Source organism: Phaseolus vulgaris, chromosome 2, assembly GCF_051622355.1.
Source record: "Phaseolus vulgaris cultivar YP4 chromosome 2, ASM5162235v1, whole genome shotgun sequence".
NCBI classification, from domain to species: Eukaryota; Viridiplantae; Streptophyta; class Magnoliopsida; order Fabales; family Fabaceae; genus Phaseolus; species Phaseolus vulgaris.
The window spans coordinates 1,392,914-1,537,092 of record NC_143499.1 but is presented as its reverse complement, the minus strand read 5'-3'; the positions used below and the strand labels follow the sequence as shown (position 1 = coordinate 1,537,092).

General features: G+C 30.2%; 13 protein-coding genes, 1 long non-coding RNA gene and 1 pseudogene across 21 annotated transcripts; 8 read left to right on the top strand and 7 right to left on the bottom strand.

The window, feature by feature from the left end:
* Window positions 1-6,270: 6,270 nt before the first annotated feature.
* On the bottom strand, window positions 6,271-8,377 carry LOC137810048 (putative N-acetyltransferase HLS1). Its single transcript, XM_068611169.2, has 3 exons — window positions 7,850-8,377; window positions 7,518-7,690; window positions 6,271-7,420 (listed from the first exon to the last, which is right to left on the bottom strand). Exons 1-3 carry the CDS (start codon window positions 8,030-8,032, stop codon window positions 6,556-6,558), a joined length of 1,221 nt encoding a protein of 406 aa, XP_068467270.1. The 5' UTR covers window positions 8,033-8,377; the 3' UTR covers window positions 6,271-6,555.
* Window positions 8,378-33,174: 24,797 nt separating this feature from the next.
* LOC137810047 (O-Glycosyl hydrolases family 17 protein) lies at window positions 33,175-35,184 on the bottom strand. Its single transcript, XM_068611168.2, has 3 exons — window positions 34,833-35,184; window positions 33,601-34,716; window positions 33,175-33,478 (listed from the first exon to the last, which is right to left on the bottom strand). The coding sequence occupies exons 1-3, from the start codon at window positions 34,891-34,893 to the stop codon at window positions 33,447-33,449; spliced, it is 1,209 nt and encodes a 402-aa protein (XP_068467269.1). The 5' UTR covers window positions 34,894-35,184; the 3' UTR covers window positions 33,175-33,446.
* Window positions 35,185-45,997: 10,813 nt separating this feature from the next.
* Window positions 45,998-46,771, top strand: LOC137809854 (F-box protein At4g19940-like). The gene has a single exon (XM_068610918.1). The coding sequence runs from the start codon at window positions 45,998-46,000 to the stop codon at window positions 46,769-46,771; it is 774 nt and encodes a 257-aa protein (XP_068467019.1).
* Window positions 46,772-61,850: 15,079 nt separating this feature from the next.
* LOC150028929 (uncharacterized) lies at window positions 61,851-68,752 on the bottom strand. The gene is made up of 2 exons (XR_016518324.1): window positions 68,612-68,752; window positions 61,851-64,119 (listed from the first exon to the last, which is right to left on the bottom strand). It is a non-coding gene; the product is annotated as an uncharacterized LOC150028929 (long non-coding RNA).
* FH6 (formin homolog 6) lies at window positions 62,202-67,838 on the top strand. The gene is made up of 4 exons (XM_068611166.2): window positions 62,202-63,619; window positions 63,722-63,921; window positions 66,205-66,446; window positions 66,555-67,838. The coding sequence occupies exons 1-4, from the start codon at window positions 62,202-62,204 to the stop codon at window positions 67,344-67,346; spliced, it is 2,652 nt and encodes an 883-aa protein (XP_068467267.1). The 3' UTR covers window positions 67,347-67,838.
* Window positions 68,753-69,951: 1,199 nt separating the features above from the next.
* Window positions 69,952-72,307, bottom strand: BT4 (BTB and TAZ domain protein 4). Its single transcript, XM_068611167.2, has 5 exons — window positions 72,052-72,307; window positions 71,621-71,751; window positions 71,095-71,401; window positions 70,464-70,774; window positions 69,952-70,384 (listed from the first exon to the last, which is right to left on the bottom strand). Exons 1-5 carry the CDS (start codon window positions 72,292-72,294, stop codon window positions 70,264-70,266), a joined length of 1,113 nt encoding a protein of 370 aa, XP_068467268.1. The 5' UTR covers window positions 72,295-72,307; the 3' UTR covers window positions 69,952-70,263.
* Window positions 72,308-80,992: 8,685 nt separating this feature from the next.
* LOC137810042 (cyclin-D5-1) lies at window positions 80,993-83,571 on the top strand. The gene is made up of 5 exons (XM_068611165.2): window positions 80,993-81,697; window positions 81,807-81,893; window positions 81,993-82,284; window positions 82,378-82,511; window positions 82,658-83,571. The coding sequence occupies exons 1-5, from the start codon at window positions 81,425-81,427 to the stop codon at window positions 82,856-82,858; spliced, it is 987 nt and encodes a 328-aa protein (XP_068467266.1). The 5' UTR covers window positions 80,993-81,424; the 3' UTR covers window positions 82,859-83,571.
* Window positions 83,572-84,880: 1,309 nt separating this feature from the next.
* Window positions 84,881-91,871, top strand: HEB1 (ARM repeat superfamily protein). The gene is made up of 5 exons (XM_068611162.2): window positions 84,881-86,035; window positions 86,789-87,253; window positions 87,339-88,403; window positions 89,421-89,601; window positions 90,719-91,871. Exons 1-5 carry the CDS (start codon window positions 84,986-84,988, stop codon window positions 91,684-91,686), a joined length of 3,729 nt encoding a protein of 1,242 aa, XP_068467263.1. The 5' UTR covers window positions 84,881-84,985; the 3' UTR covers window positions 91,687-91,871.
* Window positions 91,872-92,112: 241 nt separating this feature from the next.
* On the bottom strand, window positions 92,113-97,672 carry LOC137810040 (calcium-transporting ATPase 2, plasma membrane-type). Of its 2 annotated transcripts, none has more exons than XM_068611163.2 (7): window positions 97,015-97,672; window positions 95,808-95,865; window positions 93,792-95,737; window positions 93,519-93,677; window positions 93,208-93,379; window positions 92,790-93,088; window positions 92,113-92,666 (listed from the first exon to the last, which is right to left on the bottom strand). In XM_068611163.2, exons 1-7 carry the CDS (start codon window positions 97,189-97,191, stop codon window positions 92,427-92,429), a joined length of 3,051 nt encoding a protein of 1,016 aa, XP_068467264.1. In that variant the 5' UTR covers window positions 97,192-97,672; the 3' UTR covers window positions 92,113-92,426. The 2 variants fall into 2 exon arrangements, with proteins under 2 accessions (XP_068467264.1, XP_068467265.1); XM_068611164.2 differs by having other exon boundaries at window positions 95,808-95,862.
* A 5,399-nt stretch (window positions 97,673-103,071) lies between these two features.
* Window positions 103,072-106,647, top strand: VDAC2 (voltage dependent anion channel 2). The gene is made up of 6 exons (XM_068611161.2): window positions 103,072-103,337; window positions 103,445-103,512; window positions 105,367-105,477; window positions 105,558-105,644; window positions 105,731-105,939; window positions 106,044-106,647. Exons 1-6 carry the CDS (start codon window positions 103,289-103,291, stop codon window positions 106,348-106,350), a joined length of 831 nt encoding a protein of 276 aa, XP_068467262.1. The 5' UTR covers window positions 103,072-103,288; the 3' UTR covers window positions 106,351-106,647.
* Window positions 106,648-109,331: 2,684 nt separating this feature from the next.
* Window positions 109,332-110,041, bottom strand: LOC137810037 (large ribosomal subunit protein uL24z). Its single transcript, XM_068611160.2, has one exon. It carries the CDS (start codon window positions 109,965-109,967, stop codon window positions 109,527-109,529), a length of 441 nt encoding a protein of 146 aa, XP_068467261.1. The 5' UTR covers window positions 109,968-110,041; the 3' UTR covers window positions 109,332-109,526.
* Window positions 110,042-114,322: 4,281 nt separating this feature from the next.
* LOC150028928 (large ribosomal subunit protein uL24z pseudogene) lies at window positions 114,323-117,091 on the bottom strand (annotated as a pseudogene).
* Window positions 117,092-119,485: 2,394 nt separating this feature from the next.
* LOC137810036 (BTB/POZ domain-containing protein At3g49900) lies at window positions 119,486-122,737 on the top strand. 4 transcript variants are annotated; one of them, XM_090298027.1, is made up of 5 exons: window positions 119,503-119,717; window positions 119,802-119,871; window positions 120,158-120,202; window positions 120,304-120,783; window positions 121,914-122,737. In XM_090298027.1, the coding sequence occupies exons 1-5, from the start codon at window positions 119,578-119,580 to the stop codon at window positions 122,541-122,543; spliced, it is 1,365 nt and encodes a 454-aa protein (XP_090154153.1). In that variant the 5' UTR covers window positions 119,503-119,577; the 3' UTR covers window positions 122,544-122,737. The 4 variants fall into 4 exon arrangements, with proteins under 4 accessions (XP_068467259.1, XP_068467260.1, XP_090154153.1 ...); XM_068611159.2 differs by lacking the exon at window positions 120,158-120,202 and having other exon boundaries at window positions 119,491-119,717; XM_090298025.1 differs by having other exon boundaries at window positions 119,503-119,871.
* Window positions 122,738-126,737: 4,000 nt separating this feature from the next.
* On the top strand, window positions 126,738-130,636 carry LOC137810035 (adenylyl-sulfate kinase 3). 4 transcript variants are annotated; one of them, XM_068611154.1, is made up of 9 exons: window positions 126,738-126,980; window positions 127,048-127,066; window positions 127,210-127,474; window positions 128,341-128,481; window positions 129,146-129,295; window positions 129,414-129,532; window positions 129,678-129,762; window positions 129,958-130,004; window positions 130,268-130,636. In XM_068611154.1, the coding sequence occupies exons 3-9, from the start codon at window positions 127,210-127,212 to the stop codon at window positions 130,364-130,366; spliced, it is 906 nt and encodes a 301-aa protein (XP_068467255.1). In that variant the 5' UTR covers window positions 126,738-126,980; window positions 127,048-127,066; the 3' UTR covers window positions 130,367-130,636. The 4 variants fall into 4 exon arrangements, with proteins under 4 accessions (XP_068467255.1, XP_068467258.1, XP_068467256.1 ...); XM_068611157.1 differs by having other exon boundaries at window positions 126,777-126,980; window positions 127,048-127,094; XM_068611155.2 differs by having other exon boundaries at window positions 126,779-126,980; window positions 127,048-127,112.
* A 3,915-nt stretch (window positions 130,637-134,551) lies between these two features.
* Window positions 134,552-143,790, top strand: PUB49 (plant U-box 49). Its single transcript, XM_068611153.2, has 11 exons — window positions 134,552-134,914; window positions 134,999-135,061; window positions 135,145-135,248; window positions 139,995-140,086; window positions 140,172-140,261; window positions 140,352-140,427; window positions 140,548-140,921; window positions 141,787-142,043; window positions 142,110-142,398; window positions 142,962-143,072; window positions 143,164-143,790. The coding sequence occupies exons 1-11, from the start codon at window positions 134,787-134,789 to the stop codon at window positions 143,368-143,370; spliced, it is 1,791 nt and encodes a 596-aa protein (XP_068467254.1). The 5' UTR covers window positions 134,552-134,786; the 3' UTR covers window positions 143,371-143,790.
* The last annotated feature ends 389 nt before the right edge of the window (window positions 143,791-144,179 follow it).

The following is a 144,179-nucleotide window of genomic DNA, read 5'->3' as shown; positions in this document are numbered from 1 at the left end:
AAGTATATTTTAACATAACAGGAAGTATGCAGTGTATTAATGAAGCTAAATATAGGTTTTTCCCCTCTTTGATTCCCTTTCTGTTGTTTACGTGGTGTCAAACAAATCAATTTTAGGTAATCTCACTTAAAGCATGGGGCCTTCTAAAAATATAATATAAAACAGGACATAATTGTGACATTATCTGTGACCACCTTTGTCTAATCTCTCCTTAATTTAGACAAGGAAAAAAAATAGAACTACTTTGCAATGATATCTATAGTGCTAATTAACAGATAAGTTTCACCATTGTCCTTAACTTGAAAATAGCTAACGGACTAATTCATGTATAAAACTTTACCATCCCTTTGTATGAACGATCACATGTGTTTAACTAGTGCACTGCACATAATAACTACTATTACTTGATGAATGAATTTATTTTATCAATAATTTTTCAAAATTGATAACACGTTATTAGTTTTGTGTTTTGCGATTGTTACTTAAAAATATCAATATTTTGTTTGTTTTAATCATGCAGTGTACTAGTATGGGGCGAGATCGAGCTGACCGAGACCTTCACAGACAACTTGGTCTACCGATCCATTTAATTATTATCGTTCAAACCAAGGTTAATGAAGCTAAATTACCATTAAAAATTAGGTAATGCAACCATAAGTGTGATTCATTCCACTAATCAGACCCTAATGTAAATCAATTAAAATAATATAAATAGCACATATTCCAAGGAATAAGGTACGTCATTATTATTGTACACACCCGAGTGTCAAACACTCTCTTTACTGACTTGAGCATTGGAGTGTCTTTTGCAGGTACCTCCCCCATTTGGTATTCACCCAAGACTGAGAGCCAAAGGAGAAACGTGAAAACCAGAAGGATCACAACGAAGCCATAACAACCTGCCCGAAGGAAATAAGAAGACAAAACCTTTAATAATTCTTTAGGTTTCATCTCTCTATAAGGAGCATGTAGTAATGTGAATGCTATATTTTAAATTTAAGATAAAAAAATGGGAATTGTTAAAAAAAATTAATGCCGTCCAACCTTGACTTCAACTTTATAACTAACCCTTTGTCATTTAGTCTTAAATCGAAACCAGTGAATTGGTCAATTAAACTAAGACAAGGTGTAAAAGAAAATGTAAAATAGCAACAGTGAGAAGCTTATAATCGAGGTTTTTAAAATTGTTTGGTGGAAAAGAAAAAAGTTTCAATCTTCTACGTCTCTCTCTTTTCATGGCAAACTGGTAATCACTTTCCTTTGTGTCTCCTTGTGTCTCTGACCTGATCCAAACAAGTATCTATGGTCTGTCTCATGAAACTCTAAAATAGAAAATTAATTGTGACTCGAAGAACGAGCTTCTACACCTAAATTATGTTTAATTAGTGACCATTATGCAAGACTTGGCATGTTCCAACCTTGCCTACCACTTCCATTCACATAATTGACTAATACTAATAATAGTTAATAATAGTTCAAGCACTTTGCTTTCAAAATATAATTAATCAAACTTAAGGTCGTTTTATTGACCTAATTATTCAAGACTATATTGTTTAGGAGATTAGTTAGTCAAATCATTACTTTTATTCTTTTGGGCTTAAGACGCGGAAAGACACTCATCCGTGATCACTTCACTTCACTCGTGCATCCTCTTTCCTTCCTTCTTTATTTTTATATTATTTAATAATTTATTTCTTAGTTTAATGTTTCAGATAATTACAATTACGGGTAGGCCTTTCAGTCTATCTATCACTTGACAATTTTAAAATGGAAAGTTTGGATGCATTCAGTGGCGGAAGTGCCTAATTTTTGTGTTTTTTAATTGCGAATGTCACAAATAATTGAGTAATAAATTAAGGAGAGGTTTTAGTTATAGTATATTTCTTCTATTTTACAATTACAAAGCACAATCTCTGAACAGTAAAATGATAAAAAAAAATAAAAAATATTCATTTTTCCACAACACAACAACGTTGGAAAACGTATATGTACTTTGACTTTCAAAAGCTTCAAAATTTTATTTTGGAAAAATTGTCATACAAGAGTTATGACGAATTAATGCATGTGCAAGTTATAACTTTTATTTAAATCATAAATAATAAATTAATAGTATAGAAAAATTGTATATCTCATACAAGAAAAACCAAATAACCAAATCAACAAATAAAAAAAAGAACGCACACTTGCAAAACCAAATATTTGAAAAAATAATCGACTTCTTTAATCACACAAAAATCAACGTTTTACAATCATTTTAATACAAGTAATTAAACATTTAACTCAATTAAAAAAAAATAAGTTATACCGTTTCAAATATTGCATGAGAAAAGACATGTGACTGGAAACTATTCAATTGTGGGCATTTGTTTGGTGTAGATTCAGAACTAGTAGTAATTGTAATATTTAACACAAAATATGAGGTGTGACAGTTATGCAAACTCTACTTAATATTATTTATTTCCAGTTATCAAATAATCATAAGACACACGAACGCAACTAACCTTTCAATAATGCAAATAATTTCAGATGAACTTGAATGTGTTTTTTCCTTTTCTCAGTATTTTTTATCGTCAACAATATTTTACTCATATGAATGTTCACACTAAAATTCTTGCCCCTAGGTTCTAGGGTGTTTCCGCATGCTACATTCGTTGAAGGACGTGATTATGTTTGAAAACATGAATCTAATCACCTAAATAATTAGTATGCACTGATCATAAACCCAATTTGAGAGCAAGATTACAACACTGTTTATGCTTATTTTATAGGGGTAAAGGAAGAACGATCTATCTTTCTCTGTTTGGTGTGTTGATCCTTTAGTCTGTATGGAGATGATGCTTTGATGTTTTGTTTGAGTATAAGAGTGAGAGTTGTAACCGATTCTCTCTAGATTTATTTAAGTATTTAAGAGTTGGCGGGGTGTGTGTTGTGAAAAAGGTTAAAGGTAGTGTGCTTTGTATAAGGTTTGAGTCACCCCTAAAGTGACTCACATTTATTCATTATTTATTGTTGATAAAAAAAAAACTTCAAATCACTTAAAAACATCTCTATTTGTCCCTCTTTTTATACATTACTCCTTGCAAGTTAATGCTTTACATTGGAATTGATCCCAACTTTTCTCCCCTACTTTATTCACTTATTGATAAAAAAATATAAAAATAAGATTATTTTACAATTCTCTTATTCTATATAATCATTTTATAGTTATTTTTTATTTTTATTAAATATTACACTCAACTATTTGTGTAAGAAAAAAATTGAGTATCGTATTTAAGATTAAAAAAAAATCTTAAAGAAAGAAAAATACACAATCCTTCTCTTGAATCAAACATATAAAATTAATCATAATTAATTGTATCTTAATATAAAATACAATAGAATATGTTAAAAAGATTATTGATTATTACTATAATCATTAGAATTTTTTACTCTTTTATTAAAAAATATTTTTTTTTCAAAAAATTGTGATTTTTCAATGAATGTATGACCCGAGTTTTTTTTTTCTGTCGATTAATGTGTTAAATCCTTTGAGTGTGGATAAGATAAAATTAATGGTGATTTTTTTAATCCACATATGCTAGTCCATTGATTCAATGGTGGACTTTAAGTCTAACTCAACCCCATAAAACCGGCTCGATGGGGTGAGGTTTGCACCCACTTATATACTATGAAAGGCTCTAATCTCTAGTCGATATGGGATCTCAACGCACTGATCTCTAATCTCTAGAAGCTCGTGCGTGGGACTATATACACGATAGGCCCAACACAAATATTCGCTAGGATAGGCTCGAAAATGGCTCTGATACCATATTACGAAAGAGTGGACTTTAAGCCTAACTCAACCCCATAAAACCGGCTCAATAAGGTGAGGTTTGCACCCACTTATATACAATGAAAGGCTCTAATCTCGAGTCGATGTGGGATCTCCAACGACAATATTTTTTATTGTTCTAATTTTTCAAATAAAATAGACGAGAAACTAAAATTTACTAATTGGTAAATTATTGGATGAAAAAGTTATATTTAAATTTAAAAAATTAAAATACAAATAATAATAAATTAAATAACATTTTGAGCTAGTTTTGAAAGAATTAGGTATGGTATGGTATGGTAATGGTAGGTGCGTGGTGAAGTGTTTTGATGTAGTTGGATTGAGTTGCAAAATGACTAAGTTATCCTCCAAGGAAGACACGTACATATTTTGTGGCTATCTCTTTCGAAGCAGTAGTCATGTCTTAACGAAATGAATGGCATGTCCATTAGCCAAAAAAGATGGGGGAAAGGATATTATGAATGGGGGTGGGAAGCCCCAAAAAGATACTATGATTAGATGGAAAATGAATGTGAAAGAAAAGATAATGCCACTTGGCGTTCACATTTATAATTGATGCTCCTACTAAGTCCCACACTGTACTCCTAATTCATGCCACTTTACTCATCACTTTAGTGCAATCCTAAGGCCACACACACTCTCTTCTCTCTGCATTCGCCACCTCCTCACCATTACTTTCATGCGTTACACTTTACTCCATCCACACACACACACAATTAATCAATTTTTTTTTTCTCAAACTTGATAATTAATTGAAAGATTTATTTATGTTTCAAGTCTTGTTAATTTTTATCTATTCAATATTTTCATTTTAATATGGGCAGACAACCACTACAAGAAAATTATAAAATAGAAAAATAGTTTCTAAATTGGTATCTAATTAGCAACCAAAGTTTTTGCTACCAGATTTAGAAACTAAATAATTTGTAGTTAAAACCTTAATTGCTAATTAGATACCAATTTAAAAACTATTTAACCATAATATAAACTAGTTTAGAAATTAACTTTTTTTAGTTTCTAAAATAGTCTCTATTTTAGTTCCTGTGGTAACTAATTATTTTTGTTTCTAAAAGTTGGTTTCTATTTCATGATTTTCTTGTAGTGATCGAAATAACATGTCATCTATTTAACAAAAAATAAACTTTAAACCAGAATAACTTACTTAAAAAATATAATTTTTTAAGTGCTAATAAATACAAAATTTAACAAGAATTCAATTCAAAATATTCAAATGAAAATTAGTTAACTCTCTCTCAACTAATAGTAAGCATTATTGTTGTAGTATTTTGTTGCCTTTAAAAAAACTAATAAACACGTAGACCATTTTTTAAGCGCATTTTTTAATAAAATAAAGGATAAAAGGAAAATATGAGATAAAATATCAAACATGATAAGAAATGTGATAAAAAAATGATGAAATAATATTATAACAATAAAGAAAACATAAGAGAAAATTATTGCCTACTAATAGAGAATGATACATTTATACGAGTTTTTTTTTTTTATGAAGGAACCAAGAGTTTAGGAGATCAAAACAATCCAATCTTAATATCTTGTTTATCCAAAGTGTTGTTTTCTTTATTTATAGTAAAAGAAATTCTCTGTGATTATAATCGGGGATTCGTCAATGATTTCTCTCTCATTTTCTTATTTTTTATATTCTATTTGTATTATGTTTTTTTTTTATCTATTTAAATTTTTTATAACGAATAGTACAGTCTAAAAAATCCAACATACTGATAAGATTATATTCCATAAACATAAATACTAAAAAACTCAGCACAGGAAACGGTGTAGAATATATGCTGACTGTTACAATAAAACATATTTAATGATTTTAAGTGTGCTTTTATACTCACTCTTGATTATTAAGATACCTTTGTATTCAATTACCTAATTATTGTGCAATCTGGATTTCAACCGAAAGCCTGAGTAAATAAGAAACAAGTTTTACAAAAAAAAAAGAGAGAATAGATAGGCGTAATTAGTTTCGAATATAATTAATGATGTCTTAAAATAAAATTGGGGGTAGTTACAATTGGGAGCTTTTGAGTCATTAAAAAATAAGCAACAGTATTTTATCATATCATCTTATCTCACATTCTGTTGTAATGTGTATGCATAATAAAATGATGTAGAAATAGGATTTGTGTAAGAAATATGCGAGGGAGTGAATAATGAAATAAAGTTAGGCAAAGATAAGATCCTGAGGTGCGGGCATATTATCAAAGGACAGGACAGAAGACATTGGCGTAAAAAGGTTCTTTAAGAAAAGATTAGCAACATGAGATGGCCAAACAAAAAAGTATATTGGGATTCACCCACGAGTTCATATCCCAGCCCTCAAAAGCCATATCCCATTATTGATACAAAAGAGTAGCATAGTCATAGATTCCGATAATTATATTTAGTAAATAACAATATTATCAAAAACAATTACGAAAGAGGATAGGTAAATAAGCTTTTGGGTGGAAAGGGATCCAACAAGCCACTTCCTTCTAAGAAAAAGCTAATTCTTAACAACAAAAGGATATTCCTCCAACATAGCAAAACAAAAAATTAAATCACATAACTCGTTATCTGCATTTCCACCTCCAACTCCTTACCCTAACTAGATAATATATTCTGAGAGAGTATACACAAAATGAGAGAGAGAAATAGGAAAAAACGAAAAAGAAAGAAAAAGACAAGAGAACCAAAAAGTGAAGGTGGACGTTGACTCGTTAGACCTCTCTCGGGTCAACAAAAATGGACATTCCGGGTTGAGATTTGGTCCAGTCACCAACGGAACCGTCGCTGTAATCCTCACCCAACCGCTTCATACACCATAAATCTTCGTCACACGACAGCATCTTCCAGTGGGGTATACCGAACCTTAAGGGCTCGTTTGGTGACACTTCCGTGGCCACCACCCTGCAACCTTTTTCCATCGCGAGGTTGTGCGCGAACCCACACAGGGCCTTCACCATCTTCACTGCATCTGGGCCTTCCCCTCCAAGCCCGTACATGAAGTGAAACCCAAACGGCCTGAACAAATCCGGGATCGACGGTACACGCAGCCACGGCAGGGCCCGGTCCACGACCCGCGTCGTCTTCGCGAGAGTGCGCTTCACGCGCGACGCGCCTCTAACCTCGAGCGTGAACACCTCCTTCGAGTTCCACACGCTCACCAAGGCCCACGACTTCGGTGGGTCCGACAGGAAAAGATCTGGCCCGGGCCATGTCTCAGCCCTGTAGGACCCGCCCGGGACCGCCAGAAACGTCCCCAGACTGAGCTTGTTCTTCAGAACGGAGTCAATGTCGCGCGGGAAGAACTCCGTCGTGGCAAAACGGCGACGGTAGATAGCCTCTGCGTCAGAAGGGGAAAGGCTAATGATTGTGACCTTTGGGGACACTCTTGCTCGGTGGGCGAAAACGGGGTTGACAAGCATGGACGGGGTACGGAACTTTGAATAACCGCATTTGTCGGTGAAGAGTTTAACGGACGCTAAATTGTCGTTTTCCGTTGCCATGTAGGAATACTCGGCTCCATTATCCCTGAACCACTCCTCTATCCTATGCACCAGCTTCAACCCTATTCCCATTCTCCTGCATCATCACACCACAAGCAAACAATTAATTAACATCTCATCAACATTTTCCTCTATATATGCCTAACATAATCACTCATCTACTTTATTCTTACCGTTGATTAGGCGAAACGCGAAGGCCTAGTATGTAAGCCACTTTAGTATACACTGGAACATGTTTAGCATTATTGGCATTGTGCTTTCCGTTCCTGGACACTCTTTTTCCGCATGTCACCGTTTTTATGCATCCTCTTATCATTCCCACTACCTCTTCGCCAATCTCTGCTACCTGTTGATACACATGACAAACAATTAATATACACAGATCAACTTATTATGCTGTGACAACTTCTTAGTAGCATAATTATCTCAATGAGTTGGTGAGAAATTTAAAGTATGTGTTTCTTGTGCAGATACATTGATTCAAGGTTGGTTAGTTGATATATACCAGCATGAGAAAAGCAGGCGAATGGCGGACCCTGCAAATAGGATCACCCAGCATGTCGGTGAAGAGAGAAAGTTTGCCACTGGGTCCAACTTCACATATCCTTTCAACGGCTTCTACTCTTTCTCTATCTCTATTGGGATCGAACACTCTCACAACCACCATAGTTTTTAGCTCTTCACCCATTTAGAGAAAGGTACAAGTATGTCTGTTGTAGTGGAAAATAAGATAGAAAAGATAGATAGTGAAAGAAAGTGTGAGGGAGGGGTAGCGTTTTATAGAGGGGAAAATAGAGCAGAAGAGGAGTCTGAGAGTGAGGAAATAGCAGCTTTTTGAAAACTGATTAATCTTTGCACTGTGCCATAAGCAAAAAACCAAAACCACCAAGGGTTCGAACTTTGAGAATCAGACGGAGACTGAAATGATTTGTATAGGAATGGCATGAATTTGGAAAGTCAATAAATAAAAATAAGTAAAATAGAAGAGAGCTGTTTATTTAGATATTTCAGCTTCTATTATTCTTCCGCAGTTGCCAGGTACAACTCTTGTGGGCTTTAAATACTGAACTTTTGAGCTCTTCTTTCTTATTTTTGTTCATTTTCAATACACCATTATTTTTTAGTTTCTCTCTCTAGAATCTACCACTTCCTTTTGCTTCCACCTCCAATTATTATATTATATTATATATATATAACTTTAAAATAATTAAGAATATGTCTCTATCTATTCTCCCTCCCTCCATCTGTTGTTTTTTCTATATTAGGGAGACTTTTTTTTTCTTCTGTTTTGGACTTAATTTTTTTTTAATTTTCCTTCCTACTAGCAATAATAATGATGATGAAAAATGAATAGTATCGATTGGCAGAGGCGAGAGAAGGGGAATGAAAAAGAATAAGTGGCGGCTATGGCTGCGCAGTATTGTGCTGATGTTCTTAATTGAATTTTTATTAATCATTTATTAATACGGAACAACGCGTTGCCATCATGACCCCATTTGTAATGATTACCTTTAATACTACCATTTCGTCTCTTCCCCTGCTACTCTCCTCCTCATGTATTCTTCTTTGATTCATCTCCTTATTTTATATCAGATTAATTGGATTATATCATTTTTAAAACATTTTTATTTTATGAATAATTAAATATTTATTTATTTACCTTAGTAATGTGAGTAAAAATAAATCTATGCATATAAATATACTAGTGTAGAATGTTGTGAACTGTTTGCATGCAAGGGATGTGATCGATAATACCGATGCTGTATTTCCTTTCAAGTTTGTATTTTCTATCACCTTAATTAATAAAATTAAATTCAACACTTGTATTATATTTTTAAAATAAAATATTATATGTTTTAAATTTTAAAAATGACATATCATTACATTAAGAATATACTAAACATAAGAAGAATTTTCTTATATATTTATTGTCGCAGTGAGCATTGAACTGCAAAATCGATTTCCTGCTGGTAACTGTTGATTTTCTGAGCATGATGATCGTCACCGTTCATATCATTATCTCTGAATTGACTGCTTGGATTACTTTGCTCGTGAGCAGCAAAGATTCTCCATACTTTTATCATACCACTGATTAAAGCCTATGAGCCAGAATTTTCACTAGTCCTATGGATTTTGACCATCACCTTGTAGACTCTTATCTACTGCTACAAAATTAGATGTAATGTTTTATTTTAAAATAATGATTAAAAATGTACTTTTAATTAATTATTAAGAAAATTATACTGATAAAATTATCATCATCATTACATTCATGGTAAAGAGAAATTAAGATTCATTGTGACATATGCAAGTAGGATTGTTTAATATAATAATATACCAATTTTGCATTTTAATGTTGTGCAACCCAAAAGGTTTATTTTGCATGCCGAAACAAACTACCCTCATAATGATTAGTTATGGAAGGAAGTGAGTAGGTTTTCAAAATTTTAATTTTTGGTTTTAATTAATAATTAATGACTCAATCATTTTCTCTTAATTAAATATACTTTCATTGGCCCCATCAGGTGACTGCCACTTTTTTGAAACCTATGGGAGTTTTTTTTTCTTCATATTTTCTCTTTATTTTTATAATAGTAGTATTATAATAAAAAAAAAGTATATATTATTAATCTAAAATATTTTTATCAGTATTAAACTTGCTTAATTTGCTTTATTTTTTTCATGGAGTTAGAGAAAAATGTTCTAGAACTACCTCAACTTATGATTATAATTTTAAATTTTTGGCAATTTCATTTTACCTAGAGAAAAGACTATTCTAACTATTTATATTTACTTTTAATAGTGTTAATGCTTAATTCCATACCTTAAGCATGACTCTGTTCACTATAGATATGGAGATGAAAAGATTCTAAATATTTATATTTAGAGAAGGTAGAATAAGTAGTATTGTATAAAATACACTCTTAAAAAGTTATTGAACAAAAATTATTTTTCAAAATAAAAATAATTAAATTATTATATTAATTAAATTATATACTATTTTATGAACAAAAAATTATTGATATTTAAAATAATTTTTAATTTTATAAATTAATTTTTAAATTAATATATACCTAATTAATTAGATACAAATTAATTAATTAAAATATTAATTTAAAAACTATCTATAATAATAAAAATTATGTTAGATAAAGATAAATTTTAATTTATAAAATAATAGATAATTTAGTCATATTTTTTAAAATTAATTTTTTAGTGATATGAAAAAATTATTGTAAATATTGTCCATTAATATATATGAATATTAATATATATGAATAGATGATTGTTAGTATATTTTTCTACCTATACAAATCTTATTATTTTAATATCAAGCAAGGAATAGTTTATTTCAATATGAAAACACTAATAATTTGTTAATTTATATGTTTTTAATTTAAAAAATTATGTTTTATTTAAATATTGATATTTTCCTTAAAAAATCACTGTTATCTTTTTATAAATCTTATAATATTAATTTCTCAACATCCATGAGTAGAAGACGAAATTGATTATTAATATTTTTAGCATATAATATATTTTTTTAAACTTATTGGTTAAGAAACAGGGTACAGTGTTTATGAAAACAATAAAGATTTCAAATTTAATATAGATCAGATGCTCCTTTATTTAATTGCATGAGTTACATCTGCCTTCTTTCTTTCTTTCTTAATTCAGTTTTTTCTACCTAAACAATTTCTTAATTCTAACTTGGGTAACAAGAATGACAGTGACACATCTTATAAACACACTTTCTTTTAAGTCTCATTGGTGGAGGAATGATATTTATTTTATTAAATGAAAAAATATAATTTTCACAGTATAGTATTTTTTAACAATTAAAAATATTTAAAAACTTACTGTTATAAATAATAATAATATATAAGGTCTTGCATGTATTTTGTAATGCTTTATTTGATTAAAAATTGTTTTGTTAAAAACATAATTCTATGGTATGACAGATTTTATCAATAAAATAACAACATATAACAAGCACGGATGCACATGTACATATTTCTTTCTAATTTAGTACCAAATTTTAAAATAATAAAATATGTAATTTTTTGGTATGAAATACAAAATACTGAAACTAAGTATGTGTATGTCCAATAAAAAAACTATTCAGCATGAACTGTGACTCTAATATTTTAATATTTTAGAAGTATTTTTGCCTCTGTGACTCTGAACCTCTCTGGAAATATTAATATTGTAATTTTTAATCTGGTTTATTGTAGAAAAAAAAAAAACCTCTCTACTCTGTCATCAAAATTTATTGAATATCTTATGCCATCTTTGTCTGGAAAAAGTTTGAGCAAAACTTCATTATTTCCTGCAAATTTGACAGATTGTCTTATTGTGGTTTGCTGGTTATTTGAAACCGTTTCTATAAAGTTAAAATTATTTGATTCCCATGTCCAACATTTTCTTCCACACCGTGTAGGTGACGAATTGAAGTAAACCAGAGGCAGAAATGATCCTCAATTCATATAATAAAGTTGAAAAACTGATAATATACAACTTTCCACCTTCAACCAACAAAAAATAAAACTATATAATGTATACATCATGCATAGGGGTCATGTCAAATGGTTCCTGCCTCTAATTTATATAAAAAACATTCTCTAATATTTAATTTTTGTTGTTGATAATAACTAATGATAATGACAATAAGTATAAGAAATGAAAGAATAATATAAAAGAATAACAACAAAATCTTTTCATATTTTAATCATGATTATTTTTCACACAAATAATCATGAATAAAAAAATTGAACATTTATTTTAATATTAAAATTTTAAATTTAATTAAAACAAACTAACCTTCATTATGTTATGTTATATAAATTTATTAATTATATAGCTTTACAAAAAGTCTACATCACCACTTAGTTTGCTTTGTCAAAAGATAAAGAAAGGAACTATTATATAATGATAAAAGATGATTTTGACTTTTTAATCAAAATAATATAATTTATCTTTTAAATTATAATAGGGTTCTTATAACAAAACTCAACTTAATTAATACAAATTTCATTGATTTTTTTGGATGTAAGCAATCTTAGTTATCATCAACTATTGTATGAATAATATTTGAGATTTTTTTTATAATGTAAATAACTATGTTAGCATGTAAGAATATTCTTAATATCAATACCATAACTTACTTATTTGGATTATTTATTATTTTTCTTATAAAATAGTATCAAGTTGCATAATAATAATAATAATAATAATAATAATAATAATAATAATAATAATAATAATGTTAAATATAAAAAAATTTATATAAAAAAATAAGTATCAATTTAAAACAATTTAAAATATAAAATAAATCATTAACATGATATTTGTGTAAATTTTCTTGAAAAATAATTATTTTTTTATTGACAGGTGTTTCTAAATGTTACTTGATAAATAAAATATCATCTTTTCTACTAAAACTTAAATTGAACGATAAATTTAAATAAAATAAAGAGAAATATTTAATTCTTTTTTTTACATAAATGACTATAAATTTATTTTTTATATTATTATTAACCTTGTCATCCTAAATATATTAAAAAAAATATGGTAATTAAATCAAACTCATGTTAAAAACCTAATAAGTGTCTTACAAATAATACAATTAAATAAAACAAAAATCTGTCTGAGAGAGAGTTAACACTTATTACAGAAAAAAATATACAATTTAATTAAAATTAGTAATAGTAGGATTCCTCAAACTTTTAGCATGCATAATGATTAAAAGTAAGGGATCTTAAAGTATGTAATCACAACTTTTAATGTACTTCCTTTAACTTTAGGTTAGAGTCCAAACAATTCAAAATTTACTTGTTTATGTTCTCTAATGAATTCTATTTTCTTATAAAGTCACATACAGTAAAAAAAAGTAGTTTAATACAATAAGGTATGAATTTTTTTATAAAGAAAATCATATCATTTAAAAAATTAAATAATTCCAACTTTTGCACATCCTCACTTCACTAACACATTTCTTTTGTCATCTGTGATTAATTAGATGAACATGTTTGCACAAGACACATCCAACTTATTTGTTTCACACTTGTAAGACTTCTTGTGCCATCTGTGATTCACTTCTCTCATTGTGTAGAGCTAATGGAATTTCCTTTTTGATGGGTAGTTCATGTCAATTGCTTTGGACAAGACGCATGCAACCTATTTTTTTTCAAATTGACACCATTCTTCCTTTTTAGGCATTGGCGTGTTCTTATCTGTTATTATCTAGGGTTCATGTTCTTCTCAAGTGCTTCAAACACTTTTGCTTTAGTTAGTAGTATGATGCAGTTCTGTCCAATTGCTTGATGGTCATGTTGGAGTCTATCAGACCACGGTCGGTATCTTTTCTGTGTTGCTCAGATATATTTGGTTGGTAGTCCAGTTTAAAGAATGTCCACTTATAAAGGTTTAACCAATTGGTTGAGAAATTCTCAGAATTTGATTAAAGCATTTAAGAAATCATCAAGTTCGGTTGCATGACACAGTGCATGTTTTGTTGTATTAAAAGTGATAAAATGGAACCAAAAGTAAATTTGAAACTGTGAATTAGAATCATTGCTAGATGGTGAGTGTTTACTGCATTAAATTTGAAAACAGAATGAAAAGTAACTTTAAAAATGGAAACTAGTGTTTTGTTAGCTAGTGATGTGCTGCATGTGTGTTCAGTCACTCTGTGTTTTTTCTAGGATCCTTATGTTTTCTCAAATTCGAGTGATGTTGATCGGTCTTAAGTTGTTTATCTCTAGTTGTCTTTCTTTGTTCTGAAATTGCTCACATGTTTTTTTTTTTTTTTAATTTCTAAGTTAATAAACCCTTTGGATTTTGGATGACATTGTCTATAGTTTACTGTCAAATCTATTATATGATTTATAAAAACTTAGAAATAAATGTAATTAGATATGATAAATATTATATAATTAATTATGTTGTTTGTGAAGTTGTTAATATGTTTGTTGTTATATATGATATTTTTATTTTCTTAAAATTATACATCTTAATATGATGATTTTTTTTATCTTTTAAAATTATATAGTATAAAAAATAATTTTTTCTTATTCTTCGAAATAATTTTATTCGATTTTATTTTATAGATATAAAACTTATCGACAAAAAATAATAAAATTAAAGTAGAACATTTAAGGAATACTCTAATTCATAAACAAAAGATAGTATGATCCTCGTTAGTCCCTACTTCCTTACATTTTTATCATTCCCTCAATAAATACATAATTTACAAAGTTATGAATAAAAATTTGTCAATAACACAAAAAAAAGAAAGTTAAGTAGTAATCTTCTTTGCAATTACACATTAAGCTATATAAACATTCTAAGAAATTTATAATAAAGGTCTTGATAGAAAAAATAAAAAAATTTCAAGTGTATATACTATAGTAAATAATTATTTTTTTATTGTAGTGTGATTACTTTGAGTTTCATTTAAAACTTTACTTGCATAATGTATTACTTGAAAAAATCTTTCTTTCTTTTGTCCTAAAATTGTTCCTTTGCATAATCATTAGCATCACACATTATCTCAAAATTAAGTTTCCAATCACGAGCAGTTATGATAGGTGCTGAGGTGAGTTTTTCTTTCAAAATATTAAAAACAGCTAAGCAATTATCATCAAATTTAAAAGGAGTATCCTTATCGAGAAGGTTGCATAAAGACTTTGAAATCCTGGAAAAATCCTTAATGAATCTTCTGTAAAATCCAACATGCCCTATAAAACTTTTGATTTCTTTAATGTTGACTGGTGGAGGTAACTTCTCAATCACTTCAACTTTTGCTTTATCTACCTCCAGCCTTCTATGAGAAGTTTTATGGCCTAAGACAATCTCTTGAGTGACCATGAAATGACATTTCTCCCAATTTAGCACAAGATCTGTCTCCACACATTGCTTTAGTGCAATGTTAAGATTAGCTAAACAATCATCAAAAGAAGATCTAAACATAGAAAAATCATCCATAAAGACTTCGATGCATTTCTCAATCATATATGCAAAAATAGAAAACATACACTTTGGAAGGTTGTTGGGGCATTACACAACCCAAATGGAATTTTCCGATAAGCAAAAATACCAAATGAGCAAGTAAATGTTGTCTTCTCTTGATCTTCTAGATTAACGAAAATTTGATTATATTTCGAATAACCATCCAAAAAGCAATAATATGTTTTACCTGTCAATCTTTCCAACATTTGATCCATAAAAAGTAATGGATAATGATCTTTTTGCGTAACTTGGTTTAGTTTCCTATAGTCAATACACATCCTCCATTCTGTAAGAGTTCTTGTAGGAATTAATTCATTTTTCTCATTATAAATAACTGTCATACCTCCTTTCTTAGGTACCACCTGTACCGGACTAACCCAAGCACTATCTGAAATGGGATAAATCATTCATGCTTCTAAAAGCTTTTGTACCTCCTTTCTAACAACCTTCTTCATAGAAGGATTTAAGAGCCTTGGTGGTTGAGCTACAGGTTTGAAATCTTGCTCCATGTGAACTTTATGCATGCAATATGACGGGCTTATACCTTTCAAGTAAGCAAAAGTCCATCCTATAGATTCTTTATTTGCCTTCAGCACTTCTATACTTTTTTCTCTTCCTTTTTGGACAAACAGATGCATATGATAACTGGCTTCTCCCTATTTTCTTCAAGAAAAACATATTTCAAATGAGTCAGCAACTGTTTCAGCTCTATTTTCTGAGGAGTGTTGCCTTTATTCAACTCTAATTCATCAGAAAATCCTAATTGTACTTCTTCCAAAGGGTAGAATTAGCCGGGCATCTTCTAGTATCTTCCATTCTCCCAATTAGGTTACAAGTCACTCAATGGTTTTTTCCTTTCAATCTAGCACACTAGGCTTTAACCTTTAGGTCCCTATTTAACCTAATTTACTAGGGTTAGGTGATTTCCTGCGTTGCACTAATGGGCTTATTAATAAAAACATAAAATGGTCCAATTTGTTTGACTCATTCTCGCTAAAGTGAGAATAGCTCGTTCAAGTGAGAATAGCTCGTTCAAGCGAGAATAGCTCGCTCAAGCGAGAATAACTCTCTCAAGCGAGAATAACCAAAGGCAACGATTTTTGAAATTGTCACTAGAGCATTCTTGCTCAAGCGAGAATGAGCTCGCTTGAGCGAGATACTCCTGTTGCAAAGTTGTTTCTCTTTTGGCACTTTTATGCATTCTGAGACCGTCAAACTTTTTCTTTTTAGCTTATATCATTCCTATTTACTCCAAATTTCCATTCTTCTCTAGAAACCTGAAATTAACACCAAATTTGGGAATAAAATTCTCTTATTCAAATAAAGATCATAAAAAATGTAAAAAGATATAAATTCATAAATAAGGGGTTATTTTATATGAAATTTAGCAATTAACACTCATAAGTGTCTGTAATTTAATATGAAATATTACTGAAATTAGATACTTATCATGTTTCTTATTTCAGTTGTTTGAGGGAGCTTGAGAACGGTTCTATTGTGGGAGCTTGACGTTAAGACAATTCCATGGAGGTCCATTGCTTGAGGTAAATCTTTTATAACACTAATGCTAATTGGAATGTGTTCAATCTTTTATAACACTAACACTTATCATGTCTTCGAATTCATTCACTAATTCATAATTGTGAGTTTGAACTTAATTATTTTTTGGTTTATGTAATAATTCATTCATTAGTTCCATAACATGAATAATCAATTTACTTTATTTGTTCTAATTCCTTTCACATGTTCATTCCACTCAAATTCCAATTGATGTTTTCAACAACGATATCTATATTTCAAAACTTCAATTTTGTCTTCATATGTCATATTCTCTTTATGTGCACTTGTACATATCAGTCTATGTTGCTTTTGAATTGTGATGATAAACATCAGGTGTTATGCAACTTTCAAATCTGATTTCTTGTTCATACTAGACTTATGCTTTTGAATTCTTTATTACAATGAATTATAGGTATTACATTCACTTAAATTGGAGTTGGATTTATCAAATTTTATTCATATTTATTATGTTATTAATTTAGAAAAATTGCTTAAAAGTGATACTCCAATGTGTATTGATATTCAACGTCTAGTGAATATGCTACAACGTCTAATGAATATGCTACCCACATACATGCGCCTAATTTGCGTGGCCTAACACAAATATTTTAACATATTTTAAACTAACGTTGGTTCAGTCCATTCAAGGATTTAATTAGTGTCTAAGAAGCGTAGACTACACCCACTTTACTCTAAAATACAAAATAAAATTATAACTTTGTGTAGGTCTAACTCACGCTAGCATAAATTTATAAAATAAAAATATTAACTATGCGGTGACCAATACTACGCAAGCATCTACCTTTCATCTAAGTAGCGTAAGCAAGCCCACACTAAAATTACTAAATAAAAAATTTAACTTTGTGGCGGTCAAAATGACACTAAGTGTCTACCTTTTGCCTACTTTGCATATGTGTAGCCAACACAAATTGTGTCTGCTCTTGGGTCACTCTAATGTGTAAGCATCGAAAGTTTTAGTTTCCATTTTTTGTGAAACGTTGGGTCGATGTTAATACTGATTTTTGCGTTGACTTTTTACTCTTTGTGTCTGTTTGTAGCCCACAGTAGTTGGTTGATGTCTTGTAGTGACTTGATGGGTGTTCCAACCCTTGTACAAAAAACACAATCTCTTACACAAAAGCAGATAGACACACTATCTTGACCTTCAAACTATACCAACATCCCCAGAAGATACCTAACAGGAAAAAACTAGCAATATATCATTGTTGTGAAACCTATTGTTAACAAAACAACAATAACAACAAATGTTCCCCCAAAAAAATCATATAGGTTCATTGTTGATCTAAATTAAAAGAACACCAATTTGACCCTTGCATACTACTTGAAAACTATTGAATAGTGACCAAAATCAATAACCAAAATTTTGGTCACAGATTTTAGTCAAAGATTCAGTCAAAGATTCAGTCATAGATTTTAGTCATAGATTTAGTCATAGTTTTCGATCACTAAATCAATCACAATTTTTTATCACTAAATTAGTCAGAATTTTCGGCCACTAAATTAATCATAGTTTTCGATCTAAATCAGTCATTATACATAAAAGATTAAGATATTAATGATCGATTTTAACTTGTTACTAAATTGGTCACTAATTAAATAGTGATCAATTTTAATCATTTAGTGACTGATTTTTCTATTACTATTTATAATTTTTCTTATAGTGACAGAAACTATAGAATAAACTTGGTGATAACAGAAATCTCTTTAGTGTTATTCAATCAAATTATTTTTATTAGTGTGATAGTTATTGGCAAGATTCAACTTTATCCTACATTAATGTTTTTTTTTTACTTTTGAAAGAAATAGATTGATAAGTGGAAGTTAGTAATATATTAAGAATTAACACAATAAAACAAGAAAGTGTTATGAGTGATATATATTATATTAAGTTAGGGCAATATGATGATATTTTATCTAAGAATAGAAATAAAAAAATAGTAGTGAAGATAATGATAAGGGGTAAATAATGCTAAGATAAATATATCTATTAAATATTACATTATTTTTTAACCTTATTTTTATACATAAAAATAAATATGATAAATATTAAAATAAATAATTTTTAATTGGTAATAATTATAAGAGGGTTAGATAAGATTATGATGTGAGATAATTTATATGATTATGACAGTAGTTACCTATTGTTTTGGTCCAGAATTTTGGTTCGACTTCTGTATATGGTAATGTAAATAGTAAAAAATAAAATTTTAAGGGAATATATTGTGAGATCTTTGTGATAACAGGTGTGCTGGAGGCTATGAAAAATAGTTTTTTTTAGCAGGGTACGAATATCCTTTAAATATTTTTATTTATTTTATACAAATAAAAGAAATGACGTAATCTATAAACTAATTTAAGAGGTATATATAATAGTTACTATGTAAAAAAATCATAGTGTAGTAGAATTATCCAACTTTATCATTCTGAAACTTGCTGGTGTGTTGTGGAGAGTCTATGTGCTGTAAGAAAGTTTAATAGTATTTTACAGGTGCGGTTACGCCAGACAAAACAACAGCTCTCAGCGACAGTAAGAAACCATCTTCTTGTTTTCAGACCTAAATTCTTTTAGTTTATTTTTTAATAATAGTTAGATACTAAAGCAAAGACATAGACTTAGAATTAAGATTAATTATGTAGTTCTAAGTTAAAAATAACCAGAATTGGAAGATAATTGAAGTTTTCAAGATTCAACTGTCCTTTCCAAATTTCAATAATTGGTGGTGAACAGAGAGGCATATGCCGTATTACATGCACATAACCTCGCAATGCATACACCAGAGTAGAATAAAGTGTGTAAATTTGAAACGACATGATGAGATTCTTCCTCATTCTTAATTAATTTAAGATTAACCATCTTCAAATCAAACCTAGATCCCAAGAGTCCACCACCATTTTTCTGACCAAGTTATTTATTCTGTGTCTAAAACTTTTTCAAGCTAGATTATTCCACTAGATCTGGAATGAAGTTAAAGCAATCAAAACAATTCTCACATCGCAATTAAAATGGAATTTCTTTTTGGTCCTCAAGCTAATTTGGAATCCTACACTTAAAGCTTAATTTGGTCCACAATTAGTCATTGGATCAATCCAAAATATTTATTAAAAGAAAACATTAATTCTTAAAAAACTGAATTTAAGTTTAGTTTAACTTTCTAAAATAAGTTATACAAGGAAATTTACATCCTCTTACATATTTTATTTTAATCACATGTCTAAATAATATAAAATCTCCAATGTATCTTTTACCATTACACATTTAAGATGATAGATTTTAGTATCATTTAAAAAGTGAACTTGAACTTTATAACACCAACATTTACATCCACTTAGGCACTTAGTGTCTCGTCAACAATTATATATAAGTCATTCTTATAAGTGCAACAGGCCAATAGTAAAAGATCACTAAGAAACCCATCATTTATTCCTGCGATCTTTTGGCATTAATCCCTTCTCATATTCCATTCTGATATGTTTGATTGAATAGACTTAGGAACAATAAATATTAGGTCAATGTAGATGATCAAGTTGTCACTGTTTACCTCGTTTGGAGTTTGTCGAGTTGCTATTTCCACTCCTTTCGTTTTAGTGTGGCCATTATTCGCAATATTCCAATGATTTTAATAAGCAAATAGGAGAGATTAAAGAAAGCACACTCTAGAAACAAAAGGAAAAAAAAAGCAGGACCACACAACATGGTTCAACAAAAAATCTTAGATCAAATATTGAGCTCTAGCATATGTATATATATTTAGATTTTGGAAGGTTTATATATGGTCCCAATCAAAAACAAGAACGTAGGTCCTGGACACACATCGTGTTTATGTGCTTCATCCGGGTGCTGAAATAAACAGACAAAGAAAACAGTTAGGGGAAAATCTCCTAGGAAATGATCAAAGGTAGAGATCTGGTTCCCCCTTTTTTTTCTTTATTATTTTAAATACAGGTTTGGTTTTCGTACATGCCCTCTTACCTTAATTTTCATTTATATACTAATCACTAGGTCGCGAAGCACAACCAATATTGTAGGGCCGATTCCAAACAATAGGCCCTGTTGTTAGGCCATGTCTCTTCTTGTGTGGCTACCACATGGAGAAATTAGTGTTGGAGAAACCATGTTAGCTTTGTGGGATCTGATTATATTAAATGCTTAAGCTTTTGCTTAATATAAATATTAGTCCCCTCACCCACTATGGCGATCGACAGTGAAGCATGAAAGGGGGTTAGGGTTAAACAAATGGCAACAATTAGGCACCCAATTCACCATAATCTTGCACCTTGTCTGGCCCAGTGTGGGAACGAAGAAGGAGGACACTACTTAAGGCGTGATTAAAAATTTAACAGACAGAAAACGGGGTTCTTAGAAGAATGAATAAACTGGGTAAAATGGCCATGCATGATTATTAGGGTAAAACAAATCAAAACAAAAAAAAAACGCGTGTGGATGGCGTGGCTCGAGGAATGTTTATGTGGGAATTGAGATATCGATTACTGAATTAACTGCCGCTTCTTGTATGTAATGTATACGTATTCTTCTCCATTTGTTTGTGATATATAGTTTTATATGTTCTTGATTACTTAACTTATTAATTCCGTAAGTAATCGTGATTAGTTAGTTTATTATTATTTTGGTGAGAAAGCGTAGTTGGCCATGACATGGGGCACCCTGCCTACGTTTCTTTGTCCTCATTATTGAGAACTGAAAGAGAAACACGAATTAAACGGTAAGAAAAGAATGCTATTTTAATCGAGTAAAGCCTACATGTTCTCCGGGTTGGCGACACAAAATAGCTACACCTTGACCTTTTTACAGTATACAACGTTGGAGGGCAACCCATAGATAAACACATAAAATAATTAAGGCATTGCGTTGCATGTAGAAGCAAGCTTTGCAGTGTCCCAGTCAAATAGGATCCTCTCTGTACCCTAGCTTACGACCCACAAATACAAAATTAATTGAAGTGACGAAGGTGAAAAAAAAAAAGTGAAAAGGTTGCTTGGCAGAGGAAGGAGACAAAGGCAGAGATGGGTGTGGCGAAGGAGTTATGAATTGATGATGCATGCATGTGTGTGGGTAAGGTGAGTGAGACTAAGCATGCAGTGGGGGTGAGAAGAAAGAGCTGTCATTTCTCTGAACTTGTTATTTTATGTGTGTTTGTTAGCAGATTGTTTGCTAAGTGTCCGACACTAGGGTGCGGAGCTGGCTCGGACGGTTGTCCATGAAATTTGTGCACCCTGCTCCCTCCCTCCCTCTTCTCTTTAATTTTCCATTTTTATCCAATCACCCATTCCTTCTCTCTTTTGTTATCTAGCGTTATCTCATCTCAACTCACACTCATCTCTTTCTTCCTGAAATGACATTTCCATCTTACCTTCACACTTCAAATGCTCTTCTGATAATTTCAATGCCAAGAGGATCTGCATACCTTTTTCATCTTAAGTCCATACCCTCATCATGCTTCTGTTCATGTAAAACATCTTTTCCTAAAAAAAATTATTCATCCATCAAAATTGCACGTGTTACACATCAATTGCAAACAATAATATTTTACAATATATAACTTATAAATTATTTTTTAATATATTTATTAAAAATTCCATCAATACGTTAACAAATATTGTTGGAGATCCCACATCGACTAGACTAGAGATGATAAGATTTTATTGTATATAAGTGGGTGCAAACCTCAACCCTATAAGTCGATTTTATGAAATTGAGTTAGGCTTAAAGTCAACTTCTTTTAACAATTGAAAAGCTATTAACAAAATATAAGCAGTGAATCAAGTTATTTATTTTACAGGACAAAACTATCCGTTAAAATATGGAGACGCTGTAGAATTTGCATATGAAAAACTAAATTAATCCAACAGAAGTATATATGGACTGTTTGAAGTTACTGTTATAAATTTTTAGATATATTTATTGGTTTGATAAAATCATGTAGTAAATGAATAAAATGAAATTCAAACACGTAAACACAAATAAAACTATTTCAAAGTTTTCTAAGAAAAAAAAAACCTTCAAAGCTTCTGACACTTACAGAAGAATAAAAACTAAAACAACGGATGCAAAACCTTTTTTTTAAAAAAATTAAAAAAAAAACTATCTTTGCAAAAAAAAAAATGTATAATATTATATCAAATGAAGATCATATTAGAAATTCTATACTAATTTACTTCACAATTTGAAATATGTATAGTCCTTAGTTGCTCACTATTAATATTATTCACTAAAAGTAGTTGATTTACTTGAACACATTCTTCATTCGTGTGTAATCTGTATACATGCATATCTCCCAACATATTGTAGTCTTTAAATTTCAACCACCAAACGTTTTTAAAGGAAACTAAGCTAAAGAACAATCATATCAAGATAGAAATAAATACAAAGACAAATAGCAGCAAATGCTGAACTAATATTTACAGTGCATATTTTTCCTTATTTATTGGTCTTTCAGAATGTTTTGCCAGTACAAATTTTTTCCCATTTTTTATAATGTTAATTTTTTATACATGTTGGAAGAAGACTTCATTCTAATAACTGGATCTAGATAATATGGATAATTTAATCTCTTCGGTAGGAACAAATAATTAAGAAGTGAACTTTAATCTTAATTCAATCTTATCAGCAAGAAAAAATAAATAAATATGGATCACTTGATGAGTGGTCCAACCCTTATACATTTTAAACCACTCCTTTATCTTGTTTGAAATCGATTTAAATGGCATGATCCGGGTGTTAGGTATCTTTATTTTGATAGTTGTTGGTTTTTGTGGGTTGTTGGGTTGGTGGCTAAGCTCTGTTGTTTTATTTTGTCCTTGTTATGGTTGTAGTGAGATTGTATTGGGTTTGTTTTGATATTGTACGGGATTTATAGTGGTAGATTAATTTTGACTCTCTCATTTTGCTGGTTTGGGGATCAGATAAATTGGATTCTATTATATAGGTATGTATAAGGGTTGAACCACCCCTTAAGTGGTTCTTGTTATTCAATCCTTATTGCTGATCAAAAAAAATTAAACACTTGTCACTCAAACCAACTAACAAAAAACAATCCCTCTCACAAACAGCAAAGCATACGTCTAGCCAACCTATAACAAATCACTTATTTTTAATCGAGTACATACAAACCAGGAAATCAAGACACTAATCTGAAAAGGAAAAGCAAGCTTAAGACAATTTAGAAATTATCTAGGACCAGACCTTCAATTGAACCATGAAGAAGATTTTTGTATTATCAATCACTCCACCTTTAAATATGTGTTTATTCATATGTCTCAAAATCTCACTTACCAACGCAATCTAGACATTTTCCAAAATTTATAAGGTGAGGTTTGCACCTACTTATATACTATGATATATCTTTATCTCTAGTCGATGTGTGATCTTTAACACACACCCTTTACGCCGAGACTGTCAACTCGTGTGTAAGACTATATATTTATGAGTGATCCGATAACGACTTGATAGCGGATGACTTGATAAGTCCAACAAACTCTCGCTAATATAGGTTTTAAATAACTATAATACCTTATTAAAAATTCAACATTAAACTTTACTCAATCTTATAGACTAAAATTGACTAAGAAAATTTAAGATAACAAATTTCTATGGTTTTCTTTCTTCTAGAATTTAAAAATATTATTTTTATTTCAAAACTTAATTTTGTTAGGGTTATATTTATTAATATGGCGAGAGATAAAACAATGAAAGAGATAAAGAACACAGAAGTGATGATACATTATGTGATGAGAAATGAAGAGATAATAAAACAAAAGATGCAAGAGAAAGTGAATGCATGTTAAGTCCTTTTCCTTATATTATGTGCTTTCGTTCTTGAAAGTGCAAACTATTTCATCCTTTTTTTTATTAAAACCATTCCAGTTATGTCTATAATTTTTTAGATAATATTTTTTGGTAGAAAATTTATTAATCAGTATAATTAATTAGTTTAAGAAATAGCTTGGTTAACATCGTATAAGCAAACTATAGTATAATAATTCATTTAGGTCAAATAAAAGTTTAATTATGTTGTGGTCTAGGCCAATTGGAGACCTAAACCCAGAACATTCAAGGTATTCAAGAACAAGTGTGCTCTTAACTTAATGTGTGATTTGTCTATCTGTGAGGTTTTACTTAGTATATATGAAGTCAGTCTTAATCATGTGTCTGCCGTTATGATTCTCTCTTTACTGTCTGATTAATGCTAATTAATCCAAATCCTTGTCCAATGCTATTTCCTTTACATTATTCATTTACATCGGCCTCCGACCTAAATGACCAAGGGCCGGCCCAAAGCCCATAACCCAACATGCCCCCAGCCTAATGCGCAAACAAATGAGACTAGTGTTGACTTAAAGCTGTACTCGATCCCCAGGTTGGGCAAAACCCGGAATACTTAGATCGACTTTCTACCTTAATCGCCCGAGGATCGGTCCAAGTCCCATAACTCAGCATGTTTCTTTGTTTGCTTGTCTGAATTAAACTGGGTATATTTTTATTGAAACTAAAACCAAGTCTGATCCAAGCATAGTGAGATATGAGTTGGATTGAGTGAAGTAGTATAAGGTTTGAATTTAAAATTTTGGTTCCAAATGGAATAGAAATAAATAGTATAATTTCCCGAAGGATTTGTAATCCAGCATGGTAAAATAAATGGTGGTGACCGACAACAATGGACAGGTTTGCCGTGTGTGTTTGCAGTTTTCACTTTGCTCTCTCGCCACCACAAAAATGCCTCTGAAATATAAAGATTTTGGTGGATTTGGTGGCAGTGGTTGCCGTGTTGTTAGACCATTGGGTGGAGTCAACTTTCGGGGTGCAAAGTTACGATGATGCCCCTGTGTTAGGTCCTGTCCTTGGCATGGGACTGCTTTGTCTAGGATAAGAACGAACGAAGAAACAAACAAATTCCCAAGCCCTGCAACCTTATCATGCGCCACTCACTTACCATCATCCATCCATGCGTGCCATGCCATTGCATGCCCATCATAACACTCCTTCTTTCTTGAAGTGACACAACGCATGCAACCCCTGCACATTCTATAGACTAGAGAGATCCAAAAAATGAATGCAACGTCACCACCCCATTGAATATTTTGCCTTAGCTGCTAAATCAAATCACAGAATCCATTCCCAACCCACTCTAGTGACGTGCAACACAACTCCCACTAATTAACCTTCTTCTTCAACTCTGTCTTAAAGTCTCTCTCCATCTTACATAATTGGATTTGCTTTATCATACAAACAAAATAACCAAACTCATCATCAACTGCTGCATACCAATCACTATATACACATGTTCAATAAACTCTCATTCTTTTTCTTTTTTTGACGGGATTGCTATAACATATTACAAGTATTAATTAGGTATCGTTTCTCTTCTGTTTCGTTCCAATCACTTGATGACTAAACTCGAGGGAAGTTGAAAAGTGGTAGCCACCATCCACCATATATCCCCATGTTAGCTTCATATATTTAATTCAACACAAATTGTTTGGCTTGCATGAGAAAAGTGATTAACTTTTCAGCACCATTTTGATACCAATGATTTAAATACGCAATCAAATTCATAAGATAATAGATTATAGTGCATATTTATTTATGATGATGGGAGTTAGATGGTCCCCACAGAGTATTGTTCCATAATATCGGATTATATGCCAAATGTCCCACGAACACGAAGATCTCGGGATTTATATGTCTTAACCTTGTCTCCAATTATTATCTGGCACTTCAGTTCCGCATCCTCGATCGTCGAGAGTGCTTACACGCTCCGATTGAGGTACATCATAAAGCCAGAAGATAACATGCGGATCTAGTGATTAGATTTCAGAAACTAATCTCACCCATCATGAAATTACCGGCTAGGCTAATCTTATCAAATATCTAACTTTTTTCATGTAAATATATATATACAAGTGTTGGATGTAAATATATATATACAAGGGTTGGGTATGAAGTCAAGACCAATTGGGTTGGACTGACAAGACACCATGTACACAGTTGAAGTGCAGGTGAACATTGTTCCGTGACTTAAGTGAGAGATTGTTAGGTATGAAGTGAGAACCAATTGGATTGGGCTGAGTAGACATCATGTTTTAGTGAGTCATCGTGTCCCTTTATTATCTCTTTTTATATCTATTTAAAGAGATCATTGTACTTGTAATTGGTGTGCAACAAGACATAATGAAAACCTAATAGTTGTCCGTGTGGATGTAGGTTGTAGTTGGCGACCGAACCACGTTAAATAATGTGTTGTTTATTTTCTGCAGTTATTTGTGATTATGTGTACGCGTGCGTTTTTCTCATCAACCAGAACTTTATACAAGATATTGCTTATTAATAATAATAATGGTATGTGTCATTTATGGACATTGTTCTCTTTGAAACTCTTACTCCTGGATTTTGTTATAAATGTGTGTTGGTGAAATGAATTGAAATGAGTTGAAGGTGCATCGATGGAATAGAGTTAAAAAAGAAGGGACACATCCCTTAAAGAGGTGAATGTGTGGGAAGTTAATAAGTAATAACAGTAGACAAAAAAGGGAAGGGGAGGAAGATTTGTCGTGAAGCAATTTGGGCTAAGAAGGTTGAAGCGTTGATGTAGTTGGTGAGTATGAGAGGAAAATATTCTTTAAAAAGCGGAGGCACATGAATTCCCGACAAGTGACAACGCTAGGGCTCTTGCCCCTCAATTTTAGTTGAGTTGGAGACCGTGGTCTGTCGCTTTCTACTGAGGTAGGGATCTTTGTCTTTTCGATCTCCACCTCTCTCATCTCTCTCACTCACCCCTATTCACCCACACCTCATAAATTTAACCTAAATAACTTTCTTTCAAAATTAAACTCCCCTCAATTTACTTCTTTCTCTTCTACAATGATTCACACACAAAGCTCTCCATTTGGATTTAAAGTTATAAAGACTTTCTCCGAAAATATTTTTAAGAAAGAAAATTAAGATCAAAATTGATTTTGTATTAACTAATATTAACCTATAATGAAAGTAATAATTTCCCATTTTTTTCTTACTTATAAGCTTTTATATTAAAAAACTAGTTGTATTTTTCTTGTTTGTAAGCCTTTGTATAAAGAAACTAGTTCAAACATACTAGAATGATTGTATATGAGGTACTTACCTGCCATTTTCTCCAATTATCATACGTATCGAATCCCTTTGGTGTCTTATTATTGAATTGACAGTTATTTGATTCATTTGAGTCTTAATGTATGCAGGATATCTACAGCAATCATAGTTTCTAAATGCATGCATATATAAGAAAATAATAATAATTTCACGCGTGATTTCAAATTAATAACAATCTATTTTGCTATAGATGTAAGATAACTTCTTTTTCACAAGTTTAGATTTACTAGTTAAATATTTACAAGATTATATTTACTAGTTCAACATTTTCTTATCACTAATTAAAAAATTTATAGATAAAAATATATAAGAGATACTTCAACTCTTGTAAAAAAAACTACACGAAGTAATCCAACAAAAAATCACATACATATAATTCCAAAAAGAATCTAACACTTATGGTAGAAGTCTAAAGATTTTTTTTTATCAGTAATAAAAAATAAATAAATGGGAACCACTTCAGGGGTGGTTCAACCCTTATACATAAAGAGCTAGCGCCTTACCAACCTCCAACCAAGGAACACCTTCCAACTTAAATAAGAAACAATCAAACCAACTCAAGAAAGCATTAAACAACCAGCCTCATACAATCCACTGGGTTCAAAACTCAGTTGGAGTACGTAAAGGAATTACAACAGGACTTTGCAAAAATCCAAGACCAAACATTTACCTGTACCAGTGCAAATACCTCGAGCGCATCTACCACGCCCCTGTCGAAGGTCACTGAGTTCCTATGTCTCCAAATTCCACTCACAACACCAACCCAAATCGCCCCCCAAACGTCATTAACCACATCAGAAGCCGAACACAACCTGAATTGTTGGAAGTTTACCAAAGGGTCCTTGTGGATAACAAACGACACTCCAAGCCACTCAAAACAAAGACACCACACCTGCCAGGTAAACTCGCAGACGGAAAACCGTGCAAAACAAGTTGTAACATGTGTCATACTCAAGTGTTACAATACTATATAAAAAAATAATAATAAAAAAAACCTCTAAAACAAAAGATCTTTTAGACCATTTATCATAGTGGTGTCTAAAAACATTACCACGTGAAACATTTATAGTTCAATGTAAACTTATATTACAATATATTATTAAATTCTATATTAAATAAATTAAAACAAATTTTAATCAATAATTTTATACCAAAATAATATACTTAAACTAAACATATTTTTAATGTCTAATACAAAATTAGTAGAGTTTATCTTCTACACTTATCAAAATAGTTTGGACGGACTTTTCTTCATCACACGCAAACTTAATATATTACTATCACCTTATACCTAAATAAAACAAAGAATATAGAACAATTTTTAATGACCAATAACATTAGCTTTAGTATGTGTTTAGGATTAGAGGTTGAGACTCATCCATCATGTTAAGATTCTTCACGAGGTTAGTATTCATACACAAAAACAATTAATATTTATTATAAATGGATGTTAAAAAAAAAATCTCGAGTTACATACTAATTAAAAATTATATTAAAATAATGTGTACATACATAAGATTAAATAAAAAAGTTTTAAAAATTAAGTTGGATTAAATTTTATATTTTAATAATAAAATAAATCATGCTTATATAAAATTTTGTTATTGTTGTTTGACTTATTTATGTTAAAAAAAACTCAGTATATTTATTGAGTTTCTTTTCTCAATTTTTAGCTAAACAATTTATTTCTAAAATCGAGTAGTCTAATTTTCCATTCCGTCACATGTCACTATTTATGATGAATGACGTAAAAGACAAAAAAAAAAGAGAGTCAATTCACTATCTTTTTATTATTATTATTATTATGAATTTCCTATTGGTTTAGCTTAATTGTAAGAGAAGAAATGTCTATTTTTTTTTAAATAACTTGTGTAACAATATTTTAATAAAATATAAATTATATTAAAAGGTGAAAAAGGGAAGAAGAGGGGTTTTTCTTCAACATTCAACAGAAAATGCAAAGTTTAAAAAGAATAAGGGTTAAATTGAACACTTGTTAATTTTCTTGGGCCTGGGTTGGACCTATACCTGTGTCCAATGATCCACTATCCACTAAGGAAAACAAATAGGGCTTCTTCTTCCTGCACTCCTACATTTTTCTTCCTGCACCCCACAATTTTAAAAATCTCAAAAGTAACCTTAACCTATTATTTGAAAAGGGGCACCATGGTGGAGTTTTTTTTGCCACTGTTCATCTTCTTCATTCATATCAGATGTTTAGAGCACAAACATATATACCTATAGTACTTGTATACTTTTTTTTATCAGCAAAAAATAAATAAAATAAAAAGAGACACTTCAGGAGTGTCTCAACCCTTATAAAAACCCCAAATTACATCATGTACTTGTATACAAACCTTTTCTTTTCTTCTACACCAAAACTACCTTACTGTAGTATATTTTGAAGACGGTAGTAGATGAACAATATCAAAATTCCAAATAATTCAAATTTGATCATAACACAAGAGATGTTGCAGCGATTGTGCGATTTTGATTATTTTTTTTGGAACAAAGGGTATGCAAATAGAATTCTAAACAATTAAAATTACCTGAAGTAGTTTTTGTGAAGTGTTCCCATTCTCGTAAAATAAGTACAAAATTACACTATTCTTGTAAAATTTCCAATTAGGTGAATTGAATACAATTATGGTTGTAACTATTAAAATAAAATATAATTCGATTTTATAGGTATTGTAAATATTGTATAATTAATTATTTTTTAATTTATAATATATTTACTATTATATATTTTATGTACACAACATATATCTTAATTTAATGAATTGTTTTATTTATTTCTTTGTATATAGTATTTAGGAAATTTTTATAATATAGTAATTAGAGTTATTAAAAAATCTACCTTAGATCAATTTTTTTAACTTCTTTTATTAGTTACTATTTTTAATATTAAAATAAAATAATTCATTAAATCAAGTTATGTGTTGAGAGAATGATATATAATAACAAACTAAACAAAATAATTAATTACATTTTATTTTAATACTAACTAATGTATCAAAAAGGATTTGAATGCCAATTTTCCTTTAGGTAGCAGCAACTCAACAGAAACTCCCTTGCACCCTTTTAAAGATTGAATCTTTGTTGGGTCCTTGTGTAAAACATTCAGGGCTCATCCATTGCCCATCACTTTCTATAGTCTGATTTAGGCTATTTCTTCCTGCACCTCCATATATTCTTTTCTCACCTCCATAAATTCTTATATTTCTAAAAATACGTCTCTGTAATATTTTGGATTACGTAATCTGGAAGTCTTTTTTCAAATTCATAATTAACTTCCAGATTACATAATTTGAAATCTTTTTTTAGATGCATGAGTAATTTTCGGATTATATAATTCAAAAGGCTTCTTGATTACATAATCAAGAAGCTACTCTGCGGTGTGACACAAGAATGATAAAAAAGTATTTTCACGTTGTGTATAAGTGACAAAAGAACCTATGAAGATGCAGGAAGAAACAATCTCTTTATAAAACTTGATGTTCACATGTTATTATTATGGAAAAACAATTTAATGGCCCATCTATCTATAGGAATGTTTGTTCTTTGTTCGGCTGCTTCTTCCTCCACCTCCATATCTTCTTGTGCCACCTCCATAAATTTTTCGTATTCCAAAAATACCTTTTTCAATATTCCGAAAGTCTTTTTCTAGATTCAGAATTAGCTTCCGGATTATGTAATCTGGAAGTCTTTTGTGATTAGCTTCCAGATTACATAATCCGGAAGTCTTTTCTATACATAAGATTAACTTTCGAATTATGTAATCCAAAAGTCTTTTCTAAATATGAAATTGACTTCTGGATTATTTAATCCAGAATATATCCAGATTACATAATTCATAGGTTTATTATTTCAAATCCAAGGGGTGAAAGAAAAAGAATAAAATAATATTTTCATATTTAGTATAGAGGTGGCAAAGAAGGTATGAAGGTGTAGAAAGAAAGAGTCTGTTTGTTCAGATTATTAGACTATTCTCTCAGACACAACTCCATTTATTAAGAACTTAAAGCAAGAAAAAAGAAAAAGAGAAGCTACCTAGTACTTAGGCCGAAAGTGGGTTGTTTCATACAGTTTTTTCTCTTTCTAACTTGTTTCGGTCTTATTTTCTTTTGTCTAAATTTCAGGTTCTTAGGTTTTACCCCAAATTACCCTTTCTTTCACCTAGTTCATCTGCAAAATCTTCAAATATTTGTTTATGAATAAGTACTGTGGCTGACCGTTGCTCCTTTTTCATCCTTCTGTAAACCATCCAATAATGCTTTTTAGGCAGAGCCATTTTCTTGAATTTCGTTTCACCTTCTTTCAGAAAAGAACAAAATATAAAACAAACGGTAATAAAAAGCTGCAGCAGGTGGACCATGAAACCCAAAAAGATGAGAGGACAACACTTAGCTGCAACACAACTTTTATATTACTCATCAAAACTGTAAATAATCAAACATTTTAACCTTTCGGTAAAATTGAAAAATCCTTCTTAAATGAGAACTACCCAAAATTTATAAAAGCATTATAACAATTAACTTTTCACACACAAAAATCAAATGCTACAGAGTAAGATTTCTAATTAAGGACTAAAACTTTCCACAAACATCAAACAACCTCAGAAAAAATCGTTTCCAAAAACTCAGATATTTCGAACCTGACTCTAATAGAATATTTTAGAAGTTATTTTAATCAAGCACAAAAAATTCTATCTTACTATAAGTTAATAGGAAAAAATGGACGAGTAGAAAACTCCAACACGACATTGTAATAGAATTCTAATGCTGGAAGTCTCAATTTTTTTAATGTGCCAGATGATTGAAGCCTAGTTCAAGTTTGGATTTTTGAGGAAAAAAACATTTTAGATCAGAAAAGGAAAGACATCTTAGGCATACAGAGCAAGAATATTTGAATTTGGGAAGATAATGAGAAATGACAGGATTCCAAACGACAAATTGTAATCCTGTTAAGAAAACTAACAGTTCAACAGACTCCTCAAGATGTTCTAATTAGCAATTCCAAATTGTGCTTTAAACATAAATGTGTCTGTGCACCTGTTAATTTTTATTTATTCTAAGAGTTAAAACAAAAGGCAATTGTAGTAGAAAATTGATGGAAAAATAGACATTGATCAGAAAAGTACTATAGAACAGAACTACAACTTAGTTACTACTTATATCTATAAACCATGGGCAAACAAACATGACAGTTAGCTCAAAAACATCTTAAGTGAGCCTTTGTTCTATTCCCAATATGGAGATGTTATTACATAAACCGATTGCAAGTGAGTCTAAAGCAATGTCACCTTAACAAAATCCTCAACACTAACTGCAAAAAAAGAAGGTCGCAAGCACCACTTCAATTTCACTTAGCTAAGAACAAACCGACAGTGAAGGAAACCTGCAAGCAAATCAACACCACTCTTTATTAATGAAGGGAAGAGGACAAAAAGAAAACAATAGCACCAACCAAGCTAAAACGGATTTGAGAAAACAAAGACAATATGGGAAATGCATGTTTACTTGGGTCAGCATTGATCAACATGGCAGTCCCGCCAAAGCTGCATGTTCCACCATTTCTCTTGTGCTTCTGCCAGTAACTGTTGAAAGCATAGGAAGCGTGAGCAATCACAGTGTCAGGATAATAACAGTTTCCCTGTGGCGTAATCTCCATGCAGTCAGCACCACCCTCTCCACAAGCATAGTCCATAGCCGGTTGCAGTGTTTCTTCAGGAACACTAGGCTTGGCCACACACCACACCTTCTGGACAGGGAATATTTGGGGATAAGGTGAGCCATTGTGCAGTGGATCACAAGGAGGGAGTGTGAAACCATGAGGTGAACTAGCTGGAACACCAAATGGTGGCTCTTCAGGGGCAAAAGCAGGAGAAAGTATTGGAGGGGGTGAAGAAACTACTTGAGCTAAAGGAGGCAAAGGTACATTGGAAGGAGTCCTTGGTGACTTGGCTACTTCTGGCGTTGGAGCTGGCCTTACTGGGAATGGGCCTATTGGGCTAAAATCAACAACTGAAAGCTTTCTTGCTGTGTTTTTTCTCCCTTTTGTAACAATGGCCATAACATTTATGTTGCTGAGGTAGAAAAATCCAAGCTTTTTCAAGGACTCAAAGTGAGAAGACACCAAGCTCAAACTTTTATGAGAGAAATGTGAGAAATCATGATGTGGGATCACAGAATATGTGGAGTTTACCTCTTGGAGAAACTCTAAGAGGGGTTTCACCATTTTCAAATCATTGTTATGATAAATTTTGTTTGAAGACAAGCAGTCCAGAGTAAAAGCAAAAGAAACTTTTATGTCTTTCTCCAAACCCCACCTCTTCAGTGAATGGTAGACATTCTTCAGGGAAGACAGAACCTTGGAGAGGTGGTTGTGTTGTTGGCCTTGTTGGCAGAAAGCAGTGGTTCCCACAACAATGGTGGTGATATTTGAGGCAGGGTAGTGTGCAAGAACGTTGTGTCTGAGCCATCTTTCAGCCAATAGAATGCTGAAAGAGACCTCATTGAGGGCTTCAGCACTCACTGAAACAGCCAACGGAAGCTCATCAGCTTGTGATGAGGCTTGTAAAATGTCTTCAGTCGTCTCACATAGGTTGAGGAACTCAATGGATTCTTGACCAGTTACTGCAAATTTAAACCAAAAAACAAAGATTAGATTGAGAGGGAAAAAACCCACATTGCACAACATTCAAAGTTCAGAACTTTATGAAAAGAGAAGAGTGAAGTTCTTTTTTACTTACCAGTAAGACCCAGAAAACAAAGAAAGAAAAGAGGAAATAACCACCCCATTTTCTTCAACATTTTTGTTTGAAACACACTTTTTAAACAAACTCGATCTTGCTGGGAAGTTCTCTGCTCAGGCACTTCTTATATTGAAAATGTGACTTTTTTTTAACAGTGCAGAGGAACCCACCTAACCTGTTGCAATGTTCATGAGTTTCTCTTTCTGCACAGTGCCTACATCTGCAGTTCCACACCCAAAGTTTGAAACTTTTGGGGAAAAAATAGACATTAAGGTTTGTCCTGTAATAGTACAAAGAAAATAAATAAATACGCAAAAAGGACAAACATGCTAACTAATGTTTTTTGTACATTAATATGAGTACACATAATTTTTTGTATATAAAAGTAGATAGAATTTAAAGAACTAATGATCATGCAATAATGAAAAACAAAAGAGTAAATTAAGAAAAGAAATCACAATCAAATAAAAAGAAAGTGACTAAGTTAATATATATTTCTAATAAGAAATACACAAAAGTAATAATATAGTGAAAGACTCACTTAAAATATAATGTTAATGTAATTTTGTACACTGTTTCGTGTAAATTATTACACTGATATTTTTCCAATTTTTTAAAATAATATTCGCACTCTTTCTTTAAAAATTAAATAAATTTTTTACCTCTTTTATATTTTTAAAAAAATGATATTAATATTTTTTATTTTGTATTAACTACATGTTTTACTAAAATTTAAATAAATGAGATAAAATAAAATTTTAAAATATAAAGTTGAAAAAATTAATTACTGTATGTTAACAATGTCAAAAAAATTACACCATTTAAAATTATCATATAATTAAACATTCTATATGCTGTAATAATTTTTTAAAATTAAATCACAGTGGTGATTACAATTTAATTAATACGTAATTTCACCCATAATATATCGAAATAAAATATACTGTTATTTTTCTTTTTAAAATAAAATGAAGAAGAGTATTTATTTAAAACCTAGTGCGACTGTCGTTTTATAAGATTTTAGGAATGCTAATATAAAGTTTTCTACGGTTATAAATAAAAATTATTATTATTATTATATTTTTAAGATCATTATTATAAGAAAAATTTATAAGGATTTTGTATTTAATAACAGGATGATAAGTTTTTACATGATTAAAATGATTATATATTCATCGCAAATTAATTATTTAACACAATTCATTAACGTAATAATTACATAATCAAGAGGACACGTGGAACCAAAAAGAGGACGTGGAACTCGTGAATCGATGGAAAAGACCCTTACTGAACCAGCACAGAATGGAATCAAGACGTTACAAATGAGCCCACCACAGACCCAATGGCCCAATTCTCAGTACGGTGTTAGTAGACACTGTTAACGACAATACCCTAATTCACGTTTCATACCCCTACCGTACAACTATTAAATCTATGTGCCACCAATACAGTAAACGACATCGTTTATGGCAGTCATCTCGGGACATGGTAATAAATACTGTCGTTTTGTCATATCTATCGCGGTAAATTTTGGTGTTAATTATTTATATAATGACCTTATACTTAAGTTTAAACTTATTTATTGTTTACTTGAAGAAACTAATTTAATTAATTATTTTATGAATTGAGTGTTAGTTTTATGTTGTTTTAGTCTAGCTTATAAAAAAACATTTTGTTATCTGGAAAAATTATTAGGAAGAAATAGATATGCTATTTTTTTTATATTTTTCTTAAAATTGAGTTCGTGTTTCTTCAGATGGTTTGATATGTAAAAAATGTTAGTATTTTTTAAAGAAGACGAGAAAGAATGTAGAAGAAAATTTTGTACAAAGTGCAACTATAAAATTTGATAGTCTGTGTATTTTTTGAAATTTTTCTTAGATCAAAGGAGTATTGGAATTTGTGGAGGATGGAATAGTTGCAACATGCATTAATTCTTCCCAAAAACAATCGAAGATTTTTTAAAAGAGTTAATTAAAGGATTTAAAGATAAATAATTATCTTTTTCAAACAATTGATCATAACATCTTAATAAAGACGTTCTTTGACGATAGTTCAAACAAAAATCATTTGAGATTTTATGAGAATAAATATTAAGGATCTATATAAAAAAAAAAATTCAATTACAAGTTCTAAGGAGAGCAATTGAGATTCTTAACTTGAATGCCGATGAATCTATGAATGATGTTTTTTTTTAAGAACCTTGACTATTGCAAACAAAATGAAGATACATGGTGAGAAGATGGAACAACTTACAATTGTAGAGATAATATTGAGATCCATGATAATAAGATTTGATTATGTGGTCTCAATCAATCGAGTAATCCAAAGATGTTGAGACGACGACCATTAATGAATTGCAAAGTAGTATTTTGATTCATGAACAATGAATGAAAGGGCACAAAGAGGAGGAACAAGCCTTAAAGGTTCCAAACTTTGGCAAATCAAGAGGTAGAGGTAGAGGTAGAGGCAGAGATAAATAATTTGTCAATAATTTGGTGGAATACTTTAATTGTCACAAGTTAGGTCACTTTCGATATGAGTGTCCCAATCATGAAAACAAATAAATTGTGTAGAGTTTGATAAAGAGAAAGATAAATTTCTCATGTCTTTTAGTGATGAGAATAAAGAAATTGAAGAAAAGAAAACTTGGTTTCTCTATTCAGGATGTAATAATCATATGTGTGACTGAAGGGAATGGTTTTTTTATTTAGATGACAACTTTACAGAATATGAAAAACTTAGTGACAACTCTAGTATAAAACTTAGTGACAACTCTAGTATAACAGTGAAAGGATGTGAGAATGTTAGGATAAAGATTGATGGGATCATATAAACTATCTATTATGTGTTCTATATTAAATAATTAAAGAATATTTTGTAGAGTATAAGTCAACTTAAGATACCATGTGTAAACTTTTTCATGATGATAAAGGTCTTATCATGACAAACAATATGTGTTTCAACCAAATGTTTGTTATAAGTGGTCATGTAATATCTTCAAATTGCTTGAAAGTAGGAAATGTCTTGGTGTTAAAGGCTTCAAAACTCTCTTTCAAAAAGAAATGGTTAAGGAGCCATCTTATCTTAAAGAATTATCGACTGTGTTAAAAGATTGCATGATGGAAAGAACCACAGGGAGGTTATTCTAAAGTAAAGTTTATGGAGAGCTTATAAGCATCTAGAACTCATCCATTCTTACATATGTGGTCTCATCAGACCAACTTCAAACAGTAACAAGCGGTACTCCATGATCTTTATTAATGATTTCAGTAAAAAAACATGTATATTTTCTTTTTGAAAAATCTAAAGCTTTTAATGTTTCTATGAAGTTTAAAACCAGGGTTGAAAAATATTTTGGTAATTACATTAGTTATCTAATAACTGATAGAGGAAGAGACTTGAAACAAATTGAATTTGACAGGTTTTGCAACAGTAATGGTATTAAAAGGCAACTCACTACAACACACACCCTGCAACAAAATGGAATGTTAGAGAGAAAAAAATAGAACAATCATGAACATGGTGAGAAATATGTTGTCAGATAAATAAGTCCCTAAAGAACTATGGCCATGTGTAGTGAATTCATCAGTATATGTGTTAAATATGAGTCATACTTTAGATGTGAAAAATGTTAGATCTGAAAAAACATGGAGTGGTTTTCAACCTTGAGTAAGGCACTTTAGAATGTTTGGTTTTGTGGACTATGTTTATGTTCCTAATACTAAAAAAAAATAAGTTGGGAAAGATGCCACGTTTGGGAGCTTATTGCTCTTCCTCCTGATGCTAAGTCTATAAGAGTAAAGTGGAGTTATAAGACCAAGTGTAATGGAAATGAGAAGGTAGAAAAACACAAATCTAAACTTGTGGCAAAGGGATACTCTCAATAGTATGAGATTAATTACAATGAAATATTTACTCATGTTGTTAGATGGGATGTAACTGCTTTTTTGGCTTTAACTGCATTTAAAAGATGGAATGTGTTTCAACTTGATGTCAAAGTGTTTTCCTACATGGTGAGCTAAATCATAAGTAGGGTGAGGAAAGTAAGATCTACAAGTTGGGGAAGGCCTTGTATGACCTAAAACAAGCCTACGGGCTTGGTATAATGGAATAGATTCATACTTTAGTAACCACGGTTTTTGAATTTTTTTCTCATTGACATACTTTGTTAAAGTAGGATATGCAGGACAATTTTTACTTATGATTCTTTATGCGGATGATCTAATCTAAACTGAAAATGACAAGATATTTGATGAATTTAAGGACTATATGCAAAGGGAGTTTGGCATGACAAATATTAGAATAATTAAATATTTATTAGACATAGAAGTAACTTAATATGATAAAGGGATATTTATATGCCAAGGAAATTATGGAAAGGTTTGGTATCCAGAACAACAATAATGTGACTAATCATTTGGTTCCTATATCTAAGTTGTCCAAAGATGACAATAGAGTTCTAGTAAATGGAACTATTTTAATGTATCTTGACGCTACTATACTAGATTTAATGTTTGTTGTTTGTCTTGTGAACAAAATATATGGAAAAATCAATAGAGATGCACCTAATTGTTGCAAAGATGATCCTTGAATACTTAAATGAAACATTAGAATTTGGCCTTAAGTACATTAGAGACAAAGGAAAAGATTTAGTATCATATTCAAAAAATGATATGTTGGAGATGTTGATGACAAGAAAAACATTTCATGGTATGTTTTCATGCTTGGTCAGGTGTTGTGTTTTGGTTATTTAAGAAACAACTTGTTGTGACTTTATCCATTACAGAGGTTGAGTTTATTGTTGCATCATCATGTTTCTCTCAAGGTATATGGTAAAGAAGGATACTTTAGAATGTTAAATACTCTTAATAGGTTCCTACTGCTATATTTTGTGATGACATATTGATGTAAGATTTCTTTTTCTTATCACTACGTTCATATTTTTCACAAATAAATAAGCTTGTTTACATTTTGATTAACTTTCTTTTTATGCATGTTTGAAAAGTTTTACAAAACAAATGGATTGAATCTTATTAGTTTTGATTAGATATATGTTTATTAAACTAAAAGTTTGAATATTTAAAAATTTAGATTCATATTGGACAACTAAACTAAAAGTTTGAATATTTAGATTGTGAGTATAAAACTTTTTTTAGGTGACATAGTTGATTTTAGTTTCAAATATTACCATTGTTGTTGGAGATCCCACATCGACTAGAGATTATGACATTTCATTATATATAAGTGAGTGCAAACCTTATCTCATGAGCCGGTTTTATGGGGTTGAATTAGGCTTAAAATTCACTTAGTAATATGGTATCAGAGTCATTTCGAGTCTATCCTAGCGAGTGTTTGTTGACCTTATCAGGCCACTCGTGCGTTATCGGACCACCGATAACTTAACATGAACTTGTTGAGAAAATTGGACTTTCAATATGTATATCTTTCATATTATACAATGTAGAGTGTCAAAACCATTTTTTTAAGTTTCAAAACTTATAATTGGGAAGGACAAATCTCGACCTCAAATATTCATAGTTGACACAATATACTATTCACATAAAACGTTCTCAACATCTCATAGATTTTCTCTGTTTTCCTCTTTTATCCCTCACTCACCACAAGTCACAACACAACAATACTAAATCCAACCATTAAATTAATGTCAACACCATCTTCACTCGAAATCTCTTCCATTTCTTCATCTAATATTGACATCAAGGTATGGTCAAGTTCACTTTTAATGATTCATGTTACCTCTTCCAAATTTCTAAAAAATATCCAATTTTTTCACACCCAAGAATTTATTTTTCTATATTGTTCTTTTTTCACGTCAAATTAATAAATAAAAAATGTATAAAAATAACCAGTTTTACTTTGGAATGAACAATTTAGAACGTATTAATACATTTCAGAATGTATATATAAGAATTTATTAATATATTAATATATTACAAAATTATATAATTTACAAAATTAAAAATTAAATTTTAAATTATGAAATTCAAAAACTTCTCAAAATATTCAAACTAAAATAAACACAACAACAAGGAAGACCTTCATTGGATTTGACATCAGCTAGGCCCAAGAGACACCAATTAAAATAAAATAAGTGCACAGTGTTGACATTTGTAAGTACTAGTTGAAATGAGTAGTACTAAATTTGGTTTTCCTAAGCAAAATTTTAGGTTTTAGAATATTTTTTTAAAATGACTTATGAAAATTAATCCTAACCAAATTTGACGAACACGTGATGCAAAACGAATTTCAATTTTGATGAATACTTCCTACTGATAAAATTTTCCATTTAAAAAAAAATGTTAATTAGTAGTTAATATGTCAAATTATTAGAAAATAGGAATGAGCATGTCCCATCCTTTACAAATATATTTTCAAGTATTAAAGTTTTCCAACGACTCTAACTCATAGCATTCATATTATACAATGAGTGACAATAAGTGTTAAATAAAGTGTTTAGAATAAACAAATGGTATCATTACTTGCCTAAAATACACCCTTTCTATTATTTAGTTATCTTTTGTAAATTCATAATTTATTAAAAATATAAAATATGTTTTTTCTTTCTTTGAAATTTATCATATTTTATTTTATTTTTCTACAGACATTTTTCAATCTACTAATTTATTTTGTGGTGGTCTATTCTCATTATTAAATATAAATTATGATTATTTTGAGAACTAGAAGTTTGAATATTTTTAAATTAAACGAATAGAAAAGGTCAATTTTTTTAGAAGATTATAATCGAATTTAAATATTTTGATAATGACAGAAAATGCATTTTATCGAGAAAAATAATATTAAAAATGAAAAACTATGGTTTCATTTATCTTTTGTCTCGTTTTCAGTCTGGTCCAAAACCGTGAAGAATATGATCTGAAAAGACTTTAGTCGTGTCAAGATGCATGTACAATAGTGGGGACACGTTAAAATTGGTTATGTTCTAAGTTAAAAATTCACTCACTTCGTGTTCTCTTGTGAAAATGATTTTTTCGGTGTGAATTCAGAACACCATATTCCAGCTGGAACCCTCGCTTCAATGCATGATTATAGGTCCACACACAATATCCATGATTTTTTCTACTTCCTCCTTTTCCACCTTTGGAATCTTAAGATTATTTGTTGATTTTATAAAAAGAAAATTATTCTTTGAAATTTTGGAACTATTTGTTTCTATGTAATTTTTACAAAGCAAATGTATGAAAAGCAAATATGTGAGAGGATATTCTTATTTAGATTTATGATTTAGTGGAAAAAAAAAGAGAAGATATTAGTGTGAAAATAAATCTTTTCTTCCCTTAAAAAGAAGAAAATCAAAGAAAAAGGTTTTTTTTTCTAAATTTGCTTTTTTTATTTTAAAATTTTACGTTTTTACATTTTTCATTAATAAAATGTAGAATTTATTATAAATATTAATTATTAAATAAATTTAACTAACACAAATATTTTAATAAAATGAAATAATAAGAATTAATAATAAAATAATTTTTTAATAAAAATATATATAGTTATTTGTAATAAAAAATATATATTATTCTTATAAATATAATAATAATATTTACATTTAATACAAAAGGATTTTTTAATTTTATGAATATTTAAATTATTTATTTTCATATAATAATTTACAATTTTTACTATATTTAATAGAAAAAATATATACTTATTTATAATAAAAAATCATAATATTATTATAAATATAATAATATTATTTACATTTAATACAAAATAAAATTTTAATTAGAATTTTTTATTTTATGAATATTTAAATTATTTATTTCCATATAACAACTTACAATTTTTATATATATTCAAAATTTCACGTGTAAATTATTTCATTAAGTAACTTGTATTTTTTTTTAAATTAATTATTCAACTATATCGTATTATACTACTAATCATTTTAGTTCATCCAAATTTAGATAAAAATACATAATATTTAATTATTCTATTTTTTTTAGAGACAAGAGTAATTTTGTAATCATACATTTTACATCTTTAAAAATAAATAAAAATACTCTCACATTCATCACACCACTCACAACTTGTCTTAATTATTATGGGAAAATCAGGTTTAGGTTACTCATATTTTTCGTGAATGGAATGCGTGTGGTGATAAGTTGGTTAATTTAAGATTTATTCATAAAAAAAAATTCATTGGTATAATAGGCTTTCATCTAGTTTATTCTTAAAATTCTATTTGAATAGGTATAGTCTACCTATGTATCGTTTTTGTTAGTATATGAGTTTCGGTCTAGTCTCCCATATTTTTTGTATTTTTTTTAATAATATTTTTTCATGTGATGACAAATGATTATTGTTGTTTTAGATGTTAGTCTATCTGAAATGTCAAGTTGCACAGTGAGTGATGTATAATATGAAAGTTTGTATAAAAAAAGAAAAAAGAAAATAGGAGTAGAAAGAATTAACCATCAATTAAATATTAAGTTACTTCTTATATTTCACTCATGGGAAAGATTTATGTTTTATATACATAAATCTTGATATTAGACTAACAATTATACTCCTCAATAAAAGGGAAGAAGAATTATTACATTATTAGAAAATAAATTTCTTAAAGTAAAGTGAGAAATCATAAAAAAAAAACTGAATTTGATATATATTTTGAATTTCATATAATATTGTAAATGTGTGTAGAATGTCTCGTAGACTTACGAAAGTAAATCTTAGAAGTTATCAAATGTTTAAGTCATAATGTATAAATACAATATAACCATCTTTATTCTTTGTTTTTTTGTTATAAAATGTATACATCCCTCCCCTTTATCTTTATAGTTTATTCTAGTTACTTTTACTGTTTACAAGTAAAAAAATTGCTAATATTTAAAAAAAAAACAAATATTTAATTATAATAAAGTTAAAAATAAAATTATTTATCGTGATAATGTTAGAATATGTGGTTTGAAACGAGAGAATGTAAATTATTTTCTTAAATTTTTTACAAATATAGGTGTTAAATTGAAAACTTCAATTAAATTAACTAATTAATTAATCAATTTAATTTGTTATAAAAAGATTAATATTTAATACAAAATTAATCAACTAATTGATTAATCAATTCAATTTGTTATAAAAGATTAATATTTAATACAAAATTCCAGTAAAAAAAAAAAAGTATTTATTCTAAAACAACGAATACAGGACAACGGAGAATTTCTTAACTTTAATATAAGTTCTTCAAAAATCTCAACAAAATACTTCACTCTTTTTCAAACTTCAATGAATAAATAACTTAAAAATATAATTTTATTTTATTTTACTTTATTTTATTTTTTCTTATTTTTCTTTTGTTAATTCCCCGCATTCTTTTCCTTTATTAAAAATATATTTTAATAAAAAATATTTTTCACCCATAAGGCTGTTAGAATTACTTAAACAATACCCTCGGTGGAGAATATCCAAAAAAAAAAAACCTGCATTCTGAATGATTTAATGGAATAAACATTTCGTTTCCTCTTTTATAATGTTTTAAAAAAATGACATAATAAATAAATATTAATATTTGTTTTACGTCTATCTGATTTTCCTAAATCTTAATTTTTAAAAGTTTTATTTTTTTAATATTCAGTCTAAAGATATTAGAAATGAGAATTTTTTTAAACTTGGAAATAATTTTTGATAATGTTACCTTTACTCTTTTGTTTTAATTTTTAATTTTGAAAGAATTATTTCTATTATATATCTATAATGGTTTGTAACCACTATTTTTAGTGGATAATTTTACTTTTATTAATATATTTAATTTTATTATTTTTTTAATTATTTTAAAATGTGGTAGAGATTTAAGTAAAATTTCATTGATATCTCATTAATGTATTATATTTTTTTTAAAATTAGTAAATTTAAAATTTAGTTTTATTAATATTTATAGTTAAATTACATGATTTTTCTTAAAATTTTAGAGAATTTTGATTTATATAGTATTTATAATCTGTCAATGATATGAATAAATGAGAATTTGTAAGTAAAATAATATTTAAAATCAAATAACATATTATTATTCGCATATTTATATTAAGAGGATAGATTTATAATTTATTTCAATAAATATGAATATATTATTTCCATATATAAAAATGATTTTCCTTATAACTGATTTTTAAGAATGATATTATAGTTTAATTTGGTTTTGAAAACTGTTTTTCCAAAACAAAAAAAAATAATATAAATAAATATATATAAATTATTTAGTTTTTCTGTTTCTTTTATTGAAAATTTGGTGTCTATAAATGTATACATAATAATAATTTTTAATTTTCAAAGAATTATTTCTATTATATATCTATAATGGTTTGTAACCACTATTTTTAGTGGATAATTTTACTTTTATTAATATATTTAATTTTATTATTTTTTAATTATTTTAAAATGTGGTAGAGATTTAAGTAAAATTTCATTGATATCTCATTAATGTATTTTATTTTTTATAAAATTAGTAAATTTAAAATTTAGTTTTATTAATATTTATAGTTAAATTACATGATTTTTCTTAAAATTTTAGAGAATTTTGATTTATATAGTATTTATAATCTGTCAATAATATGAATAAATGAGAATTTGTAAGTAAAATAATATTTAAAATCAAATAACATATTATTATTCGCATATTTATATTAAGAGGATAGATTTATAATTTATTTCAATAAATATGAATATATTATTTCCATATATAAAAATGATTTTCCTTATAACTGATTTTTAAGAATGATATTATAGTTTAATTTGGCTTTGAAAACTGTTTTTCCAAAACAAAACAAAATAATATGAATAAATGAGAATTTGTAAGTAAAATAATATTTAAAATCAAATAACATATTATTATTCGCATATTTATATTAAGAGGATAGATTTATAATTTATTTCAATAAATATGAATATATTATTTCCATATATAAAAATGATTTTCCTTATAACTGATTTTTAAGAATGATATTATAGTTTAATTTGGCTTTGAAAACTGTTTTTCCAAAACAAAACAAAATAATATAAATAAATATATATATAAATTATTTAGTTTTTCTGTTTCTTTTATTGAAAATTTAGTGTCTGTAAATGTATACATAATAATAATAATAATAATAATAATAATACTCTTACTAAACTCACACACTCACTCAAGAATGTCTCTTCCCATACTCCCCATTGATCTTCAACTTGAGATATTTTCATACCTTCCATGCAAGGCAATAATGAGATTCATGGTTCTCTCCCATTTACATCGTTCCTTACTCATTTCATCGAATTTTATCTCTAGACATCATAGCAAGTCTCGCAACAAGTTTTTTATTCTTCTGCCATCCTCCATCACCTGTCTCTGCCACGATGACGATCATCTAACTCTGTCACAAAACTTGATGTTGCCGCGTAGTCTTGACAACAGCTTTATGGATATTATCGATTCTGGTAGCAGCATTATGGGTATATGTAATGGTATTATATTCATGAAAAAGGATGGTGATATCTGCTTCATCAATCCAATGATTCGTTATTGTCTTCATCTTCCCTCACATGAAGATAAATCCATCTACTCTTACGGCTTTATTAGTCGTGGATTATCCGATTATTTAGTTGTTAAAATTGATTTAGATGAGAAGTATTGCTATTACCCTAACCGCCGCAATGATGATGGACGTAATGATGATGGACCCCGTGAGCCCTATCTTCCGCGCAGTGCTTGGGTCTATACTTATATAGAAAATGATTGGAGATCTTTGAAAATTCCTGATTGTTCACTTTGTACTACGACGACCATTTATAATGGTGTGGTTTACAATGGACTTTTGCACTGGGGTGCAATGAAATACCTTGAAAAGGCATGGTATTATTTCATTCTGACATTTGATCCTGAAACTGAAGTCTTTGGGGAGCTTTTACTTCCTGTACTCCTTGATTAGTTCAGAGGAGAACTATTGTACTGCTGCGGTGTGGGTGATGGATAGATATGGGATAACTGAGTCTTGGAATCAAATCTTCACCTTTAATTGTGATGAGGATTATATCTCTTTAACTTTATTTGGTTTTAATCCTGACATTCATGAGGATTTAGAAATTCCTTTTCTCTTATTTCACAGAGATGATGGTACATTGTTGTTTGGTGTGGAATTCAATGGAAAATACTTGATTCGTTCCTTGGATATAAGTCATGGAACTTCTACGGTCCTTATCGATAATGTTACTAGGAATTTTGAAGATCCTAACATAGATTATTCTTATCCAAGTTTTTATATAGGTTACTCTCCTCCAAGTTTAGTCCTTTTAGACAATGTTTCTGCATCTGGTAAGTGTTAGGTTATGCATATTCTTTTATGACTTAAAATGTTTATATTCTTTTACGACTTAAAATGTTTGATTTCATTTAAATAATGTTTTTTTACTAATTTGATGTGCAGGATACTAGTTTGGATTCTTTTCTATCTCTCCATCCCTCCAAGGCAGACAGGAATAATTTATGATTTATAATTTATGTTTTAGGTTTTAAGGTTAGGGTTTAGACTTTAAGGTTTAAGGTTTAGAGTTTACATGTTTTCATGTTTTGTAAGTTTGTTATGCAACAAATGAATATTTGAGAATATGTTTTTATTTTAGAATTTGAATATTTGAGAATGTGTTTTTATTTTAGGTGAGAATATTTCAAAAAAATTTCTTAAACTTAGGATTCTTACTTTTATTTTTTTGAATTTTGAAATAGTAATTTTATATGTGTATATTTTTATTACGGTTATTTATTGTGAATTTTAGAAAGGGGACGTGTTTTATTAAGAAATTTAAAAGATCCAATTTTAATTTGAATGTTATAAGAAATGCTTATTTAACTCTCTCATTTAAAAGCTATATTAGGTTTTAAGGTGAATATTTAACTATGATTGAAAACTATAAAAGGAAGTAAAATATTCAAAATTGAATCAGTTCAAAAAGAGGAATATTTTAAAACCATTTTAAGTACTCATAAATCAATTAAAATTGAATTCGTGATGAATTTTATATTTTATTCGTTTCTTAATTAATTAGTTTAGTTCAAATTTTATATTAATTTTTTTAAGCAAACTAAATTAAACTATTTATTACATTAAACTATATATAGTACATTATTTAGAGTTAGTTAACAACTAAAAGATATATATTAACATTTTTTAATTGTATTATATTTGTAATTTTGAAAACATGGTAACAAAAATGTAAATATCTATATAGTTTCTAAGGGTGAGATTAGTTATTTATCTATCAAATTAAAATTGCATATATGAAGTAATTATAAAAAACATACTAAATTTTTATTTTAGAATTTTAAAAAAAAGTAATAATTTGGTGACTATAAAATTTCTAATTATATATTTTAAGCTAAATAAATATGAAAACAATATATGATAGATAATACGAGTTCTTATATTATGATGAACTAAAATTGTATGAATATACGTCATATATTTTTTACAATTAGAAATTAGTGTTTATATTAAATTCAACATTTAAATATTTTACTATAAATTATAATAAAATTAATATTTATAAAGTGTGAACACGGTTTATTGAAGGAATTATATATATATATATATATATATATATATATATATATTTATTGATACATTATTATACTTAGTAATATATTGGATCATATTAATTGTACATGACACTAATATTTTTTTCAAAACAAAATATTTGTATTTGAGATTCTTATTATTTATTTTATTTATTTATTTATTTATTTATTATAAATTATATATTATTATTATATCATAAATATATATTTTTACACTAAAACTCAAAAATTACGTATTATATTAACTTATTATATTTTACACTTTTTTTTGACAATGTTGATATTTATGTGTATTTATAATTAAAATAAATTATAAATTTATATTGTAATATTTTAGTTTATTATAAACTGTATTTTTATTTTTTAATACTATAATAAACTTTATTTTTATTAAAAAAATTATATTGATTACCACACATCCAACGTAGTTATATAAACATATGTTATAATTTATGACGAAATTTATAAATTTACTATATAACTACTATGTTGGTTGGTTCTGTTTCGATCAATATAATTTTTTTAATACATATAAAATTTATGATAATATTTAAAAAATTAGATACACACAAGTTTATAATAAATTAGAGTATAAATTTATAAAATATATTTAAAAAGTACATTTACACGTTTATGCCGTATAAATTTATAATAATGTTTAAAAAATGTGTATAAATATAAGTTTATGAGAAAATTAATAATGAAGATAATTTGTAAATTAGCAAAGGAAAACTAATAATATGCTCACTAAGTTTAAATTCCATTCAGAATTTGAATGAAAATTGACAATATAAGATAATTTTTTATGGATCCCATAATTCTCATTTATTTGAACTAGAAATAATTTACACTTTCAGTTTTTATTTAAAAAAAAGCAATGGAAACTTTATACAAACATCACATTTAATTTCACATTATTTAATCTAATTTTATATATTTCACTTCACTACACACAAATCATTCAATAAAAACTCAAATTAAAATAATTAATTATTATATTGACTAAATTATAGATCATTTTATAAATTTAAAAAAAACTATCGATATGTAAAGTAATTTTTATTATTAATGAAAAATTTATAGAATAGTTTTTAAATTGGTATCATTAGCTACTAAAATTTTACATACTAACTACTTTATATTCTGAATTCATCTCTATTAGTCTTTTAAAGATTAATTTAAATCTAAATTATTGTAAGTAGCTAAAAATTTTATAACTAACTTACATACCAATTTAAAATATTTAACTAAAATCATTTTATAAGAGCAATATATCATGTGAAAAATATATCTACATAAATAAAACTATCAATTTTAAAATTTTTAGTAACGCATCAAAACAATAATCTTAAAGTTAAATGGATGAGTAGATACATATTTTTACTTAAGTATGTGTTGTTTAAAAAAAATTACTTAAATATATTTTATTTTTTTTGTTTTCTTTAGGATTAAAAAATATTTGTTGAATATAAATATATAGTATTTAAATTTATGTGTTAAGTTTTGTTAAAGTAAATATTTTCTAAAATACATTTATGTTTCTAAAATATATAATATTTTCTAAAATACATTTATTTTTTATTTTTTATGAGTAAAATATATTTATGATATTGCTGATTTAAATATTTCAATTATATTAGTAAAATTGTTATTATTTTATTTTAAAAATGATTATAGAGTAATTATTTTTTACTATTAGAATGTCAAACAAACCTTATTAAATATAAATTATAAATTGGTTGTTGTGATTAAAAGAGAATAAATTTGTATATTAAGGAGATATAGGATAATAGAGTTGTATATTTACGGGATATATGATGTAATAAAAAAAATATAATATCAAATAGAGGTGTATATGTGTCATTGTTTTTAAAATAAAAGTCTACACAAGTTAGTATATTTTACTCATTTAATATTTTGAGACAATTTTTAAGGATAAAATCATGATAGAACTTTGAGATAAATCTTTGTTTTCTTAACCTTGATTGGAGGACTTGTTCTAGTACCGTCTCACATCGTTTTAAATACATTTTTCTTCATTAATCATCCAATATATAATATCATAAGTATCTTTAAATAATAATGAAATGTAATGAAAAAAATTAAAAGCATAAAATATACTTGCAGTCACAACAAAAACTAGCCAAATGAAATTAAAAGAATAATAGGAAATTAAACAAAGAAAAAAAATTGGAGGGTTCGAATACCACTGAGATAATATGCGTGTTATTAATCTGTTGTTTGGAGTTTAGGTATTGATTCTAACAAAATGAATATTCAACTATTGTATTATTGGAGTTATATGATAAATAATATATTGATATGAAAAATTTAATTGATGGTATTTTATTAAACCTATCCAGGGATATTTTAAAGTGAGTTTTGATCCATGATTGGGAACATTTCAAATCTCTTATTTTGAATCTGATAGATAGTTATGAAGGGTAAGGCAAGAAACTAGCTTGTTCGTTAAGGAAAATAAAGTCGTAAAATATTTCGTAATTCACTCGTGGTGTGATTCGCGACCTTCTTAATGATATTTTTTGTGGAAGTAAGAAAAAGTTTATGGAAGCTTTTTCTACGTTTTTTAACGTTCAAATTATTTTGGTTGTTGAATTTTATGGAGTTATATATGTTTTGGAGGATACTCAAAAGTTGGGTCTTACTAATGTCTGACTGAAATGTGATGACAAATGATTATGGTTACTTGATTAGTCAACCTATCTCAGATGTCAAGTAGCATAGTGATGTTTAACATGAAAATTTTTTATAAAAAAAAATAAAAAAATAGACTAGTTCATTGTATTGAATGAGGGTAAGAAAAGCAAAAGGAAATGTTATTAATAATAGTATCTTACCTTTAGTTTGATGGAGCTCTTCAAGAGGCTTAATAATTTCACTTCCTACTCAACAAACATATATCAAAGAGTGCCGTCAGTGGTTTCTTCTTTAGGGAGCAAATTTGCGTGCACTGCATTTTCATCAAAGACTGCATATTTAATTATATCTTTTTTATTTTATTTTAAATAAATATATGTCAATACTTAATAAAATTTTATAACTCATTAAGGACGTCATTTATGTTTTCACTACTCATAATAATAATCATCATTGGAAACTGTAACATTATAATAAAAACAATGCAAAAGTTACCCAAATCAAATAATGACTGAATAAGTTATTTCCTCAACCAACAACTCGTCAATAGGAAATAATTTAATGTATATTCAGATATATATACATTACTTTCAAAATATGACTGTAGAACACAGTTTTCAAATTCAAACTATTTTCATTTTATTTTATATTAACCAAGATAAACTATAGATTGAACGATTTTTCCTTTTTATATTAACCAACTTTTTTTAAAGCAATCAATTTCACCTTAAAGTACTTAATGTTCGTAGTTATATTAAATGGCTTGATGATAATCTTTCATTTAATTTATAAATTTTTAGTTACTTATGAGCTAATTTTGTCATATTAATCATAAGCTCGAAACAAAATCATTCCATAATATAAAAGACACTAATTATACATCAAAAGCATATTTGTTCCAATGAAAAGCAGCATTAATAATATGTTTTGTAGTTCTTAATAATTTAAATTGAAAGATAAATAATATTTTAAAAATTATCAGTAATCTTTTTTATAAAAACTCTCAGGATTATAATATTAATATATTGAATAAAATTATCAGTAATTTAAAAACGGTGTTGTTTATTTAGTTATATGTTATGATACTTCCAAATGGTATTCGCATAATTTTTTAAGAAAAAAAAAAACAAAGAAAACTTGCCTTTTAAGTTAACCTTTCAAAATTGTTTGATTTTGTTTGGGATTATACATCAATGCTAATTAAAGGCATCATCACAATTAAGCGCAGTCTAGTTATAAACTTTTTGTAAACAAAATATAAAACATAACATTATTATTATTTTCTTAGTTTCTAAAAGCACAAAACGTGTTTATTAATCTAATTGACTAAAACTATGGATCTTAGTAAAAAATAGATAGCTTACATTAAGTTTAGGAGAGACATTTTCCATTATGTAAAACACCGGATATAGCTTTTACTGGGAAAATTTACGTTAATAATTATATAATTCATTATCGTTATATATGTGCTGCTGGTTTGAAACAATTTTATTAAACAAAATTATTTTTTATTCTCATAATCTAGGTAGGACAAACATTAATATAATACGAACATGATCTTTATAATTTAGGATAAGAATTTCTGGTTACTTTTAATTTTATGATTGTATTTCAGATTGAGCATAATGTTTGTATGCATTCATTTCACATGTTAGGTGACACGGTTCTATATATTATATAATTATAAATTATATAAATTGACAATAAAAATTTATATACACTAAGTATGTTTCAATTTTTCTAGAATAGAAAAATATTTTTCTAGAATAGAAAAATATTTTTCATAATTGGTTCAAAATGATTTGTTTCTTATTTTTATAATCATAATAAAAAATTACACGAGAAGTTTGAGTTTTTAGAAAAATAATGTATTTTTTTTTAAATTGTGTTATCCGTACTAAAATTGTCAGAAATTTAATAAATATTTTTTGAATTAAACACTTCACAGATATGTATCTTATAAGTCTTCGTATCCGACACGAAAACACCAATTTAGAGGAGTATCCGAACTTCATAAGCTAACAACTTCGTAAATTCTCCCTGTACTGCTACTAAAATAAGTGTTTATCCCATATTTTCTACAATTAAGTTAGATAGAGGGAAGATGAAAAGAGGTTGGTATCTTGGGGAAAAAAGTACAGAACAAATGCCAAACATATTTTCTATTAATGGCTTATTCTTTTTGTTGTGATTTAGTTAGGGGAAACATACATGGGAATATATCTCACTGGAACGATTTAGTAAGAAAACAAAACATGAAATACCATGTAACATTACACGATGATTTGGTTTTATTCGACATGATCAAAGAATATATTCAATTCGATGTAAAGATGAAGAATACTTTACCAATTGCGTCCTCTAAAAGTAAAACCGCTGACAAGGGTTCCATTCAAAATGTGGGTATTTGATCAATTAGCTTCTCAACACCAAATAATATCACTAGTTATGGTTAATGGATATAAATCGCCTAAAAAAAGAGGCAAAAAAATCTAGTGGGGTTTTTTTTACTCTTAACCTACTACCAAATTTGAACCTGCCAAAAGGAAGGAACTAGAGTTCTTTCTTTCAAGATTTTTTAGTTTATAGTAATAATTTTAATTCAACCCAAGAGAGAGGTGAGTGCCAAATATAAGTGGGGTCTTTCTTGTTCATTTATCTGATTCTTTTATTAAAGAGATATATTTTTCCTTATTAATTATTAAAATAGATAAAAATTTAAAAAATTATTAAAATATATAAATCATGTGAACTTGACACATGAAGTAACTCGCATTTAAGTATCATATTAGAAAAATATAAATTTCAAATAAAGAAAAACTGTTATATAATATTTTGATTTCTTATTAATATTAAGTGGACTTTTAAGTATAATGCAACTCTATAAAACCAGCTTATAAGATGAGGTTTGTATTTACGGTTACAGTCTGTGCATAGGATAACATATGATGGATGGTTCGATAACGGCCCGATAGTGGATGACCTGATAAGTCCAACAAACACTTGTTAGGATAAACTCGAAATGACTCTGATACCATATTACGAAGTGAACTTCTTAGTCCAACTCCATAAAATCAGCTTATAATGTGAAATTTGCACCCATTTATTGTCCTAATCTCTAATCGACGTGAGATTCAACAGTTATAATCTATGTATGTTAAATCTAAGAGAAAAAAGAGATGGAAGGGCAATGAAAGGTAATCCTGTGGTTAGAAGTGAGAAATAGCATAGTGGGGAAGAAAGGCATAACTTTGAGGATCCTGTTCTTTGTGAAAAAAAAGGAGTTAGTAAGAGGGTGGGGGCAATAGAGGATAACATTGTGATTGCGTATAGTGGAGGAGTCCAAATAGAAACAAAAGTGAAAAGGGAGTAAAGAAAAGAGATAAAGCATTAGCCTGGGGCGTGTGCATGTCCCCCACACACCAATGAAGCAAAGCACAAAGCAGAAGAAGACCTTGTCAAATGTGACCCACACTTTCTTTCACCTAGGATTAAGTGCACTTTAACATGGTCTCACACAAACACACATCACCACCATTTACAATAAATATCTTTACCATTTTCCTAATCACTTACCTCCTCCATTCCGTCGGCAGCATCGGACAAACATGCCATTCAAGCTCTCTTTCTTTTTATGCTTTTCTTCCAATTCTATCTCACACCAATTATAACTCCTTTATAATACATCATAAACTCTTTCTAAAACAGTACTAATTTTAACTATGGTACACTTCCACAGTTTCATTTCTGCTGCAATTCATCACAAACAAAAATGCAACAAGATAGGTGAAGAGAACACATACATGAATGCAAAGCTTTCCTCGATAGTGGAAAAAAAAGAGAAAACAAAACTATGTATTCATCAATCAGTATTGTACGGAGAAAAATCTCCTCTTCTGACAACAGATAGAAATCTGATTAACTAAACTAAGTTAAAACAACCCAAAATTAACCAAAGAAAAAACATAAACTTATATATGACAATATGGCATTACGCCTAATCCTTAAACCTTACTAATGTTTCCTATCACACAATAACTGATATAGCTACGAAGCACGCAATATTAGCAACAAATACTTACGAATTATGAGATTTCACTCGCGAGAATAACACCACGTATCAGAGTGTAATACAAATAATAAATGGACCACAACCAAATATATGGTTAGTGTGAGAAATATTATATGGAAAACTTTTCTTTGACATTGTAAATAATAATAAATAAAAAAACAATGCACAACTCTTTATAATAATATTTTTAATTAAAAAAAAATTATTAGAATGTTAAATATATGTTTTTACTTACAATGTGCTCATGTATTGGAATCCATATTATTTATAGAATGATGATATATTTACAATCATTTTTTTTTCTACACTCGCATTATAACCATCAATATTATTATTTTAATCATTTTTTATACCACTTAATTACAAATTTATTTTTTATTATATATTATTTTGTTAAAATTATCACATCAAAAGTTCTATCACATCAGAAGTTCTATATAACTCTCTAGTTTGTTAAAGTATAATTTTTCTTATATATTGAGAGTTGTACACTACAAGAAAATCATCAATTAGAAATCAATTTTAGATACCAAAAATAATTAGTTGCTATAGTGACTAAATTAAAGATCATTTTAGAAACTAAAAAAAATGGTTTTTAAATTAGTTTCTATTATTGTTAAATAGTTTATAAATTGGTATCTAATTAGCTAGCAATGTTTTAATTATCAATTATTTAGATTCTAAATTTGGTAGCAAAACCTTAGTTTCTAATTAGATACCAATTTAGAAACCATTTAACAATAATAGAAACTAATTTAGAAACCAACATTACATTTTTTATACTTTAATCTCTAATTTATGATGGGGAAAAACACACGCGGAAACAACACACATAATCATGAATCAACTGCAAAAAAAATAAACAACACATGATTTAACGTGGTTCGGTCGCCAACTGCAACCTACATCCACACGGGCAACTATTAGGTTTTCATTCTGTCATGTTGCACATCAATTACAAGTACAATTATTTAAATAGAGATTATAAATTGATTAAGTCCACTCATTAAACATGGTGTCTAGTCAGCCTAACTCAACTGCAAAATTATTAGTTTCTTTTTTCATGATTTTCTTGTAGTAGTAGAGTGAGTACAGTGAGTGCAGAAAAAAATTTGTGAATAATATACTACGGTTCATATAAATAGTGGATAAACTACATGTTAATATTAAAAAAATGTAAATATGTGCTTTTTAATTTTGTATTATCTAGAGACTAAAAATAGATTTTATTAGAATGAATGTTATTCATATTTTTATTTTACAATTTTCTATAATTTTATCATTAAGTTGTCGTTTATATTATTGGCTGTGAAGGCATTTTATACCATCCTCCAATTATAAATTATCATATATAATAAGGTGATTTCAATCATTTTTAATGACTCGTGCAATGCATGAAAAATAATATTGATAAGATTTAGGGCGAAACCTTGCCTTAATTGAAAGGGACTACGGTAATCACTAAATTAATAAATAAAATACGTTATAATGTTGTTGATCATGCATGCTTGTACTAGGGACGTAATCAAATATATATAAATATAAGTTAAAATTGACTAGAATTTAACACGCTTATATTATTGTTATAAAAATATAGTTTACATGTTTGATTTTCTTAAAAAAGATTGAAAATGGTTTGTACATGAACTAAGATACAAAATGTATTTTCTTATATTACAGAAGTCACTAAAATCACTAAATAAAAAACCACTAAATATAAATTAATTTTAAAGATAAAAAATAATCATTTATTTATATTAAAAAAATTATATATTATTTTATAAATTAAAAAATATTAATATTTAAAATAGTTTTTATCATTAATAAAAATTTATAAATTAATTTTTTTAAAAATAATATCTATCATTAACTATTTTATATTCTAAACTAATTTAGAATCTAAAGCTAAAATCTTATACCAATTTATAAATTTTTATTAATAATAAAATTTATTTTAGATATTAATAATTTTTTAGTTTATAAAAATAATATTGAATATAATCAATAGGAACTAAATTTTTTTCTTCAAAAATTATAGTTTTCATTTAATGATTTTTTTTTAATAATCTTTGTTGAATTCCTTAATAATGACATGAAAGATTGTAATAGAGAAGAAAATCTAATTCCTATGGTTAAAGAAAAAGTTATGCATCAACTAAACTAAATGTGAGAATAGTTGAAAAAAGTATAACAAGGAGTTTTGGAATATGTCACACTTCCATCTGTTCTTGATCTGGTTTAGATTCCCTCGAAAGAGAAAGAAAAAAAAAATGTTTGGTTATTTGAAGAATCAAAATTTAATATTAGTTGCATGTTACTTAGATTATTTTTCGTTCTATATGTTTAATACAGGACAACTTTATAAATGGCAAAATCACATCTATGTATTAAAAATGATGTATGAAAGTTTGCATAAACTCTATTAAACCAATAAAATAATATTCCATACAAGAGATTTTCATCTTTCCTTTGTAAAAAAAAAACAAGAATTACAATGAAATGTGAGGTTGTTTCAATTACTTGAAAATAAAAAAAAAAATACAAAATGAGATAAGTTTTTTTTTTATTAATAATTTTATTTTTAATATTATGTATTATTATGATGAATTAAAAAAAACATTTACGATCAATTTTGTATATGAAAAACACTTGTTAATTATACCTTCTCATTAGGGTTTATTTTAGTTTAAGTAAGTCTTGCTATGCCATATTATTTTTAATAACTTTTTGCAGTTTTTTATTTAATAACGAGGTTCTATAAAATCTATGTTTTTGTAATTTTTTTTTATTTGCATTTTGATTTTCTATAATTTAATTATATAATTCAATATTTGTATTTTTAAAACTCAATTTTAAATTTATGACACAAGTATGAGAGATGTTTTAAGATAAAAGCTATATAAGTGGGTGCAAAACCTCAACCCTATGAGCCGGTTTTATGGGGTTGAATTAAGCTTAAAGTTCACATTGTAATATGGTATCAGAGTCATTTCGAGTCTATCCTAGCGAGTATTTGTTGGGTTTATCAGGCCACCACCCATAATATGTTATTCCACGCACGAGCTCTTATCTGTCACTCTCGGACGTGAGGGGGTGTTTTATGAGATTGAGTTAAACTTAAAGTCTACTTTGTAATAAAACTCATTTTAAAACTACCCTAGAGCATCTCCAATGTAATGGTTTTGTAAAACTCCTTCATTAGTTTTTCTCAAATTTCACTCTAGGGATGAGGTATTACAAAGCTCACAAGTTTATAATTTGTATATATATTTCTATTTTTAATTTAGCTATTATAATATTAATTTAATGTGATTACAATTATACACATAATAATATTATTATTATAATTAAACGAAAATATTGTTATTATATTATGAAAATTAAATTATTTATTATAATTAAATTTTAATTTAATGGAATTAAACATTACAAAATTTCAGTATACTTTATTTAATTAAGTCAAAAGGTTGAATGATTATCGATTTGATGGAAGTGTTTGATACTATATTTGTCCTCCAAAATTTAGACGTGGACAAAAAAAATCATATCTATCTTTAAAAAAGAATTCATATTATAACGATAATAATGTTCTATTTTTTAATAGGTATATTTAACATTTATGATATCATAAATATATTAATTTTAGTTTATTCTTTAAATATAAACACTTATTATCAATATCATTCTTAAATATAATAATTTATTGTTATTTTCTTTATAATTTTCGTTAATTTTTTAATTAAGTCTCATGTTGTATCTAAATTATTATTAGCATATTTATCCCACCAAATCCACACTTTAAAATTTAAAAATATGAAAAGTAAAATACAAGCAAATGAAGACATATTGTTTAAATAACACACATTAACATTAAAGTGTTTCGAGTATATTTTTAAGGCCTTATTATATATATTTTGTGGGAGAAAAAAAGTATAACATTCACAATGGATTTCAAGAATGTGTTGTAATGTTTAATGACACACTTGAGTTACTTTTTTTGTATAATTATTAATTTGATTTTCTTACCAAATAAATATGTAAGACGAAATGAAATGTTATTATTTGCTGTATTTATAAAATATTATATTTTGTTAAGACAAAGTTAAAAGATAAAAATCCCATAATGATATTTATATTTATATGTAAAGTGTAACTCTTAAAATAGTATAACATATATTTAGTTATATGGTAGTGAAACTAATTCATTAACAATTACAAAAGTTTATAAAGTCTCAAATAAAGTATTATATGTAAGTAAAAATGTTGATTAAAGTCTACTTTTACCTTATAACTTACATTTGTGTATGTGAGATTTCAAATGATAGAGATAGATAGAAAGTTAACATCAACCATAAAAAATGAAGACAAAGATTATGATAATTTTTTAAATAATTTGAATGGATTTGTGAGACTTAATCAAAAATTTAGAAAACAATAATATAATAATAATAAATGGTCAAATTTAAAAACTAAAACGATAACAAGTATCTGAGTTTAAATACAAAGTTAAAAGCAAGATGTTCACAAAATAAAATAAAAATATCTATTTTGATCTAATTTTTAAATTATCACATAATGACTCATAAATATTGATGTCCATTTTAAGACACATACATATATACTAGTTCTGCTTTTTTATTTTTTTAATTATAATATCATTTCAATAAAATTATTAAATAAAAATAAAAATTAAAATAATTAATTATTATAATAATTAAATTAGATAATATTTTAAAAATTATCAAAATTATTGATATTTAAAATAGTTTATATTATTAATAAATTTATGAATTAGTTTTTAAATTGATATATAATTAGTTATTAAGTTCTAAATATCAATTACTTTAAATTCTAAAATTGGTAGTTAAATTTTTTTTAGCTAATTATATATATCAATTTAAAAATTAATTTATTATTTTATTAATGATATAAACTGTTTTGTATATCAATAATTTTTTCAGTATCTAAAATAATACATAATTTAGTCAAGTGATTAATTATTTGTTATCTCTAAAATTAATTTTTATTTAATGATTTTCTTGTAATAATGTATTTTATAACTATATATATATCATTTTATTTTATTTTATTTATTATAAAAATAAAAAAATAAAATGATAAATGATAATATTTATTACTAGCAGAAACACCGGTGCAAATAGCACATGTGCAACCAATTTTTTATTATCATTTATATATAGTTATGTTTAATACTAAAAATTAAATAAAAGATATTAATTAAACCAAAATAGTTAATGTGTATCTATTTTTTATTTTTATCATTTATATATAATTATGTTTAATATTAAAAATTAATTAAAAAACATCAATTAAACCAAATAATAAAAAGAGATAAAAACTATAATTTTTACAAGAGATAAAGATATAAAAAAAAAAATTACTTCGCGTCAACATTTCCATGTTTAATAAACTGTTTCGTTCCATATTTAAAATTTAAATTTAAAATTCATAAATTAATTCTTTTTACGAAATGACAATATATATTAATTAAAAAAAACAGTTTTTAATTAATTATAAAAATAATTAATTATTTACTAAATATTTAAAAAATATGAAATGACTAAAATATTAAAAAGTAAAAATCATCACCTCTCTTTCCATTTAAAATCACCCATAAGAATTCTCTTTATATATAAAATATGTATAGAATATAGAAGATATAGATATATTATATTAAAATGATGTTTAGATAAAAATTTAATTATACAATATCAATTATTTTCGACAGCGTTACTTCTTACCTTTTAAAATTATGCGGTATATTATTCCCGCTATTGGTTAGTGTTTTTTTTTAATGTTTTTTTCCCATTTGTTTTTTTTAGTTATTTATTTATCTTTATGTTAGTACTCTTTAATTATGATTTTTTTTATTGTAATTATTAAGAGTAAAATAAAAAACAATTTAGATATACTAAATGTGGAAATCTCAACAAATAATATTGATAATTTTATCTTCATGAAAAATAATGATAATTATTGACAGTAGAATATATTTTCTTGTTTATAAATTAAAAATCTGTATCAATAAATAAACAAACCGTCCATTTCATTGTTTTGACAAACAAACACAACCCAAGACAAGATTGACGCAGCTCAAAAATGGAGTGCAGTAGACTCCTATCCTATGGCCATGTCTTCTCATTGTTTTTGGTTCTCCACTTTTTGTTGTGTGGCCAGATTTTATCCACAACAACCTTTTTTTCTTATATTTTTCTTCAATTTAAATTATTTTTCGATTTTATTCAACACATTAAAAAATTAATAAATAAAATGATTTTTTCCCAAAATTAATTACAAGTGATAATGCATATAAATAACTAACTTTACCATTTTTATTTAATTAATAAATTTACCAGAGGCACTGTTTAACATGTACTATTATTTGTATTTATTGTGATAAAAATACGAACGTTTTGAATTTGGGGATTGCGAAGCAATTACTTAATTGGAGAAAGAAAGTGGAAGGGCATCCATACAATAAGAATATAACGCCAACAAGGTGGAATTTGTGCCTTTCCCTCATTGCTTGCAAACAAAAAATAAAGGATCTTTTTAATATTATCACTACATAACCATCATCTTCCTTATATATATATATCTTGTTTATTTATTTATTTATTTATTTATTTCCGTATGTAACGGAAAACGAAGAACGCAGAACATTGCCACGTTTCATTCCCACTCATAGTATAATGCTTCATTTACTACTACACTGTAATTTATAATTTAGTAATATTTAGAAACATGAGAATTGCATTTGACTATGATTATAAACTAAAAAAAAGTAAAATATATAGAAAAAGAGAAAATAAAATAAAAACGGCTCCTGCTGACGGAAGCTTTGTAGCGTTCAGATCTTGCATTACAGCAGAAAGAAGTTTCTTCTCTCTCTCTCTCTCTCTCTCTCTCTTTTCATACATACAGACACTCTTTCTCTCTCTTGTTTCGAGGAGAGGAATTTGCGGGAAAGGAGCGAAAGGCAGAACATGAACTGGGTGAAACAAAAGGTAACAAGCCAACCCCACGATAATTCGCCATGAAAGCTCTTCACTTGAGCTTCTTCCACAACCTCCTCCTCACACTGTTCCTCTCCCTCTCCATCGCAGTCAACACTGCAAAAGGGGGTGTCAAGAGTAGTACCAGCGCCGATGAATTTGGCACAAGAAGAATTCTGCACCAGCCATTGTTCCCGGAGAGTTCGGCACCACCGCCACCGCTTCCGGTGGAGACCCCTCCTTCTCCGGAAGGCGGCAACATCCCCTTCTTCCACGAGAACCCGGCGGGGGCCCCGCCGGATCAGAGCCAAGCAGCACCTTCCACTTCCAACAGTTCAATTGCAAACCCAACTGCAACACAACCCACAAAGGGAACAAAGAAAGTTGCAATCGCGATCTCGGTGGGCATTGTGACGCTTGGAATGCTCTCAGCGTTGGCCTTCTTTTTGTACAAACACAGAGCCAAACACCCCGTCGAGACTCAAAAACTCGTGCCCGGGAGAGGGAATAACAATAGCAATAACAATATCCCGAACAGAAACGAGGTTGATTCGACTGCGCCACCGTCGAGTTTCCTCTACATTGGGACAGTGGAACCCACGCGAGCCTCTACCAACGACTCGCGAGATAACAGGGATGTTAACAAGGCCAATAGATCGCCGTATCACAAGCTCAAGCGATCCGATCGCTACCGTCCGAGTCCTGAGTTGCAGCCAATGCCACCGCTCAGTAAGCCTCCCGACGGAAACTACCCGCCGGCGGTCTCCTCTTCGTCGGACTCCGATGAGGAGAGCCGGGGCACGGTGTTTCACTCGCCGCAGAACTCGTCGGTCGATGGATACTACACGCCGGCGTCGCGGCAGAGCTCTCTCGTTAACGGTAGTCCCGCGAAGCGTGACGCGAATTCCACGCCCACACCCGTCGTTCCGTTTTCCAAGAGAACTTCGCCCAAGTCACGCGTTTCGGCACCCTCGCCGGAGATACGCCACGTTATCATTCCGTCTATAAAGCAGCCGCCACCACCGTCGCCGCCGCCACCTAAGCATTCCAGAAAGCCGAAATTTTCGGCGCCTCCCCCACCTCCGAATTTGAAGCATCTTCAGTCTACAACCGACACTGTTTCGCATGTGTCAAAGACTTCACTCAATCCTCCTCCTCCGCCACCTCCGCCACCTCCACCACCTCCACCACCTCCACCGCAGCCGCGAAAATCAGTGTCTCCAGCGGTTAGTGCTTCCTCTAATTCTGCATCTGTAAAGAGGCAGTCTTGGTCACCAGTTGAATGTAGTGTGATGAAAAGTTCAGAAGAGGTTGAACAGAGTGTGAGCTCTTCCGAGAGGCTTGAAACCAATGACAAGGATGGAGCCAAACCAAAATTAAAGGCTCTGCATTGGGATAAAGTGCGTGCGACCTCAGACCGTGCTACAGTGTGGGACCAGATAAAATCAAGCTCGTTTCAGTAAGTTAAATTAGTTAACTAACTCTTATAGTTTTGGGGTCGTAGTATAACTGTAAGCTAATGCTCCTTTGTGTCTATTGTATGGCGTTTTTCTTTTAATAGGTTAAATGAGGACATGATGGAATCGTTGTTTGGATGCAAAGCCACGAATTCTGCCCCGAAAGAACCTTCCAGAAAATCAGTTCTTCCTTCGGTTGATAAGGAGAACAGAGTGTTAGACCCGAAGAAGTCACAGAACATAGCTATACTGCTCAGGGCTTTGAATGTGACCAGAGATGAGGTGTCTGAAGCTCTTTTGGATGGTAACTTGCTTTTCCCATTCTTCCTAATTAGGGGATCGTAATTGGACTTGATACTTGAGCACAAATTTCTAATTTGGGTAAATTATACTGAAAGGGTGACTGGTTCATCTTACTGTTACACATTATTGGGGCCCTCATTTACAGTGTTAAGTACTGAGTTCATGTGCAGTATTTCCTTGATTAGATTGTTAATATCACCTGCAAAAAGAATGCTTCTAAGATATGTTAATAGATTCGATGTCTATATTATGTGGGGAAACATGGAGTGAGGGGCATAAAGATTACCTATCACTGTTTATGCCAGCCATGTAGAGAGAAGAAATTATACAAGAAACAGAGTGCATAGTACAAGGACTTCAACTTGAAGTCATCATCATTGCATCTGAGATTAAGTATGAGAATGTCTAAGCAGCATCATGCCATGTGCATTATTATGTTAAGCTATGAAATTAGGTATTCAGTAACTGTGATCTTAAAAGTGTGATAAAGATACAATCCAACTCATGGATTATAATACTCTTGGGTCATGAAACATCTTTTAGAAGTATAAAACAATAATTGAACATCCACCAAGGTGGGATCACAACCACTTCATCCTCCACTCCAAACTGAGAAAGATCTCCTATTCACAAACTATTCTTTTATATCAATTGGAATTATTGTCATTAAATTCAATACTGACATGGTCACTGTAGTCAATTAGCTTATCACCGTTACAATTCCTAAACTTCCTAACTGTGCGGTTTTGGGCTCTAACTGCTAAACACAATAGCAACCTTGTTTTACGAAGACATGCATTTCAGACATGGTATGCTTGCTTCCAGTGCTCTAATCCAAAAGATGGATTATTTTTCTTTGTGAGTGTACCACCACATTTCTTTTTAATCACCATTCTTGCTTCCAGTGCTCCAATTCTAAAGATGGATTATTCTTCTTTGTGGGTGTACAACATTTCTTTTTAATCTGTCTTTGTGTCAGTGTTTATCTTTTTCTTTAGAAGTACTAATATCTAATTCCTCGATATAAACTGGAAATAAGCCAGTAAGTGGTAACTCTCTGTTCTAATTTCCTTATAATCCACTGCTTGTCAGCTGTTTTTCCTAGAAACTGTTTAAAGTATATTGCTGTCAAAGATTTAAATGTCATGCAGGTTTACTGTCTATTCATTCTTATTCTAAACATACGATCTTATACTTTGTTACATCCACATCAAATGGCATTATGGCACTAGTAATTGTAACTTGTTCCATAAAAAAGCCTGCCATTATATTTTACACTCAAATTTAAAGTAAAGCTATTTTTATTTCTTAATTGTGTTTATCTTCTATGGAGGTTGATAAAAAGGTTCGAAGTAAAGAAAGAGACGTACGTAAGGCTTTTTACTGACTTGTAAAAGCAGACATATGGGTAATTACTAGCATGAAAACTTGTGAATTTAAGATTGAGGACTTTTCTATAACGATAGGTTTACACCAGGGCTCAATATTAAATCCTTGTTTAATATATAGTTTCGGATGTGTTTACACGGATATATAGAAGGTTTTAATCAAGTGCATGCATTTTAAGGATGAAATTCTCTTGATCGAGAAATAAAATAAAAAATCTAAACTTGAATTTGAGACAGATTGAAATCAAGGCTTTTTTTGCTTAAGGAGAAGGAAATGAAAAATGTGTGTTTAAGTTTCTAAGTTTAATTATATGGGGATCAATATTACATAATGATAGAGAAATATATGAATATGGTTACAAATTGGGTGATTAAAATGGAGAAAGACATCTGGAATTATTTTTTATTCTAAAGTACATATCAAAGTCAAAAGTTTTGTCATACTACTATATGATCTGATCATACTCTATGGTGGTAGTAAATGTTAGGCTTTGAAGGTGCTGTAGAACAAAAATGGAATTAGCATAATTGAGTATATTAAGATGGATGTATGACAACACAAGAAAAGATAAAATACATAATTATTGTATATAAAAGAGATATTGGTGGGATACCTATGTAGAAAATATTGATAGAAATTAGAAAATAAGGTGATCTGGATACAGGCAAAGAAGGCCATTGGAGGCAACTGTGGGAGTAAATTGCATGGGATTTAGCCAATTGAAAAGTAGAGGAAGAGAAGGGCACTAAAAGAATTTTTCCTTGGCAAGCTGCCTAATGTTTGTTTTTACAAGCAATTCCTTATCTACATCCTGTATTTTTACTCTGAGAATAGCAAGGGATGTATTTTCACTTTTGCTAATTCGCGGTATTTTTTATTTTTTTTTATGAAACAGGGAATCCTGAAGGCTTGGGCACTGAGCTATTAGAAACACTAGTAAAGATGGCTCCGACTAAAGAAGAGGAGATAAAGCTTAAAACCTATGATGGTGATCTCTCAAAGCTGGGTTCTGCAGAAAGGTTTCTTAAAGCAGTGCTTGATATCCCTTTTGCCTTTAAAAGAGTTGAAGCTATGCTATATAGAGCCAACTTTGATGCAGAAATTAACTACCTTAGAAAGTCTTTTCAAACCATGGAGGTGCTCTACCCCTCATTATCTTTCTTTTTTTTTGCACAAATTCCTTCTTATCTTTGATTTCTTGATCTCTTACAGGAAACTGACTATTCAGTTGTTAATATTTTTCAGGCTGCAAGTGATGAATTAAAGAACAGCCGCTTATTCCTCAAACTCATTGAAGCTGTTCTAAGGACGGGAAACAGAATGAACGTTGGCACTAATCGAGGGGATGCTAAAGCTTTCAAACTGGAGACACTCTTAAAACTTGTAGATATAAAGGGAACAGATGGAAAGACCACATTGCTCCACTTTGTGGTCCAAGAGATCATTAGATCTGAAGGTGCAGGAGCTGAACCTGCAAATGAGAATGTGAAAATGGATTCGAAATTTAATGAGGATGAGTTTAAGAAGCAAGGATTGCAGGTTGTGGCAGGGCTTAGTAGAGATCTTAGTAATGTAAAAAAAGCAGCAGGAATGGATTCAGATGTCTTGAGCAGCTATCTTTCAAAGCTTGAAACAGGTCTTGATAAAGTGCGTTTGGTTTTGCAATATGAAAAGCCAGATGTGCATGGGAATTTCTTTAACTCCACAAAGCTATTTCTGAAATATGCTGAAGATGAAATTGTAAGGATTAAAGCGGATGAGAGAAAAGCTTTGTACCTTGTAAAAGAAGTTACGGAATACTTTCATGGGAATGCAGCAAAGGAAGAAGCTCATCCTCTCAGAATTTTCATGATTGTAAGAGACTTTCTGAGTATTTTGGATCTTGTGTGCAAAGAAGTGGAAAAGATGCATGATAAAATTGTAGGTGGTTCTGGCAGATCTTTCCGAATACCTCCAAATGCATCATTACCTGTTCTCAATAGGTACAACCATCCAAAGCAGGATAGAAGCTCAGACGAGGAAAGTTCTTCCCCCTAGTGTTGTGAATACGAAAGAAACCAGTCTTTCAGAATAACAGGGAAAGTAAATGAATGTTTTGCAAATTAAGTTGATAGCCAGCTTTCCAGGATTGGATTCTTTGGGTTCAATGCCATTTCAATAGTAATGGTGGTGAAAAGATAGCCTTCCCTGAGACTGAACATCAGACACTCAAAACTCCAGAATCCATGGTGGGGTTGGTGGGGTTAAGAAACTGAACTCGCTGGTTTCCCGGCACACAGAAATGGGCTGCAAAGGTTCGTGGCATCCTCATCCTACTTCATATGAAGCATAAATAAAATTTTAAATGGGAAGTGCAGTGAATGCGTCATTTTGTTTCTTCCCCAATACATATTCTATAGTCAAAATAGATTTTATTAGGTCAGAGCTCCACACAATTGTCATATTGTAGAACGTTTCGATTTTACTTAAGAGGCTCCTATATGTATTTTTTAAATCAATTATCAATAATAAATAACAATTTTGCAGCAATTCTTTATGTGTTCCCAACATTTAAGATTTACACCATCACTTGCACTACATTCTGTAACTAGTCTTCAATTCATTCAATGTTAGAAGCAGCCCTAGAACCAAGGGGTAAGAAAATAAATGGTGCAGTGAATGATAAACTCCAATCTCTTACGCACTCTTATTTAACTATGGAATAATCAGTCAGTTTGTGAGCTTCGAAAGTGAACATTACCAGTAAAGCAAATTTCATGGTTAAATTCTTCTCTTCTGAACATTACAGACACATAACTTTTCTGTTTCTGCATAAATTTTAATTTAAGATCTCGTATAAATTATAATTCTTTTATCATTAAACGGAGTTCTAGTGGGTTATTATATTTTTTCCACCGAAGAAGACTTAGAGATGAGGAAATGAGATCTAAAAAAGAATCTAATAATTCACACAAACTATGCAAATCTCTCGTCTCAAAATCCAATTTACTGTTCCCGCGAGAGTCTAAGAACGAGGAATCAGAACCACAGAAACAGTTTCGGATTTCGGGAGATTGTGATCACAATTTTCTACTTTTATGCATAACACACTCTTACGCATTCCTGTACCTCCTAGAAGGAAATTTGCCGACAGTTTTCTATCAGCAGTTAAATACAAACGCAATTTCTATAAAATTCTAGCAATTTATAAACTAAAATGTAAGGAAACATAGCGATAATAGTATGTTGATGAGATTTAAACTAGTCTTTCATTGTTTCAATGGTCACCGTCATCAAATAGAATCAGACACTGATAATTGTACCTTTGTTCGGTGAATCTTCCTAAAATAGCTTCAAACTTGGACCATTGTAGATAATACCTGAAAGGCACGCCTGAGGGAGAGGAGCGTTGAACAATGTACAAGTACGCTGTACGCCAATAATTGAAGTTAAAAAATGACGACAATTCTTCTATCTGATACCAACAGAAATATGATGTTAATTACTTTTATAGAGAAATTCGAATGCAAAAGGTAGGTAAATCACAAAGACGTCATTTAATAGCATGAATAACATTACATGTATAAAGAAAATGTCTATTTTGTTCTTAATCTTCTAGATATTTATAACTTGTTGAACGTAGTTTTGGATATGCAAATCCAGAACTGAGATGTATTTTTCATAAATATCATCTGCAATGTTATTCTGACACATAAAAATGCCTTCTGAACACCAAGATCTGGAAATTTTTTTTCTCATTCCGGATGTGAAAATCTGGAAAAGGTAATAAGCTCAATTTAGGATTTTTTTTAAAAAATGATGGGTATTGTGCAGGGAGAATTAGCCTTGGTTGAAAGTTAGAATTGATTGGGTACAGAAAGAAAAAACCCAAACCTAATGCATGCAGTTTTTCTAATGGGCTGGTTTTTTTCTTTGTACAGCCCATAACCACACAAAACAAAATCAAGCGTCTCACTCTCGCATTTCCTTATGAATTGCGCAGAAACATATTTCTAAATTCCACCATTTAAAAATTTATAACATAAACCATTTAAACTTTTCAAACACAACACCCAGAATTTCTTAACCAGACCATGAGATTGGAAAAAAAAATTAACTTTCCCTCCATATCTAAAAAAAATACTAAAATTGCTCATTCTGAATTTTACAAATAAAATTTTGTATTTCAAATTTTACAATTAATTTAAAATAAAAAATTTGTATTTGAATTGGAATACAAATTGTGTATTTCAAAATTCGAAATACATTTGTTATTTCAAATTTTATAATTCATAATATAAATTTGTATTTTAAATTGTAATCCATGAAATATAATATTTTTATTCTAAATTTTAGAATTCGAAATACGAATTTGTTGTACAATTTAAAATACAAATTTCCCTCTATTCCGAATAAAATATTAAATTTGTATTCTGATTCTAAAATCTAGAATACAATTTTGTTTTTAATTACACAATCCAGAATACAATAATGTATTTTAAAATTTATAATTCAAAATATAAAAATTGTATTCTTCATTGTGGAGGAATTTCCTCACTCTTTTGGATAGACACACGTGCCCAGAAGTAAAAGTGAGTTTAATTACTTAGGTTTCTCACCTAAACTTCTCAAAAGAGTTGTATATAAAATAAATAAATAAATTAAAGAAAGTTGTCTATAGAATAAAGAAATCAAGGTAAATTTTACGTAGAACCTAGTCTACTATAACTTATTCATTTTACTTATTACTATTTATAATTCGTAATTGTAAGTAATCCCATTCGGTGAAAGATTAATTCAAATAGAAAATGATGTTCCCTAATTAATACTTTTTTAATTAAGGTAAAAAGAGAGAAACACTCCATCTTTCACCATATTTTCTTATCAACACTTACATAATATACAATTAAAATTTAGTTTTAGAACAGTTTTTTTATAGTATCCAAAATTGTATATATATGCTTCAAAGGCATAATTATTGTTGCATAAAACATGACGCTATCCCAATTCCTTTTGTTCTCAAGATCTTTTCAACCAGTATTTTCCATCTAATTTCATCTTTCTTGCTTTGTTTTGATATTCGTTGTTTAAAGTTCCTGAAATGAGAGAATGTGTTATTATTAAGATGGATAACTAAGTTGTAACAAATACAAAACACATATTAATAGTAATTACCTGCATAAAGGAACTCTACAATCGTCTGAATTAACACATAATCGAGAGTGTAACTCAAATAATTGCCACATCCTCTTACAATGAACACAACCTCCAGGGACTCTCAACTTACATCCAGCAAAATGACGAACAAGCAACTCCAATCCGTTACATGCTGAATACTTACATGGTTGGTTTGCTTGAAGATCTTTATCATAAGGACCAATAGTTCGACAACCATCTTTACATATATGAACAAGAGCTTCCATTGCCTCATATAATTGTAGATATATCTTTCTTTCCTTCATTTTTCTGATCCTTTCCTTTTTTATCTACATAATAAATTAGTATAAAAGAAATTAGATAAAGGACAAATTAGGTTTTCACAGTCATACAGTTGTTTCTCTCGTAAGTTTTAGTTCTTAACATGAGTATAACTTAAGTTTTAATCTACATTGGTAAGATTACAAAAAAGATTTCATGGTATAACTATGCAACAACAAAAATTTACAATCATAAACTGACACACAAAAAGCATTTAAAAAAATTATACAATTTATTTTATAGGGACTAAAACATAAAATGGAAACAATAATGAAAATTAAATGAATAGTTTAGCCAATATACAATGAAGAGAAAGCAATGTTCTTACATTTTCTTCAACAATCATTAACTCTAAAATCTCCTTTTCTAGAAGTGGATGACTTAACTTCATTGTTTTCCATCCTTCTGACTCTGAAACGACTTTGAAGTTTTCTATTATCTTGCGCTGACAAATGAGACTAAGTCTTGGAGCATCACACAACAAGGCTAGTTGCAATACATCAACCAAGTTATCTATGCTGAGTAAACCCAATTCTAGATTTTGTCCACATTCAAACTTTAAGTGAGGAACCATGTATACATGTGACAACACCAACAAATGTAGTACAAATTCCTCCATATCTTCTTTCTCATAACTATAAAAAAAAACATACAAAATATTTTAGAAATATACATACTAACAAAAATATAGTAATATTAGGAAAAGTGAAGAGAATGAAATAGGACCATAAACTCTCACCATCATATTTGATTACACTAATAAGTCAATTGCATCTTAGTGCAATAATCATTATCATGTAGTATGAGCGTTGCTAATGATTTCCATACAAACACAATAGAGAGATCAAACATACCTATAAGTGTATAAATATTGAATAAAAGTTATAACTACATCATGTGGAACCCCAGTGATTGAGATTGTTCGCCATCGACCACATCTATTTGCTTGCTTTAGTATGCCTTTCAATACAGGAGAAGCCATGGCCTATTCGTATAATATGAAGTTAGTCGCTTAAAAAAATATAAGAAAACAAAAAAATATTCACTTTGTGTTTCAAGGATGGATCATATTATATAAGTATTTCACAATTATTGATACATTCATAAATTAATACAATATATGTTCTAATGATACTTATCTCAATATGAGTATGAATTTATTTTATATGTGTAAACAATATTTTACAAAATATGTAATATGAATTAATCATTTATCATATCAAGCTATATTGTTATGATATCGTCACAAGGTAGGTCTTTAATGAAGTAGAATGAACGAACTTACGAGAATGTTAGAATGAGCATAAACAATGCCACCATTATTAGTATTGATGCAAACATCTGCTTTATAACCTTGATAAAAAAGACGTTCCCATAAATCTTTTGTTGATGAAGATGTATTGTTGTTTTGTCTTCTTGATTTTGAATTATTGGATCTCATGTCACAAGAAGAATTGATTGGTCCAGAAGAAGACATGGATGGTGGTTTTGGAATTAGTTGATTGTTATTTTGAATCATATCGATCATTTGATGTTGTTTTTTTTTTCTACATAAACAAATATAAAATATCACTTAATAATAAAAAGACATAAGTTTTAATACAATAGTATCACTTATAGTAAATCTTTTTAAAAAATAAAAATCTTAATTTTCTTAATTTGAGAACTTAGTTTACATCAAATTTTAACCTAAGAAAATATTTTTTGGGAGCAAGTACCAAATATATGCATTTATATATGATAGTTTGTAATTAGATAAAATTATAACTTTTTAATATTAATAATATACAGAAATTTTACTCTTAAAAAATAAAATTATATTAGACATTTCATCTATGAAATTCTAAAAAGGAAACAATTCATTTTTCGAAAGACCAAAAGTGATCATTATCTTATTCACAAATTTATTAATTTGTATGATAAATATCATTAAAACCATAACAAAATATCCATATTTTGAATCTATATAATATCATTTACCATTTGTTATCATGATCTTGTTAAAAATATAAACTTAAGCTGATACATCTAAATGTAACTTTAGACATATTGAAAAGAAAACATTTAACGAAAACTTTACCTACATGTTTAAAACATTAAGGTTCTTGAAGTGGGATGCATTTTTATTTTATTTTTTTCCTAAAAAAATTGTGATATTATATTATTTTTCATATGCTCAATGTGGCAAAGGAGTTTTTAAACATCTTCGAGACAATAATTAAAATAAATAAATCATGCATATCTAAACTTTTAAGAAGCAATTGTCTTAATTGACTATTGTACAGAGAATTTATATAAACTAATTATCCCAAAATTATTAACTAAAAAAAATCTAAAGCTTTAATGGATCTATATCTTCTACTAAAACATCTAAAATTTCATATAAAATACTCGAATATACCATGTTCAAATACACCAATCATTGTTAAAGTCTTTGTTCAACTTGTAAAATTCTGAGTTTAGAAATTGCAACAACAGCAACGTCCAATAATGATTTGGAGTTGTGATTAATTAATATTTATAGGGTGTTTAACATAAACAATCTTAAATGAACAATAAAAAGAACAAACTATGATCCACATAATGAAAAAAAATGAAGAGAGAAAGTGATTTGGATTACCTGGTTTCAACCTTAAAGCGTTCCTCTCAATGTTGTTTCAAAAAATATACAATCCCAGAGAAGATAAGAAGACAAAAAAAACTATGGAATCACAATTACATCCTTCAATACCTTAATCTTTAACTAAGAATGAAAATCAATAATTAAGGCAAAACTCTCCTTTTCAAGATTTTATCACCACCACCTTTGGAATAACAAAATCAAAGATGAGGTGATGCAAAGGAGAAGAGGAGAGCAAAGAGGATGAATTATCAGAGCCTGTTTACGAATTTGCATAGATTTCCATGAAAAAGGAAACAAAAAGCTAAAAAAAACACACCAAATCCATCTGTCACACTTGTTTTTAGCTAAAAATATCAACAACAAAATTTGTGCATGTCTTAATTACATACCCCATGTATTTCGTCAAAAATATTTTTTCACAAAATTATTAAAAAGTTATTTAATTTTACTGTTGGAGCTCTAATTTCTATGACATTTTAAGTCTATCCTAGCGAAGGTTTGTTGGACTTATCAGACCACCTGCTATCGGACCACCCATAATATGTTATCTCACGTACGAATTGTCACTTTCGGCATGAGGGGTGTGTTGGAGATCTCACATCGACTAGAGATTAGAGTCTTTCATAGTATATAAGTGGGTGCAAACCTCACCCCGAGCCGGTTTTATGGGGTTGAGTTAGGCCTAAAATCCACTTTGTTATATGGTATCATAATCATTTAAAGCCTATCCTAGAGAGTGTTTAGTGGGCTTATAAGGTCACTCGCTATCAGACCGTTATTGGACCACCCATAATATGTTATCCCATGCACAAGTTGTTACTCTCGGCGTGAAGAGGTGTGTCAACTTTATGAGTCGATTTTATGGAGTTGAGTTAAACTTAAAGTTTACTTCTTAATATTTATTAAAATTAAAATATTTATAATAAATAAATCGAAACCTTATTTTATAATTTAATTTTACAAAAATAAATTAGATTTAAAATTTATTTTTTAATATTTACAGTCACTTATATATACAAATACTATACTTTTATCTTTAATTTTAAAAAATTATTCTTTAATGTTTCTTTGTTTTATTTTAACAGAATATTCACATAATAATGCATGCCATCGCTATAAAACTATGCAATTTTTCCACTTCTCCATGTTTTTGCTATTTACAATAAAATCTTTGTTCACATGACCTATATACTTGTAATGACAAATATAATATATTTAAAATCTAAATTAAGAAATTAATAAAAACATATTTTACTAATGATGAAAATGTTTCTATTTAAAATTAGCTGAGTTAATAAAAATGCTTCAAATATTATATATGCATATTTTATTATATTTAATGACCCTGTATTTCTAAGAGGCATTTTAGTTCCCAAAGAAAGCTTTGGGAACAGCATGAATATCTCTGAGCTTTACAGCAAGAACGCAGGCCTTCCATCAATTGAAAACAATACCTTTTGTCCTTTCATCACAACACAACAATAATTACCCAAATCAAATTTCTCTACACATTAAGAGCATCAATGAAACTAAATAAAAATTAAATTAAAAGATAAGAGATATAAAAAAATTGAATATAAAAATCATGAGTCTTTCTAGTTAAAGAAATAGATTTACTACAATATATAAAGAGGTATAAGAATAAAAATAGGGATAAGTTAAAATCAAGCCCAACAAATCATAAATATCTCAATTCACATATAATTTTTTTAACAAAAGAAATTTTCCATATAATACTTTTCAAATACAATCTCACTTTAAAATTATGAATTTTTTAAATAATAGTTTTTTCATACTTAAAATATTTCAACTCTTAAAATTTCATATATAATCATAAAACATATTAACGACATCAGTTTAATTTACATTAACAACAATAACTTAATTTATATTAACAAGTAAATTTAATTTATATTAACAATATCAACTTTTAACAACAATTTAATATGGGTTAAAATAGTAGAAAATCCACGCTAACAAAAGAACAACCAATAAAATATTTAAAATAACTTTCTTTACAACACCATTTTATTTCCTCAAAATAAATACAACATAATAAAATATATAATGTAATTAATTATTTCCTTTAAATCAAATATATTTAAAATAATAGAATTAATTTCTTAATTCAAAGTACAACATGATTGATTTACTGTAATTTTTTTTGATGAAATATAATAATCAAATTTACTACATATTCTAATAATATTTTACTCCCAGTAAGGGTTTTGTAAAATAACAATGTTTTTTATACCCATTTATTTTTCAATTTTTTTATACTCAAAGTAATGTGTAATAATCTCACTAAAAACATTACATGATTTCATACTTAACTAACACTCAACTTCCTTCATCACCAATCTACTCCTTTCTCTATTTTTCTTCTGCCTCTTCTTTCAATTTCTAAAATTTTTGTTTATCTTACAAAATTCTGATGTTCATTTACTATATTCAACTCCCCTTTTTATTCAGGAAATTATAATTTTACTATATGTCTGCCATCTTTATTTCTCCTTTAAAAATATCTATATTTTATTAAATAATTAATTTTTAATATATATATATATATATATATATTTACTCTTCCATTTTAAATATATTTTTTAAAAAACAACTCATGCAAAAATAAAAAAACAATATACATATATAAACTTAATTTAATATTTGAAAATTATGAATCCTTACAATCATCCTTACCAATGTAGATTTTTCACCACTAAAACCAAGTTGTATATTCATGTTCATAGTACCATAAATATACTTCAAAATTCATGTCACAACATTTGAACACTCTTTACATGGATTTGGAAAAAATATACTGCATTATAAGAAATTCATTAAATAACAACTAAAATTAGAGATAAAAAATAATTAGTCACTATATTAACTAAATTAGATATTATTTTAGAGACAAAAAAATTATTTGTATCTAAAGTGCTTTATATTATTAATACCAATTTATAGAATGATTTCTAAATTGGTATTTAAATTAGCTACTAGGGTTTTATTAGTAGCTAAAACCTTGGTAGCTAATGGTTAGATACCAATTTAAAAATTACTTTATAAATTTTTTATTAATAATATTCCAATAATATTTTGAGTCTCTAAATGGTTTTTAATTTAGTTTAATAGTAACTAATTATTTTGATCTTTAAAATTAGTTACAATTTGATTATTTTCTTATAGTGCTAATTGTACCAATGTATGATGTATTTGGTCGTATATGCATTAGATTACCCATTATAGATGGAAAATGAACATCTTGCACACCTAATCTCCTAAGTTTCATTATGTGGACTCTATTTTGTACTCAACTTAAAATGAGTAACTAGATGAGTGTTCACCATATTATCATTTTTTATTTGGAATCTTTACAACAATATTTTAATATAATGTTTTTGTGAAATACAATATTTTTTTTGGTCACACATGATTTTTATATCAATCATCTATTTAGTAATTTCCATGTCCTTTAGGGAAAATGACTTGTCCAATTGTTTCTTCAACTTGTTAGTCTTGGAAATGTAATTTTTAACCACAAGCATTTCATTCACATACAATAACAACATAATGAAATTATCATAAAATAAAACTTTATAACAAATACATAATGGTCATATGGAGTCTTCTCAAACATAGCAAACTAACATTTTTCTTGTAATATTGTTTTGGAACTTACTTAAATATAGACTACTTATCAACTTTCACATAATATTTTTTTCCTTTAACAAGAAAAAGATTAGGTTGTTTCATATATATCTCTCTGTCAAGAGCATTCCGCATCTATCTATCTCCAAATAAAGAGTCCTAGATAAACTTAACACAATTCTAATGGATGACTATATCCTTCACCACTAACATAACTCTGTACATAGGAGACATAATTTCTCTCATATTTTGTCTTATAGATCTATAAAATTATGATTTATATCACTCACTCCATAATGTACTCACTTAAGAGAAAGATGAAAGTGGATGGAAGGAGAAGGGAAGAGACAAACCAAAATGTCAAAGAGTCTTGGTGGATCATTTAACAACTCCACTATGTCACTTATAATACACAATCTCGTATGTCCAAGCTGTCTATAAAAGATTTTATTCGTCATTCAATGATTAAGGCATCTCACAAGATTGATTTGCGAATGACATGTGTCTTCAGGGAATGCATGCCCACAAACAATATAGGGATGCATCGTTTATAGCCTGAATTCTGACTTAAAAGTGTTCAATAATAATCAACCACAAGATAACTTTGTGTGAGTAACTTTTCAACTAAGTATTATGATTAATTGTAAGAATCAAAAGTTTTTAGTAATTGAATTTATATTTTGACACTCTCATCGTTAGAATAAAACCCATTTATGTCATAAGAGTAGTTACCGAAACAAATCACACACTTTGATATCATTTGTTCAATATATGACTAGATATATGTTTTTTATAAGTCCAGATAATTTTAGTTTATTCATTTGTTAATTTTTATTAATGACAATAAAGTTAATTCTATTTATTTTTCTCTCATACTTAACTTATAAAAAAATTGTTAATCAAATCTTTGTAAAATGTGGAATTAACATCATTTATTATTGTGATTTCAGTTTTTTGAATGTTATTAGAACTGCAAAAAAATTCAAAAAAAATCTATCGAAATAAATTATTCATAAGATAACCCTAAGGGAAAGCCTGAAAATGAGATCTTGCAGGACCTATATTGTAGGCATTTGTGATCATATGGCATTGATCTGGCTCTCGCAAATGAATGAAGTCACAATAATAGTAACCAACATCATCCATCGTCATTCAATTTGATAATGGAGCAGTAGTAACTACAAATACACGAAAATGGAAAAGGAATAATGGTGGTGGTTGCGAAATGATGAAAACCAACACTGAATAGCTTGAGCAGAACCAACAACATTCAATTAATTTGTCCAATGCTAGCTATAGCTAGCTAGCAATGCAAAGAAATCACACACCCCATCACACTAATTCCCAACCCAACCATTCCCACCACACTTACTTTATTTTCCATATAAACCCCATTCATGCACACTTCATGTCTACTGTAACCTCTCAAAAAAATCTAACACCCTCATGATATTTTTTATGAATCAAAACACTAGTTTATCAAAATCTTGAGATTTATTTAAAAAAAGATATCTTTTTCTAACATATTCACTCATCTACCTACTATGTGACAACATTTTTGGTTAGCAGTGATGAAATGATAGATACAATTTGAGGCTTCCCTACTGTTTGTGTGAGTTTGTGCAGTGCAGGCCATTGAGTGACACATATTAGTGATTGAATAAAGAGTGGTCTTGGAACCATGATTTTCCCCACCCCATTCTGCAGCTGTAAGCAAGAGAAGAGAAGAGACTAGAGCATGATATGCAGTCAAACTTGCTGACCATCTTGGGCTTGCTGATGTTTCAGAGTCAAAGGTTTAACCTAGTCTTCCCATCACTATTACCTAAGCTCAACAAAACCCTCCTCAAACTCTCAACCAAAATAAAGTACTATCATTCTGCTGCATTTGTTTATTTGTTTATATGATATGGACATACTAGTACAAATCCACATCTCATGTAACAGTATTAGTGGTATATTCTATTGTGAGTGGGTGGCAACTTAGGATAGACCAGGAGCGTCTTCTTCTTCCCTCTGCCTTCTTTTTATAAAATCTTTGACACTACCACAGACTGGAAGTGGTCCAGCCTTTCACACGTGAAGACGCTCCTCCCCTGCTATTTTATTCACGTGTGCTATCATACTTTCATCAATTCTTTTCTTACCCTCTAATTGTGGCCCCTCCTTATCATTTTCCCCTCCAAACTAAGGACTTACAAGTTACAACCCCTGTACACATTGCAAAGTTTCAAATTAAGTGCTGTTACTACATGCATCAGTTCTAACCTTCTACTACCATCCTAGTTAAAACATGTCACACTTTCAAGAAAAATATTTCATTTAGGATGCCCAAAGGGGGGTTCAAACTTAAAATGTTGCACAAGCCTTGGTTAAGTGGTTATTAAATGGATTAAAATGTTTCCATGTGCCTGCAGTATAAGCTAATTGAGGAGGAACATGCTTGCATTCTGATGATGTCAATTCACTATTTATTTTGGTGAGACCAGCAGTGTGATCCTATCTGGCAGTCAAAGACTGTAAAAGATGGCATTTCATCAGTTTAAATGGCATCCCAGATTTTGGATCCTGTGTCCTTTAATTTAATTTGATTCTAACATTAACTAGTTTGTTATCTAACCTGCCATGTTTATTAAGAAATATATTAGGGCCATATCATGTAGCCTCATTTTGATAAAAAGATTCACTGTTTTCTTCTGCTCGTCCCTATTGGAGGTTAATAAATTCTCAAATCGGCAGGGTTTTCTGATTATCCCATTAAAGAAAATGCTTTACCTGACTCTTTAGGAACAAAACAGCAAAGACTTTATGGAGAGTAAAGTCCACGTAGTTTTTCCATTTTTTCTCCATCTTTAAAAAATTTAGTTATGCAGAGAACAGAAAGGGATATCTAGGAACACCACGGGCTGAATTTAAAGCCACCATCACTGTTTTGTGCTTACAGTGATCTAAATAAAGCATTTTCATTGATAGCAAACGGCAAAATGGTTAATTAAATGGATGGAAGAAGCTTCAAAAGAGCATCTATTAATAATCTTCATGCCTATAGCAGAGAGGAACTAGGCAACTAATCATATTTTACACTGATTATGAGATTTACTTTAAAGTTCAAACATTGTAATTCCACTAGTATTAACAAGAAATAGCTCTTCTTTGGGACAAGTATATTTGTTTGTTCATATTTGTTGTGTTATCTAGGTAAGTATGTGCCTATATGGGGGGAACAAACTTGTAATCGTACAGTCTCTTCACTAATAAGATGTGGATTCGGTGGCTCATATTTGATGCTGAATAGTGATGCTTAAATGTGGACATTAGGGACTAATTTAGTATGCTACATGTCTGAAACCAAAAAAGGGAGACAATGAAGGCCAACAGATGAGACCATTGATGATAATGTACGGTGGAGCTTGGGGGACAGGTAAGGTCATAGAGCTCATGGTTTAGGGTTTATGATAAGACTTCCAAACTCAACCTACTTAAAAAGTAAGAATAAAGGTTTTTCAGCTCTTGGTTTAACTTAAATATATTATGGTTTTAATTTACTAAAGTTTAGTCATAAATAAAGACACTATTGATGACAGATTTTGAAGATACGCTAACTTTATAATGGCTTTTCTCATAAATTATATTTCACTCCATTTCTGTATGGATATTCTTCTACTTTGGTATGCTCAATGGTGGGTAGGATTGAGCTTTATAGTGGGTTCCTTATTGAAAGCAAACATAGACAAACAGAATTAATGGTAAATGCAATGCATAATTGACGAAACACAGGTACTTGACCTCATTAAATACAGAAACAAAATTTGAGTTGAGAATTGACATTAGCAAAATAAAAACCTGTGGGAAATAAGGAAGAAAAAAAAAAGGCAAAAGAGGGAGGAGGCAGATACAAGGTGGACGATGATGAACAATAAGACCAAATGAAAGCCTTTACCATCACATGGGACAAAAGTGACCATCCTACAACTGTCCTGAATTGTAGGGAAAACCAAAAGTGGGGTAGCATGTACCTTAGCAGTACCCCATAGACTCTTAATATTGGGAAGTCTGGAATCTCCCAACATTTGGAGAGACTTTGGGATGGCATAGTCCTAAGCCACCACACAACACTCTTTAGTAGCACTAGTAGAACACTCATGCTAGTGTAAGTGTATAGAGTGTAGAGAGTGTATACACATACCCAGTGTACAAAGATAGCTAAACTCAAAACCCCTAACCGCTAATTAACGTCCCTATATATCTCATCTTCTTTTTTTGGCGGCACCAAAACCGCTTCTTCCCACTCTCTCTCCCTTCCACACTCTCCACTCAAGCAAATCTCTCTTCAGATTCTAACTATTTAGCAGTTACATTCTAAAGCAAGTTAGGCTGAGACATTGTAATGGGGAGTTCTGGCACTTTTTCCTTGTCTAGCCTCATGTGTGAAGAAGGCGAAGCTTGCTTCTTTGAACACCTAGATGAGAACCCTGACCCTATTGACTCCCTTGATACCCCATGTTTCGTTTTGGAGGATGAAGAGGAATACATTGAGTATTTGCTCAGACAAGAAACGGGATTTGGATCCCAAAATCAACCATTTTTGGCCTCCGATGATCGATCCAACAGAAACTGGTTGAGGAGTGCCCGTGTGGATGCCATTGACTGGATTTTCAATGTTTGTTTTCGATGCTACTTATCATCATAAGCCATGCTTTCTTTGCTTTTGTTTGTTCTGCTGCTGAAACCTGAAACTATTTTGTTGTTGTTGTTGATTAATGAATCAGTCACAAGCAAAATTTGGGTTCAGAGTTGAGACGGCCTATGTATCAGTGACTTACTTTGATCGGTTCCTTTCAAAGCGATCAATTGATGTATGCTCTAACAGGATCTTTTAATTGCAGTCCTCTCTTCCAGATTCTGTTCATTTTAACTTTCCTTTTCTGTTTTACTTAATTTCTGGAATGATACAGGAATCAAAACCTTGGGCTATTCACTTGTTATCTGTGGCATGTTTGTCGCTGGCAGCAAAGATAGAAGAGCAGAATGTGCCGGTTCTATCTGATTATCCAATGGAAGAATATCGCTTTGAGAACAAAGTAATTAAGAACATGGAACTGATGATTTTGAGTACCTTGGAATGGAAAATGGGATCAGCAACTCCTTTTGCCTATTTGCATTACTTTGTCGGCAAGTTCTGCCCTGGATCCAGACCACAAACAATAATCACAAAAGCCATTCAACATATTGTGGCCATGGTCAAAGGTGATTTTAGATAATGCAATTCCCTTATGAAATAGTATTATTATTATTATTTATCATCAAAATTTATATCTAAAGATGAGTCTTTCTGTGTAGATGTTAATCTGATGGATCAACGACCATCTATAATTGCCTCGGCTGCCATATTGGCAGCTTCTGATGCTACATTAACAAGAAAAGGAATGGATCTTCGAATAAGTGTAATCTCATCGTGTGGAAGTCTAGAAAGTGTGGGTTTATTATTTAGTTGCATTCACAATGTTAATTAGTTGTTCTTTAACTCTTGTTATTTGGATGGAGAATAGAAATAGATCAAATGGAACATATAACATGAGAGGACACAAGTTTGATGATGTTTCCTGTTTATATGCAACAGGGAGATGTGTTTTTCTGTTACAATCTAATACAGGAAAAGAGGAAAAACGAAGTTAAGACTCCTTGCTCGAATTTAATGTCTACCCAGTCGAGCTCCACGTGTGTTCTTGAGAACCCATCTGACACTTGTTCAGGAGCTAAGAGAAAACTTAGTTTTGAGGACAGTGAAAATTGTGCAGCACAGAAGCTACATCGGTCTTAGTTGGCTGCACCTGGCAGAGTTTGTGATCATAATCAACAGAGGGAAATTGATTGGTGTTTACTAATTGGATTATAGGATAATAGTTTTTTCCACTGAAATTTATTCTTGTTAGTGATAGGTCTCTAATGGGTGTCATCCACCATTTTTGTGGAATGATTTGCATTGATGATTGGGGTTTTTATTTCCCGGTACCCAACAAAAAGTCTCAGCTTGTGACAACAAAGAAGATAGAGAGAAAAAAGGAAGAGTAAATAAATAAATAAAAAGTGGTTAGCTTTACCCTACAGTAAGTTTGAAGAAGCTGTCTGAAAATCCAGAAGCCATTAAGGAGAAGTGAGATGAAAAATGAGTGAAAGGCAGAAAGCTTGTTGAGGAGAGGACTACTTGTCCATAGTGAGTGTGGGCAGTGTTTGCTTTCTTGTTCTGCTCCTATTACATTTCTACTTTTTTTTAACTGCATTTTTTTCCTTTTCCCTTTTTTTTTGGTGAGGGAACAATGTTTTTGATTAATGTATACGATGATGGGAATAGGTAGCAACCCTAGTAGTCCTACTACCATGCTTTGATAGAGTGGTTGCTTGGGATGCTTTCTATGTCTTTAGAAAGGGTGAAAGCCGTGGAGAATGGGGAAAGGAATTGGTTTTGTTTGATTTGATGTATCTGTGTACCATTTGAGTGTGGCCATTTATAAAGCTTGTAAAAGTTGAACGTGATTATGTGTTTGGTTGGGACGCGAGAGGCTCCTTTTCAGGAGGACTCAGAAACTTTCCTTTAACAGTTACTCCTTGTACTATCATTTTTCATTCATATTACACTTACAGCCCTATAAATGGTATAAGATTGGGACATGCACCACTACCACTCTCTCACTACCAAACTCAACACAGATTAAATAAATCTGATGCTTAAACTATACCAGATAATAATGCACATCATATCTTACACTTCTCAACCAAAGGACACATTGCTCATATGCACTTATTTTTCTTCTGGTACAACCTTATATACCATTTTAGTTATGTTTAATAGCTCAGAACTAATTTGATTCAAATAAATGCTGTCAACTTCTAAACCAGATGGGTACAGCCAGAGCATGCATTGAATAGCTTTTGGTTGGGAAAAAAGAGAGTTATTAAAGTAGTTCTGTTTCACTGAGATATTTGCTCTTCAACTTTTGAGTGATTATTTAATCTTTTTGTTTCAAAAAATATTAAGAAGTTATTAGAATATGTTTTTGTTTTATTTTAAATAAGGTATATAGAATAATACATTAAAAATACTGAACCATTGCTGTGTTCAGTTATGGGAACTTTTAAGATTAAATGGAGATGGTAAATTGACCCAGTCTGACTAATTTGATTAAATGTGTTTTGTCATCATATTCACTTTTTTTTTAAGTCTTAATCTATACACATTTTATAAGAAAAAAAATTAAGTGATACTAAACAAAACAGGTTCTGTTGTTCGAACAACAAGATTATATTAAATTGTGTAATTTTATTATATCCAATTCATTCTGATTGTTCTTTTTTTTGTCATATATACTGCTAAATGTACCAATTATTATTTTTAATATATATTTTACATGTTTTTTTTACATGTTAGATGTTTTTCTTTTTGCGTCTTTCACCACCACATTGTTTGATTTTTAGGGGAAAGAAATGTGGAGATATGTTTAGAAAAATTGGTTGATATATGATTTTTTTAATGATAGACAAAAACATTGTTTTTCCTAATTATAATATTGGAGCAACTTGGAAGTTTAAATGATCTCCTTTTTATATTATATATAAAATAAATTCATTGACATGTCATTAAATCATATATAAATTCATAAATTTATATAAATTTTTTTGATTAATCTATATTAATCATTAGTACATGGTTCTTAATGTTACGTTGATTTAAATTAGAAGTATAGGATATATTATTGTCTGAAAATTTGAAGTGTCTTGTTGGAGTAATGGTGGGAGGGTAAATGAGGTGAGTGTGAGGATGGTGATTGGGCTTTGAATTTTTGAAAAGGCCCAATGAAGATGAGAATTTGAAAAAAAATAGTTTCCCTCTCTTGTATGAATTTGAAAATAGAAGTTTGGAGGTGGGTGATGTTACAGTGGAGAAAGCGTGATGGAGAAGAGGCTTCGAAATTCTCTGCAATCCTCAGCGCAAGAGTTCATATCCTTAGCCACCAAGCAAAGCCTCAAATCTTCAAAATCCTCACTCAAAACCCTAATTCATTCCGTTAAACTCTCCTCTCCTCTTTGCACTTCTCTCCCTTCCACCCTCTCCGATTCCATCTCCGCCTCGGTCCAATCCTTCCAGAGCCTTCTAGGGTCTAACTCCGCGCAAATCCCTAGCTCCCCTCACAGCCCTCCCGCCAAGCGCTGCCGAAGATCCTCCCGCTGCTCCGAGACTGAACCCGTCGACGATAAACATGGACTTCTCGCGCGCCTCGAAATTCTCGCTCACATTGCTCTGCTCTGCGTTTCGCACCCAGGAAAACCGTTCCTGCTCTCTGATCTGCTTCCCGGCGTTCAGGCGCTGCACGATAATTTGATCGTTTTCGAGGCGGAATCGTCTCTGTCGTCGGCGATTGAGGGTTTGTGCGAGGAATGGTGGAAGGAGAATTTGGCGGGAAGGGAGTCGCTGATTTCGCAGAGTCTCCCTTTCCTGCTGTCGCGGTCGCTCACGCTCAAGAAGAAGGTGGACGTGCACAGGGTGTGCGTGCTCCGTGAGGCGTTCACTCTGTTCGATTTCGACGACGAGAGCATCGATGATTTGAAGCTGTTGCTGATTCGGTGTATGATTTCGCCCTTGTATTTGAAAGCGGAGGATGGGAGGAGATTTCTTGCATTTGTCTTTGGGCTCAACCATCAGCTTGGGAAGGAACTGTTGGCGATGATTCGGTCCCAAATTCCGTTCGGGAGAAAGTCGATGCTGGAGGCTTATGGGGATATTTTGTTTCGGGCGTGGAGAGCTGCGCAAGGGGATTCGAGAAGTGAGATAGAAAATGGGTTCTTGCAGGATTTGATTGAGGCTGCCATTCATGCTGCTTCTGGACCTTTTGCTTCGTATATTAGGAGGGTCTTGGGAGCTTTTATTAACCAGAGGACCACTGATGGGGTTGAACGAATGCTTTTTCGTCTCGCTGAGCCTGTCGTCTTTAGGTCTCTGCAGGTAAATGGAGATAAAGTTAATAAACTCCCCCTCCCCCTGGTTTACTTTTTTTTGTTGTATGTTGAATTTGAGTGTTTTTTTTTTTTTTTTTTGCGGATACACTATGTTGATTATTAGGTTGCTTAGATCAGTAGCGAAAGGGAAATTGTTAGGGTTGAACTGATGGAATCCTTAAAAAGTTCAGAAGGTGATTTTTTGTAATGGTGTTATATGAGTTCTCTTATAGAAGGTAGTTTTCACATCCTAATATAGTTCTGGTTGTAGGCGAATGGAAGGGATTTAGTTTTATAGAAACTCCTTCCTTTAATATTGAAGGATTTGGAGTTGGGGAGAAATGCTGAATGTTTGAATATTATGTTAAACTAAATTATCCTTAGTTTTAATATTTGTAAGTTTAATGATTTTATTTGTCTATTGAAAGAGTATACTAGTAAATTATTTTATTTTCCAAACTCTCTCTTTGTTAACCAAACAAGGGGTTCTTCCTCTCTCCTTCCTTCCGTTAACGTTCTTTTCCTTTGTTCCCCTCATTTTAACAAAACCGATTCTATAGCTGTTATACCAATTTATAATTTCATGCTGCTCATATAAATTAAAGGGATCCTTTTAAAGTTGGGTTTCTCGAAAACCATTTTGTTGGAGTTGCAATAAATTTTAATTAGTAAAAATGATTTTGCTGATATATACATCATCTACGTTAAGCGGTCATTTCTTCTCTGCATTCGGAGTTTTACTTAGCCTTTTCTTTAATAGGTTTCAAACTCAAATGTTCGTCAAAATGCTTTGCATCTACTTCTGGACATGTTTCCCCTCGAAGATCCCGATTCCACAAAAGAGGAGAAAGATACATTGCTTGATAAGCAGTTTTTTCTGTTAGAAAGGCTACTTATGGATGATTGTCCAGAAGTGAGAACAATTGCTGTTGAAGGTTCTTGTCGCATCCTTCATCTGTTTTGGGAAGTTATTCCTTCACCAATTATAACAAAGATATTAACAAAAATATTTGTTGATATCTCTCGTGATGTATGCACTGAGGTTAGGCTTTCTACGTTAAATGGAATCATTTATTTACTTGGAAATCCCCACTCTCACGAAATCCTTAAGGTGCTCCTACCAAGACTGCAGCACCTAATGCTGGACAAGGCCCTGACAGTACGAGTTGCTGCAGTGGATCTCTTAGTCCATCTTAAGGATGTTAGAAATTTTCAGTTCAACAAGGTACACGAGTTAATTAGAATTATTTAATAAAGTTTTATGTCTAATGTACTTCTTAATAGTATATGTTCTTCTATTTGTTATATAGGTGATGGAGCTGGATGTGCTATTGACTGCACTTGCTAGTGATCAACCTCTCGTAGCTCAGAAGATAACAAAATTACTTATACCTTCGTACTTTCCCTCAAAAGTACCTGTTGAGGAAGCATGTAATCGCTGCATTACACTTGTAAAAAGGGCTCCAATGGCTGGCGCAAGATTTTGCAAGTTTGCCATCTTGGAAGGAGCATCTAAATCTCATCTTATGGAACTGGTTAAAGTATTCCTGGGTTTGATTTTGTCACCACATCAGCTAGATGCAAATCAGATTGAGGGTTTCCTTGCTGCTACTTGCTATGTTTGTGATGACTTAGCTAGTGAACTTTGCAATATAAGTGCTCTCAAAGAGTTATTTGATGGAGAGAAAATTAGATGTTTACTATCTGTGGTTTCTAAAGGTGAAGTCCGTTCTTCTTTATTCAACATTGTCTCTACTGTGTGTCCAGATGATGTTGCTGGACTTATTGAAGAATGCATGGATGTTGTCACAAACTGCAGTGGTTTAACTGAGGATGTTGGTCGACAAACTGAAATCAGGTCTGCACAGAAGCTATTGCTTTCACTGGGTGGTTTTGATGACTTGATTGAAGCCTTAACCGCCTTCTTGCATAAGACTGCGTATCGTTGCCACATTAAATTTGGTGCAGACATGCCGTCTCAAAGTGTTTCATTTGCCAAAAGAAAGAAATCTAAATCCTCTGGAAAATTTTCAATTAAATTGAAGTTAATTAACAGAAAGCAATCTTTTAAGGACGATTATTCAGTAGCTGTTGGAATGGCATTCCAAGTTCGAGATTTGCTTCTGCATGAAGATATCAGAAAGGCTATTATGAAATCTCAGTGTTTAGAGATGTTGTTTGTTTCTCTTAAGGTGATTTCTGAAGTCAGCATTGTGCATTGTGGGCACTGTAAAGATATGGACATATCTCCTGTTTTGGCATATATAGCCCTTGCTCTGCAAATGACTGTTGATAATGTTGGCAGAACTAATATACAAAACGGTGATTCAAAAAGGAAGAAAACTAAGATTCATTCTTCGAAATTTCTGTCGGAGGCAAGTAGAATCTTTGCACTTTCTTTCTAAATATTTGCCTGATTATAGTTATCTACCTGTCTTTTTTTTTGCATTTCTGATTTGCTCTGATTTTAATCTGTTCTTAAAATGATTTTATACATTTTCATTGCCTTGCACATTAATGCCAATGATTTTCTTTGCTAATTTATTGAGTTGTGATTGTTGGAAAAATGCTTGCCTCTCATTTCTGTTGTTTCTTTTAATTTTAATATATACATTATGAACTTTGACCAAATGCAGAATACCGTGGCCAGCACCAAAGTAATCTTTCAAGGAAGTTTAGAAATACATTAGCTTAGTGAATTGTAGTGTGAATCAATAAAGTTTGAGCTTTATGGAAACTGCAATTTAATGTTGACTTATTGACTAATATAAGTTTGCCACGGAATTTGATTTATCTACATCTTTTGCCAGTTTTATTGGGTGATTTCTCATTTTCATTAGTTTCTAAATAAATGTAATTGCGTGGAAAAATGTTAAATTTGTTTTATCCCTTAAAATTTTCAGGTTTTCAGCAGATTATGGTATAATATTTATACTTGATGAACTGATTCATTTTATTTTAGGACCTTCTGCCATGTTCTTTGACTTTAGACCATTTGGTTACCAAGTTATTGGTTAAATTAATCATTGGTTTAATAATACGAACTATGTTAAAAAAATTCCCAAACATGTATGACCAACAAACTTCTTACATTAAATTTTTTATTAAAGATTCATATTTTTTATTCAAATTGATTTAACTGGGTCACCAATTTGACCAAAAAATTGACTGAGTTATCGATTACATAATTTTTTTTATGAAATAACCAGCTCAACCATTTATATGCCTCTAGGCCGGAACAGTTTTACTGGCTGGTCTGAGACAGCTCTTATAACACTCCCATTCTTTTCATTGATGAATTGATATTTGATAACATCATGGCAGATTGGTTTCAATCATCGCTTGCCTGATTTGATTCCCTCTATTTTCTGAAAAAAAAAACATTTAAGCAGAATATCTTGGAGCTGACAATAGAGCATGTGCTCAACTGTTTGGAAAAACTATTTGGAGAAGGTGACATGAAAAACCACGATGCAGATTCATGTAAGTTGCAGCCTACCAATAAAACAGATCAAAATTCCACAAAAAGGCGTAGGCTATCTCCTACAGATGCATGTGGCCCAAGTAACCGTGGTGAGTAAATACATATATGCCACTGTTTTTTTTTGTCTGCTAATGGATTAGGTGCTTTTACCAAATGTAAGTAACTCAAGCACACTGGACAGAAGTAAAATCCTTAAGTCAATCTATGGATTAAAATAAATTTATTTGGTCTATGTTGAACAATATATAGATTAATTGGGTCTGGGGATTATCATTCACAGATTTCTTATACTTTAGTTCTAATCACTCTTTTCAGGTTTCTCGTCTTTTGATCTTCATATTTAATAAGCACCAATAGGCATTTCTATCATAAAGAGAATATCGTACTTTAAACCCTTGATATTTTTGGTATAAAAAATCATGATTCTAGACAGTGGTTTCTACAGCAGGAGCAAAATATGCCAATTAATTATTCTGAACTGAGGATTTAAATATCATCCCAATATCTTCAAAAAGATGTATGCTATTTAATTTGTAGAGGCTCACTTTGCATTTAAAATTACGAGTCTGTTGAGAAGACATCTGCTTTTTTCTTATTAAGAACGAATATTGTGTTTTATTTCTATTTTCAAATTCTTTTTTTTTTTTTTTGCTTTTAAAATCTTGAATAAATCCTTGTAAAATCAGCACAATCATGACTGTATCAGGTTCCACCCGGCACAGCCACCAAGCTTACACCAAATGACCCACACCTCTATACTACGATCACAGCAGAGAAGAAGAGGACGAGAACACACTGTAGTTGTTTGTGTTTTTTGCTTATAAAACACTTATTTTGGAAGCAATCTTCGATTTTGAATGAAAAATTATTCCTAAATGGCGTTGAATTATTTTAGAAAATAGTAGTTGAACCCTAAAGTGAAGGAAATTAAGTAGACCCTAAATATTTGCTTTATGTACATTTTATGATTATGATATTCAATGTTCATCATTTCCTTAGCTTTGGACTAGACGAAATTCAATTTTCTGCAGAAGAGAAGGGAATATGTTTGTATTGCATTGCAGTGGTGTTTGTGTTTTTGCCCATTGTTGCTAACTAACTAATCAAAACTTTTGACAAGTTATATCTGTGTATCTGATACGATCTATGTTATGTCTTTGTATATTTCTTTTATCCGTGAGTAATTATCTTCAAATATATGCGTAGCATCCACAAATGATGAAGCCCAACAAGTATTGTGTAAGGTGAAGATGCTGACTGCTGTTCTCAAGTTCATGGCTGATGTCACTGCTATGTGTTTTGCTCCTCGCAAGCATGGATTATTCTTATATTACACTTCAAAATGTGTGCAACATATCATATCGTCATTGGACCAGCTACGTCATAACCAAATTCAATTTAAGGAAGATGGTAAAATAAATATTGCTATTTGCCTGAAAAGCTCTTTCACCTATGCAGCAAAAATGCTTAATGGGATACTTGCAGAGTCTAGGGGATCCTCAACAACTTTACCAGAAGCTTTTGTTCTTGCAAATAACATGCTTGATTTAATCATTTCAATTGAATCATGTATGGGCTCTGGGTATGCGTTGCGCCTTGTTGCAGCAATAAAGACTTGGCTGCCTGATGTGCTTCTAGGGTTGGGATCTACAAGTTTTCAAAAAAATACTGACTCGGATGAGGAACATTTATCTGTATCTGAACAAATGAAGTTGCATTTTCCAAAATGGCCCTTGATTGTAGCCAAGACTGAACTTTTTGAAGTAACTGAAGCTGAAGAAGATGATGAATGTTCTCGACCAGAAAAATTCTCAGCATTCAATAAGCTTCTTGCAATGCTGATTATATTACTGGAAAAAAATCCCAGTATAATGGATGTAGTTGGCAATATTTTCATGGTTTCTTCACTTGTTGGGCTAGAACAGAAGAACTTTGGGCTGGCATTAGGACTCTTGCGGTTTGTATGCCTTAAGCTGTTTAAACATGATGACCGGGATTGGGGTGACATTATGCTGTCATCTCTGCAAGAGATATTTCCCAAGATAGACAGAGAAATCGCAGAAGAAAATGATGAAGATGAGCAGGAAAAACTAACCCGTGCAAAGGAGTTGATTGAGCCTCAGTGGATGTATCATCTGTATGAAACTGGAAGAGTCACCTTGGTTGATGACTAGAAAATTTGAGACTGATGTACATACTTTTACATTTGGCAACATTAAAACGATAGTTTGCCAGTACATTGTTGTTTTTTGCTGAACTGTACAGAAATTTATTCAAACCTTGTTTTTAACCTGTTTTATTATTACATATATATATATATATATATATATATCAACTGAAGCCTCTATTTTCCCGGATCATTGTTATTGTTTCTTTCTGAATTGTGCAGAATTTTATCCGAACCCTCTAACTTGTTTTAGCTGGTTGTAACTTCAAACTTATTTTTGTAACACATGCTTTATCATTTAACTAAGGAGTGACGAGGATTGAGGTTCTAGTTTGATATTACAGTTTGCCATAACTCAGTGAACACGACAAGATAATGGCCACGCTCGACGAAATAGTGCATTTAAATAACGTAAGGGACAATTCAGGACCACAATTATAGAAAAGAGAAACAAATGGGATTTGTTCATAGTAAAATTTACTTACAGCAACAACCATAAATCATGGTGCTCCAAGAAAATAAAAAACATATTAAATAAAATGGTTAATGGCAGTTTGTCATTTGCTCCGAGACTCCAGTGATCTACCTCGCTGCTCCATTTTTTATTCCAACCCAAAGTCAGCCTCGGGCAATATCAGAGGAGTTAGAGAATGTACAGGAATAATGGACCTTGAAGCAATGTAACTACTTACAACTAACGATAATCAAAGATTGCTTTTTGAGGAAATGTTGATCCATTCACGTGCTTCAAACAGGGATCTTCTTTAAGCGAGCAGCAATCGGCATGCCTAAAAATCCAACGAATAAGCAAAAGAACCACTGTGCCAGCGTGAGAGGTGTCGTGTTTGCGAAGGTTCCCAAGTACTCAACTATTATGATTTGGAAGAAAACAGTAGCACTGATCACACCCACGAAAACATAATTATCCAAAATGCCTTTGAAAACGTTTATTTTCTCCATTTCACGTGAATTTATCTCATTGAAAACCTGCAAAACCAAATCAGCCCACATCTGGTAAGACACTTCTGTACAAATATCAAACATACATTTTGAATAACATTATGGGTTATAATAATCCTAAGCAAATTGTCAACTTTTCAGAAAAGTTACCTGACAGAAAACAAATGAGTTGAAAATAAGCGTGTTTAAGACCAGGTCCGAGTTGGGTCCGTCAAGTAAAAAGATTGATTTTCCTCTTGTCTGAAGAAACCATATCACCATAAACTGATACACGGATTGCCCTAAGATGTTCCTCCACATGACATTGCTGATGAAATTCCCCTTCCTTCCCACAGGTGAACGTTTCATTAAATCATCATTTGGAGGTTCAGTAGCAAGCGCAAGTGCTCCCAGTGTGTCCATTATCATGTTCACCCACAAAAGTTGAACAGCTGTGAGGGGCGCGGTTCCTGGAGAGAGAAAATGCACGTAAGATCATAAGATAAATAACAATAAGAAAACAAAGTATTTTTGTAACCGATCATCAGGCCATTTTTCTAGGTGACAAAAACAAGCTACACTTTCTAACCTGTCAAGCAAGCTGATGTGAAGTTCACTATCAATGCAACCACATTAACGGTCAGCTGAAACTGTACGAACTTCTGAATATTTATGTAAACTGAACGTCCCCATTTGGCCACTGTTACTATCGTTGAGAAGTTATCATCCAGAATTATGACATCTGCACTTTCTTTTGCAACCTGTACCATACATATATTATGAAATTAGCTTCTTCCAATAAAAAATTAGTTGTAAAGTGATTAAAATTTAGTACTACAACAATTCCTATTCTTTTGGTGGGTAGAACGAGTGGTTCTCGAAGGGAAACATTGCACTCACCTCAGTTCCAGCAATGCCCATTGCAAGTCCAATATCAGCTTCATGAAGGGCTGGAGCATCGTTAGTTCCATCACCTGTTACAGCTACCACTTCCCCAAACGTGGTGCGCAAGTGTTTCACCAATGTATGTTTGTCTAAAGGTGAAGATCGAGCCATAACCTAAAAGGAATTACACAATATGTTAGTTAAAGTATCAACCATATATAAATCATGTGTACGATTAAGTAGTACTGAAGGAATCATAATATAATGCATATAGAATGTATTTGGCACCTGAATTTTGGGAATCAGTTCAAGCAACTCTTCCTCAGTCTTCTCTCTAAACTCTGGTCCTTCAATTGCTATGCCGTCATCAGTTAAAATTCCACACTCCCTGGCTATAGCCTTTGCAGTGTTAATGTTGTCCCCAGTAACCATTCGTACTGTTATTCCAGCTGAACGACACACTGCCACAGATTCCTTAACACCAGGACGAACAGGATCTTTTATACCAACAACTCCTATACAAGTATATCCAGAAACGGGAATAGGGTCTTCAGGAGAGAACCCGTTTTCCAATTCCACATAAGCAAGGCATAGTGTTCTAAGTGCCTCACTTGCAAACTGGTTTATTGTGGCCTGAAGATGGTTTGTTGATTCTTCATCAAGGGGTACAACCTCACCATTTGAGTTGATAACTTTGTCACAAGCAGCCAGAATTATTTCAGAAGCACCTTTGCAGTGGGCTCTTAAGCCTCCATCAGGGAGCTCAACCACCACACTCATTCTCTTCTTAGTGGAATTGAATGGCTCAACTTTAACAAGATTACATGCTTGTCTCTCTCCTTGAAAATCTCCACCTAAAGACAAACCATACTCCAATATTGCAGCCTCAGTTGGAGTCCCTAAAATCTCACGTTTTCCGTTTTGGTTAACCACAACCTCTCCTCCTGTATTATTAAATATTGACTGCAGCAGCAGTTTCACAGCAGATTCTGGGAGTTCAGAGCACAAACTAGAGGCCTTATTATTGCTCACTTCCTTGCTATTCATGCAAAAGCATGTTTTCACAACAGTCATGTGGTTCGTTGTCAGTGTCCCAGTCTTGTCACTACAAATAGTTGTGGCTGATCCCATGGTCTCACAGGCTGCCAAATGTCTCACAAGGGCTTTGTCATTCATCATTTTTTTCATAGCAAATGCAAGGCTCAATGTCACAGCTAATGGCAGCCCCTCTGGAACAGCAACAACAACTATAGTAACTGCAACTGCAAAGAACTCCAACAGCTCCATTGCATCATCCCCATTCCAGCTAGATAAACTTCCTTGTTGGAGTTTTTGGCTTACAAGTCCTTGCACCAGAACTGCAAAAGTAACCACTGCAAAGAATAGACCTATCTTCCCGATAATGGTTGCAACACCATTCAACTTCACCTGCAGCGGGGTTTCATCATCTCCACCTTCACTGAGAGTGGCCATCAACTTACCCCATTGAGTCCTCATGCCAACACTGGTAATCAACATCTTGCATGATCCATCTTGAACCTTGGTTCCAGAAAGAAGAAATGGATTTTCAGAATTCACCATCACTGGCTCACTCTCGCCTGTTAAGCTTGACTCATCGATCAACACAGAAAATCCCGAGACAAATAGTCCATCTGCAGGGACTTGGTCACCAATGGCAAGATGCACAATGTCGCCAGGAAGTAATTCATAAATTGACATTTTCTGTCTGTATCCATTTCTTGTGACCTGAATAGATATTTTCTTCTTCTCCTTGTCTAAATCCTTGAATTGCAATGATTGGCGATAATCACTTGTTGCTGTCACAAAGACAACAAGTAAGATACTTGCAACAATTCCAAGACCATCATGAGCTCCCTTCGGCCATCCTTCAGTTGCAATGCCAACTAGCAGTGACACAATAGCACACACTCCAAGTATCATCAGAGTCATGTCTTGAAAGGCTTCCCAAACAAAAACCCAGAAACTTGTAGCTTCACTTTCAGTAAATTTGTTGATTCCATATATCTGCTGTCTCCTATTCAATGACTCGCTGTCACTGTTAAGCCCCTCAGTGGTTGATGTAGAAAGCATCTCTGCAATGCCATTAACCCCACCATGATGTGTGAACTTCTTTACGTCATGGCTTTCAACGATACACCCTAATTCATCGCCACAGATTTGAAAACCTGCATCTTTAACTTCCTCTGGCACTTTGTAATCGCTTAGTTTCACGCCTGTGGATGTGATCGCAAGTTAACATATTGCCTCCATAAAATCTATTAAAATAATTCTGAAGAAACTTACTTTCGATAAATTGAATAGCTGCTTTGGAAACCAAAACTGCAATCCTCAGCTTCTCCTGCTTAAAGAAGAGAATAAGTCTTAGAGAAACAACAAAACATGGAGATGTCACATTCTTCGTGTTGAGGAGATAAAAGCATGATCACATGGTTTATAAATATTACCAAATCTAGAGAAAATTTTAAAAAATGAATAAAAGAACATACAGTACAACAAAAAATGAGGAATCAACAGTACACAAAAAAATGAAAATAAGAACCTTACATTTTTTTTTAAAACTTGTATAGAACAACAGTGACTGTACTCAAATGTTGGTCATAATAACCAGCTAGCTCCTGATGTTTCCATAATTATCTTGAGAAGTTTATTACTTATACCAATGCATTTTGTATCTTTAAAGTCAAATTGTCCATACCCTAAGAACACTACCAGTTATAAAACTCCAGAGTATTTTCCATTGAAGTTGCTGAACAACTGCCAATTAGTTAAGCTCAATAAAACGTACAAACTATTCAGTGTCAAGTACATGCTTATTAAACAACAATCTTTAAATTAGCTTTAACAGAATGAAGTCGGACAAACAGGGGGAGAAGGAAGATAATGTGAGCACCATCATGTATTGGCAATTTGGCTAAATTTCGAGATTTCTGCTCTAACACTTGTAACTCTTTTTATCGGTCATTTTTTACTTGAAAGGTATATCCGATTGACTAGAGGTTATTGCATTCAGAGGAAGAAAGAAAACCAATTACAATTTCCCAGTAGTTCGAGGCTGTGAATGAAAAATATAGCCAAAGAGTCCAACAACTATCTCAAAATATAATGACACCAAGTATATAAGTACACATATATACCTATTTAGCTTCTGAAAAAAAAAAGTATTCATATTTAGAGTGTCCTACACTATTTTTTAATACTTGAAAAACACTTATATAAAAAAAATTGTGAAACAAAAAATTAAGAAAGGTGAAAAGCATGACATAATGGCCATTAACTTTTAATTATGGATTCAATTAGACCAATGGGAGTATAAGTACGATGTAGCTGAGCATCAATATTATTATTGAGCACGGTGGAAACACTAATTATCTCGTGTTTAATCAGGGAAAGACCATAAAAAGTGTAATTAATAGAAAAAATATTTTTCCTTTTGAGCATAGAACCTAAAATATGATTTGAGCATTCAAATACGGTGAATAAAAACAGATACCTGATTGGTACGACGCATAGCAGCAGCTTTGCCTCTCATGACGAGATTCGCAGTGAAACGAAAGCGTCTTCTGGGGTTCTTGACAACCCCACACAGTTTTCTCCATCTCTGAAGAGCCTCTTCAGACGAGTGTTTGGACTTCACTTCAAAATTCTCATTCAAATAACCCTCCATCATCCTTCAACAACAACAACAACAACAATAATAACACCCTTAGCTTTGCTATGAACTATTTATCTTTTGGCGATGCCTTTGCTATCAGTTAACAAATGTGAAATGGACTCTCTGAGACCCAGGTCATATAAAGTGATGGTATGTTTGTGATGTCCCTAATAGCAGTCTTTCTCGGAAATTAGTGACCAACTTTGAATGGAGGAAAGAGAGGAAGGTGTGGGTGGACCTCGTAAAAAAGCAGGATGAAGTTTCTAAGACCTTGTCTTGTGTACCAGAAGTTGTGCTTATTGTAGCAGTAGATACAAAAACTACCTTGTCAGAGGGTGGAACAACCGGGTCAAATATGAAAATACGTTATTCTGGTTTTCGTAACTCTCTTAGGTTTTATGTTTTTATATATAGGAAATTGGAAAACTGTGTACTAGTGGAGATTCTTTATTTTGAGAGTTTCTTTTTTATCTTTAATTTATGAACCCACTGAGAGGGGTGCACTTCAAGGTCTATTCTTTATTTATTTCACCGCGTATGCTGAAAAATGTTTTCTATTATTGGTGCTGCATAATAAACGCGTGAAGGATATTTCCCTTATTAAAGAGAACCCAAAACGCGTGAAGGACGTCTCTGACTAGGACCTTTATTATTGGTCTGCCAATGAGGGAGGGCCCATTTAACGACATTGGCCGTCACCAAAGACCAAACACACGTCGTTAGCTGCTTTGTCGGAATCAGTTTTCATTGGATTGAAGAAGGATACAAAGAAGTTTTGGTACAGGACTCGCACAGGTAAACGAAGAGACCTCAGGGTATTCCTGAGTCTAAATTTTGATAAAGATTATCTCTAACTTGAGATGTTAAAACACAATAAATTTGTGGATTTTGTGCTTTTAAGTTTCTCAATTTTATCTAGTGTTATATTCAAACCTAAACATAGATTATCTAATTTTTAAGTTAGATTGTCTTCAACATTGATAAACAAAAGATGTTTGGCTATAAATAAATAAATAAATAAAAAATCACGTCATTTTTATCTTGAAATTTTAAAATAATTAATGTATCGATCGATATAAGACGAGTCAGTTACTTCATCTTGGTGATGAATCGCGTCAAAGCACACTTCAAGACACTTAATAAATGACAATAACGACAGTTATAAAAGTTCTTTGTGAGTCATTATTTGATATCAAATTATACTGATGACTTTTTTAAGAAATTAGCTAAATAATGATTAATTGAAAAATATTAAAGATATTTTTCAAATATAACAACATACTCATATACCAATATATATCCTTATAGATCAGGGATCACACTACACATCACTGGACAACTTATATTCAGCCCAATACAACAAAGTTTCATGACTAACACTATAAATAATCTCTTTACATAGGTGTAAGGTATGATTTACTCAGTTTACAAATATACATTTTTTATCCAGAGTACTTATTTGATTGTCGAAGTACCCTTTTCATGTCAACCCCGATTGAACACCACCAATTGAATAATGAGATTCAAAAAAAGGAGTATAGAGATCACCGACATGTTAACAAATGTACATATATTATCTAGGTCCACTTTACCTATACAAGTACAATAAGATTGTAAATTTTGTTTTAAATTTTTTTTTATTTAATGTGAGATTCAAACTTAGATAAATTCATTAATCTTAATCTAATTTTAAAATTGAATTATATTCAAAACATTTTATTGAATATTTCTATTTTTGGTTAGAAATTTATTTATGAGATGAAAGATCAAAGTTGAATAAAAATAATAAATATGAGAATGTTAAATGACATATATGGAAAATAATTCACAAACACATAATTTTAATGTTTTTTTTTTTGGAGATAGTATTATTCAGTTTGTTCATTAGTCATTATATTGAATTTCATATTCTAACAATATTCACTTTTATCTTATCATTTTTATTTATTTATTTTTTATTTGATTTAATATTTTTATTACCAACCCAATAAGATAACTGACATTAGAACTTAATCCTTTGAAAAAAAACTAATATAAAAAAACAAAAGGTTGGTTACATTAATTTTTTTTTTTTCTACTTCGGCATTGATTCCTTTTTTGCGAACCATTTACCGCATGTACCTTTTCTTTTACTATGTGTTTGTAATTCTCTTATTACTTGTAACTAGTCAAGCACAACACAAGATAATGTAACCACGAGAAAAAATGTTAACACGATAAAACATTAATAATATGATTACACTTTCAACATAAGCTTCTTTCTTATTGCATCACTTCCTCCCTACCAAAGAAGACTCAATACTTTACTCTTGTTTTGTAAACTAGTCCTCACCGAATTGTATTGGCAATAGTAATCTTTAGGCTTATAGGTAAAAATATTTTTGACATTTACCTAGTTGTAGCACCCCTCCCAAACTTTGTATAAAGAACTCATGTTTAGCAAACTCTTCCCACTCTACGCATAAGGTACATTTTGTTGAGTCATATACATTACTGTATTCTTCCTTTTGAGACTATCCTTAAGTAGTCAATCTATTTTTAAATAACTTAAAAGTAAAAAATTTGACCTTGGTGGATTTTTCTCTTCCACGGTTCTTGGAATTATAATTTATTTGACACGTTAGATTTGACATGTTGTAAAGTGTATTCACCTCTGGATCCCAATTTTCATATCCACTTTTTTTTAACTTTATGTATTGTAATTAAATCAACATGTTTAACATCATCTCTTCTTCTCATGCAAAGAGATCCTTACACAATGCAAACATCCACTCCTGTTAATTTTATACACATTCTCCCATGTTGCCCCATATTTTTTTATTTTGAATTAAAATAAAATACAGCTTGTTGAATCTTTGTATCACATTATCTTCCCCAAACAAATTATCCAACCAAAACATGGTATTTGCTTCATCCCCTAACCTCCTAATCTCTCTCATACCTTTTTTTTTCATTTTTACCTCATGTTTTTCTTAGATCCTTCCACTAAATTGGAGATTTTGATATCTCTTAAGCAGTGGATATGTTCCTCCAGTCACCATATCACCATAATTAGAGACAAGAACATTATCCCATAAAGGCTTAATATCACTCTATAATATCCATTTTCATTGAAGATACTTCTATTTTTACTCCCAATCCTCCATAACCTTTGCTTACCCTAAACTCTAAAATTGTTACCCATCTACCTCAGTATATTTTTCTCTCTTCTATTTTTCCTCCCCATAAAAACTTGTTTTGAATACTTGTGAGCTTCCTAATCACTTAAAGACCAAACAAGTGTTTTTCTTCCTTTATGGCCTTTTTGTTTTCAGGTATCATAAGGGAGGAAAAATAAGCATGGAGTCTATGTTTGGTTTATTGTTTTTTAGGGTGTCGGAGCGGATGGAGGAAGAGCGTTTTTTTACTCTTTACAAAAATGAGAAGATTTGCAGTGATTACACGTGGGCACAATAAGCACAATGCAATTTTACTTTGATATGCTTGCATCCATTCTGAATATATTAAACATAGTGAATACATTGGTGGGCAGTTGTGCATGCATTCAATACAGTGGTGTCAGTCTTGAATGAGGTTTCTTGCTTACAATGGTCAAAGTGCTTGGTAATAGTGGTGCAGAAGAGAATCTTGACCACCACTTTTTTTAAAATGTTCTAACTTTGTTAATTTATAAACAAAATTAGGTTTTATTAGAGTTGTGTTTCTTGTTGTTGTGCTCATATAGAGTGAAGTTTGTAGTGTGAGAGTTAGTTTTGTTGTGAGCAGTGAAAGTGAAAGTTGATTTGTCGTTATAGTTGTTTATTTTATTGTGTTTGAGGAAGAACAATAAAAGAAGATAAAATCACCCAATAACTAAAGTTTTCGGGTTTTTATTAAATTGAATTTCGTTAAACGAGTATTTAGCTTACTTAGCAAGTCTGCATAATTTAGAAAAGTTGCAAAATAATACATAGGTCTAAATTGGTTCAAAATAGTTTTAACTTCACTCTTTCTACATAAAATTGAATATATTATCTCAAACTAGCATTTTGTATTAATATATCCCAATTGTAGGAATCTAACAACCAAACTTATATATGCATACTCATTTTAAATTATTTAAAAATATAGTTTTCATTTTAAAATCACCCAAGGCATAAATTCAAGGTGAATTCATTCAAAATCACAATCAATCATAATAAATCATAGGTAAACTTCATTTAAATCATCATCAATCAATAAAGACAAACTTTAGATAAACTTTTAACTACCAATTATTTATATTATAAATTTGGTAGCAAAAACCTTAGTTGCTAATTAGACACCAATTTAGAAATCAAAAATATTTTTAGTCTCTAAAATGATCTTTAATTTAATCACTATAACAATTAATTATTTTTTGTCTTTAAAATTAATTTATATTTCATGATTTTCTTGTAGTATCATAATAAAATGGGTGGAAAGAAACTTACTTTAATGAAAATTTTCATCGGATAACTTTACATTTATGAGGAATAATTTTTTTTATATTTAACATATATATACATATTAACTAATAATAACATAAATAATAATTATTTATCAAACTTTTTATTGTCAGATTTCTTGATTATTGTAGTGAATTTTGTTTTTTTAGTTATATTTTTATTCATAAATTTGAATAAAAGACCTATTAAAGAAATCGAAACTCTTAATAAAATATATAAATTAAAAATCAATTCCCATTTGAATCAAACTACATCTTAGTTGGTATTTATAAATATTTTGAGAGTATTTAGGAATTTAAAAATCATAAAAATATATTTACAGGTAATGTGTTTATGTTTTTATATACTAAAATATTATTTATCATTTTACACATAAATAATTATTAAAAAATTATATTGATTTTTAATTGTATAAGGATAAAAAAGAGAAAAATAGTAATTTCTTTTTATATTATATAATTTATAGTATATTATAACTAGTAATTGCAAAAATATAAAAATATATTATTTTAATACGTAGAAAAATAGATTACAATCATCTTAGTAAATTATAATTATTTTTCAGTAAAAATACAATGCTAAAAAGTAAATGAAATAATAAAACGGTAAAATAAAATATTTAATTATCTTATTTGCGTTAAGTACTTGAATAACATATCCAAATATAATCGAATTATTTTAAAGTTAAATATTTTTATTTAAATTATTTAATTAATTTTTTATATTGTTAAATTAATTACGATATTTTTTGAACTCGTTTTAATTTTGATTAGAAATTCTCGTTTCAATTTTTTATTAGAAATTGTCCTATTAGATGGATATGTGTATAAGTATATATAATATATAATATCTGATTTTTTAAATTGAGTATGAAATATAAATACATATACTATTGTATTCATCTCCTTACTTGTTCCAGTATATATTTTTTTTCTCATATTCGTTTTCATTTAAATTATTAAAATATTTTAAATTTATTAGATAATTTGAAAAGTTATATTAATTTTTCTTTAATATAGTTTGATAAGATCATATATTTTATTATTTTCACTTTTTTTATAATTAATTGAAGATAAAATTGAGGATGAGAAAATAAAAAGTTTATATTATTTACACACGGAAATGGAGATGGAGATGGAGATGAAAATGGAATTTTTCCTTTTATGTGGATGATAATCAAACTCACCAATTTTTCATTCATGCTACACAATAATATATTTATATTTGATTTAAAGTTAAAAAGGTATTTATAAAAAAAATTTGACACTTTCATTATAAGTAATTTTTCACTTCAAAATTATTTATGACTTTGATCAACTTTAAACTTTCCAAATGTTTTCGACATATTTGTAAAATTTAATTAGTAGAGTAGAGGATTTCATTGTGTTTGTTTACTTGCATATATCACCCTGAAAAACAGATCAAAGAAGGAGCGAAGTCCCACGCATCACATTCGCTTCCTAAATCAACGGCTAAAAACGCACGATGGGACATAGCCAGTTCAACCGTCCCGATTCGCGATTCTCTATTACATTATTTCACATTTAAAATAAAAACGTGAAAAAAAAGGGCGTCATTTCCTCGCCACACCCTGTTTCGTGAAGCGTAGTGCATCAAGATCTCTCTATCTCTCTCTGAAATCGAAAATGAGCAAGGGACCGGGTCTTTTCACCGATATCGGCAAAAAAGCCAAAGGTTAACGAACATGCTCTCTAACATTATTCCTTATTCATTCCTCCTCATCACTTTTATCGATCCAACAAAAGTTAAACTAAGTTCTTTTGATTTGTTATTGCTTGTAGATCTTTTGACTAGGGACTACAACTCCGACAAGAAACTCACCGTTTCGTCCTACAGCAGCGCCGGAGTTGTAAGCTCTTCGAACTTCCATTATAATTAATCTATTGTTTGTATATCTACGATTTCTCGTTAATTACATTTTTGTATGTAAGATATAGTGGTCAAGATCTTGCGCGATGCTATACGCGGAAATTAATTTATCCGCACTGTAAGGTTGCTGATGAGCGTTGCTCTTTCCATAAAATCCTTGATTACCTATGGCTTTTTTTTTTTATAAGAATCGTGAAGTAGCACAGGAAAAAAATTATTCTCCGGTTCGATTATTTTAATTTGTATTTTAATCGATTCCGCATTGCATTGTCAGTTCGTCAAGTTAATCGTGTTGTGTAGACAGATTTTTCTCTTCAAAATTTAGATTAATAAAGGGAGTCGCATATGTTGGATGCGTGGTCGCTTGTTTCAGTTGAAATTCTTCTGTCTGAATCTGTTTTGTGGCGTTCTATTTATTTAGTGAGTTTTTGTTATTATTTTGGCTTACTCCTAGTCCGCTATGTCATAAGAAAGGGATATTTGGCTCTCAAAATATGCAGTCCGACATACGGGAGTCCTTATCGATTATCAGCTAATTAAGTCCTGACGAACAATGTAGCGTCATAGAATGGGGCATTTGGTTTTTATAATATGCAATCTGGCACGAGTTCCAATAAACTATTATTTGATTAAGTTATTTTTACAGAAAACAACCTTTATTCTATTGTAGCATCGTTGTTTTTATCAAAATGCTAATTTTTTGGATGGCGACCGGGGAATAGGACTTTATGAACAATACCTGAAGACAAAAAAGAGATTGTATGTGTGGAGCTTATTGGAGTGTATGATAAACAGTGAAACAGTGATATTAGAAAAGGGAGAGATTCAAAGGCTCCTAAGAATATTGTTGAGACTACAACTAACTAATATACAGACTAACAAATGTGGTAAAACAGAATTATAGATCTCTAACTAACTGATATAACAGAATCATAGGTATCTAACTAAATAATGTGAATGTGAAGAGTTGATTGAGACATGTGTGATAGATTGCACGTTGGTTTGTGCAGAAGAGTTTTGATGTCATCTAGCATGAGTTGGAGGCAAATATAATGGTGCAAGAAGTAGCATTATGGGTTTGGACTCAAATGTAGAAGAAATTTTGATCCATATGTTAAATGCTATTTTAAAAGGGGAAATTCTTGACAGTCACTGATTGCTGATAAAAATTATCTTGCTGGTTATGCTAGTTTTGTGCCTTTGTGTGCCCAGGTTCATAATTCTAATATATTCTCTTAAAGCTGATGATATTTTTTTTACAAGCAGACATAATAACAAGCGTTTTTAGATATCTACTAGGGGATACAGAACATGAATTATCAAAACAAGTAGCGCACCTTTAGGCATTAAGTATCTAGTGACTGGAAAAACACTTTGGTGTATAAAAAGGTCACAAAAGAAAGGTTGATAGTAGACTGTAAGGGTATAGAGAAATTTTTTGATGGTTGAATTTGATTTCTGATATCCAAGAGATTGAAAGTATATGATTAAGACTGAAAGTAAAAGATTGATTACTTGGATGGATGTGAATGTAAGGTGATATCTGAATAATCTGAGAGAGGATGAAGATTCAATGTCCTGTAACCCAGTAAGATAATGTAAGGTTGACATGAAGCACTGATGATCTTTTGACTTCTCTTATAGATCCTTTGGAATTTTGTTTAGCCTGTTGCAAACTGCATGGCCATTTTAAATTTTTGTCTTGCTACTGTAATTTTTTGATTGTCACGGTCGTCTTTCTAGTCTATGTAGGTGCAATAGCGCACATGGCCACGCGCTAGGAGCTATAGATGCATAGTGTTCATTTTAATCTGACTTCTTTTTCTCCTTTCAGGCCCTCACTTCAACAGCTGTGAAGAAAGGAGGAGTCTCGACTGGGGATGTGGCAGCACTGTACAAGTATAAGAACACTATTATTGATGTTAAACTTGACACGGCATCAATTGTGGGTTACTTTGTCTTTTAAGGTTACTATTGAGCATGCTCGGGTAAATCATCTTGTTAACTTGCTCCTTTTCTTTCCAGATCTCCACAACCCTCACATTCACTGACGTTCTTCCATCCACCAAGACTATTGCTTCATTTAAGCTGCCGGATTATAATTCTGGCAAGGTATAGAAACTTGCTTATTCTGGCTGGGAAATTTGACTAACTGCTGGGCATCGTTTCTGAAAATTTGTCTGATTTGTTTTTGACAGTTAGAGGTTCAATACTTCCATGACCATGCTACCTTAACAACCGCTGTTGCCCTGAATCAATCCCCTGTCATTGATGTTTCTGCTACTGTTGGTACCCCAAGCATTGCTTTCGGTGGTGAGGCGGGCTATGACTCTACGTCTGGTCGTTTTACAAAATACACTGCTGGGATTAGTGTCACGAAAGCCGATTCATCTGCTTCAATAATCCTGTAAGTTGCTTTTACCTAGAAAAATTGTTTTCTAAACATCTAGCATTCGTAATCATGTTGAAAGCGTGACATATTGATATATTGAACATGTATTTCCCAATCAGTGGTGACAAGGGTGACAGCATTAAAGCATCATATCTCCATCATCTGGACCTATTGAAGAAGAGTGCTGCTGTTGCAGAGATCACTAGAAAGTTCTCCACAAATGAGAACATTTTTACAGTGGGAGGGTCTTTTGCTGTTGACCCTCTGACACAGGTCAAAGCAAGGCTCAACAATCAAGGACAGCTTGGCGCCCTCTTGCAGCATGAGATCATACCAAAGTCAGTGTTGACTATTTCTGGTGAGATTGACACCAAGGCCCTGGATAAAAAACCCAGGTTTGGACTGGGAATTGCCCTCAAACCTTGAGTTTTTTGTTCATTTTTAGAAAAGCGATCGGAGTTACAAACTTCATTCAATTTTTGGTGGCCCTTGAAAGGAGGGAAAATAATTAGCTCCACGCATGAACATTTCTAGGCTCTTCATGAGTGGATACAAATCTTAATATTCGAATCCTCGAGTGTCTTTTGTTTCCCATTTTTTTATTGATTTTTCTGCTTTTCCTCCGACATTGTGGTAGGCATTACAAGCACTAGAGGTCATGTTGTCTTGCAGGATTTTATCGAGTGTGCTTTTCTTACAATTATACTTTGGATAACTTCCATACGCCTACAATATTGTTAAGTCTTTCTGTGAATTGGGTTCAAAGGAGGGAAAGGAAAAAGGTGACCTTATTTTCTCCAAGTAAAGGAGAGGGAAATATAATATATTGTTGTGCTCCATTAATATTAATGGAGAGGGTGAGTTGAAAAACTTTAGGATAATTAGTTGGTACTGTCTATTGAAGGAGGGACAAAAATTAGATGACATTATTTTATAGTTCTATTTTTTTCTCTCGTCTTCCAAAATTTATATCAAAATCGGAGAGGTAAAAAGAAAATATTTTTTTTATTCTTTTTTAATGCAATGGTTGGATTAACTAAACGATTATTAAATGTATCATTTTGTCAAAGTAGATAAATATCTGTACCAAAATTTATCTAATTTGGACCTAAACATGTATGCAATGTAATAGAAAATTTATTTGTTTTGAATATCATATTACCAAAAGAATATCATTTCATAATTAAATATGTAAAGTTTTCAAAGGATGAAGCTGGATGGTATGAATTTGGCAAGTGGCTTAAACTGGAAAAATAACACAATTTGAGTTTTTTGTGAAGTCGTAAAATTATCAGTAAATTACATTAATTTCTTTAATATCTTTCTAGTTTGAGAACATTCTTTGTTTTTTTAATGTTTATATTAATCTTTTTAATAAAAATAGACCCATTGTCATATATTAAAAAATGTCAGCTAAAATTATTTTATAAAACTTTGAAAAGGCTAGTATGATTTTTTATCTCATTACTCAAACAATATGATACTGTAAACAATTTAATCCCTTTAACTTTATTGTTTGTACACCTAAACACCCTAATGTTTAATTTGTCTTATTTGATCAGTAAATTTTATCTCATCTATAAATAAAACTTTAAACTTTAATTTTGTTCCAATCAGTCCTTAAATTAGTCTTAAAATTAGTCTTTAAACTTTATTAAAATTAGTCTTAAAACATCGTTTTTTTATAAATAGTTTTTTTAACAGGTTTGATAATTTACATTAAATGTCAAATTAATTTAATCTTTTACTTCTTTTTGTTTCAATTTAATTTTTGTATATAAAAATAAGAATCTAAAATACATAAAAAAAAACATTTTTATTAATTGTACACATTATAATTCTTACTGCTACACATTAGAATAAGACTAGTAGTAAGAATCCATCAGACCAATTTTTGGTTCTTTTTAAAATAAATTGCCAACAAAGCAAATTTTATATATTTCATGGAAACATAACGAATATAAATTAATAGGGTAAAAGCTAACTCTAAATTATTAACCCTTTTAAATTACCAGCATGAATTCAATTAATTATGCAAACTTAAATGTTAGGAATTTACGAATGCATATGTACAGTGAAGGACAGACCACACACCATTTTACATGTACGTTAATTTGAATAGGAAGTGCAAGACTTGAAAATAGGGTTCAGTGGGGTGAATTTTTTTTGCAAATGATACCAAACATAGGCAAGCAATTTACTTTATACGATAACTAAATGGAAAACAATAATATCGTGAATTTAATCTGAAGCGTCATTTTACCACATGCTGATCTAAAGATTACTATCATTTCCTCTCATTTCTCATTTTAAAGAGTGCTCTCTTTTGAAACATCCCCTGTTAAAGAAACAGTTAGGCTGGAAATTCCTTTGTCTACAAATTACATTCAACCTTATACGAGCAATTTCTGACCACAAATTACATTCAACCCTATAAACATGAGTATTTTATAAAAAAACTACTAAAAATTGAAACCAAGGGAAATTGAAGTAAAATCGGTATGAGGTCATTTAAAAGTATATTTCAATTCCAGACACAATTGTGTGGTTGCAAGGTGCACCTATAGGTCATTACAACTTTTAAATTGACGCAAAAATACATACCTACCCAATTTCCTATTTCGTTAAGTTCGATCAAGCTGGCGTTATTTCCTTTATTTTTTTCAGGTAAAGTAAAATTTTGTTAAGGGAAAAGAATACACACCATTCCTGGCAAAGAAAACATCCACACTAGAAAAACAATTTCAGACTGACTATAACCTCCTCTGAAGAGAATAGATTACAACCTGTGACCTATGAAATGTAACACAAACCCTACCTTTCTCTTATAGAACAAATCCTGACAGATTCTAAAAAATAAACAATATTTTCATACAACTGACACTGAAGATCAACGAGTATAATAAGGTAACCCAAACATAATGAAGTCCAAGCAAATACCATTGTCAAAACATGCACTGTCATATCACGCATCGAGGCAACACTCAATACACATTTGCATTATTTTGAGGAAGATTGAAGGCTAAAAACACGTTACTAACAGCACAGTGGAATCTCCATAAATCTTACGAGTATAATACTAGAATTACGTGAGTGCAACCATGTACACTTTTTGCATTATGAAAGAACTGTGCTATGAATAGGATCAAATTATCTACTATAGGCGAAAAATTGTGGAAAATCACAAACTGAAAGACTCAAACACCTTACTAATGAAACCAGTTATAATTTAAAAGTTTTCAATAAAATTTTCTTAATTGGAATGCGAGTGTTAGAATGTGCATTACAGTTAATGCAGTCACTCCCCATCTCAAATATCCAGCCATATTTAAACGCAGCATTCCGATCCTAAAACCTATTGATCGAGCTACAGTGAAGATTAGCTAAAGTAATAAACGCAACAAATATTAGCAGTAATAATGTCGAAAATTTGATTAAAATAAACAAAACAGAAAAGTCTGAGAATACCTGAACAGATCCAAACTGCAAGACCCTCAAACTACCAAAACCCCACATAAAACATGACACTAATAATCGAAAAAGTTCCAATAACAACAATAAAAGCAAACAGCAATTAAAAAAAGTATATCGAAAAATCGAAACTAATCAACAGTCTGCATGATATCCTCGGGAGCAAACTTTGTACCCTTTTCTTTGTCAGCGGCGGCGCGGCCCTTAGCCTTGCGATCGAGCAAGGATTTACGGTCCTTGTCCATTCGCAACTTCGTGACGACAACCTTTGAAGGGTGAATGCCGACGTTGACGGTAGAGCCGTTCACCTTCTCGCGCGTGATTCGCTCGATGTGGATGACCCACTTGCGGCGATAGACCTGCACCACCTTGCCTTCGCGGCCCTTGTAGGTTCCCCTCACCACTTGCACCTCATCGTCCTTCCGAACCGGAATGGAACGCACATTGTATTTCGACCGGAGATCGGTGGAGAGCGGCGCGCTCATAAGCACGCGGCGGACGCTCGACGGCGCCGTGAAATGCGCCTTGCGGCTCTTGCGCCGGCTAGAGGAAACCCTGGGATTGAACTTCATTCTCTTCTCCCTACTTTTTGTGACGGAATGCGAATGAAAGAAAGAGAGTGTATAACAAAAAAATAGACTTAGGGTTTCTTCTTCCCTTTTTATTCATTAAAATTTAGTTTCATTTTCTTGGGTTGGATTAGGCCCATGAGATCCAACCAACCCAATTTTATTGGGCCTGCTTGACCAATGTTGTTGGACTCCTTCTTCCTGCACCTCCATATTCTTCTGCCATCCCCATATAAAACTTGAAAATACATTTTTATTCTTCTTGTTTCAGTTTTCGGATTATATAATCTAGATACGTATTTGAAAAAAAAAATTCTGGATTACATAATCCAGAAGTTTAAATTTTTTTTCGAATTATGTAATATATAATATAGAAACTAATCATGCAAAACTTATATAATCCGAAACTAATTAAGAATTTAAAAAAAACTTTTAGATTAAGTAATTGAAAGTATTACAAAGAAATATTTTTTTTTAAAATAAGAGAATTTATGAAGATGGAAGAAGAAGATATAGAGTTCAGGAAGAAACTGTTGACATACCCGCTTTTTTCTAATAGAAGGAAAAAAAAAGTTTGAGAAAATATACAAATGATATGGACCGCTGTTTAAAATATTTAGTTTCAGAATTAATGTTGCTAACAAATTTACTTTGAAAATTAAAATAAAATTATTTTTCATATTTTAATATTTTAAAATATTTATGAACCTTTGAATGGAAATTTATAATTAAGACAGAAGGTATGAGTAACTGAAAAAATATTTAGCACAAATCATGTGATGATAAGTTACAAATAAGATGATAAGTTTATTTATTGTTATGATAACTATTTAAAAAATTATATTGAATATGTAATTAAATGATTTTAAAAATGTTTAACTTTTAAAATTAATTTATAAATTTTATTAATAAAAAATATTTTAGATACCAATAATTATTTTAGTCTTTAAAATAGTATTAATTAATATAGTAATTAAATTTTTTTTTCTAAAGTTTATTTTTATTTTTTTTTACTCCTTTACTTTAATAGTTATACAAAATTTATCTTATCGTGTTTATAATTAGAAAGGTTTATACGGTTATTTTGAAGGAAATTGTAAAAAGAGGATTAAAGGTAATCTGTAGTAAACAAAGTTAATTGAGAGATAAGTGTAGAAATTGTTGATGTTAAAATATTTCATGGATATCTTTCCACAAAAGAAAATATAAGACTATTAAATAAATTTTTGAAATAATATTGTTTCATCGTAAGTTTTTTTTTTACATAATATTTATTTTTTGGTACATTAAAGTATAACAAATTTGTTAAACATCTAGCATGAATGTTGAGTTTAATAATTTTAAAGTATTTATCTATTATATTATTTTATATATATATATATAGTGATTGATATTTATATATACTCAATTTACATATTCACAGATGTCTTTTAAAATTATTTTTTTATAAATATATTTTCATATGTATACAATTTAAATATATACACAAATTTTCATTGTAAATACTAATAAAAATAGAAATTTAAATTATTATGTTTTCTCATTAAAGAAAATAACCAATATAAGTGATTCTATTCTTACATAATTATATCAATTTTACAAATGTATTAACAGTATTTTATAGCGTATCCAACATATCATTCTGCATTGAAGCTTTAGACGAATTTCCCACTAGACAAGTTAAATCTTTAATTACCGAAATAGCCTTAGAAACCTCAATTTTATCCTGAAATCTAACATAATTCCTCATACGCCATATCATCCATATAGAAAAGGTTGTCACAGCAAGTTTAATCAATTTAACCAAAGACTACCATGACTCTTAATAAAAGAAAGAAGATCATCTTTATTAGAGAAATGAGAAGTAAGAAAAATCTGTCGAAAACATTTTAATAATTGTAAATGCATGAAATAATTGTTTTTATATATAATTATTTGATTATATAAATTAAAGTCGCTATAACTTATCAAATTAATGTAGTAGTTTATTCAAATTCGAAAGAAGGACTATTTTATAATTAGACAATACAAATTTTAAATTAAATGAACAAAATAATATTGTTTAAAATTTATAAAGATTATATATAATATGAAATCAATTTATTTTCTTTTATTTAAAATATTTAATTTTTAGACTATAAAATTTTTGACATTTTTATAGGTTTATATATGCGTTCATTTCTTTCATCGAATGTACAAAATTAAAAGGTAATATGCACCATGAGATAGTTTGATTTGGCTATATTTTTGTTTTTAGTAAGTTTTCTCCTACAATATTTGGTCTCCTAAGGTTGCTTTTGCATGTAAGGGTTTAGTCAATCAACCTCTAACCTTTTTTGGTGTTTGAATAATTTTTTTAAAGAGTAAATACATTATGTTGAGAGAATTTAACTTGATTTACTTCTTAATATTCATCATTGTGAAAGTGAAACCTTAATTAACCAAATCCTAAGATAAACATCTCAATTTAAATTTATAGTAATGTTGTTATTGAATTCGATTTTTTGTGTGTGTAATTGAGAAGTATATTTGACATTGATTATCGGTTGGTGAGATTGATATGGTATACAAATGTATACAACTGGAGATTTTAAAGTTCAATTATTTTATGTTTTCAATTATTTTTTATATGTGTGATACCTGGAATTAGTAATTTAACATTTTGTTATTTAACATGTTTGATTTTAAATATAATTGAATAAAAAAAAGTATGATTTAAGTATAGAACGTGCAATAAAATTTGTTTTAGATTGCAAAAAAGCTTATTTTTTGTAAAATTGAAATAAAAGACTTATTTCATCTTATTCAAATGATTGGCTATCGTTAAGTAATTTTCATTGTACAAGTTGGGAGAGATAAACCACCACAAAGGTTGAAAAAACTGTTCACGAACATGAAAAGATGTGGTAGAAACACTAATTTGAATTTATGGATTTGTGTGGAAGTAAAAGCGACCGAAGAAATGCACTAAAAGCTACAATATGTACATAAATACTAAAATATCTTTATTGATAGCAAATTTTATGTAAATAGTTAATATAAACAAAATCATTATATATTAATACAAATAAAAATAATGATTAAATAAATTTATTAAATAGTAATATTAATAATACTTTTATTTTTTTAAAAATATTTAACAATATTATTATTAATATAAAATTAATAATAAAAATATAAAAAAATTGTATAACCATAATAATAATTAAATTAAATTTTTATTTTTAAATATAAGAATAAATTTATAAACTTACATTTTATATTTTTTTAAAAAAATTTAAAAATTTTTCTTACAAAATTTAATAAATTTTCATCACAAATTTATCTCTCCTCTAAAAATTTGGATACTGCAGCTCTATGATGCTGCTCAAACAATGATATGAGGACCTTAAGCGTCAATTGGATAAGAATAGTCCAAGACAATTAACTGAGAACCATTTATTTGACCAACCACTCTTATTTATAAAATGTTTTATTTATCTTTGTTTTACTTGAATTAAACGGTGTATATGTGTAAAAAAATGAGATTGAGAATTACTATGAGTGATTCAACCATTTTCTATTAGCAAATAAAATTATATTTGATATTACAGTGTAAATATATTATTACCTTTTTGTATTAGTATATTATTTGAAATTCATGAATATTATCTTGTTGATATGGAATGAGTTGTTATACATGAATATTATGTTGTTGAAATGTATTATGTTTGTGGATAGGAAGTGAATAGGATGAATATTGTTGATATAAAGTATGGAATGCATATTTATTTATATATTTAATTATTTGACTTAGTGTGACTTACATGTTTTTTTTTATAAATGGTTATGATGGTACTTTTGAAAAAAAAAAAATACAATTATCAAAATATTTATAGTTTCAATTTAGAAACAAATTTTAAAATAATATATAAATATTATGAATATAAATTTTTACTTTTTTAATTTTTTCATCTTATGATAGAAGAAGTAATTCAATTTTTAATAAAATAAAAAATACTACTAATATTTGATAATATTATATTTTAAATAATAAATAACAAATTTATAATAAAAACATGATTGAAATTTAATAATATATTCATAATATTAATATGATTTATAAAAAATATATGATGTTCGGAAGATACTCTACAAAATTTAAAAAATTTAATTGGGTGCCAAAATACGATGGTCTCATAAAAAAAATGATTTTGACATACTTGACAACTCATTTTAGATAATATGGGTCATTTAAAAAAAAAAAAAAAGATGAAGGGAAAAAAATAGTGAAGGTAAGGTGGGTGTAAAAAAATAATGAATGTAATGTGTGTAAAAATTTATTAGGTGAGAAAATATTATCACTATGAAAATCGAAACTAATCAACCGTCTGCATGATATCCTCGGGCAAATTTTGTACCCTTTTCCTTGTCAGCGGCGGCGGCGGCGTGGCCCTTAGCCTTGCGATCGAGCAAGGATTTACGGTCCTTGTCCATTCGCAACTTCGTGACGACAACCTTTGAAGGTGAATGCCGACGTTGACGGTGGAGCCCGTTCACCTTCTCGCGCGTGGCTCGATGTGGATGACCCACTTGCGGCGATAGACCTGCACCACCTTGCCCTCGCGGACCTTGTAGGTTCCCTCACGCTTGCACCTCGTCGTCCTTCCGAACCGGAATGGAACGCACGTTGTATTTCGACCGGAGAGCGGCGCGCTCATAAGCACGCGGCGGACGCTCGACGGTGCCGTGAAATGCGCCTTGCAGCTCTTGCGCCGGCTAGAGGAAACCTCATTCTCTTCTCCCTGACGGCAATGCGAATGAAAGAAAGAGGTGTATAAAAAAAATAAATATATTTAGGGTTTACTCTTTCCTCTTTAATCATTAAAATTTAAGTTTCATTTTCTTGATTAGGCGTGAAGTCCAACCTAGCCTATTTTATTGGGCCTCCTTGACCAATTTTATTAGGTCTGCTCGATCAATCTTGTTGACATACCCCTTTTTCTAATAGAAGGAAAAAAAATAATGTAATGTTATTGGAGAAAATATACCAACGATAGGATCGCTGTTTAAAAATATTTATTTTCAGAAGTAATGTTACTGAAATTTTTACTTTGAAAACTAAAATAAAATTATATATTTGTGAACCGGAAATTTCTAATTTAAAACACATGTTATGAGTAACTGAAAAAATATTTAGCACAAATCATGTGATAATAAGTTACAAATAAGATGATAAGTTTATTTATTGTTATGATAACTATTTAAAAAATTATATTAAATATTTAATTAAATTATTATTAAAAAATTTAACTTTTAAAATTAATTTATAAATTTTATTAGTAATAGAAACTATTTTAGCAATAATTATTTTAGTCTTTAAAGTAGTATTAGTTAATACAGTAATTAAATGTTTTTTTTTTAAAGTTTATTTTTATTTAATAAATTTTGTTACTTCTTTATCGTAATTAGAAAGGTTTATACGATTATTTTGAAGGAAATTGTAAAAAGAGGATTAAAGGTAATCTTTAGTAAACAGAGTGCTTGTAATTGAGAGATAAGTGTAGAAAGACATGTTGATGTTAAAATATTGCATGGATATCTTTCCACAAAAGAAAATATAAGACTATTAAATAAATTTTTGAAATAATATTGTTTGATCGTAAGTTTTTTTTTTACATAATATTTATTTTTTCGTACATTAAAGTATAACAAATTTGTTAAACATCTAGTACGAATGTTGAGTTTAATAATTTTAGATTATTTATCTATTATATTATTATTTATAAATATATATACTCAATTTACATATTCACAGATATCTTTTAAAATTATTTTTTATAAATATATTTTCATATGTATACAATTTAAATATATACACAAATTTTCATTGTAAATACTAATAAAAATAGAAATTTAAATTATTATGTTTTCTCACTAAAGAAAAAAATAAATATAAGTGATTCTATTCTTAAATAATTATATCAATTTTACAAATGTATTAACAATATATGTATATCAATTGAGACCATGTAATTTATAAAAAATATTACATTATTTAATAACTTTATACATAATATTATTTCAAATCGTTAAACTATAATTGTATATTATTTTGATGGTAAATTTATAAAAAAAAATACATAATAATAAAATTATGATAAAATTCTTTATATTTAAAAAATAAACAATAAGTTGATTTTGATTGATATAAATGTGATATAAAACTATTTTGAACTCGAGCAATTTTTTATATATGATCTATGACGGTGAATTTTAAGAATCATTTTTGTAATTAAAATTTATTAAGTGATGTAATACTTAAAACTAGTATCAGTCTATCCTCTATATATTGTGAGTTTTTAAACATTTACTAAATATCATCTCAGTGGAATTTATTTATCAGTAACATTTTGATCGTGTGTGAAGAAAACAAGTTCACTCATATTATTCAGAAAATAATAATATAATATTACTGTATAAACATTTAATACTTATATTTAAATTTAATAATATATTTTATTAATAATGAATTTAACATCTTAGAACGGTTATTGACACAATTAATTTTATTTCCAATGAATTTAACATTTTATACCGTTATAAACATACCATTTTATTGAATAAAGTTTCTATTAAAATATAATAAATGGAGTTTGACGCTTACGTTATGTAAAATGTTAACTCTGAAAGGAAAAGCGCTTGGAATGACAAAATGCATAAATAATCTATAAGCACAGGTTAACTACTATGTGGCAAGATAATTCATTTTTTGTATTTTTCATTATTAGTTATTTTTCTAGTTTTCTATTTTTTTCCCCGTTTTCATCCTATATTTTCAAAATTTATTTTTCAATTGTTTTATTATAATTCAAGTAGGCACCTTTCCTTAATATTTATCTTTTTTTTATTAGTTTTCTGGTGACTTGTTATCAAAAATGAATTCAGAGGTACCTTGGCAAATACTGCGTATTCCTTGGGAAATGAACTTTTAGTGGTCTCCGATGAAAGATGAAAGTCTACCTACAAAAGACTCTATACGATGCTTAAGTTTGTAGAAGTACAAAAATGATGATAAAGTCTTAACAAAAAGTCAAGAGTAAGAGTATATAATAGAGTTTAACGTATTCTCTTACCGAGAGAGTCATCACTTATTCATAGGTCTTGTTGGACTCAAACCATTAAGAAAAACATTGAATGATTGATTATCTTGAGATATAAATGGATTTTATAATAGTAACTTATAACTAATTTATGGTTTGATTTATGTGTCTTAAATATGATATTAAATAGATAGTTATTGTCTGATTTATGTATCTTAAATATTATATTAAATAAACGGTTATTGGTATGAATGTATCCGATCATGTAATTCTGAGAGTATTTACATGGCTTTTTTTTCTTTTTCTTCTATCCTTCACTATTACTCGTTTAATTTTATTTACATTTTTAATTTAATTTTGTTGAAAATAATATCATATAATAGGAGCATACAAATAAAAGTAGAAAATTTAAATAAAAATATACTATAATCAATAATTTTAACAATATTAAACCTCAAAACTTCTATTCATAAACATTCAACAAAATTATTATTATTCAATATATAATTCTTTGACAAAAATTACAAACTCGTACTTTTATTATCAATTAGGGTTCATATACAATTTTTCTAATCAAAGTTGTAGATTATTTCAGGACACACTACAATCAAGTCTCTCGTACACCCAAAATATTTATTAAGTTGTTGTAATAACTTTTTTATCAACTATATATTTTTATCTTACCTTTTAATTATTCTCATTACTTAATCTCAAATTTGGTTGAATATCCACTAAGACGGACAAATTTCTTGTTTCCTAATTTAGTGCAATAATAGAAATAAAAGAAAAAAGGTCATGTGTAGTTTGTTGTTATATGAATTCACAAACCTAAAATGTTTGAGTATTAAGGTTTATGTTCTTACATGTACTTTTGTAGGGACAAAACTTTTCTCACTTGTTGTATTCTTCCATACTTTAGTTTTTGATCTTGACGTCATTTCGATATTTTTGATAGAGGTACCTACGATGACACTCTAGTGCTAAAGTCAGTTTTAAGGATAAGAGTGTTGTAAGTATTAAGATCAGAATTTGGGATGACTTCCTATTTATAGTTATGGTTTTGGATCTGAGGGCACTATATACTAATGTATCCCTCAGTCCAATTTGCAATTTGTATGTTAATCGTGATTTTGGTGTGATTACCGCATAATATCGAATAATTAAAGATATTTCTAATTAATCTGCAAGATGTGAAGCAAGATGGTTAAGAGACCGACTATGATGATTAAGAGACCGACTAGTTGGATGCTTGTGTATGCAGGTGTCTGACCTCTCAATAATACAATTTATAATAGGTCAAAGGTGTTTTTGGATTTAAGTTAAAATAAGTAAACTAAATTTCAGCTTTTATTAAAAATTATATCACTATGTTTCAGCTTCTTTATCCATATTAAAGTAAAACCCACCCTCAATCTCAACTAACTTAAAAATTATACTAAATTATTTATTTTTCAACTTGAATCTATCTCAAGCTTAATTTCCTAACTTAAATTCAAACCCAAACTAAGTTTTTCACTACACAGCTTAAAGAATCATAGTTCAGTAAAGATGTTTGTTCGTATCCAAAATGATAGTAAATAACTATATACAAAGTTTGAAGTAGTTGTGTGTTTACAAAAATTGCACATGTTACCAAAGTTTCCACAAGGTTGGGGAAATATGAAAAAGATATTACTCTGAAAGTTAAGGAAAGAAATGAAAAAACTAAAACAAAAAAAAATTTCACAAATAATAATAAAACTCATGTATATGAATAGTAATTTCCTCCTCCCACCTTACATTGGAAAATATTTGCTTCACTTACTACATTTGCTCATTTTAAGGATGAGAATTTTGATTTTATTATTCTGCGTGACTCCAACTTTTCATTACCACAGTAATATGAATATAAAAAGAAGTCATATTTAAAGCTCTAAAGTTTTATCTATTTACGCAGTTTGGGAATGAAATATACAGAGTAAAAATAATACTACATATACTATTCCAAAAACAACTTAATGTTTCATAAATACAATATTTTGATAGAAATAAAAAGTAGTCTATTTAAAAAATAAGAAAGTAATTCGAAATGAGACGGAAATGGAATGAAGAACCATATATTAAACAAAAATAAATAAATTAATTAAGATTTAAGTTTCTAATAAATTTGTATATTAATAATTGAGATTCTAGTGTATCTATTTTATCATTAATTAGGAAGAATACATGGTTTTTAGTTTATATTGTTATTGTTTTAATCTTTTTCACATAAAAATAAAAAATGGTTTAATTAATTTTCGAGTCCATCATAAAATTTGAATATGTTTTTTATTAAAAAATATATATTAAATGTCTATAAAATTTATATTTTGAATTGAGTTTATGTGATTAATGAATGATGACAGGTGTCATTAATAACGTCCCAGAGCATATTTATGGCTTCCCATAAACTCCATGGAAATAACAGTACACACCATTAAGAGCGTGTTGAAAACCGTGTGTGGTTTCATTTCATTCAAGCAAAACGCAGAGAGAGAGAGAGAGAGAGAGAGATGAGGGGTTGGAAGCACTCTGCGGCTATTGAGACCATCTACGAGGAAGAACACCGTTCTTCTTCTGCTCCCTCACTCTCTCCTTCACCATCCTTCTCCTCCTTTTCTCCTCCTTCACTCCACTCCATAGTCAATGCTTGGTTCCTACCATTCATTTCCCTCCTCTGTTACCCTTTTCTTCTTCTTCATTTTCTTCTCCTAAATTCAATTCTCTATGCTTTCAGGTCTCTCCACTCCGCCTCTCAACCCAACGTCTTCATACTTGTTCATGGAACCTCTTTCCGTTTGCACCAGGTTTGCTCGTTTACCACCATTTTCTATTATGTTTTAGTCAAAATTGTTTTCAAATACAATTCAACATCCCGTAAATTAAACTTTGGACGATTACACTTCAACAATTTTCAAATTAGGGATTTCTGTGAATTTGGATTAATAGAATTTGACATTGAGAGTAATTTAGAGACTATTCTATCAGAATTTTGTTTTTCTCATTGGAATTCTCAATGGAAGATGCAAAATCTTGAGTTATGCATAATCTACAGTCACTAATGCTAACGTTAACGTATTCGCTTTATGTAAGGCTTTGGTACATCTGAAAAGCTCTGCTTTTAGACCCAACAAAAGGGTAATCCTTTATGACATAAAAAAACGTGCAACACTTTGTTTATTTGTTATGCTGAATCAATGAAATATTATTGAAATGACATATACTCGTATATACTTTAGGATCGTATGATATCACAAAGTTCATACCTGAAACAGCACCTAACGGGAGTTTCTAACGTAACAATATCCCCGCCGTTAAACATAACGGCCGAAACTTTCGCCACGGTGGCTGAGTTCTGTTACACCCATAAAGTCCACTTAACGCCGACCAACGTTGCTGCGATAAGAGTGGCGGCGGAGTTGCTGGGTATGACGGAAGGAGAGAATCTATGCGGGGTGGCAGAATCGTACTTTGAGAGAGTTGTTGCCGTTGATGCGTCGATGGTTATGCGTTCGTGCGTGACTATGCTTCCCGAAGCTGAAACGACTGCGTCGCTTGTCAGCAAGTGCATTGAAGCGCTGATTTGGAACGGCGACGTTTCGTTCTTGGACGACGTCGTTGAGATGCACTCTCAGGATTTTCAAATGGTTGCGTCTTACTTGAACAAACGGCTGCCCGACCACGACGCTCTATACAAGATTATTGATATTTATCTTAAGGTACGCCACGTGTCGTAATCTCATATAATAGATGTTTCTAAGAATAATAACTTTTTTCATTTTTTTAGTTGAATACAAATTTGACTCTGTACATGTTTTAATATATAATTTATTGGTAAAATTAATTTTGGGTGAATCACATTTTATTAAAATAAAAAACAGACCAATACTAATTTTTTTTGGTGACTTTTTTTGCATTGATTTTTATTTAATATTGTATCATAAATGGCTCGTTTAATGCAAATTAATAATAAGATTCACATCACTAAATTAAAATATGAATTTAGTTTTCATCACCCAAAATAATCATCAAATTCTATTATTTGTAAATTAATTCTACTAAATAAATACTCTTTCAAAACCTTAAATGCGATTTTATTATTAAAAAGTTTATATGACTGATTATATTATTTTAAATATTATTTTAGTCATCATCGACTTTAAAATTTATAATATTTATCGTATATCAAAATAATGGTCCTAACCATATCATGTTAATAAAGTCAGCAGGGACAATGATATAGCACCTTATTCTAAATACTTAATCAACATTTAGTATTATATATATTAAATTAAATATTTTTTAATCATTATTATAACGTGATTTTAGTCTTTATAACCTTAATTTTGTTAATATCTCATTTCTAAAATTTACAAATAATTAATTTTAGTTCCTATGAAATGGATAAAAGTTGTTTTTTTTTTCTCAATATAAAATATTTTTCATTTCATTTCATCCAAAATCTGAAAACACTATTTTTTTTTTCATAAATCTTATTTTAAGATAGATAAATAATGTTATTTCAGGGATTCTCTTAAAAAAAGTATTAATGTTATCGTAACTTTCTCTTAAACATAAGTATTAAGAAATATGATATCACAATAGAGACAAAAACAAAATATTTCAACAATTTATTGCTTAATATTTTTTTCATCATAAATCATATTACTTGTTATATTAATCACTTAGACGATGTTATTTTATAATGCTTATGATTTTTCTCTTCTTTTATTTTTTTTACCAAGTGTTATTATATTTTGTTAGAGTTTTTGGATGTTGAAATAATATTTTTGGTGAAGAAAATTATTGGTGATATTTGGTTGATAAATATTTGTTGACATTGGTGAAGGAAAATAAGTATGGAAAACTAACGGAGGAACAACAAACAGAGATATGCAACAACTTAGATTGTTCTAAGCTCTCACCTCGCATCCTCGTTGAATGTGTTCAGAATCCGCGAATGTCTCTCAAATTCATAATGGGAGCGATACTCGTGGAGCATCTCAAAACTCGTCACTCCCTTGTTGTTGCGACCACCACTACTACGCATCAAACAGAGCGAACTTCATTGAGGAAAATTCTCCAACATGATCATCACCACACAACACATATCGAAGAGACCATGGATTCCACCTACAATCGTATTCAAAACCTTGAGAAAGAGCTAATGGACATGAAGAACCATCTTCAACATCATCAATTCATGGATGAGAAGAAGAATAATAATGCATTAACCAAAGAACGTGCTGTGAGTTTTCATTATGAACCACCTCAGAACAGTAGAATACAAAGGGGAGGAAGAGGGTCCATTTCGTCCTCGAGCTTGATGCTTGATAACATAATAACGAAAAAACAAAATGAGGTGAAAATGTGTGTTGCAAACAAAACTTCAATAGACATGACCAGGTTTTTTCCCCGCAACTTCAAATTTAGCCTAAAAAATGCATTCGGATGTCGAATGCAACGTCAAGCTAGATAGTTAGTTGTAGAGGTTACTCCATCCTTACAACATAATTGGATAATGAGTTTACTCGTTAGTGTGGGGATTGTCAATAACTATGACATGGAGTATTAATGTCATTTGTGACTAGTGAATATTCAACATAGTTTTTTTTTTCCTTTGTTCATAAACATATTTTGGTTCTTTCTTATGGAAATTGTCTCTTCTATGGTGATTCAGAGCTTTTTGTTATTAATTTCTGTTGGTAGTTTTTTTTTTAAGTCAAGGTAGTCTACTATTGTTTTGAAGTTAACAATGGAGAATTTCGTGAAGTCTATTAAGCAAGTTACAAATAGAATTTTTTTTTTTCGCATCAAACTTAAATAACTTTGATATTTATGTTTATGCTCTAAAGAAATAACTGTATTTATGTTTATGCTCTATAATGCTTAAGTGATTCTCCATATTCTTTGTTCTTTATTTTTTCTTTTTAAAATGAAATTATAGTTAATTTTGGAGATTGCAATCACAAACAATACATTAATGTCGTTGTTCTTATTGTTCATACTTAAATTTTGGAAGAAAAAAATCAAAAGCAAAGTTGACTCTTTCAATTTTTAAAATATTTAAATTTATAAAAAGTAATTTATTTTTAGTATATCAGAGTAAATATATTAATTTTTTAAAAATTATCATATAAAATTATAATTTAGTCCCTATTTATAAGTTTTTTAAAATATTTAAAATTATAAGGACTAAATTATTTTCGTCTCTACGAGTAAATGTTTTAAATTCTTTCAAATGAAGAATAAAATATTTTAATTCATAAGAGTAGATATTTGAAATTATAGAAAAATTATAGAAATCAATTGTATATTTACCCTATTGACTAAGTTAAAAGAACTAAAAGTTTTAAAAAAAATATACGTTAAACCACTAAATCATATAGATTAAATGATCATAGTCTATATAGTTAAATTGTTGGAACTAAACAGGTTACACAAAAGGATAATTATTTTATTTATTTGGGTAACTTATTAAACTTAATTGGTGTTATATATATATTTGATGTTTTGTATTTCTTTTACTAATTTTATTTATATTTAACTTTGTATTTGTGCACATATCTAATGAAAAAAAAATAGTTTCTTGTTTAGATTTAGTTCAAATGATGAAATGTTAATTACTTGTACTAAAGTTTAAATTATTTGTTTAGATAATTTAGAAAAATTGTTGTTTCTTGTTAATTAATGCGCAAGGATTAAGTCAAACCTTAAATTTGATAGAATTTTGGTTTAAAGAATTTTGTATGATTCTTATGTGCATACTAATTGTGGTGCATTATGAGTCATCACTTTAATTTCATTTACTTTGGAAACCAATGTGAATGCTACCAAAATTTCATAAAAAATGAGTTTAATTTATACATATTAACCAATTACTAAAATATTTTTTCATAATGATATTGATAATCATACAGTTTTCACCATAAGTATTTATGAATCAAAATTGGATGTTCCACATCATATTAATCAAGAGAATAAAAAGGAAGTTGATAGGTTATTGCAATGTGTTCAACAAAATGAAAAATCTATTAGGCAAACATATTATTATTCACGAGTTTGTTGTTTAAATTAATGACATCATGAGTATGATGAATGACTTTAATTCATGTACAATGGACTGTCTGTTGAAGAGTTCAATCAGACGATTAGACCATCTGATGGAGGGAGCAGAAGATTGTCTACTAAGACTATCAGTATTGGTGTGACAAATGGTCTAGTGTAAGAATTTATTAGGCTTAACTATCTTAACATGTTTGAAAAAAAGCATACCTTTACGTTTTAGGAGGTTCAAACCTTAATAACGACTAAGGAGCTTTTGAAGTTCCAATACTATAAAGTATAAGATAATGATTTGAATGTGAATTTGTCAATTTCAAAGGTAAAAAAAAAGAAAAGAAGTTTAAGGGGAAAAAGTCAAAGTAATACTCGTTAGACGATCTATTAGAAGTTGAATGTTACAACTTTCATAAAAAATGTCACTTCATGTTGAGTTGTCATAAAAAAAGAGAAATGAGAAAGAAAAGAAATCCCATTTCAAGGATGTTATTTGCTAATGTTATTGTAACTTGTGATAGTTACAAGTCTACATGGTTGTTGGTGGTGTACGTGTTTGATGCATAGAGGAACTAAGTCATTAACTCAAGATGAACTTATCATATGTGTTATGTGAAGAAGTTTTTTGAGACCTTGAAATTGAAAGAATGTGGAGTAGTTTTATTAGGAACAATAAAGTCACCAAGGTGCTACGCATGAGGTCTATTAGATTAAAGATGTTTGATAACCGGGAGATACTGTTGTAAGAACCGAACTATGTTCAGAACTCAAGAGTATGTTTGATCATATTAGTTTTAATAACCAAAATTGAACAATGTGTGATAAAAATTTTAAGAGGAACGTCTACAATTGCTAAAGGAAAGAAAAATAAAGACACAAACTACGCATGTGTTTGTGGCCAGTCAAATAATGCAAAATAAAGTAAAGTTATTACTCTCATTATACTACATACTTATCTTTGAATTTGTTAAAAGTTATGCAATATATAAACATGGTATAAAGAAGTATTAAATATTTTAATTGTATTACAAACTAGAAAATGTTGATGAAAAAATAAACGATCATATAGAGAAAATAACAAAATGATATTAGATAATAACATTTTGAAAGAACACATGTATAATTATTTGAAATATAATCCAGAGTTATTAATATGCATGATACACTAAATTAACAAAATTCTTCATAACATTTACATTGTTCAATTTTATAATGACTATGAAGTCGCTTAAAAAACATGATATTTTACTTTTTATATTTTTAATAAAAACAAAAACCAGACAATATTTTGTCAACTTTCAAAATATTTTTTTTACATTTTCCATTCTGATCTTAAAAAAACTTGTTATAATTTTTTGTAAATACTTTAAAACAAAAAACTTGAAATTTTTTTGTTTATAATTAAGTTTCATATTTTAAATAAATTAATAAAAAAATGAAATTAATTGTAGCTTGAGAAAAATCTTATTTATTTTTTCTTCAAAAAATACTAATCCTATAATAATGCAAATATTATTCGAATATGCTTATCACAGTAGAAAAAAGTCCCATCAAACTTAAATACCAAAATTTCTGTTAAAAAAATCAATGGATGTTGTGCTGCAATAAAGGAAGGAGTGATTAACTGAGTCATAAACAGCACACAGTGTCTCCACTTAAATCATAACTATTGTTTTAATTCAATCACTGCTGCTAAGTGTGATATCAACTCATTATTTCCTGAACAAAAAATGATATGCCATTGGTTTGGCCACATCATTATCCATACCAAACGAGTAATGACAAATCACAATATCCTTAGTTTTATCACAAATCACAACTTTTTCTTATGCACTTCTCTGTCTCTACTTGGTAGTATTAAAGAACAATAATAATTGAGAGCAAGTAGTTACCATACAGGTTACGAAAGTTCTTTTGAAAAAAAAAAGAAATATAGTATATTTTCTAATTGTAATAAAATATTTATTTTAGTTTTTTATTTTATATTTTTTATCACCAGTAAATGCATATTGTACTGGGATGACCGACCGGTCCCCTTGACCCGGTCAACCCATACTACCAGACCCCACCTTAAGTTATGAGGTCGACCATGTGGCATATGTGGGCGACCGACATAGGATGCTCAAGTAAAAGGTTGACCCGATTAGCGAAGGCTAATCCATGGTTAGGGGATGACCTAATCCAACCCTAGTCATTAAGTAACCCTCTAATCCGGCCCAACATCAAGGGTCCATCAAGGTAATATAAATATCACGCATTCCAAGAAAAAAAGTACGTCATTATCTACAGTATTCTGACAGCCGAATACGATACCCCACTGACTTGAGCGTTGGAGTGTCATCTGCAGGTACCCACCCGTCTGAGGAGCCATTCGACGAGGAAGCTTGAAGGAGAGTATCAAACACGTGAGGATCGACCGAATACCATCCGAAGTCAATAGTTCTCCCAGTCCCCAAACTAGTTCGAGAATACATATATAAATAAGAATATAACTAAATAATAATAATTAATATTGTCTTAAAAAAAACTTAAAAAATAAAAATATTGAAAAAATACAATACCTAAAGGTGGATTATTTTAATGTGTTTAGACACGGCACAACAACACAAAAGTTGAACATCATTATTAAGAACAGCAACAAATTGTGTGTGTCGTGATTACTGACGTGGCATCACACATTACTTTTGAATATCTATTGCACCGTTCATGAATAAGCCTCATCAACTCTCATTTTCCACCGTTGAGTGTGTATACAAAATAAGTAGTTCAGCTCCCGCCACCACCACATGATGTGTCTTCGCTTCGCTTTTGGCTTCAGTTGTCTCAACGCACCACTTCATTCATTGGCATAAGTTTTGTAAGTTATATAAATTTCACTGTTCCAGCAAATTTATTCTACTAACTCCATACATTACATTTCACAGGGAAATCTACCTTCGCAAGGTACGGCTAGTTTCTTAAGGATGTATACGTACGAACCAGCAAAATTGTATATGTTCTTTGATTTAATCACTGATAGTGTCTTCTATGTTTTCGGCTCTAGCTTAACGCAATCTTTATTTTGATTTTCTTTTCTGCTCGTGTAGATGAGCGCTGTGCAAGCACTGTATCCGCCGTGTTGTTGTGGAATGTGGTTGCAGATCGTCGAATGCGGACATTCGGCGACGGAGAAGTTAGGGTTCACAAATTTCTGCGGAATCGATGCCATTGGAATAAGCCGTAATCGTAAAAGGTTGTTGAAGCCGATTATGGCAAAGGAAAATGATGGTGCGTTTTGGATCGAGGACGGACATCAAGTGAAGAAGCCGAATGGCCTGACGCCTTTGGCTAATCACTCTGCTGCACTATTCGGTACTATCTCTATTTGCAGATTCTATCAAGATCTTGAATCTGGTTTTTTTAATGCTCTAGTTATTTATTACATTATTCTTGTTATTTACTCTTCTTTGTCTATGGACGTTTTTAGTCATTATTCATAGATGACAGTGAATTGATTTTGTAATGTAAAATGCAAATAGTTTCGTATATTCAATAAAAATGGACAACAAGTTGATGTTCTTGGACTTGAATGCTTCAAATTAATAATGATCTGTCAGCACGGTGTAAAATGGTCACATCATTACATGTTCACTATTCATTGATTTGGTGTCCTGCTCTGCCACATAAAGTTATTCGGGATAATATGGCACGAATTAAATGTTCAGGTGTGATAATTTTTGGTTAGAAGATGATCTGGTTTATAATGTTAGAGAATATTTTGTGTCTAAGTTTCTTTTGGGCTAAATGGTCAAGTTAAAATCTGGACACACGTTCACCAATATTTTTTAGCTGTAAAACATTGAAGAGATTGAGTAGTTCTTGGAAGATGGAGAACAAAAAACATTAGAGTGATGGATTTGTCAGGGAGGTCTGATCCTTGGTGAAACATGTGCATAGATCAGGGTAAAATTAAGGTTACGAAGGTGATTTCAAATAAACATAATTTCGTTGACAAAAAAGGGAGTGTTTCTGTTCACTGCTAATTTTTGAAACTGGAAATCTATGGACTTCATCAAATACCTGTTTGAGCTTTTATATACGCTGTTTACGAGGTTTTGACAACATTTTTATAAGAAAAAAACTGAACTTTTTAATATCTACTGGTTGTTCTAAGCAAAGCAATATATGTTATAATTAAAAAAAAAATGAAATATTTAACCTGGTTATTATCTATCTAGGTAAAAATCTCAGCGAGATGTCAAATATTGGGAATTCGATGAACATTTTGTGGCACGAATGTCCTATCCAGAAACATGATAGAGAGCATCTTCTTAAGCAAAAGGGCTGCGTCATTTGGTTAACGGGTCTCAGTGGTTCAGGTTTGTGAAATTCAGTCAACTTTTAAATATATACAGTGATCGTTTCCGAATCCTCGCTTTTGTTTATTGTTGTTAAGCTGAAATAAGCGCACAATTGTGTGAGTAACCGAGTCATGTCCTCCTTTTATCATTCTTAAATGCATCCTAGATTCTGAGGGTGTTCTGATTGCTCGTGTTTGATTTTATTTTTTATACGACGTTCATTGTTTCGATAGATATGCACAGGCAGAAACATTGAACATTTATTTCGACGTACCTCTTTTTCTTAACGTCTAATATTGTTGTATAGCTAATCCGTTAAAATGCTGCATTGTCTCTCTGTCACTTTTCTTTTCTATGGTACAATCTCAACTTCTATTCAAGCACTGTCGACCACTTTGACTCATAAGAGTGAAATAATGAAGGGAAGCCAGTCAATTCAAATTATGTATTCTTCTATGAAAGCTTTAAATAACAGTAAGGTCTTTTATGAAGCAGTTTCACGTTACTTTCCAATTATTATTGTCTCCGCTGTAGAATGTCCACTGATAGTGGAACCAAGAAAATGAAAGCAATTGTTTTTAGTTTCTTTGGAATATAAGGATATTCCCTTCCCTTTCACTCTTCTATTCTAGACCTCACACTCTCTCTGCTTAATTTGATTCTTAAGAGACATTGATTTCAGGAAAAAGCACTCTGGCATGTTTTTTGAGTAGAAGCTTGCACTCCAGAGGAAAGTTGACTTATATCCTTGATGGGGACAATATTAGACATGGTCTAAACCGTGATCTTAGTTTTAGAGCAGAAGATCGTTCAGAGAACATACGAAGGATTGGTTAGTTACTGCATAAAAACATATATACATACGCACAAAAGTTCTTCTCTCCATCTTGAACTTTGCTATAACTATATTATTTATTAACATTCAAAACAAAATGACAAATAAATTTCAGGTGAGGTTGCGAAACTCTTGGCAGATGCAGGTCTTATTTGTATCGCTAGTTTAATATCACCCTACCGAAAGGACAGGGATGCTTGTCGAGCTTTATTGCCAGAGGGAAATTTTATCGAGGTATTGTGGGGAGCCAACCTATATGCTAGTTGTTTAACATTTGCTAAGTGCTAAAAATGGTGAACACTGTGATTATAAACAAGACAGGAGATTGTTATTTCCTTCCTCTGCAAAGTTTGCAATCCCCAACTTACACATGTTGCAGGTTTTCATAGACGTGCCTCTAGAGGTGTGTGAAGCAAGGGACCCGAAGGGACTCTACAAGCTTGCTCGAGCTGGAAAGATCAAAGGTATCTTAGTTTAATATTTTAATAGGTGTCTTCTTGGATTTGGTTGTGTGTAATAGTCATGTATGTGCTGGTGTTTGTTACTTTTAACTATACTAGCTGCACCAGGTTAATTATCTGCTATGATTGTTATTATTTCTATTTTTGTGGCTGATCGAATTTATATCAGTCTTGAATTATTATTTCCAAAATTTTCAGGTTTCACGGGGATAGACGATCCGTATGAACCACCATACAGCTGTGAGGTGGGTATTTATGCCATAACTTGTGTTGCACTAGTGCTAGATTAACACAGTGATTAGTGTTGTGAAAGAATAGAACAATACGAATAAATTTAGTACACCATATTTACTTAATTATATAATTTTATTTTATTTTTGTTGCCGGGATCCAACTTTGATGAAAAATTAACTCTAATGAGATGTTAGAATAAATTAGTCCCTGATTTCCCTTTGAAAATTGAGCAGAACTTTCATTACATTGATTACACTTGCTCATTCTCTTGCAGATAGTATTACAACAAAAAGGAAGTGAATGTACGTCTCTGGGTGATATGACAGAAATAGTAATATCGTACTTAGATAAAAAGGGATACCTCCGAGTCTGACATTTCCTGAATGGGGTTTGTCTTCTTCCCTGTTTGTTGTCGTAGGTATTAATATATGTAACACAGTCGGAGGCACAAAAAATGTGCTCATTCCAGCTGCAAGGAAATCATCGTTTCCTACTCATTTGCTTCCATCTATCTGGTAGCAAGCCCATGAGAAATCGAATGTCCTTTAGCATATATATATAGATGCTTGTCATTGAATGTGTACTGTAGTGTCTGTGAGGATTTGTTCGCTTCCGCGTGCTAATGTTTTCATACTTCCAACCACTCTCGTCTCAAAGTACAAAATGAAATCATGGGAGATAAGTATAATATCTAAAATATAAGATATTAGGACAAAATTTATATATTATATAAGTATAAATTATGTAAATTGACAATAAACATTTATATACACAAATATTTTTTAGTTTTTTTTAGTAGAAAGATGTTTTTTAAGGCTGGTTCAAAAAGATTTGTTTTTTATTTTTATAATCATACTAAAAATTTATATAACAAGTTTTAGTTTTTAGAAAATTAATGTATTTTTTTAATTTTAAAATTGTGTTAGAATCGTACTAGAATGGTCAGAAACCCAACAAATATTTTTTGAATTGGACACTTTACTGATACGTATCCTATGAGTGTCATACGAGTATCGGTGTCCGATACGTGTGTCCGATACGGACACGCCATTTGAAAGGAGTGTTCGAATCTCATACTTGACAGATCCAACAAATATTTAGAATTAACAAATTTAGCCATTTTTTTTAACTATTAGTTGTATTTGTGTGTGAAATATATATATATATATATATATATAAAAGAAAAAATATTTAAAATATTTAAACAAGAAAATTAAAATAATTAAAGTCTCATTATCAGAATAATCTATTTTAATTTATAATATAAGAGTGGGAATGCAAATCATTTATAATAATTAGAAGTTTAATAATTGCAAATGCATGAAATAAATATTTTTATATATAATTATTTGATTATATAAATTAAAGTCGCTATAACGTATATTTTATAATTAGACAATACAAATTTTAAATTAAATGAACAAAATAATATTGTTTAAAATTTATAAAGATTATATATAATATGAAATCAATTTATTTTCTTTTATTTAAAATATTTAATTTTTTTACTATAAATTTTTTTACATTTTTATAGGTTTATATATGCGTTCATTTCTTGTCATTTCTTTCATCGAATGTACAAAATTAGAAGGTAATATACACCTTGAGATAATTTGATTTGGCTATATTTTTTGTTTTTAGTAAGTTTTCTCCTTACAATATCTCGTCTCCTAATTGCATGTAAGGGTTTAGTCAATCAACCTCTAACCTTTTTTGGTGTTTACATTATGTTGAGAGAAATTAACTTGATTTACTTCTTTACACGATATTGATAATTGTGGAAGTGAAACCTTAATTAACCAAATCCTAAGATAAATATCTCAATTTAAATTTGTAGTAATGTTGTTATTGAATTCGTTTTTTTTGTGTGTGAATTGAGAAGTATATTTGACATTGATTATCGGTTGGTGAGATTGATATGGTATACAAATGTATACAACTGAAGATTTTAAAGTTCAATTATTTTATGTTTTCAATTAATTTTTATATGTGTGATACTTGGAATTAGTAATTTAACATTTTGTTATTTAACATGTTTGATTTTGAATATAATTGAATAAAAAAAATATGATTTAAGTATAGAGTGCGCAATAAAATTTGTTTTAATCGCAAAAAAAGCTTATTTTTTGTAAAATTGAAATAAAAGACTTATTTCTTCTTATTCAAGTGATTGACTATCGTTAAGTAATTTTTATTGTACAAGTTGGGAGAGAGAAACCACCACAAAGGTTAAAAACTGTTTGAGTTGTGGGATATAAAAACCAAATCTTTATAAATTTGAAATATATTATTACCTTTTTCTAATAGTACTCAATGTCATTTTTTGAAATTCCTATGGTTATATATGAATATTATGTTGTTGATATGGAATGAGTTGTTATAAATGAATATTATGTTGTTGATATGAAATGAGTATTATGTTTGTTGATACGAACTGAATAGGATGAATGTTGTTGATATAAAGTGTGGAATGCATATTTATTTATATATTTAATTATTTGACTTAGTGTGACTTCCGTGTTTTTTTATAAATTGCTATGATTGTATTTTTGAAAAAAAAAATACGAATTATCAAAATATTTATATTTTCAAATATTTTAGAAACAAATTTTAAAGTAATATATAAATATTATGAATATAAATTTTCATTTTTTTTAATTTTTTCATCTTATCTTAGGGTGTTAAAAAGGATAGAACAAGTAATTCAATTTTTAATAAAATAACATACTACTACTAATATTTGATAATATTATATTTTAAATAATAAATAACAATTTTATAATAAAATATTATTGAAATTTAATAATATATTCATAATATTAATATGATTTATAAAAAAAATTTAATGGGTGTCAAAACATTATGGTAAATATTATGATAAGGGTAAAATAGTGAATGTAAGGTGGGTGTAAAATTTTATTGGGTGCCAAAATATGATGGTCTTATTGAAAAATGATTTTGACATTTCACCAATTACTTGACAACTCATTTTTAGGGGTAATATGGTCATTTAAAAATAAATTTATATTTTTAAAGAAAAAAGAGGACGAAGGAAAAAATAGTGAATGTAAGGTGGGTGTAAAAACTTATTGGATGACAAAATAAATAAAAAATGATGTTTTGACACTTCATCAACCACTTGAGAACTAATATGGTTATTAAAAAAATAGAATTTTATATTTATATATAAAAACAAATTATGAAGAGTAAAATAATAAATGTAATATGTGTAAAAATTTATTAGGTGACACGGTAAAATAGTGAAGGTAAGGTGGATGTATAAATTTTGTGTGTCAAAATATTGTGGTCCTATTAAAGTGAGAAAATTAGTTTTGGCATTCCATTAACAGCTTCACCCTAAATTAGGGGTAATATAATCATTAAAATTAAGTTTTTATATTTGTAAAGGAAAGAGATGATAAAGAGTAAATTAATGAATATAAGGTGAGTCTAAAAATTTAGGATCATGATATACAACCACTTTTTCTACTTTCACCGTATAACTTTTTAATACTATTATTTATATTATTTAATTACCAATTTATTATTTATTATATATTTTTTTAAAAACTATCACATTATAATTGTATACAGTTAAGGGTGCGGTTGAAGTATCATTCTTGAAAATTTATTGGATGCCAAAATATCATGTTCCTATTATAATGAGAAATGATGTTTTGAAACTTCACCAACTAATTGACAACTCACTTTTAGGGATAATATGGTTGTTTAAAACTAAACTTATATTTGTAAAGAAAAAAAAAAGGATGAATTGTAAAATAGTGAATCAAAGGTGTGTAAAAAGTTATTGTATGTCAAAATATCATAGTTCTGTTTCTGTTTCAATGAGAAATGATGTTTTGACACTTCACGAATTACTTAACGACATATTTTTAAAGATAATATGCTTATTAAAAAGATAGAATTTTATATTTGTAAACGAAAAATATGTTAAAGGGTAAACTAGTGAATGTAAAGTGTGTGTAAAGTTTTATTGGGTGACAAAATATCATGAATATCTCTTTAATACCAAAAAGTAAAACATATACACCTAACAAACCATTATAATAATATTTTAAATTAAAAAATAATTTATATATAATTAAAATATTAGTTTATTTTGATGTGAAATTTTTGACTAATTGACCATCCACTTCTAGACATAATATAATTTTTTTTATATATATAAAAGAAAAGAGAAGGTAAAAGATAAATATTGGATAAGTGTCAAAACATTATGATACTATTACAATACAATGTGAAATGATGTTTTGATACTACATTAACTACTTGACAAACGTAATTTTAAACGCAACATAATTATTAAAAAATAAACTTTTATATTTACAAAGAAAGAGGGAGTAAGAAAGGTAAAATAATGAATATAAAGTGACCTTTTATTAGATGATGATTCTCCTATTGCAATAGTATACAAATGCTAATGCTAATTAATAATAAGAGAGCAATAGTGTAAAAATGCCAATTAATAATAGGAGAGTAAAGAAAATCTCTCTGTCTTTAAAAAAGTTACCATGATAATATTTTTTCATAAGAAATTGTAGCACCAATTTTTTAAATAAACAACTATGATAATAATTTTTGTTCTATAAAATTGCAGGACCAAAGTGCTACTGCCAAGGCGGTTGTGAGAGGGGGAAAAACCGAGCGCTTGAGTCGTTTAATCGCCAGAAAGTGAAGCAGAATCTTATAAATAGGTGTATTCAATTGCAATTGCAACTGCAACTAGGAACAGAGTAATTAAGCAGTGATTGAGAAGAACCCTAGCAGCAACCATGGGGAAAAAGCAGCACAGCAAAGACAGGATGTTCATCACCAAAACGGAGTGGGCAACGGAATGGGGAGGAGCTAAATCCAAAGACAATCGCACTCCCTTCAAACGTCTCCCCTTCTATTGCTGCTCGTACCAATTCTCATAACCTCTCTCACTCTTAACCTCTTTTCACTCAATTTTTCATTCATTCATTTCGTCTTCTCCTTGTTTTAGGCTAACGTTTACGCCGTTTGGAGAACCTGTCTGCACTCCCGATGGCAGTGTTTTCGATGTTATGTGAGTATCTCTGCAATTCCTTAAGTTTCCTCTTTTCTTATCAATTATTTGATTGATAGATTGATTTTGCAATTTTGCTTCAGGAATATTACTCCCTATATTATAAAATACGGTAAACATCCGGTCACTGGAACTCCTCTCAAGCTGCCGGATCTCATTCCACTAACTTTCCACAAGAATTCAGAAGGTTATCATTTCAACTGCTTCATTTCATCTGGGTGTTTTATTGGTGACTCGTTGAACTATTTTATTTAGTGTATTAGCTTCACTTTTAATTCTTGGTACATTTCTTTATTGCCATGTGTAGGCTCCTCTAACTTGAATCCTCGTGTTCGCACAGGTTATTGTTGACTTGACACTGAATTAGTGATAAGTTTGCATTGAATTAGTGAAATTAAAGTTTTTGTACTAAGAATGTAACATTTTTTATAATACTACGAATGAAATATGTTAATATTAATCATACTGAAGTGACTATTTACCCTTTTTTAAAAGGTTTATCCTAACTATTATTACAGGTTAGGAGATGAAACAGTAATTATACTTCTTAATGTGCAAGGTTAGACAGGGATGAGCTATATAAGCAGAGTTGGCTAGAGACTTATAACCAATCTGTTTACTAGTAAAATAGTAAACAAGAGAGAAGAAAATGTAAATAAAAAGAATCAACTTCTATCCTAAACTTTTGGAATTGCTTATCTTAAAAACCTTCAATGATTATCTTAGGTCTAGTGTTGCTACTTGGTAATAGCCAAGCTCATTAGCTAGAGTTGGTTTTCTTCTCAAGAGGTTCAGATATAGGTGATCCCAAGGACTTTGTCACTGAATAGAAGAGCTCAAAGATCTTATTCTGATTTACATGGAGATTTTACTCATTTTTTCATTGTTCTTCTTCGTTGAAACAATATCTAGATACACCCTCACTCTTGGAGAACGATATCCATTACTTCTATAAAGTTGTTGTAACATTGATCAGGAGACAAGAAATTTAATGCATGGAAGAATGTCATAAATATTGTATTAGTTTGATTACTACCTTTATTTTCCTTTGAATAGTGTTAAAACTGCTATTCTAACAACTATACACACAAGGACCACATCAGCATTGTTGATGTTATTTTTTTTGTGGATTTGGATTGTATCAAAGGATGATAATAAATAGGTTTCGAACCCCCTTGGTTCTCCAATCTTTAACATATTGAATGAAAATATCTCTATCAATGTCTTGGTATTTGGGCATAGGATCTAATTCAATCCTTCTAACCAACATGTAAGATGAAAACTGCCCAAGCTTTGTATCTTTATTTAAGTCACATCTCTCGAGTTGATGTAGGACTAAACCACCACCCTTGGTGCTGCAATTAAGACAACCCCTAAAAAAGCATCAACCAAGGCAGTTTAGGGGTGACCACAATTTAGGTAGCTTTTTCAAACACTTTCCCTCGTGTCCGGGGCTAGTGATCTAGACTAGAGTGTGGAAATGGAATAGGAAATAGATCTAAGATAACCTTTGGTACTATCTTAAAATTTGGGCTTAGGACTTTGCTCAATCTCATAAGACTAAGTTGTAAGGTGAAGACTCTCCAAACTTTAACTCTGTTTAATCACATCTCTAGTTGATGTAGGAGTAAACCACCATCCTTGAGGCTCTAAGACTGCAAGTATGTCGTGCTAGGGTTGGGGTGACCAAAATCAAGGTACCTTTCCGACACTTTGAATCACCATAGTGTCAAATGGAAATGCTATGGTGTGCCCCTGTTATGTTATGGTCACATTATTGGCAATGCGGCTTTATTCCTAAGCCTAATTATTTAAGAACTGTTTGTGAGTGATTCAATGGAGTTTCCATAGGTTGAAAGATTGAAATAAATATTTGAGAGAATTATGTGTACCACCATTAAAATGTTGTTTGTAGCCGAAGTCTGATATTTGTTTTATGTCACGTGCAAACCCAATCTGTAATAATTATGATTGAAGGGGAAAGTTTATGAGGCTTTCCATGGAATAAGATTGCTGAACATGGCAGAAATTCAGAAATTTTAGTGACAATTGATTTTAAGAACGAAAAATGTTTTCTCCTACAAAATAGAGATACTAAATTCCTTACAAACTTACAGCAAACAAGTTGACTATAGAACTACTGGATGTAGGACTGTCAATGGAATGCCAATATCTATACTCTTTTTTTCTCTCCAAAGTAACAAACTTACCTACTCCTAATAGAGCCAGTATATACTTACATTGATATCATTTTGTAAATAGAGTATTTTTTAGTTAGACTTTCCAAGATTTTCTCTGAAGCTGGTCAATTAATATCAGGCACAATTTGCATTTTTTCTTAAATTTCACATGTTATTCTTGTGTAGCCCTGTTGCTGTTCAAATGCAAACTGTTGTTTTTTCTCACATACATATGTTTTTTCTGTTGCTTGGGGAGAGGTTGGCATCAGCATTAATGATTTCCCCGAATGTGTTTGTTATGAGTGTGTTTGACATGCCAAATAAGCTAACCTGTAACTTATTGTCTAGCTTATAAAGTTGTTTGACCAAATAAAGAAGTTTGGTAAACAAACTTATTTCACTATTTCACTTGCCTGTAGCTGATAAGCATTAAGTTACTTTTAGGCACATCCAGTTAGAGTAAATGACACGGTTCTGAAGAATGAGGAAAGGAAAGGGCAAATTTTAATTTGACAGTGGCTCCAAATATTTTACCCAATGGGTCAGTGCCAAACTAGTTGAAGAAGTTGGATTTAAAGGAGCAGAAAATTGGATGCCAAGCAAACTCATTCTTTGACTTAATTGGCAGAGGCCCAGCCAATGGGGAAAAGCACCACTATACTACAAAGCACAGAGCAAAATAGGCCAGATTAATTCATAAGCTTATTGTTGCATTTGAGTTTCACTTCAACCTGCATTGACCATGTTGTGGCAACATCTAGTTTAAGGAGATATTTATAAAAAACTTTTTGTCTGGATCCAGCTTCCACGAGGTTGATTTTTAAGATGATATTGTTAGTAAGGAAGGGGAACATTAGTCAGTTAGTTAGAGTGAGTTAGTGACAAATAAGTAGGACTGTAGGGGAGGGATGGGATTGGAGCATTTGAGTTTGAAGGTACAGGTGGACAGAAGATGGGTAGAATTGGAGCATTTGAGCACACAACATTTTTTATGAGAACACTAACTGTTTAGTAGAGGTTGTCTAATGAATAAGAATAACACACAAAAAATGTTTACTGTTTACTGATTCACCCTAAACACTTGGTCTATGTCCAATTCTCATTTAAGAAGCTTTTAAAAGAGTTCCACTAATAAAAAGCTATTTTCAAAGCAAGTATATAAATCACTCTTGGCTATCATGATTCATGAGTACACAAGTCATTTATGACTATCTTGTCTCCCCTGAGACTAAACACCCTAAGTATTTTTAACTGTCATTCCTGGCTACACATAACAATGAACAAGATGAACTTAAGAAATAACTCTTGTAAAAAGGATGTACAATGAAAGCTTCCTTACAAGGTTGTAACTTCACGTAGTGAAGAATATTATAAGGTTTTCTCTCTTTGACTATACAAAGACTAAAGACAGAATATATGCTCGTAGGCTTTTTCAAAGAAAGTATAATTGTAGTTGTTTTAGGATGTATTGCAATTGTCTTATCTTGTATTTATAATTTCTCAGGAGTATGACCGTTGTAGAGCAATCTTCATCTTAATATTGTTGAGTAATTATGATATTGTTTTCCTTTAATCTTGATGTGCAAAATTACTAGAACTAACTAGATTATTCTCTCTTGTGACAACATACGGAAGGTCGCACTTCCTTTTATTCTTGTGCTCAATATAAAAATAGAAACAAAGCACAACACAATATCACAAATAATATATACCCTTTTCATTTTAGCATCGTGTGATTAAGAGCTCATTTTGTTTTAGGTATATTCTTTCCATATATTGCAAGTCATTGCAAATATTTATTCAAATATAATCAGTTTAATTATAGAATGAGTTTTGGTTGCTATTTTTAAACTACTGATTAAATCAACTAATGCTATTACCATTGAGGTTAATTTTATTAGTAGAAGTAAGATTAATTGTGTTCCTACGTTTCCTTTATTAACTATGTTATAATTGTTAGATCGTCTGGTGTTGTTCAAGTATCGAAGGTTCTTCAAGTATGGAAGGTTCTATTTAAAATGTAGGTACCTATTAACTTTATTAAAAGATAAGAGTAAGAATATGTAAATATATTTAATCCGATATCATAATAAGAAATAATCATTTAAATATATTTATTAATGAAAGGGTCCTCTAGTAATCCTAAACTATTGTGGGATTTTAGACCGTCCAGGTCTTAACAGAGTTCAATTTCAACCAACATTCACCATGTTACCACAACATCCAGTTGAATATGACATTTAGAAAAGTTATTGGGGGGATCCAACTTGTACAACTTGAACCATGATGAGGACATGGTTGATTTTAGGAAGGGTGGTATTGTTAGTATAGAGTATACTGAATTAGTTATGATAATTAGTAGTTAGTAAGATTGAATTGGAGACCTAAATAAATAGGGCTGAAAGGGAGGAAATTCACGGAGATCGGTTATCCTTTGTAAATTGAGTGGTAGCTCTTTGCATAGAGGAAACTCTTGGGGGAAAGCGATCTCTCCTTCCTGCCTGTTCTTTCCATTCAATCTGATAAAATCTTTATTTCACTCTGAATTTTATTCTTGGTTCCAAAAGACAGTAATTTATAGCTTATAAACTTGTAGCTTTTTTTTTCTTCCATTCCCTCTCTATTTAAATAACTACCTTTTTACCTTCTCTTATTCATTTTTACGTTTGCCTAACTATTTTAATTTTCAATAGATATTTTATCTACTTTGCTAGCTGTTTTGTATCGACTAAACTTTCTTCGTCATGTTGCAGGAGAATATCATTGTCCAGTGCTAAACAAAGTTTTCACTGAATTTACGCATATTGTGGCAGTGAAAACTACAGGAAATGTGTTCTGCTATGAGGTTATTTTTTTCAGGATCCTTGACTTCAATATTGCTAATTTCTTATGTAGATGCCATTTATATTTATATAAGTTGTGGGAATTAGGCTGTTAAAGAGTTAAACATTAAGACAAAAAACTGGAAGGAGCTCCTCACTGATGAACCATTCACAAGGGAAGACCTTATAACCATTCAGGTAAGTTGGGTTTGAACAAGAACATTTTTTCTCTTTCTTCATCTTTCGGTGTCTTGATATGAAATTGTGGTGTTTGTGTGATATGTGCAGAATCCTAATGCACTTGACAACAAGGTTCTTCTGGATTTTGATCATGTTAAAAATAGTTTGAAAGTTGATGATGAGGGTATGCTAGCTCATTCATCTTTTGCCAGCTACAAATCTCATATTTGTCTTGAATCTTAATGTGTTTCTTTTTTTATTTTAGTAGTCTTAGCTTTGACACGTTCTATTTTTCTCCCTTCAGAACTACAGAAAATGAGTTCAGATCCAACCTATAACATAAACATGTCGGGTGATATCAAGCAAATGCTTCAGGAGCTTGGAACTGATAAAGGAAAGGAAACTGCAATGCATGGGGGTGGTGGTGGCAAGGCACAAAAAGAAAGGGCTGCTGCACTTGCTGCCATCATAGCGGCAAGGTCCCGTGTTGATGAAGATTCCAAATCAAATCCAAATAAAGAGGCCAAAGCTCCTCAGGCATTTAGTATTGTAGATGCTGCATCTGCTGCAGTACATGGAAGAAGTGCAGCTGCTGCTAAAGCCTCATCGGGTGATAAAACTGCTGCTAGAATAGCTATGCATATGTCTGGTGACAGGGCGCCAGTGAATGCAAAGATGGTGAGTTTCTTAGATGTATTCTCTTTTTCACCAATACATATTGATAGCTAACATTCGCAAATTAAATGATCCTTTCAATGAAGAGATGTAATGTAAAAGAATTCATTAATGTCTCTTCTCTTAACTTAAAAGCTTATAGGTGGAAGATTCACTTGAATTATTACATATTACATCTGTGTAACTCATGGTTTTATACTAGAAATAGCAAGGGATTGCACCTAACTCACCCCGGAAACCGTTAATGTCTTTTCAGTTAACAACTTAAGCTTATTAATTGCTGGAAGAGTCATGAATGATGTTATATTATACCTGTAACACATGGTTTTAATACTAGAAATTACAAGGGATAGGACCTAAGTCACTACAAAATTATTAGCTCAAGGGGGGAAGATTGTCCAGGGCTAGTGACAAGCCAATGTGAGCTTAACCTCAATCCCTGCGCCACCCACTCACACTCCCTAGGACTGAACATTTTCAGGTAACCAAATGCCAATTGGATAGACTTGTAGACTTTGATGACACTGTATTAGATATTGAGAATCGATTTGCACTAACATAACACCAAGAGCTAAATCAAAGAGGGGTGAGATTGCAAGTCTTATAGAGACTACTTTTGCCATATTTGTTTGTTCCTAGCCAATGGGTTATCTTAACATATTGTAGATGTAGCATTAATCCAAAACTATTCACGTGTCTTTCACCTAAAAGCTTAAGCAGTTGGGTGATGCGTTTCACGTATATTTACCTAAACACTTAAATTGTTAGGCAAATACACATGAATGTTTTTATGACATCTCTTATAAAAGAAAAGGCAGTATTCACTGTGCTGTGCATTATGAACTTCTAATGTAGTTACCTGTTTTAGGTAAAAAGTCGTTTCACAACTGGTGCTGCTTCCCGGTCTTTTACTTCTACATCATTTGATCCAGTTACAAAAAATGATTTTGAATATGTGAAAGTTGAGAAGAATCCAAAAAAGAAGGGTTATGTACAACTGCATACAACACATGGTGATTTGAACATTGAGCTACATTGTGATATAACACCTAGGACGTGTGAAAACTTCATCACACTTTGTGAGCGTGGATTTTATAACGGAGTTGCTTTTCATAGAAGCATCAGGTATGATAACATACTCAGCGTCTTTCTTCCCCTTAGATTTATGGTCTCATAATCCATTTTGTGCAGGAATTTTATGCTACAGGGTGGTGATCCCACTGGTACTGGTCGAGGAGGTGAATCTATATGGGGAAAGCCTTTTAAAGATGAATTTAACTCCAAACTAGTTCACTCTGGAAGGGGTGTGGTAAGCATGGCAAACAGTGGCCCACACACCAATGGTTCCCAATTCTTCATCTTGTACAAGTCTGCAAATCATCTAAACTTCAAACATACAGTTTTTGGAGTAGTTGTAGGTGGGTTGACCGCACTTGCTGCCATGGAAAAGGTTCCAGTTGATGATAATGACCGACCTCTGGTTAGTCACACGTTCTTTTCTTGTTGATGCAATACATTGTTCCCCTCTTTTTTTAGGTTTTATTCTTCTCAAATGCATAAAGTTTCAACCTGTGTAATTACAAACATATGATCACAAAATACGGATCTGCTTTTAAAAAAGTAGATTCTTCTGCCGTTGTACATATTTTGTTATCATCTGCGTAAATATATTCTTTTCCCTTACACCTGTCTAGTTTGGACTTCGGGTTTTGTGCTTTAGTTTTCCGTCGTGGGTACTATTTCTACTGCTACTACAACTCCATATCATTGTATCGTGTTGGAATACAATGTTTGTGCTCTTTGATTTATTACACTCACCTATAGACTAACTCGACCACAGTATAATACATTATGTGTTTCATTGTGCCTGGATCGCTTGTTTGTAGGTGGCAAATTTTTAGTGGTTTGAAGAGTTTATATAATAATGAACAATACTTGGTGTAATATTTGATGTTTCCTAAATGAACTATGCACCATTATCTAGCGTGCCATTCTAGCCACTTCAAACAATGCGTTATGTTCCATACATTTTTTATATTGCAGGAGGAAATCAAGATAACAAGTGTCACGATTTTTGTCAATCCTTACACAGAACCAGACGAAGGAGAAGAGCAGGATAAGGCCAAAGAGAAGAATTTAGAGGACGAGGATAATGTAATGTCAATGATCCAGAATAGTTGAGACATCTCTCGCCGTTTTTTTTCCTTACTTGTGAAAGGTTTTTGTTAACTGTCTTATGTTTCAGGATAAGGTAGGCTCATGGTATAGCAATCCTGGCGCTGGAACGTCTGAATCTGGAGGTACGGGGGTCGGTGGTGGTGTCGGCAAGTACTTGAAAGCTAGGAATGCTCAAGCTACATCTACTAATCTTGATACCAGTACAGCCGTTGTAGTAAAGAAAAGAAAAGTGGGAGTTGCCAGCAGTGACTTTAAAGATTTTTCTGCATGGTAACAATCCCAATTTCGTACAATTTGTAAAAATGTGTAAACTGCTCGTGTTGTAGCTTATTTATTAATATTTGCATTGGGGAAATTGACGGGATAGCGAGAGAATTGTTTTTGCACGCCATTGAGGCTTTGTACAATATACAGCGTTTTCATTGGATGCAAGCGGAATAGAATCATTGCCTGGATTGTCTCTGGTTCCGTTGCTGCATTGTCAGAATTTCATAATTTGGTTATGGATTTGATAGATGGATAGCTTAGCTAGATTGGTTCTCTCAAGAGTAATAGTTTTAATATACATTGCTTTAGCTCTCTATTCCAAGGCAGAGAGTTACGTTATGTACATCTTTTAACAGCTCTGTTCCTCGCTTTCTGGGGGCGTTATCAATCCGATCGACTTTTGCTTGCTTGCAGGGAATTTTATTTATTCCTTCTCAGTAATCAGTTGTCTGGCGTGAATGGTAAGTTCAGGCTAGGGTGCCATTCCCAAGGGCACTTCAACTTAGTGACTCTATTGACTTTAGTGACGGACTCCTGCTCACGTTTTGGCATCTTATATACCTACTGTACAATTCACAGTACACACATCAATGCATACTACATTTATTTTAAATCAAAATGAAGAATCTATCTATCATGCAACCATTTCATTGTCTTACCATGGATACCACCTACTCACTATTGCTTAATCCATCCACATCTCTAACATCAAAGCTGTTGTATCGTCATAATAATTTCTTCTATACACCTAATGGTTGGATGTCTAATCTCTCTAAATTTCATAACTCAAAATAAACACTTACCTAAGACACGATC

Excerpts from the sequence above, each read along its gene's own strand:
- LOC137810048 (XM_068611169.2), bottom strand. The coding sequence starts at position 8,032 with ATGGGTGAAGAGCTAAAAACTATGGTGGTTGTGAGAGTGTTCGATCCC. Across the intron at positions 7,691-7,849 it reads CGCCTGCTTTTCTCATGCTG|GTAGCAGAGATTGGCGAAGA; the intron begins GTATATATCAAC and ends GTGTATCAACAG. Across the intron at positions 7,421-7,517 it reads CGCGTTTCGCCTAATCAACG|GAGAATGGGAATAGGGTTGA; the intron begins GTAAGAATAAAG and ends GTGATGATGCAG.
- LOC137810047 (XM_068611168.2), bottom strand. The coding sequence starts at position 34,893 with ATGTTGAAGAAAATGGGGTGGTTATTTCCTCTTTTCTTTCTTTGTTTT. Across the intron at positions 34,717-34,832 it reads TTGTTTTCTGGGTCTTACTG|TAACTGGTCAAGAATCCATT; the intron begins GTAAGTAAAAAA and ends TTAAATTTGCAG. Across the intron at positions 33,479-33,600 it reads GTTGATCAATGCTGACCCAA|GTTTCCTTCACTGTCGGTTT; the intron begins GTAAACATGCAT and ends ATTTGCTTGCAG.
- LOC137809854 (XM_068610918.1), top strand. The coding sequence starts at position 45,998 with ATGTCTCTTCCCATACTCCCCATTGATCTTCAACTTGAGATATTTTCA.
- FH6 (XM_068611166.2), top strand. The coding sequence starts at position 62,202 with ATGAAAGCTCTTCACTTGAGCTTCTTCCACAACCTCCTCCTCACACTG. Across the intron at positions 63,620-63,721 it reads ATAAAATCAAGCTCGTTTCA|GTTAAATGAGGACATGATGG; the intron begins GTAAGTTAAATT and ends TTCTTTTAATAG. Across the intron at positions 66,447-66,554 it reads AGTCTTTTCAAACCATGGAG|GCTGCAAGTGATGAATTAAA; the intron begins GTGCTCTACCCC and ends AATATTTTTCAG.
- BT4 (XM_068611167.2), bottom strand. The coding sequence starts at position 72,294 with ATGATCGATATGATTCAAAATAACAATCAACTAATTCCAAAACCACCA. Across the intron at positions 71,752-72,051 it reads ATGCTCATTCTAACATTCTC|GCCATGGCTTCTCCTGTATT; the intron begins GTAAGTTCGTTC and ends TTATACGAATAG. Across the intron at positions 70,775-71,094 it reads TAATGATTGTTGAAGAAAAT|ATAAAAAAGGAAAGGATCAG; the intron begins GTAAGAACATTG and ends TTTATTATGTAG.
- LOC137810042 (XM_068611165.2), top strand. The coding sequence starts at position 81,425 with ATGGGGAGTTCTGGCACTTTTTCCTTGTCTAGCCTCATGTGTGAAGAA. Across the intron at positions 81,698-81,806 it reads CCATTGACTGGATTTTCAAT|TCACAAGCAAAATTTGGGTT; the intron begins GTTTGTTTTCGA and ends TTAATGAATCAG. Across the intron at positions 82,285-82,377 it reads TATTGTGGCCATGGTCAAAG|ATGTTAATCTGATGGATCAA; the intron begins GTGATTTTAGAT and ends CTTTCTGTGTAG.
- HEB1 (XM_068611162.2), top strand. The coding sequence starts at position 84,986 with ATGGAGAAGAGGCTTCGAAATTCTCTGCAATCCTCAGCGCAAGAGTTC. Across the intron at positions 86,036-86,788 it reads TCGTCTTTAGGTCTCTGCAG|GTTTCAAACTCAAATGTTCG; the intron begins GTAAATGGAGAT and ends TTTCTTTAATAG. Across the intron at positions 88,404-89,420 it reads CTTCGAAATTTCTGTCGGAG|AATATCTTGGAGCTGACAAT; the intron begins GCAAGTAGAATC and ends ACATTTAAGCAG.
- LOC137810040 (XM_068611163.2), bottom strand. The coding sequence starts at position 97,191 with ATGATGGAGGGTTATTTGAATGAGAATTTTGAAGTGAAGTCCAAACAC. Across the intron at positions 95,866-97,014 it reads CTATGCGTCGTACCAATCAG|CAGGAGAAGCTGAGGATTGC; the intron begins GTATCTGTTTTT and ends CTCTTCTTTAAG. Across the intron at positions 92,667-92,789 it reads ACTCATTTGTTTTCTGTCAG|GTTTTCAATGAGATAAATTC; the intron begins GTAACTTTTCTG and ends TTGGTTTTGCAG.
- VDAC2 (XM_068611161.2), top strand. The coding sequence starts at position 103,289 with ATGAGCAAGGGACCGGGTCTTTTCACCGATATCGGCAAAAAAGCCAAA. Across the intron at positions 103,513-105,366 it reads CCTACAGCAGCGCCGGAGTT|GCCCTCACTTCAACAGCTGT; the intron begins GTAAGCTCTTCG and ends TTCTCCTTTCAG. Across the intron at positions 105,940-106,043 it reads TCATCTGCTTCAATAATCCT|TGGTGACAAGGGTGACAGCA; the intron begins GTAAGTTGCTTT and ends TTTCCCAATCAG.
- LOC137810037 (XM_068611160.2), bottom strand. The coding sequence starts at position 109,967 with ATGAAGTTCAATCCCAGGGTTTCCTCTAGCCGGCGCAAGAGCCGCAAG.
- LOC137810036 (XM_090298025.1), top strand. The coding sequence starts at position 119,578 with ATGAGGGGTTGGAAGCACTCTGCGGCTATTGAGACCATCTACGAGGAA. Across the intron at positions 119,872-120,157 it reads CCTCTTTCCGTTTGCACCAG|GCTTTGGTACATCTGAAAAG; the intron begins GTTTGCTCGTTT and ends GCTTTATGTAAG. Across the intron at positions 120,784-121,913 it reads TTATTGATATTTATCTTAAG|GAAAATAAGTATGGAAAACT; the intron begins GTACGCCACGTG and ends ACATTGGTGAAG.
- LOC137810035 (XM_068611154.1), top strand. The coding sequence starts at position 127,210 with ATGAGCGCTGTGCAAGCACTGTATCCGCCGTGTTGTTGTGGAATGTGG. Across the intron at positions 127,475-128,340 it reads TCACTCTGCTGCACTATTCG|GTAAAAATCTCAGCGAGATG; the intron begins GTACTATCTCTA and ends TTATCTATCTAG. Across the intron at positions 129,296-129,413 it reads AGAGAACATACGAAGGATTG|GTGAGGTTGCGAAACTCTTG; the intron begins GTTAGTTACTGC and ends AATAAATTTCAG.
- PUB49 (XM_068611153.2), top strand. The coding sequence starts at position 134,787 with ATGGGGAAAAAGCAGCACAGCAAAGACAGGATGTTCATCACCAAAACG. Across the intron at positions 140,262-140,351 it reads AAGACCTTATAACCATTCAG|AATCCTAATGCACTTGACAA; the intron begins GTAAGTTGGGTT and ends TGATATGTGCAG. Across the intron at positions 142,044-142,109 it reads GCTTTTCATAGAAGCATCAG|GAATTTTATGCTACAGGGTG; the intron begins GTATGATAACAT and ends CATTTTGTGCAG.